The sequence below is a fragment of the Mangifera indica genome, chromosome 8, assembly GCF_011075055.1.
Source record: "Mangifera indica cultivar Alphonso chromosome 8, CATAS_Mindica_2.1, whole genome shotgun sequence".
Lineage (NCBI taxonomy): Eukaryota > Viridiplantae > Streptophyta > Magnoliopsida > Sapindales > Anacardiaceae > Mangifera > Mangifera indica.
In genome coordinates, this window is record NC_058144.1 from 17,577,138 (window position 1) to 17,721,316 (window position 144,179).

The window sequence follows — 144,179 nt, forward strand, 5'->3', positions numbered from 1 at the left end:
ACAATCCTCTCTTACACGCATATTTCTCTTTCTTTTTCCTTTGTTGTCCATACAGTACAACGGACATCTTTCTTTGTTGTCCATACAGTATAGCTAACATCTTTCTTTGTTGTCCACACAGTACAACTAATATCTTTCTTTGCTGTCCACACAATACAACTAATATATTTCTTTACTGTTCACACAGTACAGCTCGCGTGTAAGGATTTTAAGCATGCTTTCTACTTTCCTGTATCATATGAGTTATTATAAAACCAAAAACACTTGTTTTCCATTTTCCGAAAACATGCATAACTTAGAAAATGTTTTTCCTCTTTCTTTATTTTTCTAAAATCATGCATATGCTATGATTCCTCATGTGTACATGTATAACCATATAATGAAATATACCCATTCATTGTTTTTCCTTATTCTTTTCAAGCCTTATCAAGCATCAGATTATTTTCTCATGCATTCCATATGATTATACATATTTATTATAATGGTTTTTATACATATCATGTACATAATTAAGCAAAATTAACCTATATCACATAAAATGACACTTTTATCCTCATGGCCAAAAGTTATATGCCTACCCTTAGTGCAAATTATTCCATCAATTCATCATTTCTCACATACTCAATACACAAAATCAACTAAGCTAACCCTAGGAATAAGAAATATCTAAAATACCCTTATAGCAAAAAAATTACATCATAAGTCCTAATAAATTTCTTTATTCTTTTAAACATAAATCACCTTAATTCTATACCCTACACACTTATACAAGTAAAGGTTATTTGAATAACCTAACTTAAATTACTTCAAGTATGTAAAATATGAAATTCTTACATTTTCTTTGCTAATTAGGTGATTTAAGCCTATTCTCCTTCTTTTCGTCTTCCTAGCAAACTTAATCAACCAAAAACATAATCATCCATCAAAATTCTAAACTTGACATCTCTTAAAAATTAAACTTTTTACCTTAGAACTTAATAGATCTACACTTTTTATAACTAGAGGCTCTAGAAATTAGGTGGTTTAGCTAGGTTTTTTTGGTGAATTTTCGTTTGAAGAAAAATTTATGGAAAATTATGGAGAGTTCTCGACCAAGGAAGAAGAAAATGAATAGTTTGATGGTTTTATAAGCATTTTGGACTAATTTACCCTTAGCCTTCTTCAAAAATGACTATTTTATCCTTAGCCAATTACCAAAAACCCTTAGCACCATTATATAATTTCAAGTGTGCCATTCAATTTACATTCCCACTTTGTCTCTTAAATCCTTCTAAAATGACCGTTTTACTCAATTTGAAAATTACTGCTCATTTAATAGTTTTAAATAATTCTTTTACAATTTCTTTAAACAACAAGTTATAAAATCAACTCTAGGGGTAATTTTGAAAGTAGAGTTTACTGGCATACCTGAATCTGGGTGTTACAAGTAGAAAGTGTATTGACTCATTATCATTCCCTTGAGTATGGAGGCCATTTTGGTGTGACAAAAACAACGACAAAAGTTCTTAAAAGTGGATTTTATTGGCCATCACTCTTCCAAGATGCTAGAAAATTTATACTTGCTCAAAGGACTAGTAACATCTTAAAAAGGAATGAAATGCCTCTTAATGGTATCCTTGAAGTAGAAATATTTGATGTGTGGGGCATTGATTTTATGGGTCCATTTTCAACATCGAATGGCAATAAATACATTCTTGTGGCTATAGATTATGTTTCAAAATGGGTGGAAGCACTTGCTAGTCCTACTAATGATGCCAAAGCAGTAGTTATGTTTTTGAAAAAGCATATATTTACAAGATTTGTCACTCCAAGGGCTATTATAAGCGACGGGGGATCTCATTTTTGTAACCAACATTTTGAGAGATTATTGAAAAAATATGGAGTCACTCACAAGGTGGCCACACCATACCATCCTCAAACAAGTAGTCAAGTCGAAATATCAAATAGAGAGATTAAGAGCATTCTTGAGAAAATGGTGAGCTCATCGAGGAAAGATTGGAATTTAAGGTTAGATAATGCTTTTTGGGCTTATAGAACGACATTTAAGACTCCTATTGGTACCTCTCCTTTCCAGCTCATTTATGATAAATCTTGTCATCTGCCCGTTGAGTTGGAACACCGAGCTTATTGGGCCACAAAATTTTTGAATTTTGACTTAAAAAGGGTCGGTGAGAAGCGTCTTCAACTTGATGAATTAGAAGAGTTTCAGTTAGATGCTTATGAAAATGCTAAGATTTACAAGGAAAGAACTAAAAGATGGCATGATAAGCATATGAATAGGTATTTAAGGAAGAGGACCAAGTATTATTGTTCAACTCAAGATTAAAATTCTTTCTAGGGAAGTTGAGGTCTAGATGGTTGGGACCTTTCAAGGTTCTACAAGTGTTTCCTAATGGGGAAATCAAAGTATGGAGTGCAAATACGAGTGCATTTAAAGTTAATAGATAGACATTAAAACCCTATTTTGTTGGTGAACAAGTGATAGTGGAGGTTTCCCAACCACTTTCTAATCCTTAAACTTGAGCCTCATTGTTGGTCAAACTAGTGACCTTAAAGAAGCATTTTGGGAGACATCCCAAATATTTTTCTTTATTTTTTTCTTGTTATTTTATTTTATTTTATTTTTTTCTCATTTTGCTTATAGTATATTTTTCCCACACTTTGGATTTTTATTGGCATTTTTGTTGATTTTTTTTTTTAAGGAATGGAGACCTGGAAACTTAAGCTATGTATATTGAAGAAGTAAACATCTTTGGAACTACAAAAGGGGAGTAATAGTTTTATTTTGGTGCTGAATTCTTGATTGAGGGTGTTTTAAATCAATTTAGAATGTTTGATATGGCTATTGATTTCGTGTTGAATGTTGGAAATTTTGGCTTTTCCATGTTTGGCCACTATTCAATCTGGATGGATTATTTGTTAACCTTGTGAGCTTGATGTTCCTTTAAATTCTAGAATTTGCTTTTGTTTTATTTTTATTTTTTAATTTAATTTATTTTTTTTAGGCTGTTATTTTTATTTTGATTGTTTTTATTTTATTTTTATTTTTATTTTTTTATATCTATGTTTTAAAAAAAAAAACCCTAACCCTCATCTTTATCTTCTTCTCGGCGTCATACAGCGTTTCTCCTTTCCCCTGTTTTCATTGCGCTGCACTCACCCCTCTTCCTGCTTCCTTCAATACACGCATCCACTGAATTCTTTCCCCAACACATAGCATGTTCATTGATCCTGCACACAACAGCTTGCCACCTTTCTTCTTTCTCCACAAAACAGTAGGCGTCAAACTCTTATTTTCCCACAACAAAGCCACGTGCCCCACTTTATTACACAATTTTCTTGCCTACAAAGCAACACCCTCACCTCTTCCTTCACCAAGTTATGTGTCCTCCTTTCTCCATTTTCACAATCAAAGCATGACCAGTTATTCGCCCGTAAAATTTTTCCCACTATGTATTTTGATCAATTGACCTTAGAATCCCTAAACCTGCACACTGATATACATAGGATCATGGTCACTGTCGGGTGGGAAAAGTATTACGTTATGCATTTTGACACATATAGGCAGCTCACTGTAGAATTCCTTAGCTCGTATTTTTTTGTAGATAATCCAGCTAGTTGTGGTTATGGGCTGATGCAATTTAGGCTGCATAATGAGTCTTTTAGAATCTTTTCATCAAGTTAATAAAATATTTGGTTTTCCCAATGACGGGGTTACACCCTAAGCCTTGGAAACCTTTGATTGTGTTAAAGTTTGGCATGAGTTAACCGGAGAATAATTTTGCAAATCACCTCTAGATAAGGCTTCCAAGCTACATCAAAATTTGCACAAAATTTTGCATTATTTTATCATAAAAAATATTTTTACTAAAGGTGATAACGAGGGAATTGTTACCAATATTGACTTATTTCTCCTTCATTGCATGATTAATGAATCAAAATTAATGGGGGAGGATTCTTAGATCATAGACTCAATTACACAGCTTTAGATGCTAGGAAGAAAAAAGCCACCTTTGCATGTGGGGGGTTTATCACTGCCCTAGCTAAAGCTGTAGGAATTCACATCCCTGATCACCTACAATATCCGCCGGTGCCCAAAGAAACCTTGATTTCTCTTGAGCTCCTTAAAAAAATAAGGATATGCACAAAAACCTCGTATAGGTCATATCACTTTGTGGCAGAGGACACTGTTGACACTCATGGGGAGAAACCGGTTCAACTACTGCGCCAGACCAGCCTTCAGCCACAACTGCTTCTACTGTTAATGCTTCTCATCTCCTTACTAGGCTTAATCGCCTGGAGACCACTTTACAGGCTGCCCTTACTGATGTGTGTCAGATTCATAGCGTGATTGCTCCTCATGCCCAGTATAGCCAATGATGAAACTTGCAACCTGTTGTTTCCTTCTTAATATTCATGTTTTGCTTATAATATGCTTTGTTATTCCTGGATATTTGGCTACTATTGTTGTTGTTATTATTATTATTATTATTATTTATTTAGCTCCTGTTGGATTTCTATAAGCTGTTGAACTCATGTTCGTACTAAATTTTTATTGGATGCAGGATTGTCGGATTTTTGTATTCTTGTTGGATTGTTGGATTCTGGAGTTTTTGTTGGATAATTTGCTAGATTTTTGTTGCTTATAACTGATTGATTTTTGTTAGATTTTGATCAAATTTTTTGTGGATATTGCCTTGGTTGGAAAGTATTTTTTTGTGAAATTTTGATGTTGCTACAGCTCAATTATGGTGCCATGTTGCTAGATTTTTTTTTTTTATGTTGCTATATTGCTAAATCTATTTGAGATGCTGCCACTGTTTGTAATTTTGCTTAGCAAGTCGTGAATGCAACATAGAAATCCAACAATGACAATTTTAAGATTCTTTGTTTCATCATTTAGTTCTGTCACAGCTTGCACAGGTTGCAGATTTAACCCAACTGATTTTTCAACTCCTAGGAAGCCCCTTTTATCTTTTTCTTGCAATTTCTCTTTCCACATATGTATGTTTTACTTTTATTTGCAAACATTGAGGACAATGTTTGCCCTAGGTGTGGGTTATTGTTTTAGATTTGTAGGTTAATTTTTATTTCTCCAGCTTTCAACTTTCATCTTTGGTTTTTTTTTTTTTTTTCTTATAAGGTTACTCCATTTTCCATATTATTGCCCATGAGTTTCCTTTCAAGTTAAATTTTATTTTCAACATTTTAATTGCAAAATATTTTTAGATGATTTGGTAAGGTTTAAGCTTGATCGGGACAAGAATTAAAAAATCAAAACGAGAAAAGGACATGAATTGTTAAAGGTGATGCGGAAATCAATTATGGCCATAATTGATTCAATTATGCCCATGATTGCTGACAAAAATAAAAAAAAAACAGAGGAAACAAATTTGGGTTGAGTTGGCAGAAAAATACATCTTTTTACAAAGGAGAAAGGGGCAGACTGAAGATGACACCAAAAATAGAAAAATTTCAAAGGAAAACCACAAGATCTAAGAGGAAGATTCAAGATTCAAGCTCAAGGATCAAGTTAGAGAGGATCTAGCCTATCAAGCTTGAAGACCTAAAAGTTTTCTCTAACCTTTTCCTCCTTGATAGTTGTTTCTCCTCTGTTTTGAACACAATGAATCTTTCTTTTATTGATTTTCATGGATTTATTATGATGGCTATAAGTAGCTAAATTTTCTACCTAGAGTTTATGATAGATCTATAAATCTTTGTGATTGTAGAAGGGTTTTCAATTTAACTTAATGTTGATGAAGCTTTGATTTAGTGATTGTAAGCTTACTTCTTGCTTGATGTTTTAGACCCAACATCTAGTTTGTTTGTAGATTGATTTTATACCATTGAAAGATGGAGAATCAATTAGTTAATGAAATTTCTAAATCTGGAATTTTTATTTAGAAATAGATTTAGGTTCCTTGTAGACTTTGTGATCATCATAGAGGTTTTTAACGGGTTTTGATTAGTACTTGATCTTGAAAGTAGGTAATTTATTAATCTTTACACACTTAATCAACTTCGAAAGAAGAATTAAGTAATTTATTACTCTTTACACATTTAATCAACTTCAAAAGAAGAATTAAGTAATTTAAGATGATTACCCATCATGTTCTCATCAATTTATTGTTTTAGATCTAACTTGTTAGCAATTACAAATTATTCATAGTAAAATCTTAAACCCTAGAAAAGTTTACTTGATAATTAGTCCATTAATATTTCTGTTTTAATAATTTCTCCTCTGATTTTAATTAAATTGCTGCATTTTTATTCATTTTTTTGGATTAAATATTTGGTTTCTCTAGCTAACTCGAATTACAAAATGAACTAGTACTTAATAGTCAATCCTTATGGGACCGACATCTTTCTATATTACTTGATTGACTTGTGCACTTGTGAGTCATAGGCAACAAACTCCTGCCATGGAATTTTTAAGTTCCATGAGATCCCTTGACTTAGTTTGAGGCCAATTCCATTCATTACCATTTATGATCTCGTTTACTTTGGCAAGTTTCCAAGGCAGGACTCTTGAACAATTCTTTCTCCAAAGCTTTCAATGAGGGGGGACTTCGGGGGTGCCAATTATCATGCCAAAGAAAGGTATTTTTACTACCCCGATAATGCTTTTAAACATCTTCCTAACCATTCCTCTAAGCTTGAGAATATTCCTCCAAGCCCAAGAGCAATTATTGGGAGTTTTAATTGGCCAAAGGCTTTTGTTCTTGATTAAGTTGCTTCTAGCCCCTCTTCCCCGTATTGAGTCATTATTTGTTTGAATCTAGTTCCATTAAGTGTCTCACCATAATCACTTTGTTCTACTCTTTGGTGTCCATTAAACCAAGGCCTCTTTCTTTGTGTATGCATACCATGTCTCATGAGACTTTAGCTTTATGTTTGTTTAGGTCCAACTTGCTCCATAGGAAGGCTCTTAATATGCTAATTATGTCTTTATGAACCTTGGAAGGGACGATAAATAATCTAGACCAATAAACTTGGATGCTCCATAAGATAGATTTTCAAGAGCAAGTCTTCTAGTGTACGATAAAAATTTTCTTCTCTAAAATGAATTCTAACAAGAATTTTATCCACAAGGCCTTATGCTTCAAATTAGTTGAGATAAGAGGAATGCCAAGATAATTAACTGGAAGAGATCCTTCATTATATTTCTTGAGGTTCTTAAGGTAAGCCCTATCCTCTTCTTTGACCCCTCGAGAAGAATATATTGCTTTTATTGGGGTTAGCTTTTAAGCCACTGTAATTATCAAAAGTATCCATCACACTTTTAACAATCATCAAAAAGTCTTTATCCAAGTGGCAAAAGACCATGAGATCATCTGCAAAATATAGATGGGATATGTTATGGGCGTTGATGATTATATCTAGCATGTTATTGGTATGATATTGATGAATTAAGGATGTCATTTCATTATTTGATTAGGGATTACATTTTGCTTGATTCAATTTATGCTCATATGTATTCGGTGTAAATGAAATCATTATTGATGTTGGGTAATGTATTATGTGATTAATACTTTTTGCAATTTAGAGGAAAGAAATGGGTTGGAGATATGTCTAATGTGGTAAGCATATTGATGAGATAACCAAACATATTTTGCTATAAGACAATGTGTTTAGGCTGTTGCTTATGTGTATTTGGAGATGGGATTGCTTGGTAATGTTTCATGCATGTTTTGGGTATTGTTCGTGGTGTTTGGTAAACAAGCAAATGCAAAGAAGTTTGCTACGAAAATTTGGAAAATTGTGTTACACACCCATGTATGGGGCATATATGGTCATGTACTTTTGGGGGTAATTCTCCTGGTGTTAAACTGAAGCCACAAGTGTGTGGATTTGGAGGTGGATACATGCTCATGTAGTATGGGACACATGACCATGTATTCTACTCAAATTGCATGCTTGTGTGTGTGATGTGCTTGTTATGTAGGTTTAATAGTACACTCTCATGTATGAAAGATGCACCTCTGTGTATAATTGGAGAAAATAAGAATAAATGTGTGTAAGTAGGTAATGCTTTGGTATGATTATGGAAATAACTAATTCACCCTTATAAGGGATGAATGAAAGGAAAATATGGATTAAAGCCCAACAAAGACAAAATAAGGTTAATATCGGATAATTGTGTCGGACTATGTGAAAGATGACACAAAAAGAATTTGGGTGTGTCAGACCATGTGGACGATGACATAGACCCTAATTAGAGTAGTTCCAAGTTAAATACTAGAAACTATATACTATGATATTGTGATTTGTCATCAAACTATGTGTAGTGACGTATCACCGAGCTATGTATAGTGTGATTATTCCATCAAGTTGTATGTAGTGTGGTCGTGAAAGCAATAGGGCTAGTCTATGTGACCTTAATACCCTTGGACAACTATGCACTAGCATAAGACTCTTTAGCATATGAGATGCTCATACACATACCGATGTTAGGCATCTAAACATCTGGGATGTTTATGTGACTTTAAGAAAAGGTTTGGGGCCTTATTCCCTTATGATATGGTATTCATAACCTAAAGTCTAACAAGCATATGTATTGGGTATACCTTATGATTGATATCTAGGATATCTCATACTTTCACCAAGGGTTCAGGACATCGTTTGACACTGTCATTAAGGATTAGACATGAGGCATTGAGATGATTCGGATGGGCATTTGGGAAACCGGAGAAACATTCGTGATACTATAAGAAGATTGATCAAAGACACATACAAGATTGGAATTAACTATGATTTGTATACATTTATTGGATATTGTACTTACTTACTGAGTGTCTCACTCATTATTTTCCTTTGTGATTTTGTAGGTAGGTTGTGGAGCAGCGAGGTGATGATGGGAAGCTAGCGATCAGCTCAAGGTAGTGCATGAGGCAAGGGCATTTTGGTCATTTTCCATGATGAGTTGTATTTTATGTAATTGAGTTTATGCATGGTATTTATGAATTCTATTTTATGATTTTGAATTTCAAACACTCAAATTGGTGTTATAATTATGTTGTTTGATTACACTTTTGGGATTGTGGGAGAGAACTATTTATCATGCATGTTTGTTATCTCTGCTGTGAACCAAGTGAGGAAGTATCAAGTTAATATGCTTATTTGGATACCCATTCTAAGTAGTTGTATGTATCTAGAGAGGGATGTTACATACATCCATGGATTGATAGGTCAGGACTATAATTTTATTGATTGGCAAAGTGATAAGATAACCAAGACTAGAGATCCCTAAAGATTGGTCACTAGAGTTGATATGTTGATTCCCTTGACCCAATTGAGCTTCGAGCATCCTTGGATTGGAATAGAGATGAAAGAAAGGCTTAGATTTTATTGATAGATTGTAGAATAGATCATTTTGACTTACTGAGTGTTTTTCACTCACTCCTTTCCTCTTGATTTTACAAGTGACAAGCATAGAGATGATGACAATGAAGCGACTAGTCAATAATAAAGTGACATGCTGCTAATGGACTTGTAGACTTCATAGATTCCCAATTATGATTATGTTTATGACTTCATTAGTACACATGATATGGATGTTGTTTCATCTAGATTTTGATATTAATGTTTGAGGATGATGATTAGAGTACTTTATTATTATTATTAATAAAGTTTTGATATAATTCAGACGGTATGATATTGATTTATGTATGTTTGATTAGTAAATAATTTTTTCTATATTAAGATTGTCTTACAAGTATGATTAGAGTTAGTAACACTTAACCTATGACTTCTAGGGTGGGATGTTACAACTCTCCAACTTACTGATGACTATGATGAAAGAGGTCAACTAGTGTGGGCAAACATGAGGGGCATTTTGGTCATTTTAAATTATTATATCTTATTATGCATTCATAGACTGAATTATTATTTTGTGTTGGGGCTTGGAAATTAAATAACAAGCACTTATGTGATGGATTTTGCTGAGACATTTTGAAGATAAGACCAACCAAATCAGTTATGATAATGCTGTAAATTTGATACTTTTACAGGGTTGAAAATAATTAGTAAATACCATAATCAAAGCAATGACTTGTAACATTAGAATTTGCTGAATTCATTTCAGTAACAAGAGCAAAAATCAAATGCCAGGCACTAAAATTTGTTCCTTCTCTTTAGAAGTATTTGTATTTCAACAAAAGGGGCTTAACAGAGGAAACCCGAGTCATGGTAGAAATTAAACAGAACAGAATGATGAAGGTGCAAGAAGCTAACAAAGCTATGAATCTCTGGGTAAGTGTTACAGATTCCAAATGAAGTAGTAGTCAATCACATTGAATACCTCCAACGAATGAATGCAAAGCTTAAGAGTTGAGATGACAAAAAGATAAAGGTAATCAACTTGCCATATTTTACATCAAGAAAGCTATCTAATTAAGATATAAACAAAGCTGGAATCATGTTTAAGAGATGTCAGCAGAGTTGGCTAATGCATTTCCCCCGCAACCACAATCCATATAGTTTAAGAAAATCTCTCCAAACCCCAACCGAATTTAGAGACAATAGTGCATATAACAGAGGACCAAGCATCCTAACAGAGCTAAGAGAGTTCATAATTTTAAAACAAAATTGAGTAAGAAAGTATGAAAACAACGGATATAGCAGAAGATCAACAATGTAAGTAACCACAACCCATATAGTTTAAGCAAATCTGTCCACTTTATAAAGGTAAACGTCAACCAAATTGAATAACCAAGCATGAAAACAAGGGATATGGCATTTGAGTACAATCAGCAAAATATTATTTGTAAAAAGACCATCTAGATTTCAATTGTATTGAGGCAGCTAGAGTAACTAATAGTGTTTACACTAGAATTTCATAAATCCCCATGGATATCTAGTGCAAAAAAGCATAAACAACAGTGGAAATATAAACACAAAGAGCAGAAGAAACCAAAACAATCAAAGTAGAAATAGCATGAAGGGTAGATTTACTCCCACAACCCAATGTCCCCAACCGGATCTGAATAACATTAATAATGGAAAGCATCAAAAACAAGCAACCCATCACCGACCCAATTGCTGAAGCCATCATCCCAAACCTTAAAACCTTTAGATTAATGTGGGCTCTAAAGGCGTCATCCACATTCTTACTATTAATCAAGTTAAGCGCCAGTTTCAAACCTTGAGCAACTAAAGACGAGAAGAGAAAGAAGCTGAAGGAGACAACCTCAAAAACTAGAATATTTCTAGCAATCTCTATCCCGGCATCACATGCTGACGAGGCCTCCAGGCTCTGTTGTCCAGGAGTCGTCAATGAAAGTCCCACAAACACAGCGATCGTAAAGAGAGAGTTGACATTCACGATACCATCCAAAGCAGTGACATGAACGCTTGTTGTTGACGATGAAAAATAATTGAAACTGGTATTTCTGGTTCTGGCTGAGCTTCTCGGGAGGTCATTTGGGGATCTAAATAAAAGGAATTAAGAACACAATCAACCAAAGTGAGATAAATAAGATAAAAAGAAAAAAAAAAAAGGTTATTACATTTGGGCATGATAATGAAAAAAGATAAAGAAGGGAAGGATACTCATCCATGAGCTGTAGATGGGAACTTAGTAAAAGACGAGACAGAGAGGGTTTGATGAGTCAAGTTTCGTCCTTTGTTGGATGGTATGAGTTGAGAGAAAGGAGACACAGATTCGTTTGCTTTGAATTGCTTAATTAAAGAAAGCAAGCAATAAAATGGATTTGGACAAGACATGACAACGCGTCTTTGGCATAACCTTTTTTAGACAATTTTTGATCCATCAATATCTAAAAGTCACACTTCAACCCATTTCACTTCAAAATACTTGTTCATATGAATCGATGAATTGATAAGGAAGGAATTCAATTCAATTCATCTATTGTTGTTAACCTTGTCTAGTTTAAATTGAGATTAGCAAGAATTTCAATTACATTTTTTGTTTTATGACACCACTTGTAAATTTCCTTCAACTTTATAATCCAAATAATTTTGAGATTTTTTGTTAAATATTTGTTGATAAACAAGTTTAAACTTGCCCTTTAATTGACATTTGTACTTCCCTATATAATTTAATGTTATATTTCTATTAACTGTACATTTTTTTTCATTTGGATTGGAGAAGAACGGCATAATAAACATTCCACTCAAGTCGTTTTGACAAACCCAGATGATCATTGATGTTTACAAACTCACAGGGACCCAAGTTCCATTTAAATTTAAGTGGACGGACAAGGTTGTATATAAATTTACCCTTGAATTACGATACTACCCTTGTCTACTCGTACAAGCAACCTAGTAGTACGCGTCTTTGTTTTTACTTTTAGGTAACCAAATCCAACAAAAAGTTGGGAGGCACCGTGTGTCCCTGTTGTATTAAAAAAAAAAAAAAAACTGCTTCTGACGGGAAAAGGCCCTTTATAATTATTATTATTTTTTTGTGTGTTTTTCTAAAGGAGAATTAAATTAATTGTCTATTTTGTCCCTTATTAAGTAAAAATATCCACTTTTTTTATTTCTAAGCAAAAATATCTATTTTTCAAACTTTCAAATAAAAATATCCTAAAATATTTTTTAAAATAATAAAACTACCATTCATCACATCTATATAAACTCTCTCACTCTCACTATAATTACATACATTTCTCATTTTTATTCAATATCAATTACTGCAGATTCATTCGAAAAGAAAAAATTCATATTTTTAAATTCAAATTGAAAAAAATTAATTTGTGAAAAAAAATATTTATATAAATCTTAACTCAAAACTTAATTTTATTTGTTAAATCTAATTCGTATTTCATGTAAAAAGGGCATTCGGATATTTGATAATAATGTAAGAGTTAAATAAAATGTTAAAAAATATGGGAGACATTTTGGTATTACAGAATGTATAAGGGATTTAAATTAAATATTAGGAATAAATAGTTGTACTTCGATATAACACAACATATGAGGGTGTTTAATAAAATGATAGATAATTATAGGGGGTCCATTGATATTAAATATTGTAAGATGGTTTTAAATGATATGTTAAGAGTAGATAGATGCATTTTTATAAAGGACAATATGTGAGGGTGTTATATGAAATATTAAATAATTATAGGAGGTTAATTGAAATGTTAGAAAAATATGGGGTATTTTGATATTTAATATTGTAAAACGGTTTTAAACGATATGTTAAAAATAGATAAATGCATTTCTATATAAAACAACATGTAAGAGTGTTATATAAAATGTTAAATAATTATAGGAGGTTAACTGAAATATTAGAAAAATAAAAGGGTATTTTGATATTGATCATTGTAAGACGGTTTTAAATGATATGTTAAAAGTAGATAGATACATTTTCATATAAGATAACATACGAGGGTGTTATATGAAATGTTAGAAAAATATTGGGGTATTTTGATATTTAATATTGTAAGACGGTTTTAAATGATATGTTAAAAGTAGATAGATACATTTTCATATAAGATAGCATGTGAGGGTGTTATATGAAATGTTAGATAATTATAAGAGATTAATTGAAATGTTAGAAAAATATTAGGGTATTTTGATATTTAATATTGTAAGACGGTTTTAAATGATATGTTAAAAGTAGATAAATGCATTTTATATAAGACAACATGTAAGGGTGTTATATAAAATGTTAGATAATTATAAGAGGTTAACTGAAATATTAGAAAAATATAGGAGTATTTTGATATTAAACATTGTAAGACGATTTTAAATGATATGTTAAAAGTAGATAGATGCATTTCTGTATAAGAGAACATGCAATGGTGTTATATAAAATGTTAGATAATTATTAATTGAAATGTTAGAAAAATATGAGAAAATTTTGATATTAAATATTTTCAGACAATTTTAAATGACATGTTAAGAGTAGATAGATTCATTTTCATATAAGACAACATGTAAGAGTGTTGTATGAAATGTTAGATAATTATAGGGGGTTAATTAAAATGTTAAAAAATATAAGGGGTATTTTGATATTAAATATTTTTAAATGGTTTTAAATGACATGTTTGGAGTAGGTAGACCCATTTTGGAAAATTAGAGGTGGCATGTATGTGTGTGTGTATATATATATATATCAACAAATGGTTATTGTGGATTTTTTCTTATATATGTTTAATTTTTCTCAAAAATTTGTTATTGTAGGATTGATAATTAAAATGACTAGTTATGCGTTTATTTGTTTCCAAGGAGAATAGATTCAACGCAATGAAGTATGTTGGAAGATGTGAACAATTGATTAAAATTCCTTCCAGAACAACATTTGAAGGATTTACTCAACTTTTGAGTGAGCATTGCAGTTTTGATCCAATCAGAAACTACCTTCAAATATCTATGAAACCAAGAAAAATTAAATTTGATTGCCTAGTATAGATCCAAAATGATGAAGATGTCCAAGGTCTTATTGACATGTCTCAATACTTCAAGAAATATATTCTTATTTTCATTACATATACCCCAATTGAAAGACAAGAGGAAGAAGAAGAAGAAGAAATTGGTAGAGTTAAAAAATAAACTGATTTAGAAGACTTGATTGATTTCAATAACGATGTATTATATATTGCAAATGAATAGGCTCATAGAGACAAAGATAGGGTTCCTGACTAGGGTGACTTTGAGAGGAACGATTCCTCTTGATGAGGCAGAGTTTGAGGATATGTCACCTGTTACAGGGGGTATAAATAGTTTGTAGCTTGAAGATTTTATTATAGGTAGTAGAAATTATTCAGGACCATTTTTTTTTAATATCCCCACTGATCCATTTAAGTGGCTTCTCGATTTTCCTCCACACCCATCAACATCATCAAGTGGTATAGGATCGATCCGAGAAGAGAATACTGTAAAGCTTAGTGATATTTTCCATAATAAACAACACTTGAAAAATGTCGTCGATCAATTTACCTTGGAGAAAGGATTTCAATACAAGGTACATAAGTCTGACACGAGACGATGGAAGATTAGGTGTTATGATGAAAAATGTTGTTGGTATCTATCAACATCGAAACCCAAATTCAGTGAATTGCCTTGAATCGATAAAATGAATCCAACCCACACATGTTTAATTGATCAAATAATATCACATCACTAACAAGCTAGGACCCGAGCTTTAGGTCAATTAATGAGATCAAAGTTTGTGTTGATTGATTGAATTTATCGGCCTACAGAGATAATTGTCGACATCACTGATTAATATAAAATTGACATTTTATATTCATAGGTTTGGCAAGCAAGAAATTGGCTTTTAAATTCACTGAGGGGTTCACTAGAAGAATCATTTATGCTCTTACCAGATTATTGATACAATTTAAAGCGTGCTAATCTGGGAATCATGACCACTATTGAAAAAAACAATGAATATCAATTTAAGTATTTTTTTCATGGCATTGGGATGCTTCGTCCATGCATTTATACAATATATTTGACTTATTATTTGCATTGACGTTGTTTTCTTTAAAGGTCGATATCTCAACCATTTATTCCTTACAATGGGTCTCAATGGTAATAACCAAATATACCCAATTGCTTTTAGTGTCAGTAAAAAAGAAGATCATGACACATAGTATTGGTTTCTAAGGAAGGTTAAAGAATGCATAAATGAAATTCCTAAGTTGGCGATAATCTCAGATTGACATCATGTTATATACTCTGTAATGGTTGAAGTCTTTCCAGATATCCACCATGGGTGTTGTTGCCATCACCTTCTGTGTAAAATGTGATTAAAGTACAAATGCGACTCAAAGGTAACGTGTTTAAACATGTATTCATTTTTATTTCGCTTAACATTTATAAATTTTGATAATGAACTTTTCATATTATTTATAAACTTGCAGGTTGCGTGTTCATATTGGAAAGCCGCAAAATCATACACAGAAGCAAAGTTTAAGGCTATGATGAGATCTCTGGATGTGATGAATCCTCAAGTTAGGGCTTTCTTCCATTTTGCCTTAGGATTCGTTAGATTTGTACACGGGATATGAACAAGTAGACTTTTCCGAATGACCCGACCATGCGCAGTACATACCATCTAGAAAATAACATAAAACTGTTAATTAAATATTTCATCTTAATTAACAATTATGATTTAATCAACTAATGTTACTTTATCGATGTATGCCAGAAGAGGTTTGGTTAGGGAATCCTCTATTGTTATCAAGTTAACTATCCGTACCCCCTTGATGAAAGCCTACAAAATTAATTTTATATTATCAGTGATTTGTATATATGAATATATACAAATCATAATGGATATACCTCATCTGGTTTCCATGTGAAACATCCTCCAGTAGGTTGTCCCCTTGTGAATTAATTTCCATTACTCTTTTGTTGGAGCTGGGGATATCAGCAAGTAATTACAGTCGTTCATCTTGAAAAGAAAAAAAACATTTTAAATATACATAAAAATATTTATAATATTTTGAATAACGATATTTCATAAAAAAATACGCTACCTTTACGGTTAGGGAATATGTATGGAAAGAACTATCGATCGATAATGTCTCATGGCTAGTACCCTATATGAATAAGAATAACAAATTGATAAATGACATTTTATATAAAATATAATAAAATCAATAATTTTCGTACCTCAGGTTAGGGAGGTGAAGCAATCGAAGGACCAACCGAAACACTCTCATGACCAAAACCCTATACGAATATATAAAATAAATTAATCTATGACAATTAAAAAAAATATAGTAACAACAATAAATGACAAAACTCGGATAGGAGAGGTGATGTAACAGAAGGGCCAATCGAGACCTTTTCATAACCACTACCCTATACAAATAATAACAACTTGATCAGTGACAATTCATATATAATATAATGACAATATTTCATATTAAATATCTCCAAGAAATTAAGTATAGACCTTACTTGTAATGCAATGAAAAATCCATATATGTCATATTTATGCATGTCGGGTATCTGGCAGACTTTATCACTCACCTAGGACATCGACTCATATATCATTTGTCATACCAGAACACCTAAGGATAAAAATTAAACCCATCCAAGTGATCAACCAACTAGAGGTACTTTATAGAAATCTTATTTCGATGATCATTCCCTAGCAACACCATATGTAGACAACACAACAAGGCTATATGTAGACAACACAACAAGCTACTTTAACGGCATCGATATTGTCTTCCCCCTATGGCCTAGACAAGAACACACACTCAATATTATAATATTGCACCTTCGACATCCCTGAAAGTATGTATCTCTAATCATATGTCCAATTCCCCATGAAATATGTGATGAAAATACAGTGATCTAGTTGAATGGTAGCCTCCTCATCAATGCAAAATCGAAGGCTGAATCTCATATCGACCTCATTAACCCTAAACCAAAACTCTTTTTTTTTTTTTGAAGAAATTAAAAAATTTATAGATAGGAAAAGAATAAAGTACAAAAATACGAGGGGCATAACCTAAGCATAGTCAATAAAGTCTCAAAACAAGACACAAAAAGAGCACAGGCTCTCAAAATAGCAGTACAAACAAACCATAAAATGACGAAAGAGTCTAAGTGCTAGGCAAGTGCCAGATAGCCCTATACTGTGGCAAAATCGTGAATCAGTGCTCCATGGTAGAGATCTTGGTGTAAACAACCTCACAGATATCTGAAATAATCTCTATGCGGTGCCTACAAGTCTGATGAAACACTCAGTTATTCCTCTCGTACCATAGGAAGTAGACAGTGGCAGACAAGGATAACTAAGAAAGAAAGTGCCTGAAGTCTCTCCTCTATCTAAGGTGCAAGGAAGCCCAATGAACAAGCGAAGGCCAAGAGACACTCAGCCAAGCCTGAAAGGTCTTAGCTTTGATTTCCCCCCAAACTGTAGCAGAGAAATTGCAGCTGAAGAAAAGGTGGTCATAGGGCTCTATGGCTAAATCGCATAGAACGCAAGCTATAACACTCACAATCCCCTGAAACTGGAGGTGATCCATGGTATAGAGATGTCCTATAGTGGCAAGCCAAAGCATAAAGGAGTGTCACTGTGAAAGAGGCAAGGGCAGATCCACGAGCAACAAAAATAGGTAATAAGGAAAAGTAATTGACGGGCTTTAGGCGATGACGGCTAAATAACAAGGTAACACCAGTGACCGATGACCAAGACATCGGTAGTGGGTCGATAGATTGGGGCCAAGACAGTCCAACTAGTTAAGAGCGTTTTCCAAAGCCAAAGTTTTCCCTAAACTCTCCTAAACCAAAATTCATCTCTACCTAAGCCTCGATATAACTGTCACAGAAAAAATGAGTGCACCAACACTCTAGAGAACTTGATATTTGGTAATCAAAGGAAATACTTGAAACACATCCTTTTGAACAACCGTAGCTACTCCAGTGTATGTGCTGATCTAATCTTTAACATGGTAGTACGCTAGACACGACATATAACCTCTGTTCGAAAGTGTCGTAACTCATCTGGGATTTGTAAGTTTCCATTGTCATGAAAAACGTTTTGAAAGTTTATAAGAATTAAAAAAAAAACAAATATATAAACAAATATGGAAATGACTAATATAGAAAGAAACAAACCTAAAATAAGAAACGTATATGTTGGAATATACCTTAGAAAGATGAAAACTAAAAAAACTAAAAAGCGAAACTTAAATATGAAATCTACACATTGAAATACCCTAGAATGTAAAAATTAAAAAATTGTTCCAAAATCTGGTCAGAATATCCTAAAATGACTAAATAAAAAAAAAACCTGAATTGTTAAAACTAACAGTTGAATAACCCTAAAATAATAAAAATTGAAAAATCAGGGCAGCCTAAAGAGATAATTGTCGACATCGTCGACTGATAGAAAATTGACTTTTATATTCACAAGCTTGACGAGCAAGAAATTGGGTTTTAAATTCATTGAGAGACTCATTAGAAGAATTATTTATGCTCTTACAAGATTATTGCTACAATTTAAAGTGTGCTAATCCAGGAATCGTGATTGCTATTGAAATGGACAATGAACATCAATTTAAGTATTTTTTCATGGCATTGGGATGCTCCGTCCATGCATTCATACATTATATTCGACTTGTTGTTTGCATTGACGTTGCTTTCCTTAAAAGTTGATATCTTGACTATTTATTCCTTGCAGTGGGCCTCAATAGTAATAGTCAGATATACCTAATTGCTTTTGGTGTCAATAAAAAAGAAGATCATGACACATGATATTGGTTTCTAAGGAAGGTTAAAGAATCCATAAATGAAATTCCTGTGTTGGCAATAATCTCGGATTGACATCATGCTATATACTCTGTAATGGCTGAAGTCTTTCCAGATGTCCACTGCAGGTGTTGTTACCATCACCTTCTGTGTAACATGCAATCAAAGTACAAACGCGACTCAAAGGTAACATGTTTACACATGTATTCATTTTTATTCCATTTAATATTTTATAAATTTTGATAATGAAGTTCTCATATTATTTATAAATTTCAGGTTGCATGTTCATATTGGAAAACTGCAAAATCATACACAAAAGCAAATTTTGAGGTTATGATGAGATCTCTTGATGCGATGAATCCTCAAGTTGTGGCTTACTTCTATTTTGCCCTAGGTTTCATTAGATTTGGATACAGGATGTGAACCAGTAAACCCTTTTAAACGACCCAACCATGCGTAGTATATACAACCTAGAAAATAACATAAAACTATTAATTAAATATTTGATCTTAAGTAACAATTATGATTTAATTGGTTAATATTGTCTTATCGATGTATACTATAGAAGGTTTGGTGAGAGAATCCTCTATTATTGTCAAGTCAACTATCCATACCCCTTCGATGGAAACTTGCAAAATTAATTTTATATCATCAGTGATTTGTATATATGAATATATACAAATCATAATGGATATATCTCATCTTGGTTTCCATGTGAAACATCCTCTATTATGTTGTCCCATTTTGAACTAATTTCCATTATCCTTTTGCCAGAGCAGGGGATATCAGCAAGTAACCAAAATCGCTTATCTAGAAAAGAAACATTTTAAATATACACAAAAATATTAATAATATTTTGAATAATGACATTTCATAAAAAAAATACACTTCCTCTACAGTCAGGGGAAGTGTACGAGGAAAACTATCGATTGATAATGGTCTCACTGCTAGTACCCTATACAAATAAGAAAAACAAATTGATAAATGACATTTCATATAAAATATAATAACAAAATAATAGTTTTCACACCTTAGGTAGGGGAGGTTAAGCAACCGAAGGACCAACCTAAACACCCTCATGACTAAAACCCTGTAAGAATATATAAAATAAATTTATCTATGACAATTAAAAAAAATTTAGTAGCAACGATAAATGACAAACCTCAGATGAGAGAGATGATGTAACAAATGGGCCAAACGAGACCCCCTCATAACCACTACCATGTGCAAATAATAATAACAAGTTGATTAGTGACAATTCATATATAATATAATAACGACATTTCATATTAAATATCTCCAAGAAATTAAATATAGACCTCATATGGGTGACAAGATGGAATCAAAAGGTCAAGGGGTAAGGTCGTTCAGATACCGTCATGTGTACCCTACATGAAGTTAATATAGATGTTAGAGAAACAGGTAAGTACAATATTTTAAGGAATAAATGAGATGTGGCTTTATAACCTGATCAACTAGAGTTGGGTGTGTACGAGCAATGATTTCCTCCCAAATGATCCTTTAATTGAGTCAGTTAAGAAGACACTTCGTCCTGTAAACAAAAAATCTCACATAACATCATAATGCCCCAATAGGCTAAAACAACTTCTATTAGGAATAAAATAGGTGATACAGTCAGAGGACATACCTGTATGAGGGGATGGGTAGCATAATCTTGAACCCTAAGAAGGTATGTGGTCTTGGTGGCTGGGGTGTCAACAATAATGGGAGATGTAAGATGCTCCATAATAGGGGGTTCAATAAGCTCTACAAGTGTCTCTGGACTATCAGTTGGTATATCAATAGGTTGCATCACCGAAGATACTCTATCTTTTATCAGGGGGTATCGAAAAGGATGAGGAGAAATGCAAATCCAATATACCAGTGTACAGAATAATGTCCATATACCATGATCGAGCCTTCTTAATCGGTGATGGACAGAGCAAGAAAGTGGCATTATCCTATTTATTCAGATATATAATTCAACATATTAGCAACATAAACATTATATCAATTAACTAATTATTTAATAGTTACATACCTTATTACCAGTGAAAATTATGGGCATATGACTCCAACCAGGTACATCTTGCATATGCCACCTAAAAATCTATAGAGATGCATAGTCATCAACCAAATCTAGCAAATTATATAGAGTGTCTATCGTCTCATATATCAAATACTACAAGGCTAAATTAAATTAATTTGTGTTCTTGCTAATTAAAATATATAATCAATAAATATACACTTACCTATAATGCAATGGGAAATCCATATATGTCATATTTATGCATGTCGAGTATCTGGCAGATTTTGTCACTCACTTGGGACATCGACTCGTATATCATCTATCATACCAAAACACCCTAGGGATAGGAATTAAACCCATCTAAGTGATCAACCAACTGGATGTCCTCTGTAGAATCCTTTTTTTGTCGATCATTCCCCAGTGACACCATATGTAGACAATACAACAAGGCTATTTTGACGACATCGATATCGTCATCCCCCTATGGTGTAGATAAGAAAACACACTCAATATTATACTATTGCACCTTCTAACATCCCTAAAAGTACGTATCCCTAATCCTATGTCTAGATCCGCGTGAAATATGTGATGAAAATATAGTGATTTAGTTGAATGGTAGCCTTATTATCAATGCAAACTCGAATGGGTTGAATCTCACATCAACCCCATTAACTCTAAACCCAAACTTATCTCTGCCTAAGCCTTTATATAACTGTTATAGCAGAAATAAGTGCACCAATACTCTAGAGAACTTGATATCTGGTAATTAAAGGAGATGCCCAAAACACATCCTCTTAAACAATCGCAGCTGCTCCGGTGTTTGTGTTGGCCTAATTTTTGACATGGCAATGCCACAGACACGACATATAACCTCTATTCGAAAGTATTGTGACTCATTTAGAATTCGTAAGTCACCATCATCATGAAAAACATTTTGAAAGTTTATAAGAATTTCATAAAAAAAAATATATATGGAAATGGCTAATATAGAAAGAAATAAACCTAAAATACAAAACCTACATGTTGGAATATACCCTCGAAAGATGAAAACTGAGAAAATAAAAAACAAAACTGAAATTTGAAATCTATATATTGAAATGTCCTAAAATGTAAAAAAATCAAAAAATCGTTTCAAAATATGAAAAGTACGAGTCAAAATATCCTAAAATGAAAAAAAATAAAAAAAACAACCCTGAATTACTAAAACTAACTGTTGAAATACCCTAAAATAACAAAAATTGAAAAATCAAGGTCGGCCTAAAGAGATAATTGTCGATATCACTGACCGGTACAAAATTTACATTTCACATTCACAAGTTTAGCAGACAAGAAATTGGGTTTTAAATTCACTAAGGGGTTCATTGAAAGAATCATTATTCTCTTACCAGATTATTGCTACAATTTAAAGCGTGTTAATCTGGGAATCGTGACCACAATTGAAACAAACAATGAACATCAATTTAAGTATTTTTTCATGGCATTGGGATGCTCGGTCCGTGCATTCATACAATATATTCGTCTTATTGTTTGTATTGACGTTGCTTTCCTTAATGGTTAATATCTTAACCATTTATTCCTTGTGGTGGGTCTCAATGGTAAAAATCATATATACCCAATTGCTTTTGGTGTCGGTAAAAAGGAAAATCACAACACATGATATTGGTTTCTAAGGAAGGTTAAAGAATGCATAAATGAAATTCCTGAGTTAGTGATAATCTCGAATCGACATTATGTTATATACTCTGTAATGGCTAAAGTCTTTCCAGATGTCCATCATGAATGTTATTGCCATCACGTTTTGTGTAACATGCAATCAAAGTACAAACGCAACTCAAATGTAATGTGTTTACACATGTATTCATTTTTATTTCATTTAACATTTTATAAATTTTTATAATAAAGTTCTTATATTATTTATAAACTTGCAAGTTGCGTGTTCATATTGGAAAGCTGCAAAATCATACATATAAGCAGATTTTAAGGCTATGAAAAGATCTCTTGATGCGATGAATCCTCAAGCTAGGGCTTACTTCCGTTTTGCCCTAAGTTTGATTGGATTTGTATATGGGATAGAATGAGCGAACCCTTCTAAATGTCCTGACCATGCGCAGTACATACCATCTAGAAAATAACATAAAACTATAAATTTAATATTTAATCTTAAGTAACAATTATAATTTAATTGATTAATGTTACCTTATCGATGTATGCTATAGGAGTTTCGGTGAGGGAATCCTCTATTGTTGTCAAGTCAACTATCAATACCCGGTCGATGGAAACCTACAAAATTAATTTTATATTATCAGTGATTTGTATATATGAATATATACAAATCATAATGGATATACTTCATCTTGGTTTCCATGTGAATCATCCTCCTGTAGGTTGTTTCCCTGTGAACTAATATCCATTACCCTTTTGTTGTAGCTAGGGATATCAGCAAGTAACCACAATCATGCATCTGGAAAAGAGAAAAAAAATTTTAAATATATATAATAATATTAATAATAATTTGAATAACGACATTTCATAAAAAATATGCTACGTTTATGGTCAGGGAAGGTGTATGGCGAGATCTATCAATCGATAATGTCTCACGGCCAGTACCTTATACGAATAAGAAGAACAAATTGATAAATGACATTTCATATAAAATATAATAAAAACAATCATTTTCATACCTTAGGTGGGGAAGGTGAAGCAACCGAAGGACCAATTGAAACACCTTCATGACTAGAACCTTGTACGAATATATAAAATAAATTAATCTATGACAATTAAAAAAAATATAGTAACAAAGATAAATGACAAACCTCGTATGAGAGATATGATGTAACAGAAGGGTCAACTGAGACCCCCTCATAGCCACTACCTTGTGCAAATAATAATAACAACTTGATAAGTGACAATTCATATATAATATAATAACAACATTTCATATTAAATATCTTCAAGAAATTAACTATAGACCTCATGTGGGTGACAAGATGGAATCAAAGGGTAAAGTCGTCAAGACATCATCATGCGTACCCTACATGAAGTTAATATAAATGTTAGAGAAATAGGTAAGTACAATTTTTTTAAGGAATTAATAAGATGTGGCTTTATAACCTATTCGACAGGAGCTAGGTGTGTATGTCTAATGATTTCCTCCAAACAAGTCAAACGATCTTTAATCAAGTCATCTAGGAAGGCACTTTGTCCTATAAACAAGAAATCTCATGTAATAGCATAGTGCCCTAATGGGCCAAAGCAATATCTATTAAGGATAGAATAGATGATACAGTTAAGGGGCACCCCTATTTGGTAGGATGGGTAACACAATCTTGAACCCTATGAAGGTGTGTGATCTTAGTGGCTGGGGTCTTAGCAACAAGGGGACATGTAGGATGCTCCATAACAAGGGGGCTGAATAAGCTCCTCAGGTGTCTCAAGACTATCGGTCAGTATATCAATAGGTGGCATCACTGAAGATACTTTATCTCCTGTTGGGAGGGGAGGCATCGAAAAGGATAAAGAGGAATACGAATTTGACATACCTATGTACAAAATAATGTCGACATACCATGGTCGAGCCTCTTCAATCAGTGATGGACGGAGGAGGAAAATGACACCATCCTATTCATTCAGATATATATAATTCAACATATTTGCAATATAAACATTATATCAATTAACTAATTAATTAACAATTACATACCTTATCACTAGTGAAAATTGTGGCCATATGACTCCAACTGGGTACATCACACATATGCCGCCTGAAAATCCATGGAGACACATGGACATCAACCAAATCCACCGAATTATACAGGGTGTCTATTGTCTCATATATCTAATACTGCAAGGCTAAATTAAATTAATTTGTGGTCTTGCCAATTAAAATATATAATCAAGAAATATGCACTTACCTATAATGCAATGGAAAATCCGTATATGTCATATTTATGCATGTTGGGTATCTGGCAAATTTTGTCACTCGCCTAGGACATTAACTCATATATCATCTGTCACATCAGAACACCCTAGGGATAAGAATTAAACCCATCTAAGTAATCAACCAACTGGAGGTACTCTACGAAAACCTTTTTTCGTCGATCATTGACCAGCAACACCATATGTAAACAATATAACAAGGTTATTTTGGCGGCATCGATATCGTCATCCCTCTATGGCCTAGATAAGAAAACACACTCAATATTATAATATTACACCTTCTAACATCCTTGAAAGTACGTATCCTGAATCTTATGTCCAGATCCACGTGAAATATGTGATGAAAATATAGTGATCTGGTTGAATGGTAGCTTTATCATCAATGCAAACTTGAATGGGTTAAATCTCACGTCAACACCATTAACCCTAAACCAAAACTAATCTCTGTCTAAGCCTCGATATAACTGTTGCAACAAATATGAGTGCACAAACACTTTAGAGAACTTGATATCTGGTAATCAAAGGAGATGCTCGAAACACATTCTCTCGAACAACCGCAATTGCTTCAGTGTCTGTGTTGACCTAATTTTTGACATGGCAATGCCCTAGACACAACATATAACCTCTGCTCAAAAGTATTGTGACTCATCTAGGATTCATAAGTCGTCATCGTCATGAAAAACATTTTGAAAGTTTATAAGAATTTCGTAAAAACAGATATGGAAATGACTAATATAGAAAGAAACAAGCCTAAAATACGAAACCTACATGTTGGAATATACCCTAGAAAGATGAAAACTGAAAAAAAAAAAAAAAACAAAACTCAAATTTGAAACCCATACATTAAAATACCCTAGAATATAAAAAATCGAAAAATCATTCAAAAATTTGAAAAGTACGAGTCGAATATCATAAAATGATGAAAATAAAAAAACAACTCTGAATTGCTAAAATTAACCGTTGAAATACCTTGAAATAATAAAAACTGAAAAATCGAATTGAAATTCGAAAAGCACATCAAAATATCCAAGAATAGCAACAATCGAAAAACTGAAATAAAATTTGAAAACTACATGTCCAAAAACCTAGAAATGATAAATATTGAAAAATTGAAACTAAAATTCGAAATCTACACGTTGAAATACACTATAATTTTGAAAACTGAAAAATCGTTAAACAATCTGTAAAGTATGAGTTAAAATATCCCAGAATAACAACAATCGAAAAACTAAATAAAAATTTTAAAACTACACGTCCAAAAACCTAAAAATGACAAATGTCGAAAAACATAATTGAAATTCGAAAATTACATATTAAAATACTCAAGAATGTAGAAAACCGAAAAATAACTCGAAAATTCGAAACTTACAAGTGAAAATGCCTTAGATTGAAAAAAAATGTCTTAAATTTCAAAAAATAAACGTTCTAATACCTAAGAATAACAAAAATTGAAAAATCTGTCTAAAATGCAAAAAGTATATATGAAAATACACTCAATTGAAAATAATAGAAAAATTGGATAAAATTTTGAAAACTACACGTCGAAAAACCTTAAAATGATAAAAATAAAAAAAGGGAACTAACATTCAAATTCTACATGTTGAAATACCCTAGAATATGAAAATCCAAAAATCGCTCAAAAATCTGAAAAGTACGAGCTGAAATAACCTAAAATGACCAAAAGTAAAAAAAGGATCTGAATTTCAAAAACTAAACGTTGAAATAGCTTAGAAATGAAAAAAACGAAATATCAAACTGAAATTAGGAAATTACATAAGAAAACGATCCTAGAAAGCACAAAAATAATGAAACAGACATGAAATTCGAAAATCACACATCCAAGACCCTTTAATTAAGAAAAATGGACATGATATTCAAAAACTAAATGTTTAATTAGCTTAGTATGACAAAAATCAAAAAATTGATTTGAAATTCGAAAATAACATTATAAAACGAGCTTAGAATAACACAAAAATCAAGAAACAAACATCAAATTGGAAAATTACATAGTGAAAAACCCCAAAATAGAAAAAAAGGATATAAAATTCGAAAACAACTCGTCAAAAAACCCTAAGTGTGAAAAATATTAATCTACCCCTTTAAAATTTTTCCTAATCCCTAGATTTTTTGTGTTTCATAGATCACCCCTCGAATTAATGTAAAATTTTTCACATGCCCCCATGGATTTCCCCCGCCTCTTTGGGGCCTTAATATTGTGAAAAAGTAAAATTTCCCCCTATCCCACGGGCCATCATTGTAGCGCATGGGAGATTTAATTCAACCCAATGGATCTAGGGGTCCCCCGGGATGGATCTTCAGCCAAAAATCGTCATTTCAGCCTCCAATTTAAACACAAATCAAATCTAAATATCCTATAACACAATACTCCTCAAAATTTTCAACCAAAACAACTAAGAATCAAGACAATTTATGAATTGTTCAAAATCGAAACCCTAAACATTCAACTCTCAAAATCTTCACCAAATTGCAATAATTCTAACAACAAATTGATTCAAATAAGATTAGGGATGATGTACTACACTTCTTTGCAATTTTCGATTGTCAAAAAACACGAAACGTCAATGGAAAACACGAAAGTTTGTTCCGCTTGTCGAAGACCCGTGATTTTCTTTGAATTCCAATAATGCACTGGGCAAAATGTGGGAAGAAATATGTAAAATTCTTACTTTATATATAAGGGTATTTTGGTCATTGCACAACAAGGGGCATTTTTACTTAATCCTTAGGTTTTTGGGCAATTTTCTTAAAACCCCCTTGTTTTAGGCAATTAATTTAATTTCCTTTTTCTAAATTATATACATATATATAAAAGTACAAAGCCCAATAATAAATTTGATTTATTATACATGATTTTTTAATCTATCTAGTCATAATAATTAAAAAAAATTTGAGATTATAGACAAGAATAGATATAAGAAGTATTCGTACAATCAATTCAATCCTTAATATATCAGGAATATTCACACAATTAATTTTGATATTTAACACTCTCAAATTGGTGCATAGATATCACTTATATGTAACTTATCTAAAAATCTCGAGAATAATCGATTTGAAACTACTTTAGTAAGAATATCAGTCAATTAATCTTTAAACTTAATTTTAGGTAGTTCTAAGATTTTCTTATCAAGTTTCTACTTTATGAAAAATTTGTCTACCTTTACATGCTTTGTATAACCATGTTGTATTGGGTTATGTGCAATGTCACATGCATTTTTATTATCACAATACATATAAATTGGATGTCTAGACAAATAACTCAAATCTTGCAATAAAAGTCATAGCCATAGCCATAACATTTTACAACATCCAAGTGACATACCCTTAAACTTAGCTTTAACACTAGATTGGACAACAACATTTTGTTTATTATTTCTCCATATAACCAAATTACCACCCACAAAGGTAAAGTAACCTTAACTGGATCGTCTATCATCAATTATTTCTACCTAGTCAACATCTATATATACCTTAATGCCTTGAAAAATTATATTCTTTGTAAACAAAATTCCTATTCCAAGAGCAAACTTCAGATATCTCAAAATGCGCATGATTGCATTCATATGTTGCTCCCCAAGATTATGCATATATTGACTTATAATACTCAATGAATAAGCTAAATTTGGTCTTAGATCTGATTGATACATCAATCTTCCCACAAGAATTTGGTGTCTCGCTTTATTAGCAAGAAATTGATTATGTTCAATGCTTAATGTTTGTTCCTTCCAAAAGACCTAAGACATATTTTATTTAGAATAAATAAATTCCTTCATTTGATCAAGAAACTTCAACGCTGAGAAAATACCTCAAAGGGTTTAGATTCTTAATTTTGAATTCTATACATAAATGTCTCTATAAATTCTCTCTTTCTCTTTGATCATCCCTTATGACCACCATGTTCATTTTCAATTCTCTATGTAAATTTCTTTATAGATTCTCTCTTTCTCCTGAATCATCCCTTGTGATCGCCATGTCATCCATAAATACAATAAGTTCAGTGATCTTACCATTCGTTTATTTAGGAATAGAGTATGACTTGAGTTACTTTGATAGTAACTAAAGTCTATCAATTGAAGGATCAAATGACCTAAGAGAGGGGGTGAAATAGACAATCTAAAACAATCTTTACCAAATTAGAGAATTAAACCAATTTATTCAAATAAATTAATGTTGCCTATTTTTAATGCAATTTATAAGAATAACAAGAATATTTTAAATAATCAATACAATCAAAATAACATAACACAAAATATAAGTTTAAAAGAAGAGAAAATCAAACACGTGATATATAGTGGTTCGGCACAACCCGACCTACGTCCTCTCCTCCAAGCTATCTCCCTTGGAGTATTCCATTAATCCTTAGTTGACAAAAACTCAACCAAGCTTTCCTTCACAACAAAATAGCTTCCAAGGTGCTATTAACCTTTACAAATGCTAGAGCTCAATTTCTTCCACACAAAAATTTTCTAATCTCTCTAAGAGTGAACCTCACTCTTTTATAGTACGAATTTTAGTATGAATTTGAAATATGATCTCTCTCAAAGAGTGTATGTGAAAGTTTAAGCTTAGTACAACCCAATGCAAATGAAATTACAAAGTATATGAGCAAGAGTTTTGAATGGAAAAGAGAATTTGCAAGTGAATAGCTCAAAATTAATTTGCTCTCAAATATATGAAAGTTCTTAGTGAAAAAAGTCCTTTACAAATGAATTTGATTGGGTTTATGTAGGGGAAAATGAGAAAAGTTATAGTTGTGCACAAAAACTAGCCGTTTTAGTTTTTCGAAAAACATAAAATTTGATCGATTGGATGTAATTTGGTCAACCGGATATGCCAATGCCAATAATTTTACCCTTCGCGTTGTCTCCAAAGGTGACATGTCCTCCATCTTTCTTGCTTATTGTTGAGAAAAGTGAAATATCTCCAGTCATGTGCCTTAAGCAAGCACTATCGAAGAACCATTTGTTTTTCTTTCTTTTGTTTTTCGGTTCCTAAACACAATGAAAGATTCAAGAACTTGTCTTAGGTACCCAAATCATGTTGGGTCATTGGTGGTTAGTTTTTGTTCCCTTAGGAACCCACACTTTCTTAGTGCCCATATGATATTTCTTTTGAATTTAGCAAGATGATGAGATATGACCTTTATTTCCATAATAATTACAAGTTATATTTGATTCACTTGACATTGAGGCTTTAACAAAATAAGTTTTTAAATATTTTTCTTTGATAAAAGGTTTATAACCAAGTCCTCTTTTGTTTAAAACCCCTTTTGTATACCAAGCATTTTATCAAGAATATGGTAACATCCCCCCTCAGAAGTACTACCCATCGGAGGAGAAATGTTATAAATTAATATCCGAAGTGTCTATTATTTATTTATTTTTTTTTAAAAAAGAATTACTTGGAACTCAACTCATTACTGAAAGTGTTTAGAAATTATTTAAAAAAAAACTAAAAATCTGGAAGCGAAAAAAAGATGTATATATCTCATATGAAAGTATCTAAAAACATGGAGTAATCATATACAACTGTACAATCATCTCAAAAAGGTCAAAAGTCAACAAGAACAACCAGAGATCACCTGTTCCAGCCTAGGTCTATCTTCGTTGACTTGGCCCCGCCTCGCAGCTACCTCGATCACTTGTACCTGCAATCATGAAAGGAAAGGAAGTGAGAGATAAGAACACTCAGTAAGGGAAAAGAATTAAGTAAATTATCTTCTTTCCTATTTTAACTCACTCTTGGGACTCAACCTCACATCATAACCCCATAAGAAATCGAGGGGATAATCTAGTTCATTTTTTATTATTTGGGTCATACTTTGTCCCATTTGGTGTCTATTTGATACTTTCTAGAAGCTGACTATAGGGATTTGACACTTTTTTAAGCTCGAGCTCTCTTCCTTTCTCTCATTACACCATTTTCGAATTTGAATTGAGCTCTACTATGAGCATGCTCTACTGCGAGCGAACCCTACTAGGGGTCTACGTCCTACTACGGACGTGCCCTATTGTGGGCGGTGTAGTGTAAAGTGCCCCCTCATAGTTCATAGCATGCATGAGTGCCTTATATCTTACTAATCTTGCTTCCATCTAAATCTATTCATAACTCATCAGACCATACTCTCGGGACGACTCCTGAATATTGAGCCCCAAATTCCTTTTCTTGCTTTTCTTTCTTTTCTTCTTCTTTTCTTTTTCTCTCCTTTCTTTCCTTTCCTTTCCTTTCTTTTCTTTCTTTCTCTTTTTCTCCTCCTTTTCTTTCTTTCCAAAAACTGGAAAATACTGTTCATGGACTGTTCATGTGGTAGGGTAGCCTTCCTTTTCATACAATTTAAAAGTCCCAACGGTTTCTAATTCATACAAGCTATATATCGTTAAAAAGAGGATTAAAATAAATTTCCAACAAGCTATAATAGCACTCATAATTCAATAGATAAGGCAGTCAAAATGTGAGATGAAATCAGTGGCAAAAAACTGTCTTCACTGTTTATTTGGTAAAGTAGTCCTTTTGGTTCATATAATATTTAACAGCCCAAACGATCTTTAATTCATACAAGTAATAAGTCATTGGAAATAGGATTCAAAGAGCTTTCCAACAAGCTATAATAGCACGCATGATTCATCAGATAAGGTAGCCAAAACGTGGGATGAAGTCAGTGGCAAAAAACTATCTTTACTATTTATTTGGTAAGATAGTTTTTTTGTTCATGGCATTTAATAGCCCAACGATCTCTAATTCATACAATCTATATATCACTGAAAAGAGGATTCAAAGATCTTTCTAACAAGCTATAATAACACTCATAATTCATTAGATAAGACAGCCAAAACGTCGGATGAAATCAATGGTAAAACTGTAAATATTATCCAACTCTCTACTATGAACAAAATCACACACATAGATACCCCAAATGGCAAAACAACATTTCTCAACTTCAAGATCATCATTTATAACATAGATCCAAGGAACCAAAAGCCTAAAACATGCAACATATCAAGGATAATGCCCCTTACCTTGTTTCAAGCTAATGCTTACAAGTTGGCTTCCTCCTCTTTGTCTTGCTTCCTTTATCACCAAAACTACCTTAAATCAACACCAAAACACACTAACATATTCATATAATATACATCCAATATATATATAAACATAGGTAAAGGGAAAGAAAGGAGATATTTTGGTTACCAAGGCTTTCAAAGTGCTTCCTCTTTTTGTTCTTCCTTATTTATCTTTCAAAACCCTTCCAAATCACTCACTTTTCTTCAAAAACTTAGCAAGGAAAGGAAGAAGACTGCCTTCTTCTGGAAGAGACGGGAAAATGATGGAAAAAAAAGGTAAAAGTTGCTTTTTTTGACTTTTCTCTCTATATCTATATATTTACATGTTTTTTAATATATTAATATATATATATATCTTTGTTTTCTTTGTAATTGCTTTGTACATAACACACACACATACATTTCAACATATAAATTTAAAACTGGAAATGTCTCAAAGTAGGACTAAAAGACACAAATGCCCTTGGAACGTACCTGAGGGTATTACAGCTCTTCCCCCTTCACAAGAATTTCGTCCTCGGAATTCACAAAAACAACTCTAGATACTTCTCTTTCATGGTTTGCTCCATTTTCTAGGTGGCCTCATCTACCTTTTAGTTTCTCCATAGGACCTTTACCAAAGGAATCTATCGGTTCCTTAGTTGCTTCTTCATAACCAAGGTCTTCTGATAACTTAATACCATCTGTATTCACGACCTAGGAATGATCACTAAGGCATTTCCTCAACGATGAGACATGAAATACATCATGAATCTGGTCCATACTCACTAGTAAGGCTAATCTGTAAGCCACTTTACCAGCTCTCTCAATTATCTCATATGGATCAATAAATCTAGGAGCTAGCTTTCCCTTCTTTTTGAATCTCATCAAATGCTTGAATGGAGCAACCTTTACAAATACAAATTCACCTACATTGAATTCCAAGTCTCAGCGTCGATGATCTGCATAGCTTTTCTATCGATTCTGGGCTTGTTTTAATCTCTGCTTGATCAGTTAGACATCTTCAATCATTTTCTAGGTCAACTCGGGCCCAAAGGATAGGGATGACACATCTCTCTCTCATATCTCATCCTAGTGAAGAGGAGAACGACACCTTCTACCATATAATGCCTCATAAGGTGCCATCTAAATAGTCGCCTAGTAGCTATTATTGTAAGCAAACTCTACCAAGGGTAACATTTCTACCCACGTAGCTTTATGATCCAAGCAACAAGCTCTCAACATGTCCTCTAAAATCTGATTAACCCTCTTCGTCTGACCATCTATCTGAGGATGATAGGTTGTACTAAATGCCAAATTAGTACCCAAGGATCTTTGGAGACTTTTCCAGAAAGTTGATACAAATCTTGTGTCACGATCAGATAATCTTCTGGGTACACCATGTAATCTAATAATCTCCCTAACATATAATCTCTCCAGCTGATCTGTGGTAGTAGTATTTTTTATGGGCAGGAAATGAGCTGACTTGGTTAATCTATCAACAATAAGCTAGATAGCATTACATCCATTCTAAACTCTAGGGAGTCCACTGATGAAGTCCATAGAGATATGCTCCCATTTCTATTCTAGAATAGGTAGAGGCTGAAGCAACCCTGAAGGTCTCTGGTGTTGAGCCTTAATTTATTGATAGGTGAAACATCTGGTAACAAACTCACTTATATCCCTTTTCATGTCTGACCACCAAAAATATCTTTTTAAATCCTTATACATCTTTACACCCCTAGGATGGGCAGTGTAAAGAGAACTATGAGCTTTTGTAAAAATTCTCTATCTCAATTCTATCATCTGGGGAACATACACTTTATCTCTAAATTTGAGAACTCCATTTGATACCTGAAACTCTGTCTCGAGACCCTCTTGCACTTTTTGAATTTTTTGTTGATATCACTCATCTTTTGTCTGAGCTTCTCGAATCTCATCTATGAGAGTAGGCTGAATCTCTAATCTAGCGAGGGTCTCAATCACAAGCTCAATCTGCTCTCGGTTTATATCTCTCTGAATTTCTCTTTGGACCGTCAATTGTGATATCATCACATTTCTATTGAGGGCATCTGCAACCACATTAGCCTTGCCTGGATGGTATTTAATATCACAGTCATAGTCTTTTACTAACTCGAGCTATCGCCTCTATCTCACATTTAACTCTTTTTGAGTGAAGAAATATCTGAGGCTCTTATGGTCAGTATAAATATTACATCTTACCCCATACAAATAGTGTCTCCAGATTTTCAAAGTAAAAATTACCACTGCTAACTCCAAATCATGAGTAGGGTATCGAGTTTCAAATTCTTTCAACTGTCTTGAGGGATATGCTATCACCTTACCTCGCTGCATTAACATTGCTCCTAAACCACCATTTAAGGCATCGGTGTATAAATCGTACTCAACTTCCTCCTCTAGAAGTGCTAACACAGGAGCAGTAGTTAATCTTCTTTTCAATTCTTGAAAGCTTGCCTCACAAGCATCTGACCACTGAAATGGCGTTGCTTTCTTTGTGAGGGTTGTAAGAGGTCTAGCTAATCTGGCAAATCCCTTCACAAACCTTCAGTAATACTCTGCCAAACCCAAGAAATTGCAAACCTCTTTGACTGTTTTTAGTCTCTGCCACTCAACTATAGCCTCAATCTTATTGGGATCCACGGATATACCCTCTGTTGAAATCACATGCCCTAAAAAGGTAACTTTATCTTGCCAAAATTCACATTTCGAAAATTTGACATACAATTGTTTCTCTCTTAACCTCTGGAGGGTAAACCTCAAGTGTTGCTCATGCTCTTCTCGACTGTAAGAATACACTAAGATATCATTAATGAATACTACAATAAATTTATCTAGACAGTCGTGGAATACCCTGTTCATCAAATCCATAAATACTGCAGGGGCATTTGTTAATCCGAACGACATTACTACAAACTCAAAATGGCCATACCTCATTCAAAAAGTTGTCTTGGGTATATCCTTCTCTGTCATTCTCACCTAGTGATAACTAGATCTCAAATCTATCTTGGAGAAGACCACGAATCCTCTCAGCTGATAAAATAAGTCATCAATCCTGGGTAACGGATACTTGTTCTTAACTGTGACTTTATTTAGCTCTCTGTAATCAATGCACATCCTTATAGACCCATATTTCTTTTTCATAAATAGGATGGGAGCTCCCCAAGGAGAATGGCTCGATCTGATAAAACCATGATTTAGTAACTCTTGAAGTTGCTTATTCAATTCTTGTAACTCGGCAAGGGTCATTCGATAGGGTGCTCTTGAAATAGGTGTTGTGCTTGATGCCAACTCTATACTAAACTTAACTTCTCGTTCAGGAGCTAATCCCGATAGCGCACTTGAAAACATATTTAGAAACTCTCGTACCACTAGCGTCTCATCAATAGTTGGGTCTGACTCAATCTTGCTCACTACATGAGCCAAATATCCTGTACACCTTTTTTTCAATATTTTACTAGCTTTTAACATACTGATCATCAAACTCTAGATATGACCCTCACCGAATTCGAATTGATCTCTAAAGTCCAGGTTAAATCTCACTTCTTTTTACAATCAATCTCAACTCCGTATCCCCCAAAAAAGTTCATCCCTAAAATCATGTCAAAATTTGGCATTTCAAACACAATCAGGTCCACTGGTAATTGTCGACCTTGAATCACAATACTTTGTCCTAGCAGCATCATTTCACTAATAACTAACCCCTTATCAGGCAACGCGATCATAATCCTTTAGGTTATTTTAATGGGTTGTAACTTTAACCTCTCAAGCAAACTCTTGGCTACAAAACAATGAGTAGCCCCACAATCAACTAAAACATAAATAGAAGTATCAAGATAGAGAATCTGACCCGTGACTACTGATGGGTTAGCCTCTGCTGGGCCCTGGGTGATTGTATAAACTCTGGCTGTAGCCCCTCCTATAGGTTGCTACTACTGCTCTACTCTCACTAGGGCAACTGTACAAAAAGGGGCAATATGTCTAGGCTGACGACATCTGAAACAAACTGTCTGGCCTATCAAACACTCTCTTTTATGTTGCTTCCCATATTTCTGGCAAGCTGGTATCTCAAGTACTCTTTGTTTCTTTCCACTTTTCTAGTTCTTTTTCATGCCTTTGAACTAGAGTGATCGTTTACCCTTCCTGTCTCGGTTTGGAGGAAGGCCTCTCTATGCTGAAACTGAACCACTACTCATCAGGGGAACTAGCATGGTAGTAGGGGGTGTAACCTTTTGCCCTGTTGTCTGACCAAACCTCCTCCTCACAAAAACCTCTTCCCTCAAAGCTCTATCGAGGGCCTTTGCATAAGTTTTGGGTGGCTACGTCTTGAGCTATCTCCAGATCTAGCTTGTCATAACATCTTGAGCTATCTCCAGATCTAGCCCGTACACGAACTTCTACATACGTCTCATTTCTATGCTAGCTATCTTGGGGGCATACTGGGACAACTGATTGAACTTCATGGAATATTCCTTTACTGAATCTGTCCCCTGCACTAGATTAATAAACTCTTGAGCCCTAATGCAAGTAACATCGACACCTCTATACTCTACCTTAAATCGGCGCCTGAACTCGAATCATGTCATCTCTGAGACATTGATTGTCTCCTTGACTAAGTTTCATCATATTCTTGCCCATGACTTGAAAAGATGGGTAGCATATCTCACCTCTCCTGGTCGATCATATCAAATAGGGTCATTGCACTTTCTACTGATTCCAACCACTCTTCAGCTGCTATTGGGTCATTTACACCATCAAATTTTTTAGGCTGATGCATACTAGAGAGGTTAAAAATAGGATGCAGCTGAGTCCTCACTGGGGCTGTTGTAGATGTTGAAGTAACCTCCCTCATATCATGTCCCTGGGTTGGAGGAGTATACGTCGTCTCACTTCCCTGTGTAGAAGCACCTCTATGCTCTCTCATCATCTCTCTAAAGATCTCTCTCTCATTATCTCTCTGAAGATCTCTTGCACATCATGTGCAATGAGTACCCTCTAGAGTACCTAGAAAGGTGTTCCTTTCACTCTAGCTCATTTGAGAATGATCTACTGGTGTTCGACTTATAGGTCCTAAAAACGAACACATTAGTCCCATAAAACACAGCAGGTATAACTGAAAACTTAACTTACAATGATCGGTTGTGAGGACGGTCAGCGTGGCTGAAGGGTATTCCATCTCTGTGTTACTTGGATTACTCTATTTCATTTTAGAAAACATCTTTTGGGTTCTCAAAATCATGCTTTGATACCAACTTGTAACATCCCTCCTCAGAAGTACTACCCACCGAAGGAGAAATGTTATGAATTAATATCTGAAGCGTCTATTATTTATTTATTATTATCATTTTTTAAAAAATTACTTGGAACTCAACTCATTACTGAAAGTGTTTAGAAATTATTTTAAAAAAAGTAAAAATCTGGAAGTGAACAAAAGATGTATATATCTCATATGAAAGTATTTGAAAACATGGAGTAATCATATACAACTGTACAATCATCTCAAAAAGGTCAAAAGTCAATAAGAACAACTAGAGATAACATATTAAGGCCTAGGTCTATCTTCGTTGACCTGGCCCCGCCTTGCAGCTACCTCGATCACCTATACCTACAATCATGAAAGGAAAGGAAGTGAGAGATAAGAATACTCACTAAGGGGAAAGAATTAAGTAAACTATATTCTTTCCTGTTTTAACTCACTCTCAGGACTCAACCTCACATCATAACCCCATAAGAAATCGAAGGGATAATCTAGTTCATTCTTTACCAATTGGGTCATACTTTGTTCCATCTGGTTTCTATTTGATACTTTTTGGAAGCTGACTATAGGGATTTGACACTTTTCTAAGCTCGAGCTCTTTTACTTTCTCTCACCACACCATTTTCGAATCTGAATTGAGCTCTACTACGAGCATGTTTTATTGTGAGCGGACCCTACTAGGGGTCTATGTCCTACTACGGACATGCCTTATTGTGGGGGGTGTAGTGTAAAGTGCCCTCTCATATTTCATAGCATGCATGCGTGCCTTATATCTTACTAATCTTGCTTCCATCTAAATCTATTCATAACTCACTTGACCATACTCTTGGGACGACTCCTAAATTTTGAGCCCCAAATTCCTTTTCTTGCTTCTCTTTCTTTTCTTTTTCTCTCCTTTCTTTCCTTTCCTTTCCTTTCTTTTCTTTCTTTCTCTTTTTCTCCTCCTTTTCTTTCTTTCCAAAAACTGGAAATACTGTTCACGGACTATTCATGTGGTAGGGTAGCCTTCCTTTTCATACAATTTAACAGTCCCAATGGTTTCTAATTCATACAAGTTATATATCGTTGAAAAGAGAATTCAAAGAGATTTCCAACAAGCTATAATAGCACTCATAATCCATTAGATAAGGCAGTCAAAATGTGAGATGAAGTCAGTGGCAAAAAACTGTCTTCACTGTTTATTTGGTAAAGCAGTCCTTTTGGTTCATACAATATTTAACAGTACAAACGATCTCTAATTCATACAAGCAATATATCATTGGAAGTAGGATTCAAAGAGCTTTCCAAAAAGCTATAATAGCACTCATGATTCATTAGATAAGGCAGCAAAAACATGGGATGAAGTCAGTGGCAAAAAATTGTCTTCACTGTTTATTTGGTAAGATAGTTTTTTTGTTCATGCCATTTAATAGTCCAACGGTCTCTAATTCATAAAATCTATATATCACTGAAAAGAGGATTCAAAGATCTTTCTAACAAGCTATAATAGCACTCATAATTCATTAGATAAGACAGCCAAAACGTGAGACGAAATCAGTGGTAAAACTGTAAATATTATCCAACTCTCTGCCATCAACAAAATCACACACATAGATACCCAAAATGGCAAAACAACATTTCTCAATTTCAAGATCATCATTTATAATATAGATCCAAGGAACCAAAAGTCTAAAACATGCAATATATCAAGGATAATACCCCTTACCTTGTTTCAAGCCAATGCTTACAAGTTGGCTTCCTCTTCTTTGTCTTGCTTCCTTTATCACCAAAACCACCTTAAATCAACACAAAAACACACTAATATATTCATATAACATGCATCCAATATATATATAAACATAGGTAAAGGGAAAGGAAGGAGATCTTTTGGTTACCAAGGCTTCCAAAGTGCTTCCTCTTCTTTTTCTTCCTTATTTATCTTTCAAAACCCTTCCAAATCACTCACTTTTCTTCAAAAACTCAGCAAGGAAAGGAAGAAGACTGCCTTCTTCTGGAAGAGACGGGAAAATGATGGAAAAAAAGGTAAAAGTTGTCTTTTTTGACTTTTCTCCCTATATCTATATATTACATGCTTTTTAATATATTAATATATATATCTTTGTTTTTCTTTGTAATTGCTTTGTATATAACACACGCATATACATTTCAACATATAAATTTAAAATTGGAAATGTCTCAAAGTAGGACCAAAAGACACAAATGCCTCTGGAACGTACTTGAGGGTATTACAAATATCCTTTCCATTTTAAATTTTAAAACTATTTCACTTAAATCCTTTGCTCCCCTTTTTAAAACTTCAATTTCACTTTCTATAATTTCTTTTTCCTTTTTAGCTATGCAAAGATCATTTTTAAACTTTTGTTTTTCTTTTTAAAAAATAGAACACTTGTTTTCTTCATTTTCTTTTCCTTTAAGCTTCAAGGTTTTTTGGTTAAGAGTTTCATTTTCTTTCTTTAAAGACTTATTTTCCTTTTCCAAGTTAAAATTTTTCTTTTTAATAGTTGCATTTTTAGACATATAAAGAGCAAGTTTTTCATTCATATCTTTAAGTGTATCATATAACTCTTCATATAAGGGGTTTTCATCTATCTCATCATCTATATCATCTAAATTATCACAAGTATTAGATGAGCTAGAGTTAATTACCTCATTATTTGTAATTGTCATGAAACACATGTTGGCTACTTCATTATCCTCCTTTTCGAATTCACTTTCATCACTATCATCCCACGTAGCCTTCATTGCTTTCTTATTCGATCTACCAATTTTGAGGAGCAGACAATCATATTTGATGTGTCCCAGCTTCTTGCATTCATAGCACACAACTTGTTATCTCTTTTGTCTTTCTCCTCTTTCACCTTTAGAAGTCTCTTTTTTTGTGAAGTTTCCATTTCTTCTTAGTTTTCTATTCCTTAGAAGCTTTCCAATCTTTCTAGTCAAGAATGCAATGTTTTCGTCTTCATCATTTGATGTCTCCTCTTCTTCTTATAAGAACTTTTCATTCTCTTTGATGGATGATTTGAAGGCGATGCTTTTTTCTTCTTCTCCACTTCTTCAATTTGTCATTGCTTCATAGTAAGCTATGAGTGAGAAGTGAGCCTAAAAACTCTTCAAGAGGTAAAGTCTTGACATCTTTTGCTTCTTCGATTGCCGTCACTTTGGGATCCCAAAAAGGAGACAAACACCTAAGAAGTTTCTTGACATTTTCTTGGTTAGTATAAACTTTACCAAGATTTTTCAATTCATTTATAGTAGTAATAAATCTATCAAACATGTCACTAATAGTCTTATCTTCATTCATTTTAAATAACTCATATGAGTGTATGAACATGCTAATTTTAGTCTCTTTGACTTGTGAAGTTCCCTCATTTGACACCATCAATAATTCCCAAATTTCTTTAGCTCTAGCATTAATGACAATATTTTTCTTATCTTGAGGGGTCAATTCTTCCTTAGTTTTGGGCACTTGTTTTCTATTTACTTTTTTCATAGGAAAAAAGGTCCATCTTGCACTACATCCCACAATTCATCATCACTTTGAAGGAAAATCGAATATGATTTTTCCAAAGGGCATATCTGGTGCCATCAAACAATGGCGGTCTATTAGGGGCAAACCTTTCACTAATAGTATTGGATTTTCCTAGGTTTATGGCCATTGCTCTAAACGATTAAGTTTACGAAAATGAGCAACCTTACTCTGACACCAATTAAAGGACTGAATGGCCTAAGAGGAAGGGTGAATTACGTAATCTAAAACAATCTTTACCAAATTAGAGAAATAAACCAATTATATAGTGGTTCGACACAACCTAACCTAGGTCCTCTCCTCCAAGCTATCTCCCTTGGAGTATTCCATTAATCCTTAGTTGACAAAAACTCAACCAAGCTTTTCTTCACAACAAAATAGCTTCCAAGGTGCTATTAACCTTTACAAATGCTAGAGCTCAATTTCTCCCACACAAAATTTTTCTAATCTCTCTAAGAGTGAACCTCACTCTTTTATAGTACAAATTTTAGTATCAATTTGAAATATGATCTCTCTCAAAGAGTGTATGTGAAAGTTTAAGCTTATTACAACCCAATGCAAATGAAATTACAAAGTATATGAGCAAGGGTTTTGAATGGAGAAGAGAATTTGCAAGTGAATAGCTTAAAAATAATTTGCTCTCAAATATATGAAAGTTCTTGGTGAAAAAAGTCCTTTACAACTGAATTTGATTGAGTTTATGTAGGGGAAAATGAGAAAAGTTGTAGTTGTGCACAAAAACTAGTCGTTTTAGTTTTTCAGAAAACATAAAATTTGGTCAACCGGATGTGACGTGGCTTAAAGATTTTACCATTTCGTTTCTTTAGGAATAGAGTATGACTTACCATTTCGTTTCTTTAGGAAATAGAGTATGACTTGAGTTACTTTGATAGTAACTAAAGTCTATCAATTGAAGGATCGAATAGCCTAAGAGGGGGTGAATTAGGCATTCTAAAACAATCTTTACCAAATTAGAGAATTAAACCAATTTATTCAAATCAGTGAATGTTGCCTATTTTTAATGCAAATTATAAGAATAACAAGAATATTTCAAATAATCAATACACTCAAAATAACATAACACAAGGTATAAGTTTAAGGGAAGAGAAAATTAAACACGCGATATATAGTGGTTCGGCACAATCCGGCCTATGTCCACTCTTCCAAGCTATCTCCCTTGGAGTATTCCATTAATCCATGGTTGACAAAAACTCAACCAAGCTTTTCTTCACAACAAAATAGCTTCCAAGGTGCTATTAACCTTTACAAATGCTAAAGCTCAATTTCTCTCACTCAAAAAGTTTCTAATCTCTCTAAGAGTGATCCTCACTCTTTTATAGTATGAATTTGAAATATGATCTCTCTCAAAGAGTGTATGTGAAAGGTTAAGGTTAGTACAACCCAATGCAAATAAAATTACAAAGTATATGAACAAGGGTTTTGAATGGAGAAAAGAATTTGCAAGTGAATAGCTTAAAATTAATTTGCTCTCAAATATATGAAAGTTCTTTGTAAAAAAAGTTCTTTTGCAAATGAATTTGATTTGATTTATATAAGAAAAAATGAGGAAAGTTACCATCGTGCACAAAAACTAGCCGTTTTAATTTTTCAGAAAACGTAAAATTTGATTGATCGGATATAATTCGGTCAACTGAATGTGATATGACACTCTTGTGATGTCTACGTGACACTAACTGTTAAAAAATTCAAAACAAAATTCGGTCGATCGGATTTAATTCAGTCAGTTAAATTTCCAGAAGCCAAAATGCATGGTTCTGGATAATTCAAAAGCTGCCATCGAAGAATTCAGCTGGTCAAATTCGGTCAATTGAATTTAATTACATTTTATCCCCTGAATTTTTGAAAACTTGCAATTTGCCCTCTAAACCTTTCAAAAGTGACAATTTAACCCATATTTGAAAATTCTTTCAGAAACAACTTTGAGATATGGAAATGTTGTTCACAAAACTTCATCATTTTAATTGAGTTAATAAACTTTGATTAAACCCAATAAGTTTGAAAAACAACATTTTAACCCAAAATGTGAAAGATACGAGAATAAGTTTTCAAGTGAGCAATCACATGCAAATAAATATTTTAATAAAAAAAATGCTCCAAATTACAAACATATGTACCTAAACATGAGTTTTTCTTCAAATCTTCATGAATTCTTCACTTGAGTCTCGTCTTTCATTTCCATCTTGAAACTCCTTCAAGTGCATTATGTAAATTCTTGCAATCTAAACTCACACTCAAGTAAAATCATTAGTCAATATGTTTAGGGACATATTAGTTTCTTATCATCAAAATAAGAGCATAATGACTCCTTGAGTCAACATCAATGACCTTGTGAACCTCCTAAACCAAGCTCTATGAGACCGTATCAACCCATAAAATGATTTCTTTAATCTATATACCTTTTTACTATGTTTTTCTAGTACCATGCATCTTGGCGAGAGATCCATTATTATATGTGTTAATTTTTTTCAACCAATGATAATAATAATCAAATTGTGTTTATTTTTTTCAATACGTGTGATTGTCTCTATATCAAGTTTATCCCATAAGTTTACCTTTTGTCACTAACCTTGCTTTGAAGCATTCAATTGTATCATATGCTTTTAACTTTATAATATAAATCGATCAACACCCTATTGACTTCTTGTGTATAGTAAGATACACGACTATGTATCGCATGTTATAGGTAAAAATAACCCAGAAGCGTTTTGGCTCATTATTCTTACCTCATTTACAAAAAATTCAAAGAGTTGAGAGAGCCAAGGAGGGTGTTAAAGCCAAAAGAGCCATTGAGGACCATTAGAGAGTTAAGTAGCCACATGAAGAATGGCATTTTCATTAGAGGAGTGATAAGAACAGTGACTCTTTTCTTTTTACAATTTTGGGTGATCTTTGATACGTGTAATAGGTTATTTTGTGGAGTTTGGATTATATTATGTTGTTGAGGAAATGAACTAAGTGATTATGTTATATGATCATTAGTTTTACTATTTATTTGATGACATAGTGATGAATTATTTTTATGATTATATACAATGATACATGGTAATGTCAATTTAAATACGTGCTGATGTTATGAGGTGCAAAAAATTATAGTAATTTATAAAATTGCATCCATAGTGTTCTAATTGATGGGTAATGACTACGTGATTAGTGTAATGTATTTGAAATCAAGTGGCTTGTGATGTTGATATGGTTGATGGTTTTGAGACTAGTATTGATGTATAGTAAGTAGTGAAGATACAGTGTGGAAATTTGGAATGGTTTTGAATTAGTATATTGTCGTTGATGGCTAGAAATTAGTGAAGGAAGTGAAAATGAAATTCTAGAAAACATGTTATATGCTCATGTATGTTTGCATGCACAACCATGTATAATTAGGAAAATAGTTTCCGTGTTAAGTTCAACCACGAGTGTCTTAATTTAAGAATGGATACGCGCCCGTATGGTATAGGAAACACGGTAGTGTATGCCTCCTTGGATTGCATGCCCATGTTAAGCAATTGTGTAGTTGTGTAGGTAAAATTTGTACATCCTGATGTATAGAGGACACACCTCCATGTGTAATTGGGGAAAATGGAAAAGAAGGTTTAGAATGTTAGTAATACTTATGCATAATAATGGCAATAACTATTTTACCCCTATAAAGGATGGATAAAAGATAATTTAAAGGACAAGGCCCTAATAAAGACAATTATACTTACATATTATAATGGAAATCATTATAGGCGTGCTCGACTATTTAGATGATAACACGAATCTAGACTAGAGTGATTCTGAGTTGAAAACCAAAATGATGTATTATTTTATTCTCAATACCAAGTTGTGTGTAGTGTGGACTTGTCACTAAGCTATATGTAGTATGATCAAGCTACCAATCTATGTGTGGTGTGGTTATGGCCAATCATGGTTTGTGCTTATATTTGACCTTAACGGGGCATTGTTGGTTTCATAGAAAGCTTATGGGTTACATACACATAAAAATTGATTCGAACTCAGAGGTAAGGGTTATTTGATGATAATCTTGGTGTTTGATAATGAAGGTGAGATAGTGAATAAACTGAGCTTGTTCAATAGGATTGAAAAAGCCTAGTTTGACTTTTCCTTGACCATGCACAAACGTGCATAATGAGTGTCGATCGTACAACACTACAAGGAAAGGAATAGTTGTTCCATGTTAAAGTGTCGACTGTTCCACACATCTAAACTATATAAATAGATACACATTCATGAGAAACAATGTAATGAGTTGATTTAAGATAAACCTTAGAGCTCTAGTAGCCTCTTTTGATTGAATAAGCTTCCAATCAAGTTCATGTTTCACATGGATACCAAGGCACCATCTCTTAAAAGTTAAATTGTTTCTTCTCTTGCTACGTAAAGAACAAATGAGTCATCTAATGCCAGTATAAATTTGATTAACACTTTATGTATGTTAATAACATGTTCATGAATAGTATGTTCAAAATGGGTTCTTAGCTAGGTTTTTGGGATTGTTATTTTTATAATTTTTGAAATTCTGATGCGTTACTAATTATTAGTACCTTGAGAACCTAACAATGGTATCAGAGTTTGTCTTTCCCTAATAGTCTGTTCAATAAGGGTTGTTGCTATTATATTGAACTCATAAGTGAAGTGACCTAGTTGCTTGCAACTAAAACACAACCTCTACCCTGAACAATCTTTAGTGTGTTTATGCCTACACCTGCTTATCTCATCTCGGCCTTTTACCTTTCTAATTCCTTTTGGATCTTTTAGACTAAAAGCTTTTTTGGCCTATAAAATTGAGGTTATCTCCTTCATGGTTGCCATTTGATATTGTGTGATCATGTCTCAAGGATGGGGTAGCTGAACTGGGCTATTTTATAATGCCACTCTCCTAGGTCATCCTCAATCTCATAGCCTCAGATCTCAAGGCTTTACTCAATGCCTCTAAATAAGATTGGGGAGGATTATCTCCCATTAGCACATCCTTGATAATATCTAATGTTAGCTCATTAATGAAAATTTCTATCTTATTCTTGTCTATACTGACCACTCTTAGGGTATAGTAGGTAACTGAATTAAAACAGGTGGAGAACTCTTTAATAGTCATCTAATCTTGTCTCATATTAATAAACTCCTGAGTTTAAACTAACATGATATCTGTAATTAGGTCTTCTTTCTCAAAAGCTTTCTTGAAATCAGCCTATGTCATCATATTAGCTTGGTAGTTGTCATACAACATCCCTCACCAAATCTTGGCATTGACTCTTAACTGATAATTGGCATATTGAACCCTCTCATTATCCATTATCTCGAAAAGACATATAGCTTCCTCAACAACACCACCACGAAACTCTAGAGACTGGTGCTTACTAGCCAAACTATATATATGGTTGAATTATCCCCTACTGCCACTAATAACAATAATCCTCTAAACCTCCTTGCCTACTTGATCATACTAGGGTGATAAATCTATAATTAGTGGATGTTTAACAATAGGAGAGACTTTAATTGGATGTCCCACTATCTCAAATACCAAAAGGTTCTCTCAAATAACCTATTAAACTATCTACGGAATCATAAATCTGTCAATCTATAGTGTTGCAACTATATCAGAGGCCTATCCCTATGTCTCTCCCTAACTGCCTTCTAGGGAAATGATGTCTTGATCATTATCCATGAGCCTCATGGATCTCTACATCTTGAAATAAACCACAAACTCAAGCATATATATCATAACTTAAATGTAGGTTAAATAATACTTACAATGGTCGGCGCATAGGAGCGGTCAACATTACATGAGGGGCTACTCAAACACTTATGCACATATAAACACTTAAAACTTTTGGGTTCTCAAAAACATGCTCTAATGCTAAAAATGTAACACCCTTTTTCAAACACATGTCCTTACACAAAATATGCACCCAAAGAAAAATGTTAACTTAAAACTTTCCAACACATACAACAATGTAATAAATGCATAGTATTAAATATCATATTCCACAATCCCAAAAGTGTAATAATTAAAAAGCCAATAAATAATCCAATCCAAACCATGTGTTTGAAACCTGACATATGTTATGTTCCTTGATCAACATAAGCATGTGTTTTGTTCTTCAAAATTTTCCAACTTTGTTTGCTTTATTGATTCTAACATCCCTACTACAACCTATTAACACAAAAACATTTTAGCAATGTCATAAGTCCTTTAACGCGCTCTACGATATGCGAAAACACCAAGTTACAATCTTATACCTAAGATTATACATCAATATCAAACTCTTTATTATAGAATATTCATGGTTGCCATATATTGAAACCAAGTTAGTGTCCAAAATGCTCATACAACATATTCACATGCTAAAATTGATTAATGACATATCACTTCTCCAATTTAACTCATCACATAACATGATCTAAGCATAATACTCACAAACTCATAGAATTATCATGCGTGCCAACAATCATGTCATAATCAACATAATAATTCAATCAATTCAACATATATCACATACATAACAAAATGTGCAAATTCAATCAAACATCATCTCAAAAATGACCAAATTAAAGCAAAAACACAAGAGGAAAGCCACATTACTTACCTTTCTTTCAACATTTGCATGATCTTCATATGGCAAGGATAATTTCCTAACGAATTCTAATGTCTTTTAGTCTCAAAACTCTTAAAATTCCTCTCAACTCTCCATGTTTAAATGGAAGAAAATGGTGAGAAAAGTATTAACCAAACGTGTTTAAATCTTTTCATCTTTACTTGTAACATATGATATACAACCAAGTAGACCATACACACAGGCGAATATGTCGTTATCTAGTAATGACAATTTTTTAAATCACTGTGAAACTAATCCTTATCCAAAATTCAAACGATTGACCATACACGGGCATGTGACCCAATCTACACAAGCTTGTATGTTACCCAGACATAGTCAATTATACACACCACACAAGAAAAGACCATTTTACCCTTGCCAGCATACACATGGGCATGTGATCTATCCACACAACCATGCAACCTTAGAATAACACATATACAAATACCCTTAGACATACTTGTGGGTGCTACATGACTTGTTTTGGGAATTAAAGATGTGGAGGTTGAAGATAATCTTTTTTATGAGGAGCTATGCATGTATATTGTTGATTTGCCATGAAATCATGTTTTCAAGCTTATTTTGGTAGAGTACCTCTCAGCCTTGGTTGTTTGGCTAGGTTTTCTTGCTTAATTTTATGTTCTAATGATTTTAAGATGAAGAACACATCATTTAATGCATGAATAAGATGAATGGTTCATGTGATACATGTATATGTGCTTGAATGTGACATGCATGTAGTTATTTTGCTTGTAAATTAAATTTTCAACATTGGTATCTCTTCACATGTCCTACTATTGTGTATATATTGATATACATTGCAATTTTGATAATGTTTTTATGTAGACATGTGAATTAAGGACATCCATGCATGATATATGTTTGGAAAATGGCAAATATATGGAGATTTGTTGAAATATATATATATATATATATATATATATTTGAGATGATGAGATAAAAAATTCTAGTTTTTGGAATTTGGGTTAAACTTGCAAAATGTGTAAGCTTTAATTTGATTAAAGTGATTTAGGGTGAAGTATACAATATGTGAGATTAATGTAATTACATTTGGATGGAAAATAAATGTATAATAGAATGGACTTAATGTGATATGATGAATGGTGTGAGATGCATGTTTGCTATGAAAGTTAATGCATAATTTTGCTTAATGTTGATTAAATGATAAATTATACATATTTGTCAACTAAATTAGGGAAGTAAAATGTTGCATGTACCATTTTTCAATCATAGACTAAAATTAGGGAATTGTTGTCTAAACTAAATATTATGAATATTCTTAAATCCTTGAATCAGTGTGATTTTAATTATGCTTGTGATTGATTTGATCAGTTAGGTTTTTAATATTTATTTTGTTATGAATGTGTTCATAAAATAGGTATTAATTTAGTTGATGGATGGATGGAATTGGGGATGATCATGGGTGTAATTTGTGTTTTTTCAAAGTTAAAATAATTGGATTGTAATATTCTTTTATTAAATAGACTGCAATAATTGACTTTCTATTTCTTTTACTTTATTAGACCTAATGTGTCTAAGTTTTGAATGTGATTAGATCGACTGAATAAGGACTCGAACACATTCGGATGGTGATCTAATCAAAGATGTAAGCCTAGGTGAATAGTTTGCCTTTAGGATGTATTTTCGAAAACCACATATCATCGCACCGTATTTTAATTTTTGCATATATGTGATGTATGTATGAGAAATTTAAATTAAACTTAATTAATTTTAAGTTAAACATAAAACCTCTCTAAATAAAATTATTAAATCATTGTCTTTTATCATGGGATGACTAAATTCTATAACATAAATTTTAATATCCAAAAATTTCTATTATGTGGATATGATATTTATGTCATAGAATTAGGTTTATCTTATTCTTGGATGGATATTTTCATCTTGATTAAGATTCTATTATGTGTGGATATGATAAAAATGTCAGTTTAAGAAAGCATGACAGTTTGGATTTAACTAGCTAAGTATATCAAAATTTCTATTATGTGAAGTATTTGGAGCTAAAGGCAAGAAATATGAATGGAGTCTTATATAGAGATGTAAATTAAAATGGTTTCCTACTTGTTGAATTTAATTGACCAAAATTTCTATTATGCGAGGTTAATTAAATTTAATAAAAATTCAATTCCTTACAAGAAATTTAATTCAACAAAAATTTTTGAATCTTGACTAAGGGAGTGCCCTAGTGGACTAATGTGATTATGTTATAGTAGGTGTCCTAGAGCCAATCATAATTGATATTTATAATTGTAATTTTATATTAATTATTAATAAAGGATTTATTATTATTCAATTCATATTATTTATATAAATATACTAATAATATGTTTTTAAGATAGTAGAATTATGATGAGAGAATCAAACGACTGATCGTGAGAACCCCATGCATATATTAAATGGCTTTTTTAGAAACGTCTATAATCCTAACATTACTTTGACCATTGGCACCAATAATGATGATAGAATTATCATAATGTTGAGTGACTTCACTGAAAGGTGACGACAGTTCTTATGTGATGAATTTGTTTGTAGATAGTTTGGTATAACACATGGGTGCACATTGTGGATGTGTTCACCAAACTGATGAGACCAGAGGATATCCATATGAATGCTTACTCTAGTGTTTGTGAAATAAATTCTATGAAAACTATAGGTACATCCGATCCTTTGACTTAAAGTTATCAAATCGTCTTTTGTAAGGATTAGTATAGTTTGATACTATCCAACGTACTGTCATAACTTTGGTAGCTATAAAGGTAGTGATTGGTCATATCGTGAAATTTATGAAGGCTATAGTGGATCACTAAAGGATTCATCACTCTTAAGTATGAGAGAAAATATCTTACATGAGAATACTGAAAGGCTTCCATGACCACTTGAATTGTGGCCACAATGAGATTAGTTCATAGCCTGATCTACATATAGGAGTTGATTTAAACTCAAAGGCGAGGATTACTTAGTGATAATTTGGTGTTTAGGGATTAAGGTGAAATCGTAAATAGATTGGGCTTGCCTAATAGCATAAAAAAGCCCATTTGACTTTTCCTTATGCATAGTCCTTGCCAATCGTGCTTCATTATGAAAAATGGAACCACTGTTTCATGCTAAGGAGTCGATCATTCCAAGCATCTAGACATTATATAAGGACACATTTATTCCTGAAATAATTAATTTAGTGTTTTAGATTAGGTTTAAACTGTAACTAAGAAACAACTTGTAATTATTAAAGATTAAAGATGAAGGACAAGTGCGAAGACCCAAAGATGAAAATTGACCTAGGTTAACCAGTCAAACCTCTCTTGGCTCAAGGGACTTGATATTAGTTATGATTATATACTAACATATTAGATTGACATTGTACGTGTAAGTTTATCACCTAACATGCAGATTAAAAAATGATAAGATTGTTTAATTAAAACCCTTAAATTGAATTTAAGTCTAAGATTAAATTGGTGTTTTCTAATATGACACCCTAATTAAGACCTTAATTGTTGGAACATTGTTTGCCAAAGTAAAGGATATACTTCAACTAGGTGGAAAATTAGGAGTTGATCATATTAAAATCAACTTAACTAGTGTACATTGCTTGTTTGCTAAAGTGAAGGTAAAATATATTAGAGGCATGAGTAAGGAATGCATTTGTCAATGCAAGGTGATATGTAACATCTATCCTACTGTTATCGAGAGTCACTATTGAGGTCACATGATTTGTTGGAGTAAAACCTGGCTCGAGATTGTGAGCTTTCGATGATTTATTTGAAACTTATCTATCAGATTAATTTAAACTTGTTCACCAAAACAAAGAAAAAAATTAGTGCGATGGGATCTTGGTCCACTAAAAAGTTTACCGAAATTTCCCAAATATAATAGTGAGGGTTATTGGCTTGAGAAAAATAGTGGAAACATTTTAATTAATTAAATCTATAATTAAAATAAATATTAAAAAATTAAAATGAAATTACTAATTCCTTTTATCTGTAATTGTAGATAACAAATCATCATTTCAAGCTTAACTTATTGATCAAATTCTTGAAAAAGAAAATACACTCATTGGAAGCAATTTCACTGATTAGTACAAAAATATTTAGATTATATTATGTCAAGAGAAAAGGCTATATATCTTTGAGGAGTTGTCTCCCTGTGAGCCTAGTCCCAATGCCACTTAAAAGCATAAAGATACCTTCAATAAGTATCTGGATGACTTTGTGGTGGTTTAATGTCTTATGTTGGCTTTCCATGTTACCTGAGCTTCTGAAACAACATGAGGAAATGGATATGCCATCCATACTTACACACCTTTGAGAGTTATATAGCACCTATGCGGAAGGTGAACAATATAAGGTGTCAAGCAGACACGTCAATTGGGCCGGGCCTCCAAAGCATGAAAAAAAGCTTGGGCACGAAAAAGCCCGACCCGACACTATAGAGTACTAGGCTAGGCCCATGGGCCTAAGGCCTTTATATTATACCCATGGGCTGGCCTGGCCTGGCCCGATACTGTTTATAAAAAATAAAAAAAAATTTTTCCTTGCTTCTGCTGTCTTGAGGCAGAAGCACCTCGCAGAAGGCAGAAGAGAAGCAGATTCTACTTCTCCCAACATCTGCTTAATTTTTTTAAAAAAATTTTTTAATTAATTTATTTTTTCCCTATAAAAACCTATTAAATTTTTTATTTTCACTTTCAATTACAATTATAAATTTCTCAAACTTTCAATCTCTCAATATCTCAAACTCTCAATCTCAATTATTTTATTATATTTTTAATCTCATTTTATTTTAATTTTATCATTACAAAATATTACAAATAGATCTAATATCAAATAAATTCAATGACAACGGCTGCTTTCCTTCCTGAGGATCCTATTATATATCATAATTTTATTATTTATGATCAAATGGAGGCCCAATTAAGGCCCGTTATTATATGGGTTGGGCCTTGGGCCTTTATATTTTAATGGGCCAGGCCGACCAGAAGACCTATTACTATTTGGGCCTCGGGCCTGGCCCGGTCCATTGACATCTCTAGTGTCAAGTGTGTTGTTTGATTATAAACTCTTTAACAGAGGCCAAGTTGGACCTCATGTAGTTAAGATGATTACTTACATTGATTGGTTGGCAAGCTTGAGTTTCATCATGGACAATAAACTTGCCATTGACGTAATGTTAAAGTCTCTCCTTAAGTCATATGCTAATTTCATCACGAATTTTAACCTAAATGAAAATGAGAAGTTCTTTAAGAAGTTAATGTATATGCTTAGGACAACTGAAGCCAAGACATATAAAGCCAAGACCAAGGCTAAGAAGCAATCTGATACTGTTACTTAACCTATAGGTGGTGTGGAAAAGGAAAGATTGTCTGTTTCTTTTATGACAAAACTAGTCACTAGAGGAGACATTACAAGGTCTTCCTAGAGAACAAAAGAAAAAGACAATTGAAAGATTATTTGTTTACTTTAGGTATGTTTGTCACTGAGATATATTATTCTCCTTATTCATCTTGAGTTGTAAACACAAGATATGGTTCTTATATTTGTTCTAATATGTAAGGACTACGACAGAGCAGATTGCTTGCCAAATAAGAGGTCGACCTATGTGTTAGAAATGAAGCACAAGTTGCTACATTAGTTGTAGGGGTTTATTATCTTAGATTGCTCACTAGGCTTGTTTTTGAATTGTAAATCTATTATTATGTTCCTTTTATTTTTGTGTCTATATTGGACAAAAAGGGATATTTATTTTCAGTTGCTAGTGATACTTTAACCATAAACTTAAACAATATTTTCTATGGAACAACTGAATTGTTTAATGGTTTATATATTCTATGAAAGAATGGGAATAAGAAAGTGATTCAAAAATCACATGCATGTAAAAATCAAGCAAGAATTAATGCAACAAAGAAGCAAGCATGAGAGTTTTAGGATTTTACCTACTCCTAACTTCTTTCTTTGATAAAGATGGTAGAGACAAGCCTTCCAAATACAAGACCTCTAAAAAGTTGTACCAACCAAGCAAAAAGCCACCAAGGTTATGAGGTATAGAGAGAAGGGAGAGCTTTGTGTTTTTGTGAGAGAAAGTTTTAGTTTAAATGAACTAAGTATATATAAAATGAACTAAAAGTCCATTTTTATACTGATGCCTAATTAAAAATTATGTATTTGTTATTTGGTCCCTTGAAATTCTCTATTTAAACTATGACCATGCATGTATATCAATCATATCCATTAGCCACCCTAATTTCACCTCACTAATATCTTAACTTCTAAAATGTTGCTTTTGCACCCATATAACACTTTATATGATTTTACCTTTTATTATCATTTAAAAGGTGCTAGCTAACTCCAGATAATTAATCCTCTCTCTCTAAAGGCTTGGTTTACTGGAATGACCCTTTAGGTTCATTGTGTTGTAGTCGTGAGACTTTTTTGGACGATCCAAAACTACATTTGAAAACTCAACAACTATGGTAAACATTTAGCAATATGTCGTAGCCCTAAAACTATGATGAAGAAATATTCCATTGAACTAATTTTCCAATTATATGTTCCATATAGGTAAGATCCTTATTTTATCCAATCCTAATTGATTACAAGCTCATGATTCGTCAAAGCCCTAATTTCAATTCTCTACAAATCGTCAATTGATATATTTTGAACATGTCATCACGAGCACCCTTCATATGACTTATATTATAATCTAGCCAAAGATTTTAGTTTCTAATATTTATCGACATTTGTTTAAGAACTTTGATTCGGATCAAATCAATGGATATTCTAAATCTGATATTTCTAACTTAATACATCCTATCTTGATCATCATCCATCTCTATACAGAAATAATGTATGACCTGTATGGCCTTTTATTCACCATATGGATCATGTGTATCCATATCGGATTCGACCATGATGTCACATGTCAAAAGATTATTTTGTACGCTAGTACAATCATACGATAAGTCATTGTCTACGATTTAATAACCATACAACTTATTATTATTTGGTCACATTTGAAAAACTGTTCACCAATCATTAATCCATATTAATACCCTAATGACATGACCATCATTGTCACCCACACTAATATTATCTCATGATATTCAATAGAGGTATTCAGTATGCCTACTATGTGATATTATTGTCTAACCTATATCACATCTGTAGGAAACAATTTGACATATCAGTTTTATATGCTAAGTGGATTATTTGGACAATTCATATACATGTGTTATATAAAAAGCAAATAAAGGAAGTTGTTTACATATATGAACAAAAGAAATCTTTCTTTTTATTGATAAATCATTGCACACATATATATAAAAGACAAAACGTTTTGAAACTAACAATAAGAATGATTCCTCAAGCATATATTGACAAAACTTACTACAACAAATATTAAATATAGGGACAATTTTAATTTTGTCCTAAAACGTAGGATTTATTTTTAGGGACAGTTTTAATTTCGTCCTAGAATATTCCTTTTAGGGAAAAAATCTTAATTTGGTTCCCAAAAACGTAGGATTTACGTTTAGTCGTCCTAAAATGTGTTTTTTAGAGACAATTTTATTTTTATCCCAGAATGATAATTTTAGGGGATGAAATTAAAATTTTGTCCCCAAAAATGTACGATTTACTTTTAAGGACAATTTTAATTTGCCAAACGACTATTTCCCACCCAAAGTATGCGCTTTTGTCAAGTTTCCCCCCATTAACTTTGAAAATATCATTTACCCACCTATGAGTTGTTAAATTTAACGGAACCCTAACCCTTGAAAAATTTATCTTTTTTTTCCCCCTAAAATTTTAAAAACTAACAATTTTTCCCAACCTAAGTTTTAAAAAATAGCGTTTTCCCCCTTAGGGTTTTCAATTTTTCAGAGTTAGTTTTCCGACGCCGTTTCTTTCTCTCCGATGACCTCCAGGCGACTCCTCTTACTCTTCGGCATGACCTCCTTCCAACGATTATGTTAGACACGATCGTCGAGTCATCTTCGTTGAGACGAAGACGAGGTCTTCGTCGACGACGAAAACACCTCGTCGACGAAGACAAGTCATCTTCGTCAACGATAGTTTCTAGGACAACAGCCAGAAGGAGGCCACACTAGAGAGGAAGAGGAGTGGCCTGGAGGTGACCAGAGAGGAAGAAACGGCGCTGAAAACTAACTCAGAAAATTGAAAACCCTAGGGGGGAATATGTAGTTTTTTAAAACTTGGGTTGGGGGAAATTGTTAGTTTTTTGGGTTTATGGGGGAAAATAAAATCAAATTTAAGTTTATTTTTAATAATACAGACAAAATGACGATTTTACCCTTAAAATCAAATTTAAGTTTATTTTTAATGTTAACTAGCCCCAGTGGGTAAATGGTATTTCCAAAGTTAATAGGGGGAAACTTGACAAAAGTGCATACTTTGGGTGGGAAATAGTTGTTTGGCCATTTTAATTTCGTCCTAGAATGTTACTTTTAGGTACAAAATTTAATTTAGTCCCTAAAAACATAGGATTTATTTTTATAGTCAATTCTGATTTCGTCCTAGAATGTCATTTTTAGGGACAATTTTATTTTTCTCCCAAAATGATAATTTTATGGGACAAAATTTTAATTTCGTCCCAAAAAACGTAGGATTTATTTTTATTCTCAAATCCCTGAAATAAAAAAATTGATAATCAGAAGAAAAGTAGGAAAATAAGAGCTTTTTCTCTTACAAAAGTAAGCAACATCATTTCTGTCAATTTAGTCACAATAGATCAGTAAATAATAACAACCTCCACTCTATTGAAACCAAAAAAAATTAAAAAAAAAGTTTAGAACGACATCGTTTAGTGCTTTCTTTATTTCTATCACTCAGTTTTGAGTTATTTTACCTAGTGTTTCTTCTCAAAGAATCCTCTCCAATCTCTCGTATTTTTTCATTAGCCCCCTTTAAGGTACTCTTTTGATCTCTGTTCAAATATCTACGTCTCTTTAGCTTCTCTAAGATTTGTTGTATGCACATTTATATATATTTATGTATATGATTGAATGTTCTGTTTCGATGCTTAAATTATGCATAATTCTCATTTTTGCGGAGATATTGTTTTGTTTCAAGAAATTCTTTGCTCAATCTTATTTTTCATAGACTGATTTTTTAATTCTTAATCATGTACAGAGGAATTTTGTTTTTTTTTCCTTGAATTTAACTAAGCTTTGGTTTTATGCAAAAAGCGAAACAATATTTGCAAGACTGTCCCTGTATTACTTTTAATTTGTCTTTTCAATGTCTCATTATATGGTTAAAAAATATTATACATTCATTTGTTACTCTTGCTTTTGGTATGTATTAGAGAATGGTTACTATTTTTTTTTAGGCTCACCTCTTTTGGTGTTTATTCTTAAAGCATTTAAGGTATGAAACACTTGAATAGCTGCATTTTTGCTTACTGCTGAATTGGTACTTTTATGAGACTTTTTGTGGTTGTAATATGTTTACTTAATCTTTGTTTCTGTTTTCATTTTCTATCATTCTTTTTTATTTGGATGTCAGTTTATAGGATATAAGCATCATTTTTACATTCTGATATGCCTTTTGTAGTGGTCTGCCTAAGTACTTTGAATAACCTTTATTAGTTTAATATAAACATATATATAAATCAAATTTGAAATCATATTGTGACCAATTTGGATGTGCATGAAATAAGGAGGAGAAAGAACTAAATGGGGAGGAATGTGATCGAATTAGCTTTTTTAAATTCACTCATTTCAAGGATGGAAAGGGTTGGATAACTTCTAAAGCTGAGGTAAAATATGTAAGTGAAATAAATGAGTATTCAACTAAATGTAAATAACAATGTTTGATTTTAGTTATTGTGGCTTACGTTATTTCATATAATTTGATGTTTACATTGAATTTCTTAAAATGTAGAATGAAATGATAGAGTTGAAGGAAAAAAGTTCATCAAATGGAAAACCATTAACTACAGATGAAATTTGTGATGAAGTGCTTAGAACTCAGTCGGGCTATATTAAAAGACTTGGGTATGGGCTAAAGCCTAAGAAGAAAACAAGACCAGATCTTCAAATTAAGAGACTTGTTGATGCTCTTAAAGAATCTAAACATAGGTTTAAAGAATCAGAGGAAAGAAATATCAAATATCAAGAGAAGGTAGATGAACTTACAGTTCGCTTAAAACAACAAGAAAAAATGTTATAGATGTTGTTAGCTGTTGGATATCATCCACATACTTCTTTAAGGTAAAAATCAAAAGTAATTTGTATTTGATGCAACCCATATCATTATATCAAATGTTCTAGATACTAAAATTCTAATGCACAACAATATATTATTCTTGATGCTATTACAAAATATCTGGAAATTTGAGTTCACATTCTTTTGATACTCACTGGAAATGCGTTTTGCTAAAATTAGAATGGATGTGGTTCTATGGTTTCATTCTTTTGATATACACTGAATACAAGTTTTAATTATCTCACTGGCATATTATGTGACAAATCATTTATTATGTTCTTCCTGCTAGTATGAAATATGAAAAATCTCTAACTGTCTAAGTTATCTTTACTTAATATAGAGTATATTCTAGTTTCCTAAACTTTTGTATTCATTGAAAGAGGATACATGACTAAATAGGCCATACAACTCACTGTAAGAACATGGAAAGTGTATATATACTTAAGCCTGGAATAGGAGGAAGGGCTCCTAGAAAATGCTTGATAAATTTTGATTAATTTGATGCATTGATTTCATATGGATTTGATTATTTATTTGCTTGGTATAATGCTTCCAGATTTTGGATGATAATGAAAATGTTATATGTTCAAAAAAAGGTCTAGGCTTACAGTTATCATGAATTTATTATATTTTTAGTCTAAGGTGCATTATATGTACATGTGCGATACGATATTCATAAGTTGAATTTTTGTGGCATGAATATGATTAGACCTCTAAATTCAAGAAACATTTGCCCTGTAATTGACCTTTTGAACTTTAAATATAGCACAATCCCTTTGTTGATAGAATGGAACATTTTAGTTTAATATAATCCATTGGGAACCCTTTGAACATTTTCATCTAAATTCAAGGAATTTTTTATTTTCGATTCACAACACAATTAAGGACATAAAAAATTGCCTTCAATTCACTACTTAATCAAGGACCATAAAAATTTGTCCCTAATTTATTATACAATCAAGGACCAAAAAAAAATTGTCCTCAATTTGTTACGCAATTAAAGACAAAAGATTTTGTCTCTAATTCATATATAATTAAGGACAAAAAATTTTGTCCTTAATTATTACACATTTAAGGACGAAAAAATTATCCCTAATTCAATGTATAATCAAGGATGAAAATTTTGTCTCTAATTCATTATATATTCAAGGACAAAAAAATTGTTTTTAATTCATTACACAATTAAGGACGAAAATTTTTATCTCTAAATATGATCTTTTTGTGATGAAATAGAGTTATTTGGGATGAAATCTATTTTATTTATAGACAAAATATTTTGTCCTAAAATGTGTATCCCTTTATGACAAAACACAATTTCGTCCACAATGACTAGTCATTAAAGACAATCTTATTCTTTGTAGGCATTATCAATTGCTAATGCACATTTTTTGACGATTTGATCTTTTGTCCCAAAAGACTTTTTTAGACAAAATTTTGATTTTTTGGGACAAAATTTTTTGTCTTTAAATTGAACATTTGTTGTAGTGACTCCTACTTAAACTAGAGTCATTCGTTGTTGTATCTCATACTCATTTTTTAAGATGATGGTATAACTGCTTCAATGTCATCATCTTAGTCAGTCGGTTAGCAAAATTTTCTTTTAATGGTATCTTTTATATTAGTATCTCTTAAGTTGCAATGAATTCTCTCAAAATGTGATATATTCACTAAATGTTTAAACTTTGAATACGCCTTTGGTTCCTTTGCATATGCAATAGCACTAGTATTTTCATAAAACAGGGTAATTGAATAAGCCATGTTTGAAACCACACCAAGTTCAGATACAAACTTGTGCACCAATATAACCTTTTTTGTTGCTTTTGAAGCAGCAATATATTTAGTCTCTATAATGGAATCAGTTGTGATAGATTGTTTGGAACTTTTTCAACTAATCGCAACCTTATTACAAATAAAAATGAACCTTGATGTAGACTTTCTATCATCAATGCTCAACTGGAAATCAAAAAATGTTTAACTCTAAACATCCATAACTCAGAATTAGATCCTTAGTTCTTCTTAAGCACTTAAGGATTGATTTTACAGTTAACCAATGTTTTTCCCCTAGATTAGCCTAATATATGCTTGTAACACTTACGTCGTATGTTATATCAAGTCTTGTACATAGCATTATGTATATAAGTCTACTTGAAACTAAAACATAAGACACATTACATATCTATTGTTGTTTTTCATTGGTTTTTAGACCTATATCTTTAGAAAGATGAAAACATAAGACACATCTTTAGAAAGATGAAGTTTTTTTTTTGTAAGTTTTCCATTTTAAACCTTTTCAACAATTTTTCTATATAAAATTTTTGGGATAATCCAATTATCCTTTTCATTCGATCTTTATAGATACAAACTCCAAGAACGTATGTAGCATCTCCCAAATCTTTCATTAAGAAGGTTTTAGATAACCGGATCTTAACCTTATTCATTATGCCAATATCATTATCTATCAAAAGTATGCCATTTACATATGATATGATGAATGAAATTGCATGATCCTTAACCCATTTGTAAACAAAGGGTTTATCCGGATTCTTTATGAAACTAAATGATTTGATTGTTTCATTAAATTGGATGTTTCAACTCATTGAAACTTGCTTATCCATAAATTGATCGATACAACTTGCATGCCTTATGTCTTTTCGCAGCGGATACAGAACCTATCAGTTGTTTCATATATATGTTTTCCTCAATGAATTCACTGAGGAATGTTGTTTTGACATTCATTTGTCAAATTTCATAATCATGGTATGCAACAATGGTTAGCATTATGTGGATGGATTTAATCATAACTATGGGCGAATAAGTTTCCTTATAATTCAACCCTTGCTTTTGAGTATAACTTTTTGCTACCAGCTAAGATTTATAGGTCTTGTAACATCCATAAGTATGCTTGAGGTTATTTTGATCTTTTTAGTATTTTTTCTCATATGAGATTGTACTTGAGGAGCTATTATGTGATTTGTGGCATACACTAACGTGTATGAGAGGCTACATGCTCTTGTATGATGTGGCAAAAATGACAAAATGGTCTTTTTCATATCATATAATTTGGTCAAATTTGGCCAGAATACATGCTTATGTAAGCAGGGTACACAACCATGTCTAGTCACAAATTTTGTATTATGGGATAAGAGTATGTTTTGCGAGAATCATGCAACGTGGTTTTAATGTTTCATGACTAGTGTACATGCCCGTGTGATTAATATACACGTCCGTATATGTTTGTTTAATTTGAAAATAAAAACTGTCACAAAATATGCAACACTCTTTTTTGTCTAAAATCCTTTTAGCCGAACAAGAGAGAAGAAATGATTGAAGAGTACTAAGGTCAAGTCTTGCTAGGAAAAAAACTTTTGGGAATCGTTCAGACCATGGGAAGACAATTATCATCATTTTTATCAAGGTAAGTAGTACGGTTTGATGTGATTTCTTTGTATTAAATTGCTTTCGAAACTTTCGAATTAAATGTGTGCATGATGTTTGATTGCCTAGGATAATTATATGTATGTGTCGAAAATTGATGTTTAGATTAATTGAGTTCTCATGGTTACTGTTCAATTTATAATTTAGAATTGCTAGATCTTGGTTAAGTGTTTATTCTCTTTTGTATGGGTTGTTTAAATTCTTATAATGGTTTGCTGGGGTTGATAAAAGGTTGGAATTTTGCCTATGTTTGTATGTGATGAAATGTGCTTGTGAAAGGTAGTGTAAGATGGGATATGAATATGAGGTATGTATTGTGCCAATTTATGGGTGTAAGGTGGAATAGGGATATGTGGCAAAGTGTTAGCTATGAAATATATTTTCTTAGAAGTGTTTTTAATTGTTCGTTGGGGCCTAAAAAATAGCAAAAAATTAGATTTGAAATTTTGGAAATTTTGAAATTCTAGTGGCACATGCCCATATCTTTAGGGAAATTCAACCATGTAGAGTGAATATATAGGAGTGTAGAATTAGGAATGGACACACGCCTGTGTGATGTGGGACACATGGTTGGGTGCCTTGTACCAAGGATACACTCTCGTTGGCTTAGGGCGAAAGTCGTGTAGATTGGGTAATACATGCTTGTGTTTAAAGGATACACACCCATGTAGATTTAGGAAAATTTGGAAATGTAAACACTTGAAATTGATAAATAATGTATGAAGTTTTGCTATGAATACATGGGGTACAAAAATAACAAATTTACCCCTATAAGGGATTTTGATGAAAGAAAGCCAATGATAAGACCTTAATGAGCATTAGTGGTGATGGAAATCAATAAAGGTGTGCTGGACTATGTGGAAAATGACACGTACCTAACTAGATCATGTTTAGATAAAAAACTTGGATACAATGTACATTAATGCTACAAGCTACCAAACTATGTGTAAAATGGTCATGAAAGCAATAGGGCTAATAAATCTATGTGATTCTGTGCCGACAATATGCATCGTAGCATTTGGGATGCTTATGCAAAAATGGAAGAATGACATTTGGGATGTTATAAGCTTTCACATGACGTTTGGGATATTATTGTATATCATAAGAGTTAGTCATTCGGGATGACAACTTGTTATATGAGTAAGGGCATTAAGTGATAAGATAATCTGAATAGACATCTGGGATGTTGGGAATACATTTGTGGATTTTCATAGGATGAAAGTAACATTACTTCATATATTACTTTTGCTACTTACTGAGTGTAAATTCACTTACATGTTTACAATGTGATTTTACAAGTAGGGTTCCAGAGCAGCGAGATGATAGTAGGGAGACTAGTTATATGACTTTTTATCATGCATGAGGGCAGACAGCTTAGATGTCTTTATTTATGAATTGTTTATCATATTCTTATGAATTCTTTTACATGTATTGATGCACTTGGGTTTAACAAATAGTTGTTTTACATTGATTTGTATGGTTTCACATATGTTATCCAGATAGTGTTTGAATCATTATAATACATATTTAGTACATTTTTTGGATTGTGGGTCTGATTTCAATGTAATTCATTTAATAACTATGCATACGATAGAAATCTGATAGGCCATATCTCTTAGGGTGCATATTCTGAATAAAAGAAAGTACCCAAAGAAGGGTGTACATTTATGGTATTAGAACATGATTTTGGGAACCCTACAAGTGATTCATACATGCATAATCATCCAAAGCCCCTTATGCAATGCCAATATCTCTTGTCTGCTATCTATTTTTAGTATAGTTATGACCTATAATTAAATAGTATTATATACAGTTGAGGTTGTGTGCTTGATTACAATATGAGGAGATCCAAAAGGTTGATAAGTAATGATGAGATTGATGAGATTCAATTCTAGAAAATAGCTAAGATATAACTTAAAGACTTATGCCAAGTGCAACTACAATATCCCACGTGGATGATGAGTAGATAATGAGGATCGTACAAAAAGTCCTCTAAGATAATCATGACACCTTTTAGAGTGTGAGTTATCTTATGTCAGCACCACTATTGGCTAAGTAGCATCTCTTGCATATGATATATTGCCTTGACAAGAGTTAGTGGGTGAGGGCTTGTAAAGATAGGAGGTAATAGGGGTTGGATTCACCATATTTATAACCTAGCAAGTAGGCACCAGCCCTCGAAGTTTCATAGGATAGACAAAGATGTTGTATCAGTAGATGATTGGTTAGAAGCTGTAGAGGATTTCATGGAGTTGTTTGAGATGTCGAATTAAGAAAAGATCTGATATGCCAATTGTCTGACAAGGGTTGATGCCAAGGTCTAATGAAGCCCAACAAACTGATACTATGACATGGACCAACTTCAAAAAGGCCTTTAAGAGGGATTATCTAGGAGTTGATGTACAATATGTCAAGGTAGATGAGTACCTCAGGTTGAGACAAGAAGATATGACAGTCAAGGAGTTCTTTAACAAGTTAAACTTTTTAGCCTGATACACCTTAGGTGTGGCCAGTATTAATAAGGGGAAGATAAAGATATTTATCAACGAGCTTAGAGTTGACATCGCTTAGGATGTACTGACAAGAGATAACCTTACAAGATCTTATACTAAGGTAGTAAGTAAAATACAGTGATCAAAGGCCATGAAATTAAGAATGGCTAGGGAGAGAGGATAAAGGTATAGATCCGTTCCACCAACTTAGAGTCATGACCTATACGACCTTAAGGGTAGCCTTTATGGGAAATAGTCATGATAGGTATGACATTAAGAGCAGTAGAGATAGTGGGGTAAAAAGGGTTTCCAGTTTTGAGGTTACAAAAAAGTTAGAAGAGTAAGAAGCCCAGGTATAAAGAGTAACCTAGGCAAGAGGAGATCCCTGTATATTGGAGATGTGGTCGTAGAGACACCAGTGAGTGTGTAACTACTCAAAGGATTTGTTTCAGATGTAGAAAACTAAAACACTTCGCTTTGGAAGTGTACTACAATAGCACTGGCCCTAATAGAATAGATAACCAGAGGAAGAGGAAAAGCTAGGGTTTATGTAGTGACCTAAACTTAGGCTAAGGCTAACTCATCTATTGTGACTAGTAAGCTAATTTTTCACTCTTAGCCTTTATACACATTGATAGATTTTGGTGCTTTATCGCTCGAGCGATTATGGAAAGGTAAGGGTTAAAACTTACCACAATGTCTGACATTAGTGTAAAGATGTCAGATGAAGGTAAAATTCAAAGTAACAGATATAATCAGTTGAGACAATATTCTTGAGAGGTCAAGAGATGATGGTGGACTTGATAGTATTTAACATGTCGGACTTCAATATAATATTAGGCATGGATTTCTTGAGCCACTGTGGAGTTAAGATAAACTGTAAAAGAAAAAAGTTCAGTTCTAGTTGGAAAATGGTGAAGAATTCTAATTTGGTGAAATTTGAGTATTACCTAAAAGCCAGGAAAATGTTAACGAAAGGGTGCTCAACGTACCTAGCTCATATGGTAAACAAGCCAGAGAAGACCATATTTAGTTTGCAATCCACCTTGATAGTGTATGAGTTTTTTTATGTGTTCCTAGATGAGTTGCTTGGATTAGCACCAAAAATAGAGGTAGAGTTTAGTATAGAGTTGGCTCCAAGGGCAACACCTATTTCTAAGGCCCCATATAAGATAACACTAGTTGAGTTTCAGGAGTTGAAGAAATAGTTGCAGGAACTATTAGATAATGGATTTATACAGTCGAGTCATTCGTCGTAAGGCGTACCAATTCTTTGATAGGTTGATGAGTATGTGTATTGATTATAGGGAGTTGAACAAGGTCATCATCAAGAACAAGTATCCACTGCTACGAATTAATGCTTTATTTTATTAGCTAAAAGGTGCTTCAGTAATTTCAAAGATTGATTTGAGGTTAGAGCATTATCAAGTCAAGGTAGCCGAGAATATTATTATTAAGTGCTGTCGTCGACACCTAAATTAAAATCATAAATTTCTACAACAAAAATGTAGTAAAGGAAAATAGGGATCATTCCCTCGAAGAGTTCCAATTAGTACGTCATCACAAATCAATCAAAACAAGGAAATAAATAGGGGTTTTGAGTTGAATACGAATTATAATTAAAAACTATAAATAAAAATTCAGCAAAATAATCTAAAACAAATAATCAATTAAACAAACCTTGGTCTACGGTCACATCCACTATTGGAACTATAATTGAACATTGACAACCAAAAATATCAAATTAATTATTCAAATATTCGTTGTGGTATTAATTACCTGTCTTTCCTTATGATTAGTTAACCAAAAACATGTATTCTAGTTAACCCTTATTGATTAACAACTCGGATACGATCTCAAATTTAATTAAGCAATACCATTACGAATTAGAAAGGCCAACGAAACAAGACAACACAAGTGTATGACATTGCATTTAATCTAGTTGAATATTTACCCTAGGAATTACAGTTTTTGGTGCAGCAAACAATAAATCCTAGTTGCCACTTCAATTAGATGGATTGAACAATTACAGATTCAACATCTAAACTAGCATTAGATCGTATTAATCAATAAACTAATCGCGCGCCTTAGCAATCAACTAATACAATCATAATAAATAATCCAAAAAAATAATCAATTCTTGAATAATTAAAAGATGCATTAAAAAACAAAACTTAATCTCACAATTCTTGTAGTTCCATGGTTTCAGATCCCTTCAACCAAGAGAAAAAGTTTAGCCACTATAAACCATCCTAAGCCAACCAAAAATCCAGAAAAATGTTTCTGGTAATTACAATGATTCTTCCCGCAAAATAAAAGTGTATTTATATATATCTTGTCCCCCCACTGAAATCCGAAAATAAAAAGCAATAATAATCCTTTAATCCAGCCAAGTAAATGTGATATATATCTTCCCCAATAAGAAAAGATAAGATATATATTTTGATATATGTCCTTTCCCTAAAAATATATTTCCTTATCTATCTAAAATAATCTCCTTTTTTAGCTAATAATCACCCATTTTTTAAGAAGCAAATCTTGACTTTTGTGGAATATCTCAGTTGATCTGGATGTCTAGATTTAAATTTTGAATTCTGCTCTCGTCATTTCACGTGCCCACGCCTAGTCAGCATCACTGATTTTGTTAACTGGTAAGCCTACTCCAATTTTAGTCTTTTTGGCCAAAACTTCACTTTAAAAATTTTCAAAGCTTCCTAAATGCAAAAGATAAATAATTCCATTAGATTGAATTAAATTTTCACATAAAATAAGGGAATTAGAAATCAAAATAACGATAATTAACAACATTTTTCAGTTTGTCTTTTTAAGCCTTAAAAAACCCAGCTAGCAACAAGTTAGTAACTAAATAATTCACAATGTTTGTGTACCATGGCAGATTGCAGCTCACTGAAAATAACTACTTATCAAGAAATTGCTTCTACAGATTCTGCTGTGTTTTCATGTGAACCAGGTGGCTTAAATAATTAGCAACACCATTCTCTTGTCTAGTTTTACCCTTGATTTCTAGGTCAAATTCACTCAGCAAAAGAATCCAGCTTATAAGCCTTATTTTTGCCTCTTTCTTTGTTATCAAATGCCTAAGGACTGCATGATTAGAATAAATAACAACTTTAGTACCCAATAAATAAAAACGAAAATTTTCTAATGCAAAAGCAACAACCAAAAGTTCTTTTTCAGTGGTCGAATAATTTTTTTGTGCATCATTTAAGGTCATTGAGGCATAATGTATAACATGTGGTGCCCTTCCAACTCGCTGGCCCAAAACGGCTCCTACAACATAATCACTCGTGTCGCACATTATTTCAAATGGGAGACTCCAATCAGGTGTTTGGATTATCGGTGTAGAAGTCAGCAGCTACTTCAACTTGTCAAATGCATCTTTTCACCCTTCATCAAACTTGAAAACCACATCTTTTTACAGCAACTTGCACAATGGCAATGCAATATGAGAGAAGTCCTTAATAAGGCGTCGATAAAAACCTGTATGGCCAAGGAAAGAACGAACTTCCAGCATACTAGCAAGGTAAGGCAGAGATTGAATAATATCAGTTTTAGCCTTATCTACCTTTATACCTCTAGCTAAAACTATATGCCCTAAAACTATACCTTGCTCAACCATAACATGACATTTTTCAAAATTTAAAACAAGGTTAGTTTCAATGCATCTTTACAAAATAAGTGCGAGATTGTGCAAACAACTATCAAATGAATCCTTATGAATAGTAAAATCATCCATAAAAATTTCTATAATATGCTCAACATAATCTAAAAATATAGTAACCATACACCTTTGAAAGGTAGCTGGCACATTACAAGCTCCAAATGACATTTAGCGATATGCAAAGGTTCCAAATAGATATGTGAAAGTCATTTTTTCCTGATCTTTTAGAGTTATTACAATCTAAAAATAACCTAAAAGGCCATCTAGAAAATAGTAGTAAGCTCGACCAATTAGCCTTTCCATCATTTGATCAATAAACGATAGCAAAAAATGATCTTTATGGGTTACAACATTTAATTTCTTATAATCGATACAAACCTGCCACCCATTTTTAACTCAGGTGGGTATCAACTCATTATTTTGATGTTTTACCATTGTGATGCCAGTTTTCTTTGTTACAACTTGAACAGGGCTGACCCATTCACTGTCTGAAATTGGATAAATTACTCTAGCTTGAAGCAACTTTAAAATTTCCTTCTTTACTACTTTAATCATTGGTGGGTTCAGCCTTCTTTGTGGTTGTCGAATTGGTCTAGCTCCCTCTTCAAGAAGAATTTGATGTATATAGGTAGAGAGGCTAATTCCTTTAATGTCAGCTATGGTCTATCCTATGGCTGTTTTGTGCTTTTTAAGAATCTGCACCTTGGAAATGATCACTGGTAAGGTCCCTTTATTTCTAAGGTACACATATTTAAGGTGATCTAGGTAAGGTTCTAGCTCCAACTTTGGTGCCTACAAAACAAAAGGTACCAGTTTTTTATTAGGCACTAACATCTCAATATAAGATACATTACTTGTATTTTTCAACTCCCTAAACTCATTCATTCCTGCCACTGCATCCTGCACATCAGAATTTAATTTAAATTTATCACTTTCTTTTAAAAGCTTCTCATGGTTAACCACTTCTAACTTATCTTCACTATCAAGTTTAAAAATATCCTGCACTAGAGAATCAATTAAATCAATTGAATAAACAGGAAAATCAAGATCAGGATATTTCATCATATCATAAATATTAAACTATATAGCTTCACCATCAAACTTCATGGTCAGTGTGCCTTTATGAACATCAATTTTAGTTTTGGCTATTTTCAAAAAAGGTGGTCATTATTTTCCATGTCAAGAACATAAAAATCTGCTGAAAAAATTAACTTATCAACCTGAACAAGAACATCTTAAATCAACCCTTTAGGATATACATTTAATCTATCGACCAACTGAATAACTACACTAGTTTTTTTCTAAAGGTTCAAGATTAAGAGTAGAATGAATGGAATATAGCATTACATTAATAGATGCTCCTAAATCTAATATGGCTTTTTCAATTCTAGTACCACCTATTGTGCAAAGGATGTAAAACATACCTGGGTCTTTACATTTTTCAGGAAGACTTTTTCGAATTATGGCTAAAAAATAGATAAAAGATGGATCAGTCCAGATTTTAATTCAAATCTAGTATTAGCATCTAAATTAGGAAAATTAATGCAGTGTGGTTGTTGATTCAAATTTGGAGCAGAAAACACTCTTAGAGTCTAATTTTCAACCATGTGTTCTTCTATTTTGTGAGCAAATATGTATACTTGTAGTCTCTTTTTTGCTTCTTTTTTTAACCCTTTTATAGTCTTTTCAATCTATAGATCAAATTGTAAATCAACTTATTTCAAAGATCGTGTAACGAACATACAAAGTACAAACTCCCCTACAACGACTTCAAAATTTGGTAAGCGTTGTCATTTACACCCAAATTAAAATCCTAAATTCTTGCAACAAAAATGTAGTAAAGGAAAGTAGGGATCGTTCCCTTGAAGAGTTTCAATTAGTACGTCGTCGCAAATAAATCAAAACAAGAAAATAAGATGAGGTTTTGAATTAAATGCGAAACTTGGTCTACGGTCACATCCACCATTGGAACTACGATTGATCATTGACAACCAAAAATATTAAATTAATTGTTCAAATATTGATTGTGGTATTAATTACCTGTCTTTCTTAATGATTAGTTAACCAAAAACATGTATTCTAGTTAACCCTTATTGATTAACAACTCGAATACGATCTCAAATTTAATTAAGCAATAGCATTGCGAATTAGAAAGACCAACAAAACAAGACAACACAAGCGTACGACGTTGCATTTAATCTAGTTGAATATTTTCCCTAGGAATTACAGTTATTGACACAGCAAACAATAAATCTCAGTTGCCACTTCGATTATATGGATTGAACAATTATGGATTCAACATCTAAACTAACATTAGATCATATTAATCAATAAACTAATTGCGTGCCTTAGCAATCAACTAAAACAATCAAAATAAATAATCCAGGAAAATAATCAATTCTTGAATAATTAAAAGATGCATTAAAAAACAAAACTTAATCTTACAATTCTTATAGTTCCATGGTTTCAATCCCTTCAACCAAGAGAAAAGAGTTTAGCCACTGTAAACCATCCTAAGCCAACCACAAATCCAGAAAAATGTTTTTGCTAATTACAATGATTCTTCTAGCAAAATAAAAGTGTATTTATATATATCTTGTCCCCTTACTGAAATCCGAAAATAAAAAGCAATAATAATCCCTTAATCTAGCCAAGTAAATGTGATATGTATCTTCCTCAAAAAGAAAGGAAAAGATATATATTTTGATATATGTCCTTCCCTGAAAAATATATTTCCTTATCTATCTAAAATAATCCCCTTTTCCAACTAATAATCACCTCTTGTTTAGGAAGCAAATCTTGACTTTTGTGAAATATCTTAGCTGATCTGGACATCCAGATTTAAATTTTGAATTCTGTTCTTGTCATTTCACGTGCCCATGCCTAGTCAGCATCACAGATTTTGTTAACTAGTAAGTCTGCTCCAATTTTAGTCCTCTTGGCCCAAACTTCACTCTAAAAATATTCAAATCTTCCTAAGTGCAAAAGATAAATAATTCCATTAGATTGAATTAAATTTTCACATAACATAGGGAATTAGAAATTAACATAACGACAATTAATAACATTATCAGTTACTCCGAAGACAACCTTTCGAACAAGATATGGGCACTATAAATTTGTGGTAATGTCTTTTGATTTAACGAATACACAAGCAATCTTTATGGATTTAATGAATAAGGTGTTTCAAAATTGTCTCAATAAATTTGTTATGGCATTTATCTATGATATATTTGTAACATTCCTACCAAGAATTGCTACCTTCCAAAGGAAAAATGTTACGAATTAATATCTAGAGCTTTTATTTTAAAACACATTTTAAAATTAACTCGTTGCTAAAAGCGCTTCAAAATTATTCTAAAAAAATGAAAATTTGAAAGCGAACAAAAGATGTATATATCTCATTTAAAAACATTTGAGATCATGGAGTAATCATGTACATGCCCTTAGATACAACTGTACAACTATCTGAATAGGGCCAAAAGTCAACAATATCATATACATGTAACAAGAACTATAGATAACTTGCCCCAGCTTGGATTTATCTTCGCTAACCTGACCCGGCCTTGCAGCAACCTCAATCACCTGTACCTACAATCATGAAAGAAAAGAAAGTGAGAGATAAGAACACTCAGTAAGGGAAAAGAATTATGAGCCTCTGCAAGAATCTTCTATCTCAGTTCAGCTATATAGGGAACACACACTCAATCTTTGAATCTAAAAACTCTATTCGATACCTAAAAATCTGTCTCGAGACCCTCTTGAATTTTTTGAATTTTTTGTTGACACCACTCATCTTGTGTCTGAGCCTCTCGAATCTCATCTATGAGAGTAGGCTAAATCTTTAATCTAGCAAACACTCTAATCATAAGCTCAATTTGCTCTTGGTCCATATCTCTCTGAATTTCTCTCTAGACTATTTGTTGTGATATCATCACGTTTCTACTGAGGGCGTTTGTAACTCGAGCCATCACCTCTATCTCATATTTAACTTTTTCTAAGTGGAGAAATATCTAAGTCTCTTATGGTCAGTATAAATATTTCATATTACCCTATACAAGTAGTATCTCCAGATTTTCAAAGCAAAAATCACTGCTGCTAACTCCAAATCATAGGTAAGGTATCGTGTGAGGCATCAGTGTACAAATCGTACTCAACTCTCTCTTCTGGAAGTGCTAACACAGGAGTAGTAGTTAATCTTCTTTTCAATTCTTAGATGCTTGCCTCACAAGCATCTAACCACTAAAATGACATTGCTTTCTTTGTGGGAGTTGTAAGGGGTCTAGCTAATCTGGCAAATCCCTCCATAAACTTTTGGTAATATCTCGCCAAACCTAAGAAACTGCGAACCCCCTTGACTGTCTTTGGTCTCTGCTACTCAACTATAGCCTCAATCTTACTAGGATCCATGGATATACCCTCTACTGAAATCACATGCCCCAAAAAGGTAACTCTATCAAACCAAAATTCATATTTCAAGAATTTGGTAAACAGTTATTTCTCTCTTAACCTCTGGAGGGTAAACCTTAAGTGCTGCTCGTGCTCTTCTCGATTATGAGAATACACTAAGATATCATTAATGAATATCACAATAAATTTATCCAGACAGTCATGGAATACCCTGTTCATCAACTCCATAAATATTATAGGGGTATTCGTTAGTCTAAACGACATCATTGCAAACTCAAAGTGGTCATACCTCATTCAGAAAGTTGTCTTAGGTATATCATTCTCTGCTACTCTTACTTGGTGATAACCAAATCTTAAATCTATCTTGGAGAAGACCACAGATCCCTTCAACTAATCAAATAAGTCATTAATCCTAGGTAACAGGTACTTGTTCTTCACTGTGACTTTATTTAGCTCTCTGTAATCTCTCTGTAATCAATGCACATCCTCATGAACCTGTCTTTCTTTTTCATAAATAAGATGAGAGCTCCCCAAAGAGAATGGTTTAGTCTGATAAGCCACGATCTAGTAACTCTTAGAATTGTTTCATTAGTTCTTGTAACTCAGCAAAGGTCATTCGGTAGGGTACTCTCGAAATAGGTGTTATACCTGGTGCCAACTCTATACTAAACTTAACCTCTCGCTCAGGAGCTAATCCCAATAGCTCACTTGGAAACACATTTGGAAACTCTCATACTACTGGTGTCTCATCAATAGTCTGGCCCGACTTAATCTTGCTCACTACATTCCAACATACTGATCATCAACCTTCAAATATGACCCTTACTAAACTCGAATTGATCCTTAGATTTTAGGTTAAATCTCACTTTCTTCTTTTTATAATCAATCTCAGCTCCGTATCTCCCCAAAAAGTCCATCCCTAAAATCATGTTAAAATCTAGCATTTTGAACATAATCAAGTCCACCAGTAACTATTGACCTTGAATCATAATACTCTGTCTTAGCAACATCATTTCATAAATGACTGATGCCTTGTCAGGCAACTCGATCATAATTCTCTAGAATATTCTGATTGGTTATACCTTTAACCTCTCAAGCAAACTCATGGCGACAAAACAATGAGTAGCCCTACAATCAACTAAAACATAAATAAGAGTATCAAGATAGAGAATCTGACCTGTGACTGTTGATGGGTTAGCCTCTATTGGGCCTTGGGTGATCGTATAAACTCTGGTTGTGGCCCTTCCTATAGGCTGTTGCTACTTTACTCTTATAGGGTAACTGTACAAAAGTAGGTGATATGTTCGGGATGATAACATCTGAAACAAACTGTCTGGCCTGTCAGACACTTTCTTCTATACTACTTCCTACATTTATGGCAAACTAGTATCTCAAGTCCTCTATGTTTCTTTCTACTATTTTACTTCTTTTTCATACCTTTGAACTGGGGAGGTTATTTACCCTTCTTATCCTTGTCTAGAGGAAGGCCTTTCTATGCTGAAATTGATCCACTGCTTATCAGAGGAACTGACATGGCAATAAGGGGTGTAACCATTTGCCTTGTGGTCTGACCAAACTTTCTCCTCATAAAAACCTCTACCCTTAAAGCTCTGTCGAGGGCTTCTACATAAGTCTTTGGTGGCTACTTCCCTGTCATAACATCTCGGGTTATCTCTAGATCTAGCCCACATACGAACTTCTACATATGCCCTATCTTTGTACTTGTTATCTCGAGGGCATACTGAGACAACTGATTAAACTTTGTAGAATATTCCTTTATTGAATTTTTCTTCTAAACTAGATTAATAAATTCTTGGGCCATAATGCAAGTAATATCGACACCTCTATACTCTGCCTCAAATCGATGCTTAAACTCGGACCAAGTCATCTCTAAGACATTGCTCGTCTCCCTGACTAAGTTCCACCATATTCTTGCCCCTGACTTGAAAAGATAAGTGGCATATCTCACTCTTTCTTAGTCGGTCATGTAAAATAGGGTCATTGCACTCTCTATTGATTCTAACCATTCTTCAACTACTATTAGGCCTTTTGCACCATCAAATTTTTAAGGCTAATGCATACTAGGGAGGTTAAAAATAGGATACAACTAAGTCCTTGTAGGGTTGTTGTAGATGTTGAGTAACCTCTATCGTATCATGCCCTCAGATCGACAGTGTGTGCATCACCTCATTTCCCTATGTAGGAGCATCTCTATGCTTTCTCATCATCTCTCTGAAAATCTCTCACATATCATGTGTACTAAGTCCCCTCTGGGGTACCTCAGGAGCTGTTCTTTCACTTTGGCTCCTCTGAAAGGTATTTACTGGTATTTGGCTTATAGGTCTTGAAAATAAATATATCAGTCTCATAAACTCAGCAAGTATAAGTGAAAACTTAACATACAATGATCGACAACAAGGATGGTTAGTGTGGTTGGAAGGTATCCTATCTCTGTTTTACTTGAACTATTCCACTTTGTTTTAGAAAACATATTTTGGGTTCCAAAATTAGCCTTTGATACCAACTTGTAACATCCCTCCCCAGAAGTGCTGCCTTCTAAAGGAAAATGTTACGAATTAATATTTGAAGCTTTTATTTTAAAACACATTTTAAAATGAACCCGTCTCTAAAAGAGTTCCGAAATTATTCTAAAAAAATGAAAATTTGGAAGTAAACAAAAGATGTATATATCTCATATGAAAACTCATTTGAAAACATTTGAGATCATGGAGTGATCATGTACATGGCCCTAGATACAACTGTATAACTATCTGAATAGGGCAAAACATTAACAATATCATATACATGTAACAAAAACCATTGATAACCTGTCCCAGCCTGGATCTATCTTCGCTAACCTGACCCTGCCTCACAGCTACCTCGATCACTTGTACCTACAATCATGAAAGAAAAGGAAGTGAGAGATAAGAACACTTAGTAAGGGAAAAGAATTAAGTAAACTCTCTCTTTTCTTGTTCTAAATCACCCTCGGGATTTAATCTCACATCATAACCTCCTCAAGGGATCGAAAGAATAATTTAGTTCATCCTTTACTATTTGGGTTACACTTTGTCCTATTTGGTGTCCATTTGATACTTTCTGAAAGCTGACTATAAGGATTTGGCATTTTTCTAAGCTCGAGCTCTCTTCTTTTCTCTCACTATACCATTTTTTAATATGAATTGCATTCTACTACTAGTATGCTCTACTGCAAGTAGACCCTACTATGGGTCTATGTCCTACTATAGACGTGTTCTACTGCGGATGTGCCCTACTATGGGTAGTGTAACGTAAAGTGCCCCCTTATAGTTCCTAGCATGCATGCGTCAATTATCTCTTATTAATCTTGCTTCCATCTAAAACTATCCATAAACCACCTGACCATACTCTTGGGACAACCCCTGAATCCTGAGCTCCAAATTCTTTTTCTTGCTTTTCTTTCTTTTCTTTTCCTTTTCTTTTTCTCTCCTTTATTTCATTTCTTCCTTTCATTTTTCTCCTCTTTTCTTTCTTTCTTTCCTTCCAAAAACTGTAAATTACTGTTTATTGGACTGTTCATTTGGTAGGGTAGTTTTTTTGTTCATGCAATTTAATAGTCCAAATGGTCTCTAATTCATACAAGCTATTTATCATTGAAAAGAAGATTTAAAGAGTTTTCAACAAGCTATAATAGCACTCATGATTCATCAGATAAGGCTGTCAAAACGTAAGACGAAATTAGTGGCAAAATTATAAATATTATCCAACTCTCAGCCAGGAACAAAATCACACACATAGATATCTCAAATGGAACAACAACATTTCTCAACTTCAAAATCATCTTTTAAAACATTAAGCCAATAAACCAAAAGCATAAAACATGAAACATACCAAGAATGATTCCACTTACCTTGTTTTAAGCCAATCTTTACTGAGTTGGCTCCCCCCTCTTTGTCTTCTTTCTTTTATCACGAAAACCACCTTAAATCAATACCAAAACACACTAAGATATTCATATAACATGCATCCAATATATATTTAAACATAGGTAAAAGGAAAAGAAATAGATCTTTTGGTTACCAAGGCTTCCAAAATGTTTCCTCTTCTTTTCTTTCCTTGTCTTCCAAAACCCTTTCAAATCCCTCATTTTTCTTCAAAAAACAAAGAAAAAAGCATGGAGAAGGTTAAGATTCTAGATAGGATAGGAGAAGAAGATGAAAATGCCTAACTTTTGTCTCTTATCCCTTTATATATCTACATACATATTTGGTTTAGCCTTTGTCTTTTTATGTAGTCTTTCTTTTTTTTTTTGTAGTTTTCTTCTTTTTGTTTTATATATATATATCCACATACATTTGGACATATATATTTACAATTAGAAATGCCTTAAAGCAGGGCCAAAAGACATAAATGTGTCTAAAACGTACCTGAAGGTCTTACAATATTTTTGTACTCTAAGTCTCATAAGGAGCATAAGAGACATATGAGAGTTTTGTTATAGAGACTACGTGAGAAACGACTATACGTTGAGTTATAGAAATGTGAACTTTGGTTAGACCATATTGCTTTTCTAAGACATATGGTGTCAGTTGATAGTATCTTTGTGGATTTGGGTAAGGTCGAGGCAGTGTGAGAGTGGCAAAGACCTATACCCATAAAGAGGTAAGGAGTTTTCGGGTTTGGCTAGTTATTATAGACATTTTGTGAAAGGTTTCACCAAACTAGTTCAACCATTGATTGAGTTAACCAAGAACAATGCCACTTTTAGGTGGTCAGATGCCTATAAGAGGAGTTTCTAGGAATTAAAGAATAGATTGACCTCAGCAACGGTTTTGGCCTTACCCATAGAAGGAGAAGAGTACGATTTATACACAAATACTTTCTATTGGTTTAGGAAAGCTACTAATACAAAAGGGGAAAGTGATAGCTTATGACTCTAGACAACTAAAGAATTATGAGGCCCAGTATCCTACTCATGACTTGGAGCTAGTCATGGTGGGTTTTGCTTTAAAAATCTATTAACATTATTTGTATGGAGTTCGATGTAAAATCTACACAGATTATAAGAGTTTGATGTACTTATTCACCTAGAGAGAGCTAAATATAAGACAAAGAAGATGGTTAGAATTGGTTAAAGATTTTGATTGTGACATTCAGTACCACCGTGGAAAAACAAATATGGTGGCAGATGCCTTTAGCAGAAAAGTGATATTATCACAGGTCAAAGCCTATCAAAATTTACAAAGGGAGATAAAAAAGGAATAAATTGAGCTAGTTACGAGAATGTTAGCTGATTTAAGGATTTAGTCAACATTATTAAATAAGATTCAAGAGGCTCAATTCTTAGATGAGTGATGTATCTAGATGAGGAAGAGAATTACCGAGATGTAGTGTCTGATTTTAATATCACTAAAGAAGTGTTAAGATTTATGAATTGCGTGTCCATTCCTAAGGTGTCAGACTTGAGGCATAAGATCTTATTTGAGGCTTATAATTCTCTTTACACTACCCACCCTTAAGGTATGAAAATGTATCAAGACTGAAATAAGATTTTTTGGTGGATCGGTATGAAAATAGATGTGGTAGACTTTGTGGCCAAATGTTTGGTATGTTAACAGATTAAGTTGGACATTAGAAGCCATCTGGATTATTGTAGCCTTTGATTATTCTTGAATAGAAATGAGAGCATATCTCTATGGACTTTGGGTTATAGTAGACTGATTAACCAAGTTAACACATTTTATCCCTATTAAAGATGGCACCAGCACGAATTAGTTGGGTCAAATATATGTTAGAGAGATTGTGAGATTGCACAAAGTTCCTAAGACCATTGTATCAAACAAAGATACAAGATTTGTCTCAGCTTTTTGGTAGAGTTTTTAGATATCAATAGGTACCAAATTAACATTTAGTATTACTTATCACTCTCAGACTTATAGACAAACTAAGAAAACGAACTAGGTGATAGAGGATATATTGAGAGCTTGTTGCTTGGACTAAAAAGTGAGTTAGATTGAGGTGTTGCCACTAATGAAATTTGCTTATAATAATAGTTATCGAGCAACCATTGGGATAGCTCTCTATGAGACACTTTTTATGGAAGAATGTGTCGATCACCATTGCATTAGGAGGAGATTGGTGAAAACGATGTATTGGCAAAATCCTTAAGGCTAGAAATGACTAAAAAGATGATCAAAGATGTGAGGTTGATTCAAGAAAAGATGAAACAACCCCAAGATCATTAGAAAAGCTATGTAGACCAAAGAAGGTGAGATTTGGAGTTTGTTTTGGGTAACAAGGTCTTTGTGAAGATTTACTTATATCACCATGTGAGGAGATTTAGGTAGAAAGGTAAGTTGACACTGAGGTTTTGGGACCTCATGAGATCTTAGAGTGCACAAGATCATTTATAGACTTGCATTGTAAGAAAGTATGGATAGAATGCACAATTTATTTCATGTGTCATTGTTGCATAAGTATCTTTGTGAACTGACTCAAGTGTAAAAATTTAAAGATGTAGATCTTAGAGATGATTTGGTCAATAAAGAGAGGTCGGTCCAAATTCTTGACAGACGAGTAAAACATCTTAGGAACAAACAAATTACTTTGGTTAAGGTTCTTTAAAGGAATCATCGAGTAGAGAAAACCACTTAAGAGGTGAAGCAAGATATAAGGCGAAAGTTTCCCTAGTTGTTCAAGTGAATCTTAGGGACAAAATTCGTTTAAGTGAGGCAGAAATGCAACATCCACAAGTATGCTTAAGGTTCTTTTGGTTTTTTTTAGTATTGTTTTCCTATGTGAGATTGTGCTTGAGAAGTTATTTTCTGATTATGGTATACACAACCAGTCTGAGAGGCTGCACACTAGTGTAAGTATACATGTTACATGCTTATGTGTTTAGTATACATGTTTGTATGTGTTTGTTTAATTTGAAAATAAAAACGATTGCAAAACATATAGCACTTACTTTTCTCTAAAGTCCTTTCAGCCAAACAAAAGAGAATAGAGGATTAGAGAGTGCTAGAGTCATGTAAGAGAAAAGCTTTTAGGAGTTTTTCAAACCATTTTATCAAGGTAAGTAATATGGTTTCATGTGATTTCTCTATATTGAATTACTTCTTAAACATTTGAATTGAACATGTGCATGATGTTTGATTGCTTAGGATAGTTATATGTATGTGTTGATAATTAACACTTGGATTAATTGAGTTTGCATGGTTATTGTTCAATTTATAGTTTAGAATTGCTAGATATTGGTTAAGGGTTGATTCTCTTTTGTATAGGTTGTTTTAAATTGTTGTAATGGTCTGTTGGGGTTGATCAAAGGTTAGAATTTTGCTTATATTTGTATATGATGGAATGTGTTTTAGAAAGGTAGTATAGGATGGGATATGAATATGAGGTATGTATTATGCAATGTTGGTGATGTTTAAGTTATCAATTTATAGATGTAGGGTGGAATAAGGTTGTATGGTAAGGTGTTAGCTATGAAATATATTTTCTTAGAAGTGTTTTTGATTATTTGTTAAGGCCTGTAAAGTGGAAGAAGATTGGATTTGAAATTATGGAAATTTTGGAATTCCAATGACACATGTCTGTGTGTCTTTAGGGAAATTCTAACCATGTATAGTGAATACATGAGAGTGTAGAATTAGGAATGGACACACACTTGTGTGGTATGGGACACATAGTTGTGTGCCTTGTACCAAGGATACACTATCATGTGCTTAGGGCACATGTCGTGTAGATTGGATAATACACACCTGTGTTTAAAAGATACACACCCGTGTAGATTTAGGGAAACATAGAAATGTAAACAGTTAAAATTGATAAAGAATGTATGAAGTTTTGTTATGAATACATAGGGTAGAGTAATGACAAACTTACCCCTCTGAGGGATGTTGATGAAAAAAAGCCAATGATAGGACCTTAATAAGAGTTGTTGGTTATGGAAATCAATAAGGGTGTCTCTGACTATATGGAAGATGACACATACCTAACTAGATTATGTTCGAGTTGAAAATTTGGATACGATGTACAATAATGCTGCAAGCTACCAAACTATGTGTAGAGTGGTTGTGAAAGTAACAAGGCTAATAAATCTATGTGATTCCATACCGACAATGGGTTTTATAACATTTAAGATGCTTATATGAAAATGGAAGAGACCTAGGGTCTCGTCATATGAGTAATACTATCTCAACAGCCCAAGTTCGGTTGACATATGTATGAATTGCATATAAGAATGACATTTTGGATGTCATATGCTTTCATGTGACGTTTGGGACATCGTTGTACATCATAAGGGTTAGTCATTCAAGTTGACACCTCATTATATGAATAAGGGCACTAGGCAATGAAATAATTCATATAGGTATCTACGATGTTGGGAATACATTTATGGATTTTCATAAGAGAGAAGTAACATTAGTTTATATATTACTTTTGCTACTTACTGAGTGTAAATGCACTCACATGTTTGGGGTTTGATTTTGTAAGTAGGGTTTCATAGCAGCGGGGGGTGGTGAGGAAACTAGTGGTACAAACTTGTTATGGCGCATGAGGTCAAAGGGTTTAGATGTCTTTATTTATGAACTATTGATCATATTCTTATGAATTCTTTTACATGTATTGATGCACTTGGGTTTGACAAATAGTTGTTTTGCATTGATTTGTATGGTTTTATATATGTTATCCAAATAATGTTTGAATCATCATATTACATATTAAGTACACTTTTAGGATTATGGGTTTAATTTCAATTATTACATTTAATAACTATAATAGCATACGATGGAAGTTTGATAGGTCACGTCTCTCAGGATGTATATTTTAAATAGAGGTAAGTGCTTAGAGAGTGGTGTTACAAGTCTTTACTTGTCCATCCTTGCTAATCTTTATCTTAATAACCCATTTATAGGAACAATTTTTTCTAGTAGATCAACAAGTATCTATACTTGATTAGCATGTATGGATTATATTTAAGAATTCATTTCTTTCAGCCATCTAGTTGAATCAATATCTAGTATAGCTTTTTCATAACTTCTAAGATCATTACCATGATCTATTTCTCCTATTAAGAAGGATTTTAAATCTTGCTTATGAAGAAATTTTTATTTTTCTGAAGGTATCGATACTTTAAAAGATCTTCAAATTGGAATTGGTTTATCAAATGTAGAGGTCTACTAAGATGACTCTTTTGGCTCAACTTGTTCAGTATGAAGCTATTCAAACTTTTCTTTGAGCTTTATTTTTCTTCTTGCACCTCATTCTTGTAAGAACTCTTTCTCCAAGAAGTACGCATTTCTATTGATTGAAATTCTTTGATCAACTAGAAAGTAACAATAATATCTTAAACAATCTTTAGAATATCCTATGAATCGACCCTTTTCAAACTTGATTTCCAACTTATCTATTTTAATTAATTTAACTTAAGTTAGACATCCCTAAATTTTAAGATAGTTAATACTAGGGGCTTTCCATACCAAATCTCATATGGTGTTTTTTGAACGAATTTGGATAGTGTTTTATTCTGAATATGCATAGCAGTAAGCAATTCATATCCCTATATTAACGTCGGTAGGTTCGTAAAACTTACCATTGACCATACTGTATCCAATAGGATTCCTCCTTTTTGATACACTATTATGTCGTAGTGTATATATAGGAGTCATTTGGGATAAGATTTTATTTTCCTTCAGATAATTTCAACATTCCATATTCAAATATCCTTCTCCATGATCTGATCGCAAGACCTTACTATTCTTTTTGGATTGTTTCTCTACTTCATTCTTGAATTCCCTAAACTTTTTGAAGGATTTAGATTTATATTTGATTAAATACACATACCTATACCTCGAATAATCATCGGTAAAGGTGATAAAGTATTGGAAACCACCTCTTGCCATTTCACTAAATGGTTTGCACATATCTGAATGTACTAGTTCTAGTAGTACTTTGGATCTTTCCCCTTTATTTTTAAAGGGTGATTTGGTCATTTTTTCTTGACTACAAGATTCACAAATTGAATAAGGTTTAGAATGCAATGAATTTAAAATTCCATTTGTTTCTAATCTCATTATCCTATTGTCTCTTATATGACCTAGTCCATGGTGCAAAGTAACCTTGGGTTAATTTCATCTCGAGATCTTTTATTTGTGACAACATTCATAATACTCATATCATTCAATTTTAAAACATACAAGTCATTTGTTTTCACTGCTTTGCCAATTAGAGAATTTCCAAAATGAAGTAAACATTCACTTCCATTAAGCTATATATAGTAACCGTTTTTACATAAAACAGATATAGAAATTATATTCCCAATAGCTTTGACAAAATATAGAACTCTGTACAATCTCAAAATATGCCTAAATGGAAATGTCAAAGAACAGTTCCCCATGGCTTCAATTGCAAGTCTTGCTTCATTCACTATCTTCAAAATGACTTTATTCTTAGACATCATATAACTATTCTGCAGGTATTACAATGATATACATATGCGAGATATAGTTGTTGAATCTAATATTCAAAGATTGATTATTTGAATTAATATTTAACTCAAATTCTATCATTAATGAAGGAAATATATTTGCTTTCTTTTCCTTCGAGCTTTAAAGGTACAAAGGAAAATTCCTCTTTTAGTGTCCATCCCTTTTGCAATGGAAACATTACCCATTGGCTTTGGCCTTTTCTATATTGGTTTCAATTTTCTTAAAATTCTTTTTCTTTGGTCTAACTTTTGGACCTTTCTAGGGTTTTTTCTGTTCTTCTTTGTTCCACTTATGGAAGCAACGTTAACTTCCCCGTGTTTTTTCCCTTGCTTATAGAACTCCAAAATCTCATTTAGAAGCTTCGAAAGTGTATGTTTGATTTTATTCAGTTTATAACTATTGTAGGGTTTTCACGGCACTAATAACCAACAGTAAAGCAAAATTTAAAATTTAAGAACTAAAACAATCCTAACAAGCCCAACCAGGATACTCATTTTAAACATAATAATCATTAAACATGCAAAACATTCATAGAAATTTTTAGAATTATATCTACGTTTATGGTTTTTTTAACCTTCACATGCCTAGAGAAAGTATGCTACCTAACTCTTACGAGATGACAACTTAGTATCCACGCAAAGCACGAACATGAAAGAGGAAATCAAGGTGAAGAGGTTGTTAGGGCTATTAACTAAAATCACTATTTACAATAAAAGGAGAAAGTACAAAACCGAAGGCTAAGGTTTATATGTGTTTTATATCTGTTTATATTTCTATGCGAAAAATCATGCCTTATATATATACATGCAGGTACCAAAACACGACTGGAATTCCAAATGCATACGACACCTTTAACACATAGATGCATGACTAGCATAAAACATTGTTTATTTGTACAATTGGTATGTGTTGGCTAGTATGGCCAAGGCTTGCATAGTTGGCACACAAATGTATATTGGTTGGTATGGCGAAGACTTGTATGGATGGCACACAAATGTGTGTCTACCATTATAGACAAAAACTTGCTTGGCTAGCATACATTTGTGTGCCAAGATACAAGTTTTTGTTACAAAATACTGATCGACATCATGCGTTTTCATGGTCGACATTTCTCTCATAAAGTATATGATTGGTACTTAGTCAAGGCTTGGTCAAACCAAGTCCTCTCACCTATTAGGCAAACCTAGTCTATTCGCGATCTCTCTTTTTTGGCCTTGAACACCAAGATTTTCAACAAACAATCCACTTTTCTGAGTTTGATTCAACCCCTTTATACATGTGAGCGATAAGTGTTCTATCAAATGGGTAGTATCTGAACTCAAGGTGAATACGGACACAGACCAAGATTAACCTCTAGTAAAGTATCAGGGCCACCAAGATGACAAAGTGTCAAACATCTTTTAAATTTTTGCAACATCATAGTTTTGTGCAATTCAATCTTTTTGTCAACCAATATCTCTTAAGGGTAAGATATAGAAATGTGTTTATCCTAATGGTTCCTCGATATGAACTGATACACATCAATGAGTAATATAGATTAAGCAACAACCTCATTCCACTGTGGCCATAAATTCAAGCAGTCAAAGATGTCATTCAGTATTCTTATAAGAGATAACTTCTTTTGTACTCAAGAGTGACGAATTCTTTATCAATCAACCATAGTTTCTATGTATCTCATGATATGGAAATTATTGTCTTTATAATTACCTAATTGTGGTGACACATTAGATAACATCAAACTATATTGATTTTTACACAAGAAGGTCTGGCTACCTCAAGTCAAAGACCACATACACTTGCGATGTTCAGAGGATTTATTCCATAGACAATAGAGTAACCATCTATATGGATATCTTTTAATTGGGTTAATTTGATAAGCACATCTACAATATACAACCATGTGTTACTTAAGCTATGTATAACTACTTCGATATATGAGAACTATCATTACTTTTGATGAGGTAGTTCAACACTATAAAAATCCCATCATTATTGCATGTAACCTTATTCATTCTAATATTAGGATTACAAATGTTTCTAAAATGGTCACTTAATATGTACATAGGGTTTTTATGATCAATCATCTGACTTTTTCTTGTCACAGTTCCACCATTCTAAGGGTATGTTATTCATACAATCATAAAAATAAACAACATATGAATTGAATAACCATAAATCTTTCTATTAATGACAAATATAAAATTACATCCACAAATGCAAATTCAATTAGCTCTAGGGCACCTATCCTAACAATCTCCCACTTACACTATAGCCAATCAGTTATATATCTAATTTGGAGCTTTGCTACATGTTTATCATGCTTCTGTTGCAACAAAGGATCTGTCAATAAGTCAGCAAAATTGTCATCTGTATCAATCCTTGCTATTTATACGTCACCTTGTTGAACAATCTCTCGGATTAGGTGATATCATCTGAGTATGTGCTTAGACCTCTTACAAGACCGTAACTTCTTTGCTTAAGCAATCGCTCCATTGTTGTCACACTAAAGCTCAATAAACTTGGCGATACTCGAAACCACTCTAAGTTCAGTCATAAACTTGATCCATATAAATTTCTTTTGTTGCTTCTAAAAAGGCAATATACTCAGACTCTGATTGGGATTTGAAATCATCTCAATCAATTTGGAAACTAGCATCACCATAGCCTCTTATATTTAGTTCAAATTCCTTTCCTTAAACCAAGAATGCATCCTTACTCCTTTTTAAGTACTTATGGATGTTTTTGACAACTATCTAGTGTTTTTTTCATCTATATTAGATTGATATCTAATACAAATGTAGAAGACGTATGAGACATCAATCTTTGTCATAGCATGGCATACATGATTCATCTTATAGCCAAGGCATAGAAGATCTTACTCGTCTTATCTCTATTAGATTGTGTACTAAGATATATACTTTGAAAGATATACACCAGGAGACATGGGTAGAAATCCTTTCTTGGATTCTTCCATATAGAATCTAGTCAAAACTTTGTCTATGTACGTGTTTTGACTTAGGTTCAACAGTCTACGCTGTTTATCTCGATAAATTTTAATCCAAAAAATGTAGGCTATTTTTCTTAAGTCTTTCATGGAGAAACACTTGGATAACCAAGCTTCTCCTAGATTGCAAGTTCAGTATGTCATTTTCAATAATCAAGATATTATCGACATATAATACCAAAAATGCAATCACGCTTCTATTGACCTTCTTGTACACATATAGTTCATCTTCATTTTTGATAAATCTGAACTCATGAATAACTTCATTAAAATGAATATTCCAATTTCTCAAAGCCTGTTTGAGTCCATAAATGGACTATTCTAGCTTGCATACTTTGTTTGCTTGTCTAGCAAGAGTGAAACCATCAAGTTACACCATATAGAGATCCTTTACAAGGTTACCATTCAAGAAAGCAATCTTGACATCCATTTGATAGATTTCATAGTCATAATACTTAGAATCTGACGTCATCTATAATTTTGGTGACTCGATCAAAATTTCATAATCATATATCATCTATAATCTCGATGACTCAATCAAAATTTATAAGTGTGCAAAATAGAAAAAATAATCTAGCTGGACCAAAATAATTTTAGAGTTTAGAGCAGATATTCAAAGACTACATACAATGAGTCAAAACTTACATATATACAAAATTTCATATCATAAATGAAAAATAAAATTTTCTTCTCTTTTTGGAAATGTATCAAAAACAATTCTATTTTGGCTTCTGCAAAAATAAATATATAAATCAATATCTAATTAAGTAAAATTTGGATAAGATCAAAACTTTTATAAAAATATTATATAACTTACAAAAATGTTCATATAAATTTTTTGTTTATAAAATATTTTATCATTTACGAAAACATTTAAATATAAACAAAATAAAATATTTATGTAACTTACAAAAACATTTATATATGAACAAAATGAACTATTCATATAACTTATAAAAAGCATACCCAAAACAAAATGTTTATATAACTTATGAAAATATTTACATATAAACAAAACAAACTATTTATATAACTTACGAAAACATCTATATATACATAAAACGAAATGTTTATATAGCTTACAAAAATATTTACATATAAACAAAATGAACTTTCATATAACTTTCAAAGACATTTATATATAAAGAAAATGAACTATTCATATAACTTACGAAAACATTTATATATACACAAAACGAAATGCTTATATAACTTACAAAAATATTTATATATGAACAAAATGAACTATTCATATAACTTACGAAAACATTTATATATACATAAAAAGAAATTTTTATATAACTTACAAAAATATTTACATATAAACAAAATGAAACATTTATATAACTTAAAAAAAAATTTATATATAAACAAAATATAATATTTATAAAAGTTACAAAAATATTTATATAAATGTTCGTGTTTAATAGAAAATGTGTATAAAAATATTTTATAACTTACGGAATCCAAAATTTTCACATTTGAATATCATTTCCAAACATGTAGGGCTAAAATTCAAACATTTATATACATACAAAACGAGTAGTTTCTACTTACCTTGATTAAGAGTAAAGATCCACACAAACTCTTACAAATTTCAAGCTACCACACAAAATCTACTCAAATTCCTAGCCACGATTAATGAATCTAACTGTATCAACAAACTCATTGAAATCTTTTTAGATTCCATTGAAAACCTCAATTCAAAACTAATTTCACAAATTCTAAAAGTACCCAAATGAACAACCCTAGACCTAATTAACACTTGTCTACACTATACAATTTTTGTTCCATGAATTTTATAAATTTCTATGCAAACTGAAATATTACAAAACTTGGCAAGGACAAACAAGACATATAAATAGTTTACCAAAAAAATATTCAGCTTAAAAGGATATAAAAACTTCTCAAGAATTAATCTCAAGAAGACATAATGAACATTGTCAATAGCTTTCAAATTTGGTAGCTCAAATTCTAGTAATTTTATAAAATTTTATACAACTCATAAAATTATGACATTTTGCATAATTAAACTAAACATATGAATGGTTTAAATAAAAAATAACAACCAGAAAATAATTTAAAATGTCATGTAAAACGAATTGATTTCATATATCGCTGACACTACCAAAAATCTTCCAACAACTTATAGCAATTTTAATAAAAACATATCATTTATAAAATTGTGAAAATTTCTAGAATTAAACTAGAAATACTAATTTATAAAAAAATATTTATGTATTCAAGTTAAAATGATTAAGAAAGCTATTAAAAAAAAAACTAAATTCTTTTACTGGACACAAATTCTACCAAAAATTATAGGTTTAACGCTTTAGAATACTAGCTAATTTTATAAAATTTTTATAACTTATAAGATCATAAAAAAATTATAAAAGGGTTAATTGTACTTTGTAGCATTTTAAATAAAATTTTCGAAATTTTTAAAATACTCTAAACTAGCAATTCAAATTGGCAAAGTTAGTATACAAACAAACTATTAAAAGTTCCAGGTTTTTATAAAATTTAATTAATATATAAAATAAAATAAAGCAGAATATATATGAAAATTTTTTATTAACAAATAAATACATTCAAGGGTAACACAAATATTATAAAAAAAAAATCCAAATATATATATATATGTATGTATATATTGTTTATTTTACAAACTAATATACTATTATCATATAACAAATAATGTACAATGCAAATTAAGACACGTTCTACTCTACAATAGCATAATTGAATTGTAATTATAAAAAAATATCCCAATCCTTGAATTATATATCACATATATACATGAATAATGAAAATATTGAAACTTACCTTGTGTGAAAAATTATTCCAACAACACTGTTTTACTATTCCAAGTCCTTTATCAACAATTTTTTTTCCGAAGTTAATACTCACAATCTCTCTTTTTACTCTTTAAGAAAACCTGAGTTGTTTGAATGTTTTTCTTTTCACATGAGTTGTCAAAAGGGTCATACTTAATCACCAATTAAAGAGAAAATATTGGTACTTTTATCCTTATTCCTATTTAATTAAAATATCTTACAAAATTCAAACTTACCTTATGCTCCTCAAAATTCAAATCCTATCCCAAAAATAAAATTTATCTTATTCAAAATAACAATAATAATATTATTATTATTATTATTAATAACAAATATTGGATATTATAGAAAAGAGAAGGAAACTAGGAGAAGAGATGAAGCAAGAAGAAAGAAGAATACTAAAAGATGTGATGAAGAAAGAAGAAGGAAGGATGCTAGAAAAAGCAATAAAAACGAAACAAGAAAAAAGAAAGATGCTAGAAAATGACATAAAGAAGCAAGAAGCAGATAAAATGAAGCTAGAAGAAGATGAAACATTGAACTGTGTGCTAATTGGAAAGAAAATTAAGGAGTTTGAATAAGGATTAATTTCAAATTCCAAAGCATATAATTATGGGATTCATATGCTTTCTATGAAGGTGCTTGACTTTGAAAATGAGATAGTACACCTTAAGGAACTGCTTGTAAAACAAAAGGTTTATAAAGATTTTCATCGATTACGAGCATGTCTTGAAGTAAGGAAGAAAATTTCAAATTAAGGAAGTGTGTTGAAAATTAATTTACACTTTTCTAGGAGCATTTCATACGACACAAGTTTAAGCTCATACATGATCCATGCACAAGTTCAAGTTTATGTTTATACATAATTCATACACAAGTTCAATGTTAGTAGTATAAATTCAGTGTTAGATTATTAATTATGTCCATACACGATTCATGTATTATGTCATGTGATACAAGCTCAATGTTAGAGCAAGTTCATAGTTTGAGTTCATTTTTAGGATATTAATTATGTTCATACATGATTTATGTATTTAAAATTTTAAAGGTCATCTTGGTACTTATCAATACCTAAGTGGCTTTGTATTTGAGATATGAATAAAAATTATAAGTCTTCCTCACAAATAATTCTCTTACACAAAGCATTTCCTTTCTAAAATTCCTCTCATTTCTAAAAATTGGTATCAGAGTCTAAATCTTTTGAAAGTTGGCAGATAGAAATGGAGTCTACTCATTTCAATTTCCTAGCCTCACAAACGAAAATTATGAAACATGGCGTCTACGTGTAAAAGTTGTACTTGGCTCACAAGGTGCATAAGATATTGTTGAGAAAGGTTATGTACAACTTGAAAATGAAGTCAATTTACTACAGAATGAGAAGGGTGCTTTGGCGAAGACAAGAAAGAAGGATCAATAAGCTCTTACCCTCATCTATCAATGTTTGGGTGATTCAATGTTCATGAAGGTGGCCAATGCAACTACCTCAAATGAAGCATGGGAGATTTTGCAAAATTCATTTCAAAGAGTTGATAGAGTGAAAAGAGTGCGACCCTAATCATTATGAGGTGATTTTGAAGCTTTGTGTATGAAAGATTCCAAGTTAATATCATACCCCTTTTCAATTAGTTGTCCCAAACTCGAACTATTGGTTTTTAATTTAGGCATATGGTATATATTAGTAATAAGCCTATGACTTCCATTTCTTGAAAAAATTGAGATATGAATGAAAATTATAAGTCTTCCTCACAAATAATTCTCTCATATAAAGCGTCTCCCTTCTAAAATTCCTCTCATTTCTAATACTCTTATCTTCATCATCATCACCACCACCACTCTTGGGACTCAAGAACCATTTCACACTTTGAGGGGCATTACTCTTTTGAAGGGCCTTCTGCTTCTTGGTCTGTTTCAAGGGGAACATGGCTTGAGGAAATGGAAGCACTTGTGGGGCTTAAAGGAATAGAGAAAAGAGTAGCAAGAAGGGGCTAAAATGCAAGACAGAGGAGTAGTGGGGGGCTTGAAGAAGAATTTGTGCACTGTGCGGGTGGCGATTGAGTTGTGGTTCTGGAGAGGAAAGTGCCATGTAAAAGAGATGATTTTGTTGGGTGTGTTGTGTGCTCACTGGTAGGGCTGGATTCGAGTTGAGCTCGGCTCGATTTACATAAGTTGAGCTTGTGAAAGCCAAACTCAAACTCGACTCGAATTCGATTGAACTCGTTTTTGTTATTAAAACGATGTCGTTTTAATACATATTGGTCAAAACGATATCGTTTTGTATCAAAATTTTTAATTGAAAAATTTGGCTCGAGCTCGTATAAGACTGGCTCGTTTGAGCCGAGCTCGAGCTCGAGCTCAAACGGGCTCGGTTTGAGTCTAACGCTACTCACTGGTGGCCAACTTGAGGCCATGGCATTGATAAGAAATTTGGTGATTTTGTTACTTGGGAAGGGATGGAGATTTAGTGCCACGTGGCTTTGGTGATGCCACGTTTGCCATTCATGCTTTTAACTGTAATTTTGAGAAGTTAAGTTATCATTTAGATATGAAATTACACCTTGATGGAATAAATATTTTTCATAAATTATAAAAGATTATTGAAGCAAGAAGACAATTTTTAACAAATGCAATGAAACATAGGGGGAATAATCTATTGAAATTCATGGTTTTGATTTAGAGATTAAACAATTATTGTGAAAGTTCAGAAATTAGCCAAGTAAAATAAATAAGCATTTATTTATTTATTTAGTCAATCCACTCAATCCTTTAGAATTGCTATATAACACTATGATATCAACTAACAAAATTAATCAAAATCACTCTTGTGCCCCTGAATTGATACTTCTGATTTACTTATTTCTCACAATTAGACATGTCAAAGGGTGGAGAGGTCTGCTATCAGAAATATATTGGCTCTATAAATATAGAGATTAAAACTCATATTACACAAAATTAATTGATTTATCTTAAGATCTAATCCATTACATTTATATATCATTCATTTTACTCACTTTTATTATATGTGAGATTTTTTCTTTTAATTTTCAACTTCTTCCTTCAAATGCAACCACCATAAGCTATTAGGCCCACCGTTTGGCTTATATAGGACTCTTTTCTTTTAGTCTTCAACAACTTCTTTCAAGTGCAACCACCATAGGCTGTTAGACTCACTATTAGTTTGTGTTTTGATACCCTATTAGAAATATATTGAACTTATAAGTATGAGACTTTATTTGTCTTATACAAAATCAATTTATTTGTATTAAGGTTTAATTACCACACTTATATATCACTCATTTTACTCACTTTTATTAAATGTGAAACTTTTTTCTTTTGGTCATTAACAATTGTAATATGGATCAAACTCCCTTTTTTTAACACGATTCATACGGGCTGGCCCAACCAAGGTTTTTTTTTTTTTCTTATATAGTCTACTACTATAATGGGTCATGACAAGACCTTAGGCTAAGATCTGCAAGTCAACCAAACATGGGTTAATAAAAAATATTAAAAAATTAAAATAATTAAAATAATTAAATATTCATAATATAGTTTAGTAGATCAACACGTACAAATGCACGAGTCTGTCCCTTAAAGACCTGCTAGATAAACCATCACTGACTAAAAATTATTATGAAGAAACTTGCAACATCCTCAACCATAATTGTTGAATGCGATGGGATAATGGTCGAGTCTGATTCACATACTTTACAAGAAGAAGTAGAAACCCATTTTCGTAACAGTCAATAACCCAAAAGCCATGTTTCAATTATCTATGCTACTGGAATGATAACATGAAATGACAAGGCACATGGCATGTCATCATGTGGAATGTTGAGTTGCTTACGTCATAATTCATGGGACCCAAACTAAATTATTGCTTCACAATTAAGTCCTCCATAACTAGACATTAAGGAAATTAATTAAGTATTTATTTGAATTTTTAATTTTGTTTATTTCTACCTTTTGCCTGTTCGGTGAAAAGGTAGTTTGGACAATTTCTTTTCCTGGTAAAAGAAGTCACCAGGATTAGCAAGTGGCAAATTTATATTTTAATAGGCTAACAATAATTTCCCACCTAGATAACCTAAAATCAATACTTGCCAAGATAAGATAGACAAAATCTAGTGGAATAAGAACGGAAGGCAATTACAGCTTCAGTACTTTTTATAAGGTGCCAAAATGTAGACGAAGAAAAAGAATCGCATGAAACCTTTGTAAATTTATTAACATATCATTTCAATAACCGTAATTAAATATGATGGTCAAGGTTAAGAACAAATAAAGACCCCAAAATCCTGAAGACATCCACTACAGAATGGATATAATCAATAATATAGAGGCAGTTTCTGTGTGTCTTCGATGATTGTGACCTTCGCGTGAGTCACAAAATGAAAAGTTTTCCTGATAGAAAAAGAAAATTAAAGAGAAAAAAATTATTCTAATTCCAAGTCTCAGATGGAAAACAATCAAACGAAGAAGAAATTTTACCACACTTTCTTGAACCTTTTAATCGTGTAAACTTATAAATTTAACTCTTGTTTCCGCGCAAATAATTAAGTATTATTAAATGATAAATTGTTTTTCTAATTATTTTATTAAATACGGTTTCTAAACAAAGGGATTACTTGCTTCAATAGTTAACGTACCAGGCTCGCTATGTGATTGTGAGCTTTTATTTTATTAAATAATTTATTTAAAGGGAAATTAAAGTAGTTGGCCAAAACAAAAGGGGTTCAAGGAAATTGTCCAAAAACTTAAGGATTAAGCAAAAGTGCTCTGCCTTTTGTAATGACCAAAATGCCTTTATATATAAAGAAGAATTTTATATATTCCTTCCCAAATTTCCCCTAATACATTGTTGAAATTCAAAGAAATTTACAGGACTCCCACAGGTCTTCCATGTAGTTTTTTTCATTGACTTTTCATGTTTTCCAACCACCAAAAATGGCAAAGAAGGCTAATACATCATTTCTGATCATGTTTGAATCAATTTATTATCAGGATTATTGCGATTTGATGAAGATTTTGAGCGTTAAATGTTTAGAATTTTAATTTTGAATAATGCATAAAATGTCTTGATTCTTGATTATTTTTGTTGAAATTTTTTAGGGCTATTGTGTTATAGGATGTGTAGATTTGATTTGTATTGAAATTAGAGGATAAAATGACAATTTTTGGCTAAAAAATGTCTTTGTTTGGTTGAAAATCTGTCCCAAGGGACCTTGAGATTCCTCAGGGTGAATTAAATCTCCTTTAGGCTGGAATGATGAGCCCATGGGGTGGGGGAAAATTTCCCTTTTTGAAAGAATTCGAACCCAGTACAGGCAAGGGAAATCCTTAAGGGAGAATGGGAAATTTTACAGTTACTTGAGGAATGATCTGTGAAACACGAGGAATACAAGCGGTTAGGAGAAAATTGATTTTTTTGAAACAATGACGCTTGTAGGAGATTAGAAAATTGATAAGAGGACAAAGAAAAACTATAGGACCTATGTAAGAGTAGAAAATATATAAGGGGGTAAATTGATATGTTTCACACTTAAGGTTGTTCGACATGTAGTTTTCGAATTTCATATCTGTTTTTCATGTTTTAGGGTTTTTCGATATGTAGTTTTCGAATTTGACATCTGTTTCTTGATTTTTGTGCTTTCCTAGACCTGTTTTACGATGTAATTATCAAATTTCAGATCAATTTCTTGGTTTTGTCATACTATGGTAATTCAACATTTAGTTTTCAAATTTTATATCCATTTTTCTTGATTTAGGGCTCTTAGACGTGTGATTTTCGAATTTCCTATCTGTTTCTTTATTTTTGTGCTTTCTAGGCCTTTTTCTTATGTAATTTCTGAATTTCAGTTGGATATTTCGATTTTTTCGTTTCTAAGCTATTTCAATGTTCAATTTTCAAAATTCAGATTCGTTTTTTTAGTTTTGGTCATTTTAGGATATTTTGACTCATACTTTTGAAATTTTTGAGTGATTTTTTGATTTTTGACATTTTAAGATATTTCGACGTGTAGATTTTGAATTTTAGTTCTGTTTTTTCGATATTTGTTATTTTAAAGTTTTTAGAAGTGTAATTTTCAAATTTTCATCTAATTTTTCGGTTATTGTCATTCTAGTGTATTTTCATATGTACTTTTCAAATTTTAGATCGATTTTTCAGTTTTTGTCATTCTAGGTTATTTCAACGTTTTGTTTTCGAAATTCAGATTCGTTTTCTAAGTTTTCATCATTTTAAGATATTTCGATTCGTACTTTTTAAATTTCTAAGTGATTTTTTTATTTTTAATATTCTATGGTACTTCAATGTACAAATTTTGAATTTCAGTTCTGTTTTTGGGTATTGGTCATTTTAAGGTTTTTGGATGTGTAGTTTTCAAAATTTCGTTCAATTTGTCAATTGTTGTTATTTGAGTGTATTTTCATATGTACTTTTCAAATTTCAGATCAATTTTTTATTTTTTGTTATTTTAGGGTATTTTAACGTTGAGTTTTCAAAATTGATTGCAATTTTTTTTTTGTCGTTCTAGGATATTTTCACTTGTAAGTTTTGAATTTTCTAGTGATTTTTCAGTTTTTGATATTTTAGAGTATTGTAACATATAGTTTTCGAATTTTAATTCTGTTTTTTTATATTTGTCATTTTTAGGTTTTTGCACGTGTAGTTTTCAAATTTTGGTTCAGTTTTTTGATTGTTGTTATTTTGGAATATTTTGACTCGTACTTTTTAGATTTCAATGGGATTTTTCGATTCTTGCTATTCTAGGGTATTTCAATATGTAGATTTCGAATTTCAGTTCTATTTTTTTTAATATTTGCCATTTCTAGGTTTTTAGACCTGTATTTTTCAAATTTTAGTTCAGTTTTTTGCTTGTTATTATTCAAGGATATTTTCACATTTGCTTGTTGAATTTCAGTTCAATTTTTCAGCTTTTCCAAGGTCTTTCAATGGTTAGTTTTAGCAATTCATGGTTGTTTTTTTATTTTTGTCATTTTATGATATTTTGACTTGTACTTTTCAAATTTCTAAGCGATTTTTTAGTTTTTGACATTCTAGTATATTTCATTGTGTAGATTTCGAATGTGTAGATTCTTGCTATTCTAGGGTATTTCAACATGTAAATTTCGAATTTCAGTTCTATTTTTTTAATATTTGTCATTTCTAGGTTTTTAGACATGTATTTTTCAAATTTTAGTTCAGTTTTTTGCTTGTTATTATTCTAGGATATTTTCACATTTGCTTGTCGAATTTCGGTTCGATTTTTCAGCTTTTGTCATTCCAAGGTCTTTCAATGGTTAGTTTTAGCAATTCATGGTTGTTTTTTTTATTTTTGTCATTTTATGATATTTTGACTTGTACCTTTCAAATTTTTAAGCGATTTTTTAGTATTTGACATTCTAGTATATTTCAATGTGTAGATTTCGAATTTCAGTTCTATTTTTTTTTCAATATTTGTCATTTCTAGATTTTTGGATATGTAGTTTTCAAATTTTAATTCAGTTTTTTTATTGTTATTATTTTGAGATATTTCAACATGTGTTTTTCGAATTTCAGTTTAATTTTTCAACTTTTATCATTTCAAGGTATTTCAATGCTTAGTTTTAGCATTTTAGGATCATTTCTTATTTTTGTCATTTTAGGATATTTCGATTCGTACTTTTCAGATTTTTGAGTGATTTTTTTATTTTTGATATTCTAAGGTATCTCAATATGTAAATTTCAAATTTCAGTTCCCTTTTTTTGATTTTTTAGTTTTTATCTTTCTAGGGTATTCCAACATATAGTTTTTGTATTTTAGGTATGTTTTTTCTATTGTTGTCATTACCATATTTGTTTATACATTTGTTTTTCATGAAATTCTTAAAAACTTTAAAATATTTTTATAGGATACTTCTCATGAAAGAAAACGTGATGATGACAAGTTAAGAATCCCAGATAAGTCATGTCACTTTCGAGCAAAGGTTATATGTCGTGTCCAGTGCACCACCATGTTGAAGATTAGGTCAACACTAACACTGGAGTAGTTATGATTGTTCGAGAGGAAGTGTTTCGGGTATCTCCTTCGATTACTAGACATCAAGTTCTCTAGAGTGTTGGTGCACTCATTTATGCTATGACAACTATATTAGGGCTTAGGTAGAGATGAGTTTTGGTTTAAGGTAAATGGGGTTGATGTGAGATTCAACTCATTCGAGTTTGCATTAATGATGGGGCTACCATTTAGCCAGATCACTATACTTTTATCATATATTTCATATAGATCCGGATATAGGATTAGGGATACCTACTTTCAAGGATGTTAGAAGGTGTAGTATCATGTTATTAAGTGTGTTTTCTTAGCTAGGCCATGAGGGGGATAACAGTATAAATGTTGTCAAAATAGCATTATTTTATTGTCTACATATGGTGTTGCTAGGGAGTGATTGACGAAAGAAGGTATCTACAGAGTACCTCTAATTGGTTGATCACTTGGATGGATTTAATTCCTATCTTTGAGGTGTTGTCGATGACTCAGGCAAGTGATAGAGTCAACTCTGGCCAAATGCCTGACATGTGTAAATATGACATCTACGGATTTTTCGTTGCATTCCAGGGAAGTTTATATTTGTTGATTATCTATATTGATTGATAAGAACAAAAATTATTTTAATTTAACTAGTAAAGTTTATATTGTAGTATTGGATATATGAGACAATGGACACCCTGTATAATTAGGTGGATTTGGTTGATGTCCATGCATCTCGATGGATTTTTAGGTAGAATATGCGAGATGTACCTGGTTAGAGTCATATAGGTACTATTTTCACTAGTGATAAGGTATGTTGAATTGTTAATTGATTAGTTAATTGATACCTTGATTTTTGAAAATATGTTGAATTATATATCTGAATGACTAGAATGATGTCATTTTTTCGTTCTTACCATCACCGATTAAGGAGGCTAGACCATGGTATGTGGACATTATTCTGTACACGAGTATGTTGGATCCGTATTCCTCATCCTCTTTGGTGTCTTTTTACCTCCTAATAGAAGATAGAGTATCTCTCGTGATGCAATCTATTGATATACCAGTCAGTAGTCCTGAGACACCTGAGAAGCTCATTCAACCCCTTTCTATGAAACATCCTACATGTCCCACTGTTGTTGAGACCCCAACCATCGATACCACACATCTTCCTGGGGTTCAGAATCGTATTACCGATGCCCTTGTTGTCGAGACCCCAACCATAGAGACTACACACCTTCTTAGGGTTTATGACCGTGCTACCCATCCCGTCACACAACAGTGTCCCTTCACTGCATCACCTATTCTATCCCTAGTAGATATTGTTTTAGCTCACTAGGACATTATGATATTAGGCGAGATTTCCTTTTAATGAGATAAGGTGTCTTCTCATATGACTCAATTAAAAGATCATTTGACTCGTTTAGAGGAAATCATCATGAGTACACGCCCAGCTCCAATCGATTAGGTTACAAAGCCACATCTAATTTATTTCTTATAAAAATTGTATTTACCTATTTCTTTAACATCTATATTAACTTCGTGCAGGGTATGCATGACGGTGTTAGGACGACCTCACCACGTTGGCCATATGTGGTCTGTAATTAATTTTTCTTACGATATTTGATCTGAAATGTTCTTATTATATTTTATATGAAATGTCACTGATCAAGTTGTTATTATTATTTGCACAAGGAAGTGGCTATGAGGGGGTTTCAGTTGGCCCTTCGGTTACATCACCTCTCCCCCTCGAGGTTTGTCATTTATCATTGTTACTATATTTTTTTGAATTGTCATTGATTAATTTGTTTTTTTTATTCGTACAAGGTCCTAGTCATGAAGGTGTTTTGGTTGGCCTTTCGGTTGCTTCATCTTCCCCACTTGAGATTTGAAAATTATTGTTGTTATTATATTTTATATGAAATATCATTTATCAATTTGTTATTAATATTTGCATAGGGTATCGGCCGTGAGACATTATCGATTGAGAGTTCTCCTTGTACACCTTCCCCAACCGTGGAGGTAGCATATTTTTTTATGAAATATTATTGATCAATTTGTTATTAATATTATTATGTATATTTAAAATGTTTTTTTCTTCTTTTTAGGATGAGCGGTTGTGGTTACTTACTCATATCTCTAGCTCTAGTAAAAAGGTAATTGAAATTAGTTCACAAAGGGATGAGCTACTGGAGGATGTTTTACATAGAAACCAGGATGAGGTATATCCATTATAATTTATATATATTTATATATATTGCTCATTGATAATATAAAATTAATTTTGCAGTCTATCGAAGAGGAACAAATAGTTGGCTTGACAACAATAGAAGATTCCCTCGCCAAACCTTTTTCGGCATACATCGATAAGGTAACATCTATCGATTAAATCGTATTTATTACTTAAGATTAAATATTGAATTAACAGTTTTATGTTATTTTTCAGATGGTGCGTACTGATTCAACCATCTGTCTCATGTTGAATAAGCGTTTTTCCGTTTGGAAGAATTGTTTAACCCTTTCTTTCTTTTATAATTTTAACTTAATCATAATTTCTCATTAGTGATATTTATATCATACTTAATTTAATCATAAATGACATAAAATTACTTAAATAGCCTTGTGAGGCATGTGGATATTACAAGGTTTTATTTTGTAACTCATATAATTTCATTTGATTGAGATCAATGCATACAGTGACTGTTATTCATAAAATTGTTTTGGGTTTTAATATTACTAGTTTGTGGATAGATGAAAGTTTAAGGGCGATGACAAAGTGCCCTGTTGTTGAATTGTCTTCATGGTGATGTGAATTCATGTTATTCTTAATATAAAATGTTTTCATGTAATCTTTGAGACAATTATTTGGGATTAGCAAGTAATTTCATTTCCGTGCAAATAATTAAGTATTATTAAACGATAAATTATTTTTTTAATTATTTTATTAAATACGGTTTTTGCTCATGTACCCAGCTCGCCTATTTTATTAAAGGACAAAGCACTTATTCTCATCACCCAAGTTTTACACCCTTTTCAAACATTCAATGGTAAGATTTTAAAAACTTAAATATTTATTAAATTTTTTATTAATTATAAGAATAAAATTATAATTTAATTACTAATATTAAAATCAATAAAATTTTATTTTTTTAGTTTAATAATTTTTTATTCAAATTAATAATTTTTTATTATAAAAAAATAAAATAAGATATAATTTTATTAAATTAATTATAAAATAATGGTTTTATTTTTCATAATTAGTTAAAAAATTTAATAAAAATTAAATAATAAATAAATATTTAAATTATTAAAACTCCACTAACAAAATTTAAAAAATAGAATAAAACTTGGTGAGAATAACTCTTTGGCGTTTATTTTATTAAATAATTTATTTAAATCACATCCGGTCCATTACACTATTATCTAATTTAAAAATCTATCTGATTCAATTATATAATAAAATATTTAACTACAAGTTGCACGCATCTATTGGTGCCACAATTCAAAGCTTTGAAACTCTTCCAACATGGTCCACCCCTCAAGACGCGCCTGGGCCTTGTAATGTGTGCCACATGTCACTCTTGTTAGAAAATCGGTGATGCCCTTGCTGACAAAAACAAATGAGGCTCTATTTTCCTTTAGAACAATGTTCTGGGCGCATAAAGACCAAAACCTGGCTCACGTGGACACCCACACTGCCAATCATGTGTGGATAGCTAAAATAAAAGTGAAAATTTAAGCTTAAATTAGAAAGCCTAAATAATATGGGGAATATTAAAATTTTTACAACTAATGACCTGATTATATAAATATGTCACACTTTTAAGAAACTAAATATTTATATCACAAAAATTATTAAATACTTAAACTACTCTTCCCTTCAACTTTACAAACATAAGTCGGTCATTACACACCAAAAATTATATATCTTCAAAACATCTTATAAAAAAATTATCAAAATTCAAATCAGTGTTAATTTATACTGCCTATGTTTTATCTTTTCTTATTTAACAAATGGAAATCAAAGAATATATGTTAGATTAATATTGTGATTTTATATTGTTAAATTATTTGATATTGATATAATATAGTTGAAATATTAATATTTAAATTGAGAATGAGTTGTCGACGATCCAATTCTCTTTTGGATAAAAAACAATATGAAGAACTAGCTAGCGAGATCATATCGCCAACTGTTGGCGAGGTTGCCAAGGATAAGCAATCCCACTAACCCATTCTTCTAGACTCGTGAATTGCAATTACTTATCCAAGGTATTTGCTTAATGTTTCAGGTTTAGTTTAAGTCAAAGATGGAAATAGGTGCATTTAAAATTCACTATAAAAAGGCAATAGATTTCAAGTGATGAGACATGTTGGTGGGAATGAGAAACTGATCTACATTGACACAAGTGTTAATTTTGAAGGATTTATGGAAAAAATATGTCATCATCTCAAAATCGATCGAAGTTAGTCAAATGTCCATGTATTTATCTTTGGTGATGCATCGGTGGTTCCAATTGAAATTGTAGATGATGATGATTTTGAGTATATGATGGTTATTGGAAAAGTTTACTAGAATCAATAAAACTCTATATTACTAAAAGTCCAATTGAAGGAAAAGACAATCAACAAGCCGACGTTCAAGAAGAAGAAATGGAAGCTCATCCGATAGACAACTAGACACAACTACAAAATTTTTTAGAAGTCTCCCAAAAAGAGTTATTTAATGTAACATGGACATCATGACTCAATAGATACTGGAGCATATAAAAGTCACTTTCATAATCCTAATCTGTTTTAGTGGATTCTCGAATCTATCATGGATGTTAAGAATACAGGTATTAGTAAATGGGAAACACAAAGAGACAACAATTTCAAAGTGATAGGTTTTTATAATTTAAAGGTAGAATTGAAAGCATTATTTGGAACTTACATGTTAGAGACAAGTATTCAATAGAAAGTATGTCACTCTGATAAGTATGGGGTTAAGTGCGTACATCTACAATATAAATAGTGGGCATGAGCAACAAGGGAGGAAGATATAGACTACTGGGTGTTATGACGTATAGATAAGGCACACACTTGTTTACAGGATCAACTTTTGTCATACCATAGATAGGTTAGTGCAAAGGCATTGGGGAACATTCTTAAATCAATGTTTGTGGTTGATTGGATTTATTAACCAAAGAAAATCATTTTTGACATGACAGATAGATACAAGATTGACATTTCATACATGCAAGCGTGGTGTGCCAAGACATATGCACTAATGCATTACGAGGATCAGCCCGAGAAGTTTTTCATATTCTAACCTGAGTATTGTCACAATTTGTAGTTCAAGAACCCAGGAACTGTGACATGTATTGATGTTGATAGGGAAAATAGGTTTTAGTTTTTTCTTCATGGCTTTAGGTTGTTCGATTAGAAGGTTCCAAGAATTCTGTCACTCCGCCATTTGCATTGATGTTTCATATTTAAAGGAAAGTACCTTGGGTTTCTTTTCATTGTTGTAGTAAAAGACAACAATAATCAAATTTATCCATTGGTATTCGGTCTTGGCCATAATAAGGGAATGGATATGTGAACCCCCTTCTTAACATACTTACGTATGTGTATTGATAATGCTCCAAACTTGGCCATAATTTCTGATCGCCATCATTCAATCGTTGCATAGTTGGCCAACATAATGCTTGAAGTTTGATGTAATATCCCTCTCTAAATACATACTCTTGATAGGAATATACAAAAGAGTCATGCATAACTAAATTATTTGAAAACGTTAATACATGATCATAATTATAAAACGTGCAAAAAGGTGATGTAATAAAAATGACCTCATTACTCAATACTTATATGATACCATGTGTTTGGAAATACTAGCAATTGGCATAACAATAATAATTAAAAAACTACATGTTTGATAAAAAATTGAATATTGAAAGGCCCCTCTCCTCGTGTAACTGCTTGTTGGATCGTTAGATTTCTCATCTGCCCCACTACTCACCTTTACCTACAAAACACACGAGAAGAAATGCATGAGCAAAATTCAGTAAATAGGGACCTTTTCAACACCCAAACTATTATAAATAATTGAAGGTAAAACTTGCGTTCCATTCATTAGCTAAATGTGATCACACTATGACACTACAGTGCCTTGACATGGGTCATCCACATAAGCCGTGAAGGTCTACCCTGAAATTGGCATATCTAATGCCCTAGTGAAAACCACTATTGTGCCTTGTGCACCTACCAAATGGTCTATTGGCCTCACTAATTGGGACACCCTAATCACAAGGATAAATCTTTGATAGCAACTTTTTCCGTTACCATATAAGTTGATCAAAGCTATTAATTAACCATCCATAGATAGGCTCTGCCCCAAGTACATATGTAGTGCATCCCACTGATCACGTGAGTTATATCTAAAAATCACATCCTTACCATACACACCTGAACTAAACTTGATGGCTATGAATCTTGGTGTCAAGTATATAACGCATCTCATAGGTATCCAACCCTATTGTTTCCATAAATACTATCACTTACGCATATAGTTGGTAACTATTTAGTTATGTGACACTAGCCTTAAGGTTATTGACTTTCTATTCAGATTCAACTCGATTCAAGTTTGTATCATCGTTCACACAATTAGGCAATTTATCTATGTGTTTCATAAATTCTTTATCCTCTAATAGCTAATTATTCTTCTTGGTTAACTCTCATCTTCTATGTACATAGCTTAAGGTTGTAATCATTTTTGTCTTTGTCTAAAGGTACACGGGCATATGTTTCTCCACCCACACCCGTATGCTTCCTAACCCATATACATAAGCAAATGTCACTTAACACATGGTCATGCATAGAACATGTGTATATGGGGAGTTGACTTAGCCACACTCCCATGCACATGATCCACATGTCTTATTGTTGCACGCTGTCCACTTTTGGAAAGTCATACATGAGCGTATGTCCTACACCACATGACCGTGCATATCTTCCCTCAAAATGAGCACGAGATTTTTGGGTTTTCAAAATTTCTAGAATAACACACAAGCTTATAAAGAACCATACACGGTTGTGTGTCATGATTTGGAAATTACATCCTAGGGTTACTACATTTCTCCAATCACAATTCCAGCAATATTCATACAACCATAATACAAATTATAAACCTTCAGCATCTTAAACATATTGTTTCCACTATTCTTTTAACCATAACACATATATAGTCTCATTGTCTCAAATCTAAGAACATTCAAGCATGTTTCCATCCAAACATCACATATTTTTACCACATAGATAATAAAACAATAGATTCAGGTCATAATTCATACAAGAAATTCCTTCTAAACATTCCTACAATAATTAATCATGCTTAATAAACTGAAGTCAAGCCTAAAACGCCATTTACTTGACTTTTTATGCTTGCTAATGCACTTTTCTCGAAATTAGTGACTTCTGGTGACTAGTGATGACTCTTTAGGTGAACACAGACTCCACTCTCATCCTCTCTCTTACTTTTGAGCTATTTGGAACAAAAGAACATGATAGAATTAGGGTTGATCACATTTTTATTTTAGTTCTAAGACACAATACATTTACGTAACTAAGGCAAATTCCTATTTCATCACAATCACAATCTGATCTACTTATTTGACTTTTTGCTGATCATACATGATTGTGTATGCCTTTGTACATGGGTGTGTGCCCTTGAAAATCATTAATCACTGAATTTAATATTGGAAAAAATACTAAAATACCTTGAGCTTCTGTAAGTGCTACAATTCTCCTTTCTTAATATGAATTTCATCCTTAAAATTCACCAAAAGATATGTGGGAACCTTTATCGTATATTCTGCTTAACCTCTCATATGGCCTCTTTAACTCGGTGATTCCTCCAAAGAATCTTTATTAGAGGAATCTACTTACGTTTGAGTTCTTTAGCTTGCCAATCTAATATCTGAACTAGACGTTCCTCATAGACCAAATCATCCTCTAGCTCAACATCCCCAACATTGAGCATAAGGGTGGGGTTGCTAACATACTTACGTAACAATGATACATGGAGCATATTATGAATGAAATCCATGCTCATTGGTAGCACATGTTGATAGGAAACTTTACCTATATGCTCCAATACCTCAAGAGGTCCCACAAATCTTGTTGTTAACTTGCCCTTTTTGTCGAATCCTATGACATGCCTATAGAAAGTTATCCTGACGAACACCTTATCACCCACTTGGAACTTAAAATCACATCTCCTCTAATCTGCATAACTCTTTTGATGATCATGGGCTTACTTCATTCTTTCTCTGATCATCCTTACATCTGTAGTTATCCACTAAGTCAACTTCGATCCTAATGACTGAGCTACAAAATCTATTTCTCTTATCTTATCCTAATGTAATGGTGATCTACATCTCTTGTCATGTAAAGCCTTATAAGAAGCTATCTTGATAGTTACCTGGTAGCCATTATTAAAAGCAAACTCCGTCATTGGCAACACATCACTCAACTCATGTTTCTATCTAGGTAACAAGCCTTCAAAATGTCATCGATTACTTGATTGACTCTTTCAATCATCCATTGGTCTAGAGATGATATGTTGTGTTGAATGCCAATCTTATACCCAAGGATTTATGCATACTTTGTCAAAATGTTGAGACAAACTTGGTGGTCAATCTGATACTATCATCTTAGGTACTTCATAAAGTCTAATAATCTCTTTCACATAGATCTGACCTACCTGATCTATACTCGTAGTGTCTCTGACTGTTATGAAATGTGCTAACTTAGTTAACTGGTCAATTATAACCCATAATACATTATAGCCACCTTTGACCCTCGACATTCCAACCACTAACTCTATTAATATATGTCCCCATTTCCACTTGAGAATGCTAAAGGCTATAAAAGTTTAAATGGCCCTTGCTGTTTAACCTTAACCTATAAAAACACAAGGTACTTAGCCACGAAGTCTGTAATGTCTTTCTTTATTCCTAGCCACTAAAACATCTTTCTCGAATCTTTATACATATTTACACTTTCAAGAAGGGTCATGTAAAGGGAATTGTGCACCTTTACTAGGATCTTATCTCTCAAATTTTATTATTGGGGAACAAATATCCTCACTTAAAACCTAAAGATGTCTTCTACCCTATTGAACTTAGTCTCAATATTCTTGGTCATCTTCTATCTAATCTCTAAAGATCCCTTATCTAAAGCATGTGCTACACATATCTCATCCAAAAAGGTTGATTGCATTTAAAGACTTGCTAACTGCCATGTGATTACCTTAATCTACTATCTTGCTAACTCCTATTGTAACTCATGGTGAGCATTGATCTATGCTATGACCACTTTCCTACTCAAGGAATCTATAACTACATTAGTTTTACCCAGGTGGCACTTAACCTCACAATCATAGTCTTTTACCAATTCTAACCATTGTCTCTATCTTATATTTAGTTTCTTTTGAGTGAATAAATATTTAGTTGTGATCCATGTAGATGTTACTCTTTACCCCATATAGACAGTAATATAATAGCTTAAGTGTAAACACCATAACTGCCAACTCAAGATCATGAGTGGGGTATCTGGTCTCATACTTCTTTAACTCCTGGAAAGCAAAAACTATCACCTTCCCTTTTTACATCAGTACTGTTCTTAAACCTTGATGTGAGGCATCTGTGTATAAATCATAATTCTTACCCTTCTCTAGCAAGGAAAAGATAAGAGTTGAGGTCAATCTTATTTTCAATTCATAAAAACTCTATTCATAAGCCTCTAACCATCTAAAAGGAGTCTTTCTATATGTCAAGTTTGTAAAGGGTTAAGCTAACTTGGCAAAGCCCTTAACAAAACATCTATAATAGCCTATAAATCTTAGAAAACTTCTAACCTTTTTAGCTGTCTTAGGGCTTTGCTACTCTAGTACTACCTCAATATTGTTGGGATCTACTGATATGCCATCTATTGAAACCACATGACCTAAAAATGCCATTTTGTCTAACTAAAACTCATATTTTGAGAATTTTGCAGACAATTGCCTCTCTGTTAACCTTTGGAGTACAAATCTTAAATATTGCTCATATTCCTCTCGAGTTTTGGAGTAAACCAAGATGTTGTCAATGAATACTACCAAGAACTTATCCAAACAATCTTGGAACACTCTGTTCATGAGGTTTATAAATACTGTAAGGCATTGGTCAATTTGAAGGGCATGACCACAAACTCATAATGTCTATATCTGGTCTTAAAGGCACTTTTGAGTTGATAATATAAATCATCAATCCTTATGAAAGGGTACCCAATCTTCATTGTCTCCTTATTTAACTCCCTGTAGTTAATACACATCTTCATTGATCCATTTTTCTTCTTTACGAAGAGGATTGGTATACCCTATTGTGAGTGATTCGGTCTAATAAATCCATTATCTAGTAAATCCTATAACTGTTTCTTTAATTCCTATAATTTGGTTGGGGCTATTTTGTAGGGTGCTTTAGAAATTGGTGTCATTCCTAAGGCCAACTCAATGTTAAACTCTAATTCCTTTTCTGATGCTAACCTTGAAAAGCTATCAAGGAATACATTTAAAAACTTTTACACCACTAGAGTATCCTTTATGCTTGGAACTATTTCTACTGATTTTTAAACCATATTCACCAAATATGCCATACACTTCTTACTTAACATCTTCAAAGCCTTGATATTCTTGATCATCATGTTGAGGATTTGACCTTCTTTGAATATGAACTACTTACTATCATACTAAATCTAATATTCTTCTTCCTACAGACTATTTCTACTCTATATCTGCTCAAGAAGTCCATGCCTAATATCATATCGAAGTCTAACATGTCTATTGCACGACCTCTCAAGAAAATTGTCTCCTCTACTGACATTAAACTACTATGAACCTTGTCCATATCTGGTATCTCTATTCTGATCTAGGGGATGATTGAAGGCTTTATTCCTAATTTCTTAACTATACCTATAACAATAAAATAACGTATGAGAGTAGAGTCAATAAAAGCATATAAAAGATAAGAATGAAATAATAATTGACTTGTTACAACTGTAAGGCTAGAATCTACCTATATCCAAGTAGTTATGAATACTTAACCTTGCCTTCCCGAACTATCAGCTCTATTAGGGCTAAAACTATTGCTAAGGCTATATATTGACTGATAAAATGTCATAATTGCTTACATCTATAACACACCCTCTATTTGGCTAAACATTCATCAATATGTCTCTTGCCAAACTTGTGACATGCAGGGGGATTATCCGATTTAGGTTGATCTTTTTTCCTCTATTTCTTACCTCTCAAGTTCTTTTTACTCTTAGGTTGGAAAAGGCCTCTTACGCTTGTTGTCTTTACTAAAACCATATTTACTGTCTTTCTCTCAGTTGCCACTAATAGTCAACTGACTCTGAATGTGCACTGGGGCTAATGGTACAGGCTCCTTTGACAACTCTCTATCTTTGGCCATACACTACCTTATGATCTCATATCTTAATGCTCAATCAAGGGCCTTTGAAAAAGTCTTAGGAGGGTTATCTCTCATCATAAAATCTCTAGTTATGTCTGGTTTCAACCCTCCTATAAACACATCTAGCTTACTTCTCTTTGAATTCGCCATGCTAAGAGCACACTTGGCCAATGAGTTTAGCTTAGTTGAGAACTCCTTAACTGATATGTTCCTCTAGGAACTCCTGAGCCTTCACATTCTTAACTTTATATTTATTTTTCAGGTACATAAAACTTTTCACCTTTTTGGGTACCAAGATCATACTCTAATACTATAAATATAACACCTCTCTCTAGATACATACCTATAATAGGAATATAGCAAAAGAGGCATGAATAATTGAACTATTAGAAAACTTTGATGCATGATCATAATTATAAAGCTTATAAAAAAGTGATGTTAAAAAAATGACTTCATTAATCAATACTCATATGATACCATGAGTCTGGAAATACTAACAGTAATCATAATTATAATAATAATAATTAAAATAATAATAACAACAATAACTACTATATGTCTGATAAAAAGTTAAATATCAAAAGGCCCGTCTCCTCATGTAGCCGTTTGTTAGACCATTGGATCTCTCGTTTGCCTTGCTGCTCACTTCTACCTTTAAAACATATAAAAAAAATGCATGAGTAAAACCCAGTAAGTGGGGACCATTTAGAACCTAAAACTATTATAAATAACTAATGGTAAAACTTGTGTTCCATTCGTAAGCTAAATATGATCATATTATGACACCTTAGTGTCTTGACATGGGTTATCCATAAAAGCTATAAAGACCCATGTTGAAACTATCACATCTAATGCTCTAGTGAAAGCTATTATTATGCCTTGTGCATCTACCAAAAGGCCTATTAGGCTAACTAACTAGGACACCCTGATCATACGGTGAAATCTCTAATAGTAGCTTATTCTCTTACAATATAAGATGATCAAAATTGCTGATTAACCATTCAAAAATGGGCACTACCTCAAGTATATATATGATGTATCCCATTGATCACGTGAGGAATATCTAAAGCCATATCCTTACCATGCACACCTGAATTGAACTTGGTGGCTATACACTTTGTCGCTGAATGCATAATGCATCTTATGGGTATGTAATCCTATTGCTTCCACAAATACCATCATTTATGCACATAGTTGGTAACTATTTGATTATGTGACACTAGCCTTAAGGTTGTTAACTTTTTATTTGGATTTGACTCAATCCGATTTTATGTTGTCATCCACATAATCGGGCACCTTCTATATGTCTTTCATGAATTCTTTATCCTCTAATAGCTTATTATTCTTCTTGTTTAACTTTCCCTTTCTATGCATATAGCCTAGGGTTGTAATTATGTTTTGTCTTTGTTTAGGGATACACAATCATGTGTTTTTCCATTCCACCCGTGTGTATTCTAACCTATATACATAAGCGTATGTCACTCAACACATGTTAGTGTATAGAGTAGGTGCACATAGGGAGTTTAGTTTGACACACTTCCATGCACATGGATTCACATGTCTTCTTGCTACATGTTATCCACTTTTGGAAAGCCATACATTGGCATGTGTCCTATACCACACGACCATGCATATTTTCCCTTAAAATGAGTGCTGGATTTTCGAGCTTTCAAAATTTCTGGAATGAAAAACAATTATGTAGAAAACCATACACGGCTGTGTGTCAGTATCTAAAAATAGTATCCTAGGGTCTCTTCGTTTCTTCAATCACAATTCTGATAATACTCATACAACCAGGGTACAAACAGTATTCTCTAAGCATCCTAAACATATTGTTTCCACTATTGTTTTAACCATAAAGCATATATATTCTAATTGTCTCAAATCTAAGAACATTGAACATTGAATACTTCCATCCAAACAACACATCAATCGTGTCATACATTACCATAAAAATTTCACTTGCATATCCATCATGTTTTATAGCCAATAACTGTCTCAAGTAATCATATATAATATTCATAATATACTCAAAACGCAAGAGCAGTGATCATTCAACCCATACAACCCTAGATAAAATTTTATAATGAAGAATTTCATGATCTTATCCAAACATCACATATTTTGGCCACACAGATCATAAAACAACAGATTCAGGACATAAATCATATGAGAAATCCTTCTAAACATTCCTACAACAATTAATCATGCTTAATAAACTAAAGTCAGCTGAAAACGCCACTTACTTGACTTCCTATGCTTGCTAATACACTCTCTTCAAAATTGGTGACTGATAACAACTCCTCAGGTGAACATAGACTTTTCTCTTATCCTGTCTCTCACTTTTGAGCATTGGGAACCAAAGAAAGTGAGAGAATTAGGGTTGATCACATTTTTAATTTAATTCTAGGACACAATATAAGGGCGTGTAGAGGCCATACATGGTCGTGTGTCTAGTCGCATAACTAAGGCAACTTCTTGTTCTACTGTGACCATAATCTGATTAACGCATTTGACTTATTGCTAATCATATATGACTGTGTATGCCTTTATACATAGGCATGTACCCTTGAAGATCATTAATCATTGAATTTAAAGAAAAAAGACTAAAATACCCCTTAGACTTACCTATGGGTGCTACACTTGATGTAACAAAGCCCAGATGTACCACTCAGTCTCTTGCACTATTTGCATTGGACGTAATACTATTGTAATTAAATCCTAGAAAAAAACAAAAATTCATAAGAATTAAAAAAATCCAAGATTGAAAGAGTAGATAAAAATATATTAATGATTAACTTACTAGAGGAATGTTGCAACATTCATTATTTAATTATTATTTAAATAGGAAAAAGTTTAAATTTTAGGGGATAAGGTAAGTTTAAATTTTAAAAATATTTTATTAGTTAAAAGCAAGATAACAGTCAAATTTGCTATAAATAAATGAGACATTTTTATAATAATAGTTTCCATTATAGTATTAGTATGGCTCCTTATGAAGCTTTGTATGGTTAGAAGTGTAGATCACTTATTTGTTGGGATGAAGTCGGAGAAAGGAAGTTGCTAGGACCAGAGCTTGTTCAAATTACATCTGATAAAATTAAGTTGATTAGAGAAAGGCTTCACACAGCTTAAAGTAGACAAAAGAGTTATGTTGATCATCATAGGCGAGAGTTAGAGTTTGAGGTTGGGGATTTTGTTTTTCTATAGGTGTCGCCTTGGAAAGGAGTTTTTCAGTTTGGAAAGAGAGGGAAGTTAAGCCCTAGGTTTATAGGGCCATTCAAAATTTTGGAGAGGATTGGTGTTATTGCTTATCATGTGGCCTTATCACCAAGTCTCTTAAGGCTTCACAATGTATTTCATGTTTTGGCGTTAAGGAAATATTTGGCTGACCTTTCCCATGTTTTAGACTATCAACCAATCCAAATCTCTGAGGATTTTTCATATGAAGAACAAGCCTTAGAAATCATTGATAGAAAGGAGCAATTTCTAAGGAATAGAGTTATTCCATTGGTAAAGGTGCGCTGGAGAAATCACTCGTTAAAAGAGTCTATATGGGAGCAAGAGGCTGAAATAAAGGAGAAGTATCCTTAACTCTTTAAAGCTTAAGGTATGTACTAATTTCGAGGACAAAATTTCTTTTAAGAGGGAAGAATTGTAATAGTCATTATTTTATTATTATTATTATTTAAATAGAAAAAGGTTTAAATTTTAAAGGATAAGGTAAATTTAAATTTTAAAAATATTTTATTAGTTAAAAGCAAGATAACAATCAAGTTTGCCATAAAAAGAGGAGATATTTTTATTTGTCTTAAATGTAGTTTTTAAAAAAAATAATAATAATAAAGGGAGAGAGAGGATATTTTCTTTCAAAGCAAAGAGGAATGTTTTAAGTATCGGTTTTAGGAAGAGAAGAATTGTTGAGAAAAAGACTATAATAATGAAGCAGTGTTATTGATATAAGTTTATTGTATTAAGGTATGTCTCAACATTTTCATTTATTTGGGTATATAGGTGTTTTATGATTTGAGGATTAGAGTTTTTTTTTTTTTTTAGAATTCAATTCAATTTTGCATTGTACATGCTTTGTTTCATCATAGTTTTATACCAGTTTGTAAAATAAATAAAAACAAAACAAAATTCATATATATGTTTGATTCTATTTTATTTTATATATTAATTATATTTTATAAAAACTAGTGATTTTTAGTAATTTGCTGATATATTAACTTTGTAAATTTAAATAGATGGCTTATAGTATTTGAAAAATTGTAAAAATTTTATTTAAGATATTACAGAGAGTTATTAACTATTTTATGAAATTTTATGATTTCATAAGTTATAAAAATTTCATAGAATTCGCTAGAATTTTTAAATGATAAATCTAAAATTTTTGATAAAGTTCATGCTTGTAAAAGAATTTATTTATTTTTATAGTTTTTTTAATGGTTTTCAATTAAATATTTTTTATATATAAATCAATATGTCTAGTTATATTCTGGAAATTTTCATAATTTTATCAATTTAATATAATTTATTAAAATTGTTATAGGATTGAGTGTTAAACCTGAAATTTATTTGGTAGAATTTGTGACCTATAAAGAAATATAGTTTTTTGCACTTTTTGAATTAATTGTGACTTGAATTTTTGTTTATAAATAAATTAGCATGTCTAGTTTAATTTTGAAAAATTTCCCAATTTTATAAAATATATGCTATCTATTAAAATTATTACAAGAGTGTATATCCAATCTAGAATATTTTTGGCAGTGTTAATGATTTGTGATAAAAATTTCATTTTACATGCCTCTTAAATATTTCCAAGTTCATATATTTTTGATTTAAAATAACAATATGTTAAGTTTATATTTGCAAAATTTCGTAAATTTTTGAGTTATATAGAATTTTATAAAATTGCTGGAAGCTTGAAATGTCAAACCTCAAAACTATTGTTTGTGTTCATGAGTTGTGGAAGGAAGTAATTTTTGAGCAGCTTTATATTTATTTCTTAAAGTTGAATAATTTTTGGTTAACTATCTATATGTCTTCTTGACCCCTGCAAAGTTTTGTACTGTTTCAATTTGTGTAGAAATTTATAAAATTCATGGAACAAAGGTTGTATCGTATAGATATTTGTTAGTTAAGTCTAGGATTGTTCATCTTAGGCCCTCTTAGAATCTGTGAAATTAGTTTTGGAATTGAAGATTTTTAGTGAGATTTAAGGATATTACTAAGAGTATTATTACAATTTGAATTCATTGGTTTTGGCTAGGATCTGAATAGGTTGTACGTGGTAGTTTGGATTGTATAAGAGTTTATATAGATTTTTGTTGTTAATCAAGGTAAGTAGAAACTATTCTTTTTGTATACACATAAATGTTATATATTTGGAAATGAGAGTCAAATGTCAAAATTTTGGTTTTCGTAGGCTATATAATATTTTTATAAACGTTTTCTATCAAACCAAAAAATTTCTACAAATGTTTTGTTTATATAATATGGATATTTCTTTGATTTACATATAATTGTTTTTGTTCATATACATAGATCGTAAGTTATATAATATATATATTTCATTTTTTTTGTGTGAAATGACCTTTGTGTGTTATAGAATATTTCTGTAAACATTTTGTTTCACCCAAATTTTAATTACTTAGACATTGATTTAATAAGATTACTTATGGTACATTTAAGATTTTGAAATTTTGTATGTGAATATATATATGCGTTTTTGACTTATTGTCTGTAGTCTCTCAATATCTACTCAAAACTCTAAAACTATAAATTGGTTTAGTTGGATTATCTATTCTATTGTGCACATTTATGAAATTCTAGTTAGGTCATCGGGATTACAGGTGACATCTAATTTTGAAATTCTGGTCAAGTCACTGGGAGTACATGTGACATCAAGAGTTTAAAAATAATTTTGACTTAAGTTTGGTAAATTTGAAAGGTTTTAAAATTATTTATTTATTTATTTATGGTTTTATATGTGTAAGCACCTATTTCTATCTAACCTTCTTTTATTTGATTTTTTGTATAAATATTTGAATTAAATGTTTAAGTATACATGTATAACATTTAGCTTTTGCATACCGAGTTGATGACTCGTCCCTTGTCATTAACATTTTTGCAAATTAGAGATTTCATAGAGTGTGAGTTCTTGTTTAGCATTTGAGGGATAAAGAATAAAAGGAGTTAGTTGAGAAGACTGATTGAAAGAAAAATAAAATTAATTAGTAACTATTTGGTTATATGTTTAGGTTTAAAGACTTTTTATTCTAATGTTTTTGTGATTGAAAAACTTTGTATTTAAGACTTAGCTTTATTTAAGAGATTTTCAAAGTCTTTTATATGTATGTTTTATTATGGTTTTGGGGTGTTACAAATGTGGTATCAGAGCTTTAGGTTTGAGATTTTGTAGACTTTTAAGATGATTTTAATATGTGTCATTGTAATTGGATTTAGCATTAAGATCATGTTATATGAATTTTTTTACAGATAAATTATATATATATAGGTATATATTTTTAGTTTGCACTAAAGTTTTGTCATTTTTGTTCGTGTCTCTAAGATGCCTCCACGTAGATCTACTATAAGGCAAGACCCTTCAAGCTTCAAGAAATAGCAATCAAGATAATGATAACATTACCCTTCATCAAAGCAACCCAATGTTACATGTGATGAATAAATTTCTAGAAAATCAAGCTTGAATCATGGAGCAAATAGCAATTGGTAAAACCCCTACAAGGCAGGATGTGAGGAATGAGAAACAAGACATTAATGTTGGTGGTGTAACCTTAAAGCATTTTAAGAAGTTAGGACCTCCTATCTTCCAAAAGACTACAGATCCTATGGTAATTGAAACAAATGCGAAAGATATTCACAGTTATAGGGTGTGGTGATAACCAAAAGGTTGTCTTTGCTACATTTATGCTTCAAAGTGAGGTTGATCATTGGTAGGAGGCTACTTCATATCTTTTAAGGAATCAATTGGATGGAACCCCTATTACCTAGAGTAGGTTTGAAGAGGCTTTTAATGCGAAATATTTTCCTGATCATGTGCGCTTTAAGATGAAGGATAATTTTCTTAGTCTAATTCCGGGTGACAAATTTAAGGTTGAATATGAAGAAAAGTTTACTATTCTATCTCGTTTTGTAGTAAGACTTATAAAAGGTGAAGGTAGTCATTTTGACATTTCTTTGAGGGTTTAAGACCAGTTATCAAGAGTCAGTTGTCTATTCTTAAGTTGAATAGTTATGCTGATATGGTTGATCAAGCAATGATAGCAAAAAGATATTTAGCTGAGTCTCAGAATGCTCGGGACAAACGAAGCAAGCAATTTCAGCTTGGTAGCAGTCACAGTGGTGGTTCAAGCAAACAAAGCGGTTTTGGTGGTTGAAACAAACAAATTGGTCTTTTTCAACCTCAAAATTCTGGTGGTTCATCTCAAAAACTTATGAGAGGGGGATTTCTTTAGAATAATGTAGCATTACTTTGTAGCTTTTGTGGTAAGGCACATTCTGGAGAATGCCATAGAAAGACTGGAGCTTGTTTTAATTGTGGACAAATAGGGCATGTAGTTAGAGACTGCCTAAAGAGGCGTGGTGCTTTTAGCAATCAAAATGTTAAAGGTCAAAATAGGAAGCCAAAAACTCAGGGATGAGTATTTGCCATGACTAAAAAAGATGTTGAGGCTTTCAACGATGTGGTGGCAGGTATATTATCTCTATTTTCTAAGGAAGCTAAAGCTTTATTTGACTCTAGTGCAACTTATTTTTTTGTATCATATGCTTTGACTTGTCATTGTAAGAAATCCCCTGAGCCACTAAAACACCCTTTGTCAATCACTATTCCTTTAGGTGATTGTGTGTGAACTGATTATGTTTATAAGTCTTGTGAAATTTGCTTTGGGGGTAGAAAATTTCTTGGAGATCTTTTACCCTTAGAAATGTACTTTGATGTCATTTTAGGGATGAATTGGTTAGTGAAGTATCATGCTAGTATTAATTGTTTTACAAGGAGGTTATTTTTCATATATCAGAAGAGGAAGCTTTTCGTTTTCAAGGGACACAAAGTTCCTATAGTGGGTTGATTTCTGGAATTAGAGCTAGAAAGATGGTAAATAAAGGATATGAGGGATTTGCAGCTTGTGTGATGGCTAATCAGGATAAAGAGGTGAAACTTAAAGATATTTTGATAGTTAGAAATTTTTCAGATGTATTTCCAAAAGACTTACTTGGCTTACCTCATAATCGAGAGATTGAATTTGCAATTGACTTGTTACCTGGGACTACTCTAATTTCTAAGGCTCTATATAGGATAACACCTTCAGAGTTAAAGGTTCAATTATAAGAATTATTGGATAAAGGATTCATCTACCATAGTGTTTCACCTTAGGGTGCTCCTATATTGTTTGTGAAGAAAAATGATAGGTCTATGAGATTATATATTGATTATCATTAATTGAACTTGGTCACCATTAAAAATAAGTATCCTTTCCCTCGGATTGATGACTTATTTGATCAATTGTAAGGTGCAACAGTGTTTTCAAAGATTAACTTATGATCAAAGTACCATTAGTTGAAGATTAAGCCTAATGATGTGCCAAAGATATCTTTTCGTACTCATTATAGGCATTATGAATTTTTGGTTATACCGTTCGGGTTGACCAATGCTTTAGCAGCTTTTATGGACTTGATGAATAGAGTATTTCAAAGTTATTTAGATCAGTTAGTAATTGTGTTTATAAATGATATATTGGTTTTCTCTAAGAGTAAGGAGGAACACAAAGAACATTTAAGGATTATTTTGCAAACCCTTCGAGAGAAAAGCTTTATGCAAAATTTAAGAAGTGTGAGTTTTGGATAGACAAGGTGGTGTTTTTGGGACATGTAGTAACTAAAGACGGAATTGGTGTGAACCCTTCTAAGATTGAAACTATGGTGAACTGGCAATGACCTACTAAAGTTATAGAAGTTAGAAGTTTTTTGGGATTAACTAGTTATTATAGGCAATTTGTGGAATGATTTTCTTGTCTTACATCACCTTTAACTCAACTAACAAGAAAAGATGTTAAATTTCAATAGGATGAGGAGTGTGAGAAGAGTTTTCAAGAGCTAAAGAGGAGATTGGTTTCTACACTGGTGTTGACTATCCCTTCAAGCGGTGGTGGTTTTGTCATTTATAGTGATACATCTAAAAAAGTTTTGGGATGTGTGTTGATGCAACATGGTAAGGTGGTGACTTATGTGTCTAGGCAACTGAAAAACTATTAATGAAATTATCCTACTTATGATCTAGAGTTGGCAGTTGTGGTTTTTGCTTTAATGGTTTGAGGCATTACCTCTATAGGGAGACTTTGTGAGATTTTCACTAATCATAAAAGCTTGAAGTATTTGTTTACCCAAAAAGAGTTGAATTTGAGGCAAAGGAGATGGTTGGAACTTGTGAAGGATTACGATTGTTGTATTCATTATCATCTGGGGAAGGCGAATGCGGTAGCTTATGCTTTTATTATAAAATCATCAAGAGGTATAGAAAATTTGATTTGTACTTAGAAGCATAAGCTACCACATTTGCCTTCCCCAGATAAAGGTTCAAACAACATTAATTGAAAGGATTAAAATGGCTCAAAATGAGGATCTGTTATTATTGGAGATTATAAAGGAAGTAAAGAAAGACAATCAGTTGGAATTCGAATTATCTGACGATGATATTTTAAGGTTTGGGAAACGAATTTGTGTGCCTAATATAGTGATTTGAGAAAAGAAATTTTGAGTGAGGCTTATGAATCTACTTATAGCATTCATCTAGGGAGTACTGAAATGTATCATGATTTGAGGAATAACTTTTGGTGGAGAAACATAAAGAATGATATGTTGATTATATCTCTAAATGTTTGGTGTGTCAATAAGTAAAGACTGAACATCAAAGACTTAGAGGACCTCTACAACCCTTGCCTATTCCTAAATGGAAATAAGATCATATTACCATGGATTTTGTAATGGCTTGTCTCGTTCAAAAAAGGGATTTGCATGGGTGCTGGTTGATCATTTGACTAAATCAACACATTTATTGGCAGTGAAAACTACTTATAATATGTTTTAACTGGCTAACTTATTTATTCGAGAGATTGTGAGATTGCATAGAGTTCTTTAATCTATTTTGTCGGATAGAGATGCACATTTCACTTCTAAAATTTGGGTAAGTTTGCACCAAAATCTTGGAACAAAGCTTAGTTTTAACATTGCTTTCCATCCATAAACTGATGGTCAATCTAAAAGGACTATCAAAACCCTTAAAGATATGTTGAGAGCATTTATGCTAGACTTGGGTGGTTCTTGGGAAGACTATATACCCCTAATAGAGTTTGCTTATAATAACAATTTTCACTCTAGTATTGGTATGGCTCCTTATGAAGCTTTGTATGGTCAAAAGTGTAGATCACCTATTTGTTAGGATGAAATTAGAGAAAGGAAGTTGCTAAGACCAGAACTTGTTCAAATTACATCTGATAAAATTAAGTTGATTAGAGAAAGGCTTTGCACAACTTAAAATAGACAAAAGAGTTATGCTGATCATCAAAAGCAAGAGTTGGAGTTTGAGTTGGGGATTTTGTTTTTCTATAGGTGTCACCTTGGAAAGGAGATTTTCGGTTTGGAAAGAGAGGGAAGCTTAGCCCTAGGTTTATAGGGCCATTCGAAATTTTGGAAAGGATTGGTATAGTTGCTTACCGTGTGGTCTTATCACCAAGTATCTCAAGGCTTCACAATGTATTTCATGTTTTGGCGTCAAGGAAATATTTGGCTGACCCTTCCTATGTTTTAGACTATCAACCAATCCAAATCTCTGAGGATTTGTCATATGAAGAACAAGCCTTAGAAATCATTGATAGAAAGGATCAATTTCTAAGGAATAGAGTTATTCCATTGATAAAGGTGCATTGGAGAAATCACTCGTTAGAAGAGGTCATGTGGGAGCAAAAGGCTAAAATAAACAAGAAGTATCCTCAACTCTTTGACGCTTAAGGTATATACTAATTTCGAGGATAAAATTTCTTTTAGGGGGAAAAATTGTAATATTCATTATTTAATTATTATTATTATTTAAATAGGAAAAGGTTTAAATTTTAGGGGATAAGGTAAGTTTAAATTTTAAAAATATTTTATTAGTTAAAAGCAAGATAACGGTCAAGTTTGCCATAAAGAGATAAGATATTTTTATTTGTCATAAATGTAGCTTTATTTTAAAAATTATGTTTTAAAAAAATATATTAATAAAGGGAGAGAGAAGATATTTTCTTTCAAAGCAAAAATGAATATTTTAAGTACTGATTTTAGGAAGAGAAGAATTGTTGAGAAAGAGATTAGAATACTGAAACAGTATTGTTGATATAAGTTTATTACATTAAGGTATGTCTCAATATTTCCATTTATTTGGGTATAGAGGTGTTTTATGATTTAAGGATTAGAGTTTCTTTTAAAAAAAAAAAAAAAATACAATTCAATTTTGCATTGTACATACTTTGTTTCATGAAAGTTGTATACCAGTTTTGTAAAATAAATGAAAACAAAAGAAAATTCATATACATGTTTGATTATATTTTATTTTATATATTAATTACATTTTATAAAAACTAGGGAATTTTAGTAATTTGCTGACATATTAACTTTGTAAATTTAAATAGATGATTTATAGTATTTGAAAAATTGTAAACATTTTATTTAAGATATTACAGAGAGTTATTAACTATTTTATGAAATTTTATGATTTCATAAGTAATAAAAATTTCATAGAATTAGCTAGAATTTTTAAATGATAAACCTAAAATTTTTGATGAAGTTCATGCTTGTAAAAAAATTTATTTATTTTCATAGTTTTTTTTAAATCGTTGTAATTTAAATATTTTTTTATATATAAATCAATATGTCTAGTTATATTCTGGAAATTTTCATAATTTTATCAATTTAATATAATTTATTAAAATTGTTATATGATTGAAAATTAAACCTGAAATTTATTTAGCAAAATTTAAGACCGATAAAGAAATATAGTTTTTAGTGCTTTTTGAATTAATTGCCACATGAATTTTTTTTATAATTAAATTAGCATGTCTAGTTTAATTTTGAAAATTTTCACAATTTTATAAATTATATGTTATCTATTAAAATTATTACAGTAGTGTATGTCAAATCTAGAATATTTTTGGCAATGTTAACGATGTGTGATAAAAATTTTGTTTTACATGGCTTCTAAATATTTTCAAGTTGATATATGTTTTTATTTAAAACATCAATATGTTAAATTTATATCTACAAAATTTTGTAAATTGTTTAGTTATATAGAATTTTTATAAAATTGCTAGAAGCTTGAACTGTGAAACCTGAAAACTATTGTTTTTGTTCATGAACTGTGGAAGGAAGTAATTTTTGAGAAGTTTTATATATATTTCTTAAAGCTGATTAATTTTTAGTAAACTATCTATATGTCTTATTTGTCCCTGCAAAGTTGTAATGTTTCAATTTGTGTAGAAATTTATAAAATTTATGGAACAAAGGTTGTATAGTGTAGACATTTGTTACTTAGGTCTAGGATTGTTCATCTTAGCCACTCTTAGAATTTGTAAAATTAGTTTTGAAATTGAGGATTTTAAGTGGGATTTAAGGATATTACTAAGAGTATTATTACAATTTGAATTCACTGATTTTGGCTAAGATCCGAATAGGTTGTACATGGTAACTTGGATCGTATAAGAGTTTGTGTAGATTTTTTTTTGTTAATCGTGATAAGTGGAAACTATTCTTTTTGTATGCACATAGATATTATATGTTTAGAAATGATAGTCAAATTTGAGAAATTTGGTTTTCGTAGACTGTATAACTTTTTTATAAACGTTTTCTATCAAACCCAAAAATTTCTACAAATGTTTTGTTTATATAATATGGATATTTCTTTAATTTATATATAATTTTTTTTGTTTATATACATAGATCATAAGTTATATAATATATATATTTCATTTTTCTTGTGTGAAATGACCTTTGTGAGTTATAGAATATTTTTGTATACGTTTTTGTTTCACCCAAATTTTACTTAGACATTGATTTAATAAGATTACTTATGGTATATTTATGATTTTGAAATTTTATATATATATATGCGGTTTTGACTCATTGTCCATAGTTTTCAAATATTAGCTCTAAACTATGAAACTATAAATTGGTCCGATTAGATTATCTATTTGGTTGTGCACATTTTTTAAATTTTGGCCGGGCTCATCGGGAGTATAGATGATATTACGTGACAAGAGTTTAAAATAAATTTTGACTTAAGTTTGGTAAATTTGAAAGGTTCTGAAATTATTTATTCATTTATTTGTGGTTTTATATGTGTAAGCACCTCTTTCTATTTGACCTTCTTTTATTTTATTTTTTTTTATAAATATTTGAATTAAATGTTTAAGTATGCATATATAATGTTTAGCTTCTGCATACTGAGTTAACAACTCACCTCTTGTTATTAACATTTTTGCAAATTAGAGATTTCATAGAGTATGAGTTTCTATTTAGCATTTGGGGGATAAAGAATAAAAGGAATTAGATGAGAAGACTAGTTAAAAGAAAAATAAAATAAATTAGTAATTATTTGGTTGTATGTTTTGGTTTAAAGACTTTTTATTCTAATGTTTTTGTGGTTGAAAAACTTTGTATTCAAGACTTCGCTTTATTTAAGAGATTTTTGACGTCTTTTGTATATAGTCTTTTATTCTATTTTATTTTTTTGGTTGGAAGGGAGGGGAACCTAGAAAAATTAGAGAAAGGAGCATGACTTACAGTGGCTAAACTCTTTTCTCTTGGTTGAAGGGATCTGAAACCATAAACTACAAATTGTGAGATTTTTGTTTTTTAATGCATCTTTTAATTATTTAAGTATTGATTATCTTTCTGAATTATTTTTAATGATTGTATTGGTTGATTGTTAAGGCGTGCGATTAGTTTATCAATTAATATAATCTACTGCTAATTTAGGTGTTGAATCAGTAATTGTTCAATCCATCTAATCGAAGTGGCAACTGAGATTTATTGTTTGCTGCGTTAGGAACCGTAATTCTTAGGAAATAATCAACTAGATTAAATGCAACGTCATAAATCCAATATTGCATAATGGGCAACATTTATGTTTAGTGTTTACAATCATGTAAATGAATTATAACTTTATGGATTATGCAATACTTATCTAGAATGCAATGGAGAATCCCATAATGTTGTAGTTAGCTACATGGATCAACCTTCTATAAGACAGGTAATACTATAAACAATACTCATATTTGTTATATATGCCTTGCTGTATAGAATCTACTATCTTGTTGCATGACACCAAACCTCATGGGTATTGACTAATTGCTCAAGATCATTAGCTAAATACAAAAAATGATCATATTTGACATTTCTATTGTCCAACGTTAATAGTCTTAGAAAATACTAAATACAATGCCACAAACTTCATAACATCCTCGCCATTGTCTCTCCAGATTTATGTCTTAACTATATTCTTAATATCCAAATATGTTAATAATTTACGAATTCTCAAAAAATATTCCTCCTTCAATTGAGGTCGCTCTGCACAATTAATGTAATTGGATACCTCTGTGTTATGCTTGAAGATCAAACCAATGACAAGTGCAAACTCAATAAGGCTTAATCGAACCTCAACATTGTTTAATCTAAACCATATTTCTTGCACTTGGTCCCTCTAGTTAATCATATGAAGTAATACTGCATGCATAAAAACGATATTAAACCTCGGCTCCTCCAAGTCTAATAAGCACCTAAAGCAAGTTGTCCTAAATAAGGCTTTCTGAGTCATCTTAAGTTTCTCTCTAATGACGACCGTGGTGTCCATCTTTATCTGAAACATCATATGCATTCAAAATTCAAATGACTAATAAAACTTGTACGTCCCCTCCCAGTAGTTGATCGCATATCCCTGAAATAATTAACCAAGTCAGTGATTACACTGGCATAAGATCCATAAAACATATAATAACAATTATACCAAGGGTTAAAAAACAAGTTGGCAAGGTAGGCAAGGAATGGTTGGTGACCTTGCCAACCTATTCTTCCAAATAAATCCCAAAATATCGATAAAACTCATTCTCAATCATGCTCAAAACAATAAATCAAGCCTTATTTTCTACCAAATTCAAAATCTATGGCCAAAAGTTATATGCCTACCCTTACTGCAAATTATTCCATCAATTCATCATTTCTCACATACCCAATACACACAATCAACTATGCTAACCCTAGGAATAAGAAATGTCTAAAATACCCTTATGGAAAAAAAATACATCATAAGTCCTAATGAATTTCTTTATTCTTTTAAGCATAAATCACCTTAATTCTATACCCTGCACACTTATACAAGTAAAGGTTATTTGAATAACTTAACTCAAATTACTTCAAGTATGTATAGTATGAAATTCTTACTTCTTCTTTGCTAATTAGGTGATTTAAGTCTATCCTCTTTCTTTTCTTCTTCCTAGCAACCTTAATCAACCAACAACATAATCATCCATCAAAACTCTAAACTTGACATCTCTTAAAAATTAAACTTCTTACCTTAGAACTTACCAGAATTAATAGATTACATTTTTTATGACTGGAGGCTCTGGAAATTAGGTGGTTTAGCTAGGTTTTTTGGTGAATTTTTGTTTGAAGAAAAACTTTAGTAAAATTATGGAGAATTCTCGGCCAAGGAAGAAGAAAATGAATAGTTTGGTTGTTTTATAAGCATTTTGGACTAATTTACCCTTAACCTTCTCCATAAATGACTATTTTATCCTTAGCCAATTACCAAAAACCCTTAGCACCATTATATAATTTCAAGTGTGCCATTCAATTTACATTCCCACTTTGTCTATTAAATCCTTCTAAAATAACTATTTTATCCCCTTTGAAAATTATTGCTCATTTAGTGGTTTTAAATAATTCTTTTACAATTTCTTTAAACAACAAGTTATAAAATCAATTCTAGGGGTAATTTTGGAAGTAGAGTTTACTGACATACCTGAATCTGGGTGTTACAGAATAGACTAAATCAATATGTAGTCTACTCCTTACACCAATTATTAGAGTGTGTCTTTAGCTTGGACCTACTATGACCCATTACACCTTACTACGGATGATTAAGTTTTACTATGAATTAATATGCCTTACTACAAATGGTGTAAAGGATATCTCACATGTGTCCCCTTATAATGACCCTAATAACTCATACTGCTAACTATGGTATGTCCATACTATGTATGCATGCAAACTTGAGTTACCTATTCATGAGCTCATACTAGCTTTCACTTTACTTAGTCTAAGATTTTAACCTTTTATACCTAGAATGTCGAGGAAGTTTTTATGGCTATTAAGTTATATTATATCACTTGATTATTCAGGATTCATAAACTTAATTTTTTTACCTAGCAATTACTATTATTTTCTATTATGCACGATCGTACGCTATTAGGGGTGCAATTGTGCCTTTGCCCTGTATGCACAACCATCGCTTATGGGGGTGTATGTTTGAAGTGTAATACATGAGCATGCATAGTCGAGTGCAGGGCATGCATTCCCCTTTGATGTACGACCATCCTTCTCTACCATGATCGTTCATAGAGCCCTAAGGATAATTTCATCATTTTTGTTTATGTATGCTAGTGTATCTTAGTGTCAAGGGTGTTTAATGCATTATAGCTAATAAGGATGAATAGTCACATCTAACCTACATACACTAGTTGACTGATCATAAAAAATAATTACAAACCATGCATGAACATACATGATCACAAGCATAGGCATGCATGGCATACAAAATGTAATCTCTAAGCATTTCATAGTTGTGCATAATTAAGGAATGATTGTATGACAAATCTAGAAAACCTAATTGACATTGGTTTAAAGTATGTTATTTAATTGACATAATTTCAACAATTCAACAACCAATCCTACATATTTTAACACCCAAGAAAGCACGACCAAGCATCAAAACATGGATACAAAGCAAATCCTAATTCATTCTTAATAAAAATTTCAAATCATATTTCTACTCACATCAATGGAATCTTTAACGCATTTTCATAGAATTCAGTCAAAGCAATACAATTCTCATCATGTTGGTTACAAAATCATGCTAAAAATATACCTCACATGTCCATCCCTTACTGAATACAAAGTGAACACACAAACACACACACACATATAGATACAAACCAATATAACTTCATAAGAAAATAAACAAGCATTTCTATTCATCACATCAACACATCCAATCCAAATTGCTATCCTATAATTCCTATGCATCAAAACATATAAAAGAGCATGACCAGATTTTACTTACCTAATTTTGGATGCAAACATGTTTCTATCGAATAACCTTTATCTCTCTACACTTTTCTCTCTTCAAACATCACCAAAAAATATTGCCTGCCACTAGGATTAATTAGTCAAACCTCCTCTTTCTCTTAAAACCGTGGATAAGAATTGCACTTCTAACATTTGGGATATTCCTCTTAAATACATATATTTATGCCTAATTAAAACGTGATTTCCATAATGGCATCCATGGGCTTGCATCCTTCTGGTGCATGGTTGTGCATTTCGTTTAAAAATTGCCTTTATAACTTTTATTTGATCTACTAATGTGGAGAACTATGCACGAACATACATAAACTAATGCATAGTCATGCATGAGCTGAAATCAAATATTCTTATTTAATTTCAATCTGATTTCTAATCCACAACTAACATAGGTCAAACTTATATGGAAAAGACTATTGTATCCTTGATCATACATGTGGGTGTTTTACAATATGTTTCCATTATGGTAATAGATCTTTAGTACATTTTCATAACCAAATAACACAATGAGTTATCTACTCTCATACCCGAGAATGATGAATTCTTTATTGATCCACTATAACCTTAGTCAACCACTATTATATTGATCATCTTCCAAAGAAGACAATGTTAGGCTAAAATCAAACTAAGTCGATTGGTGCATGAAATATTTTAGTGACTTCAAGTCTGAGGATCACATGCACCATAATCCATTAGAAGATCTATGCCAAAGATATGTCATCAACATACACTTATGTATTTCACAAAGTTAAACCAATAACCTTGACATATGAGATATGTCACTACCTTTTGGTAGGGTTGTTCAACATTGTGGTAACCTTACCGTGTTATTTATGCCCTTAGTCAAGATAATACAAAGGCTATAAACACTTTTAGATTTTCCATCATACTTAACACATTGATCCATTTGTCATGATTCTCCTAACCTAAGGATATTTATCCAAACATATGTATAGACATACACACTTACAAATAAGGAATGCAAGTTGAATGTTTAAATACGACTTAATATATATTTATATCTTCATGAAGATTGGTTGTAAAACATCATCCCTAACAATTCATCACTTAAATATTTTACTAACATAGCTTTATTTGAGTCAACCATCTATCCCATGTTGAACAAGCACTTTTCCCTTTGGAAGAATTGTTTTTATTTCTTTTATAATTTTAACTTAACCATAATTTCTCATTAGTGATATCTGTATCATACATAATTTAATCATAAATGATACAAAATTCCTTAAATAGCCTTGTGAGGTATGTGGATATTACAAGGTTTTATTTTGTAACTCATATAATTTCATTTGGTTGAGATCAATGCATATGGTGACTATTATTCATAAAATTGTTTTAGGTTTTAATATTACTAGTTTGTGGATAGATGAAAGTTTAAAGGTAATGACAAAGTGTACTATTGTTGAATTGTCTTCATGTTGATGTGAATTCATGTTATTCTTAATATAAAATGTTTTCATGTAATCTTTGAGACAATTATATGTGATGATTTGGGATTAGTGTTTTTGTGTTATTGTGGGTCAGTTAATGTATAGATATTTGTAGGTAACATCATTGTAAACCCTCACGAGACTTTAACTCGTCCACTAAGGGAAATTAGAGTTCAAAGGCTTGTTGCATATACTAAATGCAAATGTGAAAATCAATGAAAATGATTTAGGAATAGTTTAGGGTCAGATTTTGTTTTGTTTCATTGGTCTAGTTAAGGGTAGTTTTAATCGCTTTGATTGATCATGACTAGTAAAAGTTAGTTGGGAAATTGTCATAAATGCTTGAAAATGCACTTTGTGTTTGTTTTTTTTTTAGGAATGATTGGAAGATAATAGGTTTAATTTGTGTGATTAGGCTTAATTAGGTTATAAATATGTTTTCCAAAATCAAAAGTGTATTTTGTGTGTTTTTAGGTCTCAAGTGCTTGAGAGTGGCAATTTTAAGAAAAATCAGGTTAAGGAAGAGATTTATGACAAGTGAAAGAAAACATGTCGAGAATTGGTGTTAAAATGAAGAAGATACAAAGATTTGAAGAGGGAATTTAGCAAAATATGACAATTCCCCAGTAGCAAAAGTAAAGTGTAATGGCACAGGAATTGTAGAAAAATTACAAAAGCATAATGTTATGGTAATAGAAAATTTGTGTTCCAGCGCTATCAAGACAGAAGATCAATGTCACATTCCATAAATAATATGTTTAGGATTCTTCCAAGACACATAACATGGCCTAGACCTATAAATGACACCTTTTTGAGCAAAATAAGAGAGGGTGTCGTGAAAGCCAAAAAGGATTACAAGCAATCAAAAAGAAAGGAATGTGAAGCAAAGATTTAGTGGCTTAAAAAAGCTTTAAATGTCATTGTCAACTTGGGTTCCCTAAGTCTTTTGATCACTACTATCTTCATGCTTTTGTCATAACCTTACATGCTTGTATTCTTCATAAGTAAATAAATCCTTGTGATTGAGGGGGATTTTTCAAAACTCTAACTATATTATGTGATTTTTTATAAAGATAATACCATGGTTTTAAAAACCGGATTGTATTGACCAGTCTGACCGGTTGAATCGTTAACCACTGACCAAACCAATTAGATTGCCTATAAAATCGGGTTTGACTTTGTCAATATAAAAAATTGATTTTTTTTTAAAATTCATTATGAAAACTTAAACTAAGACCTTATTTATCATATTTGAATTATATACCATCGAACTAACCTTATTTTAATGTTAAACAAGTCAAATTATATTTTTAATCTTAAATTATACAAATTTTTTTAATATTATATTTTGAATAATTAACTAGCTTGACCGTTGATCAATTGATCTAACCATCGGTTGGACCACATTGTCTCCTCTATTGAATTGATATCTAGTCCAATTCTGAAAACATTTGATAATACTTTCTTTCTTTCAATATATGTCTACTGTGTGTTTGTTTTGTGTGAATGAGAAGATGGATTATTTAATTTCTTTTGTGTGTGCCATCAAGAAGCTAGGTTAATCCATTAAAAAACCAATCTAGGATGTTAAGTACATAATTACTTAAGTAATCTAGATAACAAGAGGTAAATTGCTTGCGATAAGCATAATCACTTAAATAGACTAAACCGAACTTATGAGTTTAGCATTAATTCGGTAAGTTCTTCACTACTTAATGCATTTATTAATTTAAATCTAGAGAGCTTATTTGATCCAACCTAAGTAGCATGGAAACTTACAATAAGATGCGTTTCCACGTTTCAGAAATGTTTTCGTTTCCGAAACTCTTCGAAACGTTTTCGTTTCCGAAACTCTCCGAAACTTGTAGGAAACGTTTCGGGTCATTTCAAAATTTTTGAAAAATTTTGAAGCACGTTTATTTTATAAGAAAAATCGTGAAATCGATTAAATACATATTTTTTGTATTTTCAAACCGAAAATGTCTTTAAATCTCATATTAAATTCATCTCTTCTTTACTTTTTGATGTGTTACTCATCTCTTCCCCGACATATCATATAGATTGGTGTGTATTATTGTTACTTTCTTAAATATCTACATGCATTTGCTTAAGAACAATTTACAATAAGTTCTATGATTCTATTTTATAGTATTCTTTCTCTTTATTCTTTTTTTATTATTTATTTTTATATTATACAAGTTTATGTATTTTTATTATAAAAAATTTAGTATTTATAAAAAAACCCTTATATTTTTCATATTTATGAGTTTCCCGACATTTCCGTTTCCTATATTTTTTAAAAAATGCGTTTCCACGTTTTCGTTTCCGCGTTTCCATGTTTCTCCGTTTCCGTTTCCGTGCTACATAGGATCCAACGATACCATAAGGAGACGTCAGAACCAAATGAACTAAGATCTATTCATCCACGAAGATAACTAACATGGTAGCATGAGTATGTGACTGGATTTGCTGATGGAGGACCTTTTCTACTGTATTGGCAATATTATTATCTAATTTTATATGGCTATAGACACTTGGTTATAGCTTGTTGGCAGCAAATTCCTTCTTATTAGAAAACCGACTTTATATTGATTCATGGAATGGAATAAGGGAGGAGAACGATTTTTTACAAAATTACTTTCCCTCCTTAGCTTTCTTCCTTATTTCTTCTTATTGCTTTCCTCTTCTCATTTTTTTTATAGAATTTACGCAGTTGTGGACATCCTTGCATTTACCAATTACATTGGTTATCATAAATTGGTTCTCTCGTTGAGAGTTGACGAATCATGGTGGAAGAAACCAGAGTTTCAACTTTCATGACAAAAGATTGTATAGTTTGGATCGAGGCTTAGAAGGAGCAAATGGTGACCTTTTCTACTGTCATGAGGGAAATAAGTCTAAAATTGGCAATTCTAGAAGGACGTCTTGATCAAAACCTTTGTAATATGGAATCTGTGAAGTTAGAGGGTTTGTCGACCAAGGAGAATTGTCTTGACGTGTTTTCCTATCTGAGTCAATCTAATGTTGCCTTGCTTTAGGAGATTGAGTTGGATCTTCCTCGTTTCAATGAATTTGAACCTCAAGAGTCGATTTATAGATGAGCAACTATTGCACTTAAAATATATGTTGTGAATTGTGTCTAAAGGGATTAATTTCTATATTTTAGTGATTAGTTTAGGATTTTAATTGATTAGTATTAATATTTGTAGATATTTTACTATTTGCTTTATTTTTGTTTTATAAAAGAAAATATGGAAAACAAGAAGAGAATTTGCAAAAATAGGAAAAATCATAAGGATCTCCCAATCATATTAGGAGAAATCAAATCCATAGAAGAAAGAATAGGAAATAGACCTTGGACCTGGACCCTGTACCTTGTAACACCTCTCTCCGGATACATATCCTTACGCGGAATATGCACCCAGAGAGACTAGTTAACTTAAAATTTCTTACATGGGTCTCACAACAAAAACAAACATAATAAATTAATGTCCCACAATCCCAAAAGTGCATTTAGTAATTCATCAAACAAAATTCAAAAGTCTAAAAGCCAATTAATGATAGTCATAGTGCATAAAGAAATACAAATAAATCCTAAAATGCCTTTGCCCTCATGGGCTGCCGCAAGCTAATCTTCTAGCTCCCTTGTTGCTTTGCAATCTTACCTGTAAAATCACAAAAAAAAAAAAAAAACACGTGAATGAAATGCACTCAATAAGTAAGTGATCTCACAACACCTAATAAATATATATACATCACAATTATTCATAATGTCATGTGTCATTTATTTAATCCTCTTGTGATATCATAGATGTTTTTCTAGCATCTCGGATGCCCATTCGAATTTTCTTGATGCCAAACACCTAATTCCCAAATGGCGATGTCATCCTAGATGGCTACTATCAAACGATGTATGTCAACATCCTGGACACCTAATAAAAGCATGAAACTTCTCATATGTTAATTATAAGGTGTACCCAATGCACATGTTGGTCGGGCTTTGAACTATGGATACCTTCTCACAAAGGGAGTAAGACCTTAGGTCTCTCCCAAGATCAGACAACATCTTAGATACTAAGATGCCCAACATCAATACATGCATGAACATCCCAAATGCTAAGACGTCAAGCGCCAGTGCATAATCCTTCAAAGGTATCGAGGTCACACAGATTAGCCTTGATACTTTCATGATCACACTGCACATAACTTGGTGGCTCAATATAGTATAATACATCATTTTCAGTTTTTAATCGGAACCGCTCTAGTTAGGGTTTGTGCTTTTATTCACATAGTCAAACATAACTAAATTACCCTTTGTGTCATCTTTCACATAGTCTAACACATTTATTTGATACTCGACTCATATTGCGTTCGTTAGGGCCTTATATTTGTCTTCTCATAATTATTCCAATTGGGGTAAAATAGTATAATCTCATACAAACATAACAATTATACACTAATATTGTCAACTTCATATGCCTTCATTATATTTTTCCCTAATTATATATAGGGGTGTAATAATAAACCTACATGGGCATGCATCTCATGCACACAGGTATGTAACTTGAGGCAAACTACAAGACTATGTGTCCCATACCACACATGCATGTACCTGATCCTAAATTGACACACCAATGTGTTCCTTCTACATAAAAACTATTTGTGTCCAAACATACACGACCGTGTATGTAGATAGATATACACGGGCATGTAATGCCTTTTTTTTCTAGAATTCTAAATTACAATTTTCAACGTTTTATAATCAAACATGTCACATTTAACCACCAATAAATCATTCTAAACTAACTTCTAAGCACTGTAAAACTATCTCATACTACTACTGTCAATGAACCACTTTTAATACTCAATGTTTAATCACAATTCATCCTTAAGCCAACAATTTAACAATTGAGAAAAATACTAAAAACAATTCTCATGGTTTCATTATATAAAAGGGCTATGAAATCACCTAAATTTCATTTTCAATTATCACATGTTAGTAAACAATAACATTACAACAAGATTGATAGAGATAACACCATTCAATAGTGCCTAAAACCATATAAGAATTTTCTATTTCATCATATCATGCTAATTGCATGCCAAAGACCTCAATAATAAGTAGTGATCAATACAAACCACACAATTATTTGCCAAAGTGAACTAAACAATCAATTCTAACACCAATCAAAGCAAGATCACAATAAGGATATTCGAATGCAAACAAATGAAATAATATCGTACTTACCTTTCCTCCGATGATAGCTAACTCTTCCCTTGATTTTTTATGGCTTCTTTTGACACATTTTTACGTTCCAATGCTTTAAGAGCTCTTAACACTCTCTTTCCACTCTTTGCTTTTATGTGAAAATGAACTAAAGTGCTTAGCTAAACGCAATTGTATTCTTTTTCTTTTTTTAATGCACGATACATAGGCATGTGTTTTACCATACACGAGCGTGTATGTCATTACCTATTAATGATGATTTTGAAATCATAGTGAGACGAATCCTTATCTAATATTTAAATGCATTAACCACACACAAACATGTATGTCAACCACACTTAGCCAATTCACACACATCATATGAGAAAATATTATTTTGCCCTTGCCATCACATACGCACATGTGTGGCCTTCCAACACAGCCGCATAATCCTAAAATCACATGTATAATATTATTCAAGCAAAATTAATCACACATAAAAGCCAAAAGATGAAAATAACCCTAGACATACCTACAGGTATTACATTTCTCCTCTTTAAAAAAATTTATTCCCTAAAATTCATTCAAATAACAGTGGAAAACTCTGCTTCATTTCTTACTCCACCTCCTAGGTGCCTTCCTTGACCTGATGGTTCCTTTAAAGAACCTTAAGTAGTGGAATTCGCTTGTTCTTCAGCTACTTAACATGTTTATCTAGTACCTGAATCGAGTGCTTCTCATAAGCCAAGTCACCCTCAAGTTCCATGTCCTAAATTCTTAGCACACAAGTTAGGTCACTGATGTAGTTAAGCAATAACGACACATAGAACATATTATGAATTTGGTTCATGTTTGCTAGTAATGCAAGTCGGTAGACAACCTTACCTATATGTTCTAAAATCTCGAAAGATCATTCAAATCTCAAAGCTAATTTATCTTTCCATCCAAACCTCATCATATAATGGTAGGGGGAAACTATGACAAAAAACTTATCACCCACATCGAACTCCAAGTCTCGCCTTTTCTAATCTACATAGCTCTTTTGGAGATCCTGGGCTTACTTTATCATTTCCTTGATTAATCTCATGTCCTCAATCATTTTCTAGGTCATCTTTAACCCCAAAACCTGTGTCAAAATGTCTCTCTCAATTATTTCATCCTAAAAAAGTGGTGATCTACAATTCTTCCTATAAAGTTCCTCATACAGAGCCATCCAGATGGTTGCTTGATAACTATTATTATAAGCAAATTCCATCAGTGGTAACACATTAACCTAACTTGCTCTCTGATCCAAACAATATGCTCTCAATATGTCCTCAATCATTTAGTTCACCATCTTAGTCTGTTTGTCAATCTAATGATAATAGGTTGTGTTGAATGATAATCTCACACCCATAGACCTTTGTAAACTTTGCTAGAATATTGAAACAATCTTGTGTCTTTATCCAACACAATCATCTTAGGTACACCATGAAGCCTTATAATCTTTTTGACATAAATCTGCCCAATTAACCAATGTTAGTGTTATCCTTAATCAAAATAAAATGTGTCAACTTGGTTAACCTATCCACAATCACCCATAAGGTATTAAATCCACCTCTGGCCCTCAGTAATCCAACTATGAAATTGATAGAAATGTCCTCTCATTTTCATTCAAGGATACTCAAAGGCTACAATAACCTTGACAGTTTCTGAAGCTCAACCTTAACTTATTAACACACCAAACATTTGGCCATTAAATCGGCCACAACCTTTTTCATACAAGGGCACCAAAAAGATTTTCTCAAATCTTGATACATCTTTACACTTACGAGGTGGGTAGTGTAAACAAAATAGTGAATATCTACAAGAATCTTATTCCTTAACTCATTTACACTAGAAACACAAACTCAACCTCTGAATCTCAACACATAATTAACAAACTAAACTCTGACTTTACACCCTCAACAATTCTTTAGCTCATTTGATTGTATTGCTTGTTTGTTAATTGAGCCACATGGATCTTATCTAATAAGGTTAACAAAATCCTCAACCTAACTATTTACTCGGTGACTAACTTAATCTGATTTATCATCAACTCCTATTTAGCTCTTGACAAACAATAATTTGAGACAATATCACCTTTCTACTCAAGGCATCAATTATAACATTGGTTTTTCTTATGTGCTACCTAATGTCACAATCATAATCTTTTACCAGTTCTAACCATCTCCTCTATGTCATATTCAATTCTTTCTAGGTAAATAGGTATTTTAGACTTTTATGATTCATATAGATATTATAGTTAACCCATACAGATAATGTCGCTAGATTTTTAATGCAAACACCATCACAGCCACCTCTAAATCATGGGTACAATATCGAATTTCATAATCTTTGAGCTATCAGAAAGCATAAACAATCATTTTCCCTTTCTACATCAATACAGTTCCCAAACCTTGGTGAGAGGCATAGATACAAGTCATAATCCTCATCCTTAGTTGGCAATGCTAAAACTAATGTAAAAGTCAATCTCTCCTTCAATTCTTGGAAACTTCTTTCATAAGCACCAAACTATTTAAAAGGAACATTACTCCAAGTCAACTCAGACAACAACCGGCCTAACTTATAAAAGCCCTCCATAAATCATCTATAATAATCTGCTAATCTAAAAAAATTTTATACCTCTTTGGTTGTCTTTGGCCTTTACCACTCTATCACTATCTTAATCTTACTTGGATCTGTTGAGATACCATCAGTTGAGACAATATGTCACATAAATGTCATACGATCCAATCATAACTCATATTTAGAGAATTTGACATATAACTGCTTGATCTACCTCAATGTTAGGGTTACTAATCTAGGATGTTCTCCCCTCTTTTTAGTCATCCTTTGTCTAATGATCTCTAAATTAAAGGTTTTGCCTAATGCCTTTGAATATGATTTGGGAGCGTTATCTCTAATCAGCACATCCTTTGCAATATTTGATCTTAACCCATTAATAAAGATCTTTATTTTACCCTTATCAGTGTTGGCTACACCAAAGGCATATCAGGCAAATGCATTGAGTTTGGTGGAGAACTCCTTAATTGTTATGTGTTCTTATCCCATATTAAGGTACTCATGTGCTTGAACATAGAGGATGTTAGCTACCAAAAACTCTCTCTCTAAGGCCTCTCTAAATTTAACCCATGTCATCATATTGATCCAATAGGCATCACGTAGTAGCTGCCACTAGATCTTGACATCCACTCTCAGCAAATAACTAGCATATTAGTCTTTCTTATGATTTCTCATATCAAAAAGCCCTATAACCTCCTCAACAACCTCAAGCCAATCCTCTATCAAAACTTATCTGGTTCTTGCACTACCATGCAGCTTCAAGGGTTGATGTTTACTGACCAAGCTATAAATAGCATAAAGTTATCCTCTACAACCACCTATAGTCACCTTTCTCTAAACATCCTTGCCTACTTTCTCATGTTGGGGTAGCAAATCAATAATGGGTGGCTACAACTCAACAATAGGGGGAATCTAAACTAGGTGGCCCACATTCTTTAAAGCATCTTGGTTCACCTGAAAAACCTTTTGAACAATTTTTCAGATCACAAAGCTATCTATCTTAGGCATTACAACTATGTAAGAAGTCTGTCCCTATGTCAATCCCTGGCTATCCTCTTAGGTCAAGACCTCATTAGCGTTAACATTACTAAATAATCTCCTAGATTTATTCATCCTGAAACCACACATATAAACTCAAACAGATATACCATAACTTTAATTACAAGTTAAATAATACTTATAGAGGTCAACGCATGAAACCGATTAGCATCGCATGAGAGGCTGTTAAAACATTTTTGCACATTCAAACACTTTTGAGTTTTCAAAACTATGCTCTGATACCAAAAATGTAATACTCCTCTGTAGATACATACCCCTACTCAAAATATGCACCTGAAGAGACAAGTTAACTTTTTATTCTTACATCGGTCTCATAACAAAAACATGCATAATAAAATAAGGTCCTACAATCCTAAAAGTGCATTCATTAATTCATAAAACAAAATTTAGAAGTATGAAAATCAATTAATGATACTCATAATGTATAAAGAAATACAAATAAATCTCAAAATACATAAACACTGTCCATAATTAAAAAGACCAAAATACCCCTACCTTTATAAGTTGCCTCGAGCTGACCTGTTGGCTTCCTTGTCACCATCCCACTACTCCACAATCCTATCTACAAAATCACAAAAGGAATACATGAGTGAAACACACTCAGTAAGTAAGTAATCTTATAACATCCAATAAATATATTTATCCATCACAATTATTTGTAAAGTCATTTGTCCTTTTTTTAATCCTCTTGTGGTATCAAGGATGTTTTTCCAACATCCCATATGCCTATCCAAATCATCTCAATGCCCAACATCTAATTCCCAAATGGCAGTGTCATCCTGGATAACTAATGTCAAATGATGCATATCGACATTCTAGATGTTTAATAAAAGCATGAGATATTCCAGATGTCAATCATAAGGTGTATATAATACACATATCAATCGGGCTTCATGTTATGGATACCATATCACAAAGGGAGTAAGAACCCATGCCTCTCCCAAGATCACACAAGCATCCCAAATGTTAAGCCCAACATCAATGTGTTTACGAGGGTTTTACAGGCTAAGGTGTCGAGCATTGGTGCATAATCCTCCAAAGGTATTAAGGTCATACAGATTAACCCTGATACTTTCATGATCACATTGCACACAACTCAGAATGATAGGTGAATATTTAGTTTTTTTTTTTAATGGGTGAAAATTTGTCAATAGACTAAGCCTTGGGTTGGAATAACTGTTTTGGCTAATAACTCTAATTTATGATTAAACTAAAGCCATTGATGATTTGAAATTTATGATATTTTTGTCATTAGATTCACTGAAAAGGTAAATCAATAATTTATGATTAAATTAACAGAAGATATTAACATAATTATTTGACATGTGGGTATTTGATTTTTTTAAAAACTTCATAGGTAATAATTGTCAATAGATTAAACTTCCGGTGTGAACAGTATTTTGGCGAATAAATACGCCGCAAAAGTCAGACAAGGCGTGCGAGGTATTAGCTATATTAGACGCCACAGAAGGTTCAAGACGTAACATTGCAGATTAAGCGAACCTACTTTCCTGATTGATTTTTTTGAGGAAAAATATTATTGTTTGAAGTAGGAAAAATATTATTTTTTGGAGGAAAACTTTATATTGCCAGATGGTGCTGGTTAATTTTGCAAAGTGATTGAAGTAGGATGGCTTCTTCTTCTTCTTCGTCTACTACTGTTGAAGTGAAGAAGCATGATGTATTCCTCAGTTTCTGTGGTGTTGACACCCGCAACACTTTTACCAGCACTTTATGTGGAATTTTGAAGAGTAGAAGTATAAATGTTTTCATTGATGACGAACTTGAGAGAGGAGAACATATATCTTCATCTCTTATGAATGAAATTTCAGATTCCATGATTTCGGTTATCATTTTCTCGGAAGGTTATGCATCTTCAAGATGGTGTCTGGAAGAACTTGTGAAGATTTTGGAGTGCAGGGATACGCAAAAACAGGGGGTAATACCAGTTTTCTATCATATCTATCCATCAGATGTAAGGAATCTAACTGGAAATTTCGGAGAGGGATTTAAAAAGCTTGTAGAAAGTTATGATGAGGAGAAGTTAAAGAGGGTACAAATGACAGAAGAACAATTTAAAGATATGGTGCTGCAGTGGAAGAATGCTTTGACTGAAGCAGCTAATATATCCGGCCCATCAACAGAAGAGATCCCGTAATTTTCTACCCTTTCATTTCGTTCCTTGTAGTGTCAGTTCATTAATTTATTTTCACATTACATATAACAGTTTGTTCATTTTTGTTAGATTTTTTTCCATCTTTTAAAGCTTTATTCAAATAGAACACTTTGTTCTTCATTTTTGTTAGGTTCGATTATGGTTTGTATGTTTTGGAACTAAATGATCTAAATATTATAAATTCTATCACGAATAAAAGATTTCGAGAAGAAATTAATCCAAGATTACTTTGGCATCATCGTTTTGGTCACATAGGAGAGAACAAAATAATGAGATTGGAAATAAGTGGAATTTTGAATTCATTGGGTTCTAAACCCTATCCAACTTGTGAATCTTGTCTTCAAGGAAAACTGACTAAATTATCCTTTAAAAATAAAGGGAAAAGATCTAAAGAACTATTGGAACTTATACATTCTGATGTACACGGACCATTTGGTGAAATGGCGAGAGGTGGTATCAATAACAAGTATAATCCTTATAAACTTAAACATAGTGATTGATTAAAAGGTTTTATCATAGTCAATGTCATACTTGATTTCAACGAACGACGACTTAATTAGGTCATCATGTTGGAAGAATCCAATTAAATCTTAGACTTGATAGTTAAGTTGAAGGTTTTGTTATTTAGTCTCATAATATTTTAAGTCGTATGTTAGGAGATATTTGTAAAATGAAACCTACACATATATTCTACAACGTAAAAAAAAATTGTGCTAGCACACAACTATAACTAATGTCAAACCCTCTAAGCCAAGAGGAGTTTGACTGGTTAAGCTAAGTGAATCTTCATCTTCAAGTTTTCGTGTTTGTTCTTTCATCTCCAGTCTTTAATTATTCTATGACTTTATTTCCTATTTACATAATTCTAAGAAAATAAAAATAACCTAAACTAAAAGAAAAAAAATGGATAAAGGTAGGGCACGCATACCCTATTTTAGAGATTAAAACCCAAAAATGAAATAAAAAAATTAAAACATCCATAAAGGTTTTTTTACTGTGTACTAGGCACCATGTATACATACATGTATATATACATATCAATTAAAAAATAAATTTTAATTATTATTATTTTAAGTGTTAAATTTTTGGTCCCTAAATTTTTGTAAAATTATAATTCAACCCTCAAAGCTAAAAAAATATCAATTCAATCCAAATGTAAATTATAATTTTCAACTTTGTTGAGTGCGTAGGCGTGTTGTCTAGCCATGCATTTGGAATTCAACAAAATTCCAAAATATGCACGATTGGAATGTAACCAGGGTGGCAAACACCTCACACAGAGAGGCACGGTTGGACCAAAATTGGTCTAATCATGTACCTTGTGCACACATGGCATTATGTCATGAAAGAGTCATGGTTGGACCAAATTATGGTCTAGCCATGACATATGTTGGTGCCATGCACCATGAAAGAGTCACAACTGGACCAAAATTTGTTCTAGTCATGCATCACTCATGATGCGTAAGCCATTCCACTCGAAACCCTCTTTGTATGCTTGGAATAAGTTGTGTAAGGGGTTTCTAAACCCAATCTTTCGGGTTTTTCAATGACTAAAAATATAGAAACCTCTTATTCTCGACAAGCTAGTCACAAGGGTGAGGAAATACGACACGTAAACTGTACTCACATCGATAGAAACCCATGTATCATGTAATTAACATGATTTGAAGGTAATTTCATGTAATAACACAAAACCAATGACTTTCAACCAAAATTTAACCTCCAAATATCAACAAAACTCAAACAAAAATTCAAAAATCGTCACTTAACAATTTAACATAGTTTATGTTATATGTGATACTCAATAAGCCAAGCAATAATGTGATTGCAAATCACCTTTACCAATTTTAGTCTTGATTAATCCAATTACATGCATTTAACATATAAAATTAATCAAAACAATCCAACAGGTATATATTTTCATGAAAATATGTTAAATAGTGGTTGTGATACCACTGTAGGGCTTTTAAGACACCAATAATCAATAGCGTAGCGGAATTAAAATGTTAAAAATCGTAGAATCTTGAAAAACCCTAACCAGGATACCCATTTTAGACATATAACCATGAACATACAAAATACACATAAGGTGTTTTAGTTTTTACACCTACGTTGTTGGCTCTTCCAAACCTTTATGAGGCTTAAGAATGAACGTTATCCAACCCTCAAGAGGTAGTGTCTTTCCACATAAAGCATGAACATGTAAGAGGCAATCCAAGGAGAAGGCTGTTAGGGCTTATTTACTGGATTTTGTGTTCACGGGAAGAGGAGAGAAAAAAGAAAACTTACGGTTAGGGTTTTCTATTGTGTATGTGTTATTTTACTTGTTGAATTCTAACACACTTTAAATATGTGTAGGTATCTGCGTATAACAAGGATTTTATCCAAACCCAGCACCTTCAACACACATGCATGACTGCTAGCCAACATGTTTCATAGCTTGCATGGATGGCACACAAGTGTGCCACCTAACAAGTTTCCAAGGTATACATGGGTGGCGCATAAGTGTGCTGCCCGAAATGCATTTTAACCTTGCACGGCTAGACAAAAATTTGTCCAACCATGCGATTTCCTTTAATAATTTGCATGATGCCATGTATTGCATGCACTTGTAGTGTTTGAAGGATTTATTCTATAGACACTGGAGCAACCATCCATATGGATATCTTCTAATCGAGTTAGTCTAATAAACACATCTACAACCTGTACTAATGTGTTGCACCAAATTGTCTACAATAGTTTTGAAACGTGAGAATTATCGTCACTTTTGGTGGGGTTACTCAACACTATGATAATCCCATCATCATTAAATGTGTTTTTGTTCATTGTAATGTCGGGATTACAAACGTTTCTAGAATGACCATTAAAAGTGTGCATAAGGTTCCATGATTAGTTATCTAATCTCCTCATCACAATTCTACCACTCTAAGGGCATGATATTTGTACGATCATATAAATAGATAATATATGAATTGAATAACAATAAATCCTTTATTAATTATTAATATAATATTACATTCACAAATGTCAAATTAGATTGACTTTAGGGCACCTACCCTAATGTTGTGACATGAGATAAATTAGGTTGTAAAAATATAGAATATCAAAGAAACAAATAGGTCGTATATGTTGAATCAATTATACATTAAAAGTCTTATATGAGACATTTAATATGTAAGGCCTCAAAAGGAATATTAGATGGTAAAATTGACTTTTAGCATTATTGATTTGATACTATTAATACCAAAAATTTGTTTCATAATGTCATGGTCTCACCAAATGATCTAACTGTATACTCTGAAAATTTCACCTTGTCAATAATGGTTGACGAGAAGAAAGGTTAATTAGTCTTAGAAATCTCAATGGACAAATTGTATCAATGAATACTTTGTTGCAATAAAAGCTATGCTAGGCCCATATAGTCATATGATGTCATTTGGATGGATGATTGGTTATAGTATAAGTGGAAGATTATTAGAGTTGGTGTCTTATAATCAATCCCCATAACAATACAAGATCATTAATAAAGGTCAAATTTATGCTTTCTTATGGGTATCTTTGTTTGTTATAATATATTAATATATGCACGAAAAATGTCCTTATAATAGTTTACCTGTGATGAGGGGATCAGTGTATGACACCTGATCATAAAAACCTATGTGCACGTTAAGTGGTTATTCTTAAAAGGTCCATGACTTTGATATTATCATGACTAAGGGCACGAGTAATAATGATAAAGTTATCATAATATTGAATGACCTTATCGAAAGATGATGACAGTTCTCACATGTCAAAATTGTTTATTGATAACTTGGTGCAATACATTGGTGCACGTTACAGAAGTGTTCACTAGACTGATTTGTCAAGAGGATTTTATATGGATGGTTACTCCATGTGTTTGGAATATATCTTCTTACTGAATAAAGGTAATTGTGATTCTTAAACTTAAGGCCACCAAACTGTTTTATACAAGGATTAGTATGGGTTGACAACAAACCAACGTAGTCTAGTCAAAGGATTGTTAGAAAGGTAGTGATTAACCATGTTGTGATCTGTATAAAGACTATGGTAGATCAATAAATAATTTATTACTCCCAAGCATGGGAGCTGATATCTCAGTTGAGGCCTTCTAATAGATGATAACGACCAATTAAATCTATGACCATAATGAGATAAAGTTAATGCTTAATAAAAAATTAGTCTATAAAATCGAGGAGTTGTGAAAGAGGCACTTTATCTATACCTCAATCTCGAAGAGATATTATATAATGAAAAGATCAAATTATATAAGTAACCATATCATTAATAAGTTAAGAAGTCATATGTTGACCCTTTACTAATCAGATGACTATGATGTTTTGCTAGAAGCCAATATTGGTATGTGTCTAGACAGATGTCAAGCCAAAAGTCTGACACAAATTCAATTACTACTGACGTAGTCAAGAGCTTATGGGTCACATATAAAAGAAGTCGATGAAACTCTAAAGACATAAGATTTTCCAAGTCGAATTTGAGTTTAATTTGATTTAAATTCCAAATTTAGGGTTTTGAGTCTTTGAAAGGACTATAGACCCAAAAGTATATTTTATGAAACTTAGGGACTAAAGTAAAATAATCTTGAATGGCTAGGATTGTATGGGAGAAAGTATAGGATTAAATTTATTTAATTAATTAAATCCAACGGTAGCCCAATTGATTCTATACATTGATTGTGTGTCTTAATCATCTTTTGTCTTCGCATACAAATAACATATGACTACTATAATTTCTCGTACGGAATAAGGTTAGCCTCGTATTTATACCTCATATGAATCATGTGTATCCAGATTGGATCCAACCATAACGTTTCAGGTCAAATGATTACTTTGTACACTAATACAATTATACGATAAGTCATTAGCTATGATTTAATGATCATGTGACTTATTGTTAATAGTCACATTCGAAAAATGGTTCTCTAACTGTTAATCTATATTAATGTCTTAATAACATAACCACTATCGTCATCCAAACTATTGTCATCTCATTACATTCAATGGAAGCATTCAATGTCTACTATGTGATATTATTGCCAACGTATATCACGTTTGTAGAGAATAATTTGATGATTCAGTTTATACATCAAGTGAATCATCTGGATAGTTTGTATATGTACTTTAAATTAATGTAAATAAAGGAAATAATTTATGCATCTAAACAAAAGAACTATTTCTTTTATTAATAATTATTACAGATGTTAATGCAAGATAAAATGTCTTGAAACCAATAACATAAATAGTTCCTAGGGCATGTACTAACAGTGACGAATAATTAATGAAATCTCCCATTTTTAAACTGAATTTCACACATAATCGATTCTAAACCTATTCTAACACAAAACCATTGACAAATTTTATGATAATCAAAGATTATTCAAGTTATTTCATACAAAACATCAACCTAAAAAGCTGTATAATGAATCCTATGAAATCTATTTAGTAATGACTAAATTTTAATGGTATAAGCAATAAAATATGATAATGTATGATACACTAACTTTTTCCCCCTATTTTAATCACTAAAATCATAAAAAGAAAAACTCATCGAAAATCGATGCGTGATTTGTTTCAATATACAAATCACCACACATGTTCTTAATTGTGGAAAATGAATTTTAGATTTGTTTATTTATGGGTAGTTTCGTTCAAGTGTAATATGTGGGTTACGTCTATTTCCCCTAAAAAATAGATCAATTTTGCACATGCTTCTAATTTTGGTGAATTTATATTAATAACCCTTTATATAATCTAGAAACAATGATCTACTCCTTTTAATGCAATGAAAATAAAACATTTTATATAAAAAGTTAGAAAAAATAAATTTCTCTTTACTTTCATAAATTTATATTAAAATTACCAAAAAATTATAAATTAAATCAAAACATTAATTATTTTATGGAGAATTTTCTTTTAGAAAAAACTAGTGGCCTTAACATATAATCAATTTAATATGGTCAAGCCTCAAACAATTCAAGTTAGGCGTCAATGGGCTATTGTTCCGCACTCGCCGTTTTCGGGCATGCAGTTTCACCGCCGAAGCTTAATTCAGAATACAAGGCTTCTTCCTCTTCTTCATACCGAAGGAGGACAATTTCTCTATTAAAACAATGCAAACACATCAATCAAATCCAATCAATACACGCCCAGATCATAAGAAACGCCCATGAAAAAAACCCATTTATTATTTTTGAGCTTATTCGTCTTTCCTCCATTTTCAACTCCATTGACTATGCGTTCAAGATTTTTCAACACACCCACGACCCAAATATCTACCTTTACACTGCTATGATTGATGGGTTCGTCTCTGCAGGTTCTTACATTGATGGGATTTACTTATATAATCGAATGATTAACCATTCAATTTTACCCGATAAATATGTCGTTACTTCAGTCTTAAAGGCTTGTGGGTTTGAGTTGGCTTTTAGTGAGGGTAGACAGGTTCATGGCCAGGTTTTCAAACTTGGGCTTGGCTCAAATAGATCGATAATGTTGAAATTGATTGAGTTTTATGGTAA

General features: G+C 32.2%; 5 protein-coding genes and 2 long non-coding RNA genes across 8 annotated transcripts in view; 6 read left to right on the forward strand and 1 right to left on the reverse strand.

Moving 5' to 3' along the window:
- Window positions 1–5,166: 5,166 nt before the first annotated feature.
- On the forward strand, window positions 5,167–9,032 carry LOC123224500. Its single transcript, XR_006503983.1, has 2 exons — window positions 5,167–5,572; window positions 8,832–9,032. It is a non-coding gene; the product is annotated as an uncharacterized LOC123224500 (long non-coding RNA).
- A 1,629-nt stretch (window positions 9,033–10,661) lies between these two features.
- Window positions 10,662–11,694, reverse strand: LOC123222845. 2 transcript variants are annotated; one of them, XM_044645826.1, is made up of 2 exons: window positions 11,554–11,694; window positions 10,662–11,432 (listed from the first exon to the last, which is right to left on the reverse strand). In XM_044645826.1, the coding sequence occupies exons 1-2, from the start codon at window positions 11,559–11,561 to the stop codon at window positions 10,859–10,861; spliced, it is 582 nt and encodes a 193-aa protein (XP_044501761.1). In that variant the 5' UTR covers window positions 11,562–11,694; the 3' UTR covers window positions 10,662–10,858. The 2 variants fall into 2 exon arrangements, with proteins under 2 accessions (XP_044501761.1, XP_044501760.1); XM_044645825.1 differs by having other exon boundaries at window positions 11,511–11,686.
- Window positions 11,695–56,549: 44,855 nt separating this feature from the next.
- Window positions 56,550–58,002, forward strand: LOC123222373. Its single transcript, XR_006503619.1, has 3 exons — window positions 56,550–56,587; window positions 57,338–57,445; window positions 57,562–58,002. It is a non-coding gene; the product is annotated as an uncharacterized LOC123222373 (long non-coding RNA).
- A 3,178-nt stretch (window positions 58,003–61,180) lies between these two features.
- On the forward strand, window positions 61,181–98,904 carry LOC123222455. The gene is made up of 7 exons (XM_044645234.1): window positions 61,181–61,300; window positions 97,775–97,822; window positions 97,926–97,980; window positions 98,186–98,248; window positions 98,335–98,382; window positions 98,517–98,597; window positions 98,673–98,904. Exons 1-7 carry the CDS (start codon window positions 61,269–61,271, stop codon window positions 98,787–98,789), a joined length of 444 nt encoding a protein of 147 aa, XP_044501169.1. The 5' UTR covers window positions 61,181–61,268; the 3' UTR covers window positions 98,790–98,904.
- An 11,447-nt stretch (window positions 98,905–110,351) lies between these two features.
- Window positions 110,352–111,315, forward strand: LOC123224028. The gene is made up of 2 exons (XM_044647506.1): window positions 110,352–110,420; window positions 110,932–111,315. Exons 1-2 carry the CDS (start codon window positions 110,352–110,354, stop codon window positions 111,313–111,315), a joined length of 453 nt encoding a protein of 150 aa, XP_044503441.1.
- Window positions 111,316–137,080: 25,765 nt separating this feature from the next.
- On the forward strand, window positions 137,081–137,608 carry LOC123224029 (disease resistance protein RPV1-like). The gene has a single exon (XM_044647507.1). It carries the CDS (start codon window positions 137,081–137,083, stop codon window positions 137,606–137,608), a length of 528 nt encoding a protein of 175 aa, XP_044503442.1.
- Window positions 137,609–143,625: 6,017 nt separating this feature from the next.
- The window catches only part of LOC123223102 (putative pentatricopeptide repeat-containing protein At5g59200, chloroplastic), a 1,954-nt gene continuing 1,400 nt past the window's right edge, over window positions 143,626–144,179 (forward strand). Inside the window, exon 1 of the mRNA XM_044646174.1 lies at window positions 143,626–144,179. This exon is cut by the window's right edge and continues 1,400 nt beyond it. Within this exon, the coding sequence (XP_044502109.1) occupies window positions 143,650–144,179 (530 nt within the window). The 5' untranslated portion in view covers window positions 143,626–143,649.

Coding starts and splice junctions, on each gene's coding strand:
- LOC123224029 (XM_044647507.1), top strand. CDS start 137,081: ATGGCTTCTTCTTCTTCTTCGTCTACTACTGTTGAAGTGAAGAAGCAT.
- LOC123222455 (XM_044645234.1), top strand. CDS start 61,269: ATGGGAAGACAATTATCATCATTTTTATCAAG. Junction 61,301..97,774: donor TTATCATCATTTTTATCAAG/GTAAGTAGTACG, acceptor AACTTCGTGCAG/GGTATGCATGACGGTGTTAG. Junction 98,383..98,516: donor TCTCTAGCTCTAGTAAAAAG/GTAATTGAAATT, acceptor TTAATTTTGCAG/TCTATCGAAGAGGAACAAAT.
- LOC123222845 (XM_044645825.1), bottom strand. CDS start 11,557: ATGAGTATCCTTCCCTTCTTTATCTTTTTTCATTATCATGCCCAAAT. Junction 11,433..11,510: donor TTTCATTATCATGCCCAAAT/GTAATAACCTTT, acceptor CCTTTTATTTAG/ATCCCCAAATGACCTCCCGA.
- LOC123224028 (XM_044647506.1), top strand. CDS start 110,352: ATGGGTGCTACACTTGATGTAACAAAGCCCAGATGTACCACTCAGTCT. Junction 110,421..110,931: donor TTGCACTATTTGCATTGGAC/GTAATACTATTG, acceptor GTTTTTCTATAG/GTGTCGCCTTGGAAAGGAGT.